At 39.7% G+C, this 144,179-nt stretch overlaps 1 non-coding gene across 1 annotated transcript; it reads right to left on the reverse strand.

Moving 5' to 3' along the window:
* Positions 1-5,850: 5,850 nt before the first annotated feature.
* On the reverse strand, positions 5,851-6,014 carry LOC113258126 (U1 spliceosomal RNA). Its single transcript, XR_003317140.1, has one exon. It is a non-coding gene; the product is annotated as a U1 spliceosomal RNA (small nuclear RNA).
* Positions 6,015-144,179: the final 138,165 nt, after the last annotated feature.

The following is a 144,179-nucleotide window of genomic DNA, read 5'->3' on the forward strand; positions in this document are numbered from 1 at the left end:
AATATTTACATTAGGATTAAAATGCATTCTTTCATTCATTGAACAAATATAAACTGAGTGTTAATGAGCAAGGAACTGTGCTGTGGGGTATTCAAAGATGTGGAAACACGGAATGATTGCAAAGCCAGGTTTCCCCTCTGAGGGTTCTTGGACACTCAGATTTCCTCACATCTCTCTTTATTCATCTCTAAATTGAAAGTGTTTGCATCATAACAGGACGCACAGGCTCTGGAAGCCTCAGGTGTGAAGGAAAACCCAACTCCGAGAGGCTAAAGCAGGAAACGAAGCTCGCTATCAAGAAGCCCAGGCACCATTCCAGAAGGTTCAGTTTATGGAGGAATTGAACAAAGTCATCAAGATTTGCCATTGCTTGGCTTTGCCTTGCACTGTATTACCTTCATTCTCACGCACCACATGGTGATGCCTGGTCTGGCTCACATCATCCTCACTGCTTGCAGTATCAGCAGAGAGACCAACTGCCTCTTTGCTAATTTCTGGGTATGTCTCTTTGCATCTCATTGCCCCATAGGATCACATGCTTTTCACTGACCAATCCCCGTATGGAGAATGCGATGCACATGGGTGAAGGTAAGGCGACCACAACTCCCCCTGAAGAGAGGGAAGCAGGGTTAGTTCCAGAGAGAAGAACCAGGCTTCTGTTGTGGCAATAAGAGTGAACAAATGCTGGCTTGCCAAAATGAAAAGTTCAGACCAGATAATCCCAATTATTCCTCCAGTGCTGCTCTCTGTTACGGGCTGAATTTGTCCTACTCTCTACCCCGCTAAATTCACGTTGAAGCCCTAACCACCTCAGAATGTGACTGTATTTGCAGGAGGGTGTTTAAAGGGGTTAAATGAAGCTGTATGAGTGGGCTGTCATCCAACCAGTGTCTTTATGAGAAGAGATTAGGACACAGAGTGACACCATGGATGTGCACAGTAAGGAGAGACCATGTGAGGACATAGCGAGAAGGTGGTCATCTGCAAACTTAAGGAGAGAGGCCTCAGAAAAAAACATGTACCAACACATGGATCTTGGACTTCTAGCCTTCAAATTTTGAGAAAACAGATTTCTGGTGTTTAAGCTACCCAGTCTGTGGTACTTTTTAATGGCAGCCGTAAAAAACCAATACAATCTTCTGAATAAGACATCATCTTTTCCTGCCAGATCTTCTGTTCTATTTTAGATCTGTTTTTGAAGAAAATAAGTGTATAGGCCCAACTTTCCCCACCATACACACACACACACACACACACACACTATCCAGATACAAGGTAGTCTTTTTGTTTTTTGTGCTTTGACAAATGCCATGTGAGTGATACAACAGGCCAAGAGAAGGCACAGTCCCTATTTCCAGGTGTTTATACTTACAATTTGACCTTAAGGAAATTTGGCTAGGTACACAGATTAAAGAAGTAGCTCTAAACCTTCTGGGGCTCAAAGCACACTTTCAAGCACTCAAATTTTGGCAGCCTTCATGATAGATGTGAATTGCATTCATAGTCATCACACTGCTTCCTTGGGTTCCCCTTTAGCCCAAGTCACCGTAGTGGACGTCTAACCACCCTGCTTCTTGAATCTTCTATTTGGAGAATTGTCCACCTTATAGGTCCCACTAGAAAAGCTGATAATGCTGGGTCTTGGCCTTCTCAGCCTTTCTTGAGGTTGGATGTGGGAAGAGACCCAAGTTCTGCTGTGCAGACACACCTGCATGGACTACATCTATAGCTAGTGATGTGAATAAGACAGAACTGGAGGAACCTCTTTGGAAGTGGTGGCAGGTACAGGCAGTAACAGGGGCTTCCTGAGGTAAACAATGGCAGCAGTGCCAGCTACACCGGAGAGAGCCAAATGTCAGCTGGGTCCATGGTATAAGCCACAGTACCTTGTCTCTGTCCTGACAGGATCAGCTCTGCTATGTGATTCCAGAGAACATTCCTGGCTGCTGCCCAGTCTCTCACCTTAATGCCCAGACTTCCATGTGATTGTGTGAGCCACTGTAAATTCTTTTAATAAATTCTTTTTCTGCTCAAAATCAATCAGAGTCATTTTGTGATTGAACTAAAAACCCTGACTGACAATATTGCTATTTGAGTAGCACTCCTTACTGCCCCTACCGTCCAAAGTTTTCAACTCTTCTGAGAACCATCAACTTTCCATTAATGTATTTTCCTTCTTACCCAAAAGGTGCCTTACCCTAAATAGTACCATATTAGTTACTTGGCTTGATGTTATTCTGCCATGAAAGTGTGTATCTTCCATCTTACGTACATCTTCACGTAAAGCAAAATAAACAAACAAATATATATATATATATATATATAATTTTAAATGCATTATAAACATTGATCTGGGTTGCATATCTATGAACTCTGTGAGGTGCAAAGATCTAAAGAAGTACTGAGTTAGGGACGCCTGGGTAGCGCAGTCGTTAAAGCGTCTGCCTTCGGCTCAGGGCGTGATCCTGGCGATCCGGGATCGAGTCCCACATCAGGCTCTTCCGCTATGAGCCTGCTTCTTCCTCTCCCACTCCCCCTGCTGTGTTCCCTCTCTCGCTGGCTGTCTCTCTGTCACATAAATAAATAAAATTAAAAAAAAAAAAAAAAAAGAAGTACTGAGTTAGAACATGGAGAATGAATCTGCTCAATTTCCAGTGCAAGAGAAGATGCACCCTGGGGCAATGGTTTCCAATCAGATAACCATTAGAATCTTCTGAGAGCTTCTATTTTTAAATATAGATTTCCAAAGCCTCAAAAAAAAAAAAAACTCAGAGAAACTTATTTTGCACATTTAGAGTATAGCCCAGGTACCTGAGTTTTTATGACTCTTCTAAGAGTCAAAAGAGACCGTCCAAATTGTCTAAATATGAAAGGAAGTTCAAAATACAAAGGCAAACAATTAAAGGACTAAAGTATAATATAACTAACAAAGCTCGGGAGAGGTGTGATAGAGTAGGGACCCATTACAGGAGAGCTAAATACCTCAACTTTCATGATAAAGCACCAGTAGGTAATGACTAAAGATGAGAAATCAAGAAATGAACTTACAAGCATTATCATCAGAATTATGGCAGCAACCATTATGAAAAAACTAAAACTGAAACTTTTCGAGGTTCTGGCATAATTAGCTCCCTCTATCCACAGTCACTTCATGCCCATTATGCTCTTTCATTTTTCTGTAACTCTTCATACTTTCTACTTTCTATCTGATTACATCTTTTTATTTATTTCCAAAGTTATAGTAAGTCCCATCAGGCAGAAATCTTGTCTGGTGTGTTCATTGTGTCTCCACAATTGGAAGAGTGCCTGTTATATAGTAGGTACTTAATAAATATTTGAGGAAGGGAGGGAGGAAAGAAGGGAGGAAGGAAGGTTGGTTTAAGTAAAGGTAAACACCCCTTGGGAATGGAATAGGGATGGCAGAATTTTACGTTTTATTTAATGCTATTCTGAATCACTTGAACATTTTTTTTACCATGAAAATGTATTATTTTCTAATAAAAAATTTAAATGCTCCCCTAGTAGTTCTATTTGAACAACGGGCTAGGGTATGAAAGAAAATACCTATAAAGATAGAGGACAATTTAGAATCAGCTACAGATAAATGGGGAAGGTTACTGATTTTGTTCGTAGGCTTTTTTCCATTTTTCATTTTATTAATGCTTTAGTACTCATCTCTCTATTGTGTAATATGAAAAGTCGTGCCCAATCTTTGCCTAGCACTTTACAATTATCCATTCCTTTATTCAAAAAAAATTTCCAGATTGCCTACTTTAGTTGGATGCCCACCTCAGTCCCCTTTTAAAATGCAAAACTCTACAGAAGAGTAACACACTACATTATGTGATCAGTATCTTAGCATGAATTTCTTACATTGTTTAATCACCTCCTCACTCTGTTTAAATCCCAAAACACAGAAAAAGAAAATAAATCTCTCTACAGGATTCCGGCCATGAATGTTTTGTGTGATAAATGATGAACTTGATCTTCTTTTTCATCATTTGTAGTTATACACAGGCTGGAAGTAAAAAGGGAACTTACCACTCCACCCTCCTTTCTCTTTCCAGAAACTGATTTTAATATCAAGGTAGTAAAGCACTTTCCGAAGTTTGCCTCATACCCATGTAGTCCCAATCTGGAGCTAGTGTCATGTATTCAAGTGTGCTGATGAGTCACTATTTTAAAGGGAAGAGAAAGTAAGGGAGTGTCACGGCTCTCTTCTGCTGGGGCACTCTCATATCTACTTTGCTCTGAAAGAGATGAAGATTAACCTATACTGAAAATCCTACCATGTCTGTTGGTTTGCAAACTGGGCCCTGTATATGCAGGGCAGGGAGAGATCAAAGAAAGAGGCAGACCACTCCAGATTGGTACATGGCATGTTTAATAAGTGAGGGCAGGCTTGTCTTGGGCAGCCACAAGAAGACTAGATCTCCATACCTCCCTGCCAGAATCTTGAAAGTTTATATAGAGGGCTTAACTGGGTCCAGTCACATACACTGTCCAGATGGTCTCAACGACACATCACTATCTCAAGGCTATGCCCTTGGAGCAGCTTGTGGGAGTGAGGAAGGCAAGCAGAATGCACATTCCATGGACAGGGAGGGGGTGAGGAGCCTCTGATTACCCAGGTCCAGCTCATGGGTCAACTGGCAGTCACAGCCTCTCAATGACCTTTCCCAACACATGCAGAGACTGGTGTGATGCATTCTCAAAATCACTTCCCTTCTAAATGAAGTATCAGGAACCTCTTCTGCCCACAATACTGATTCAGGGCTAAGGACTCAGAGTGATCCAAGGCTCCAAAAGCACAAGGGTCTGGTCTCAGGACTTACCATACAGGTTTCTGGAAGTAACAACATCACATCACTTCTGTCTGTTTCATCTATTTTCAGTTGAGCTAATTTATTGTTCTTCCATATATGCTAGTTTTTCTCACTTTCCAGTGACAACCCAAAAGACCTGATCTATATACACTACAAGGATGATTCTTTCATTAAACATACCATAATTCTCTATCTAAATAAGGTTTATTCAGTTAAATATTTATCTTGGAAAGCCAAACATTCATTCTATTGATGTGCCATATCTCAAAACATTTTCAGAAGTTCTTCTTGGAAATTGTCTTCAGGGCCTGGAGTATATTTTCTTAAAAGCTCACAGTGGCAGCCAATAGGTCTTTAGGAATACAGTTGACTTAGAGCAGTAATTCTCAAAACTTTTGGTCTCAGGATCCTCATACACAGGTAAAAATTATTGAGGACCTCAAAGAGTTTGTTTATGTGAATTGTTTTATTAATATTTACCATATTAAAAATTAAAATTAAAAGTCTTAATTTTTTCATTCATTAGCTTATTTTGAAATAACCAAATCCATTAAATATTAAAATAACTAAGTTATTTTATGAAAACAATTACTATGTTCTCTCAAACAAAAAAATTTTGTGTCAGAAGGAGAGTTATTTTATATTTTTGAAATCATTTTAATGTCTGGCTCAACAGAATACAGCTGGATGTTTACATCTCTTTTTGCTTATAGTCTATTGCTATGTTATTTTAAGTATTTGAAGAAAATCCAGACTCACACATATGTAGTTGGAAAGGAAGCATACACATATGTAGTTGGAAAGGAAGCATTTTTTTAAAGAAATTTTTCAGATAATTGTGATATTCTTCTTTGATACTATGCCAAAACTCAACAAGTAGTAGTTTCTCAGAGGTTAGTTGCAAAGTGAAATCTGAAACCATATCAATAAATTTTTCATATTCTGCTACATTAAAATCCATTGGTCTTTCTTCCACTTTGAAAGAATTCCTTTTTTTTTTTTAAGGAAAATGAGTATTTTTTATAAGGGGAAAGTGTAAACACAATCTCCCACTACCACAAATTATGCAGTTGAGTTTCCCACATTTGGGAAAATCGCAGGGGTCAGCACATCCAGAGTGCAATGGATAAGCCTTGCCTTGGGAAAACCACCTTCGTGATCATGGTATCTCCTCTGCCAGGTAAGTATGAAAGAATTCTTTACCCATGCACAATTTTGCAACATCACACATTGGTTATTTGGAAAATATTAATTCACTTAGTTCTGCAGATCTTCCAAATATCAGTACATTTCATTATATAGTGTCATGTGCCCTGAAAGCTCTGGAAAACTCCATTGTACTCCTGGGAGATAAAAAGAATAAAAAAGGCAAATAATGTCTTAGTGTTATTATAAAAAAAAAGCTTTGACTTCATGGACTCCTTGAGAGAGTCTTTGGACTCCTAGGGTCCCCAGATCACATTTTGAGAACCAGAGACTTAGAAGATGACTTACAAGTGTTTCAAAGTCAAGTTTTATAAGGCATTTTTCCAAATTATACAACATGAACCATGTGATTTAAGAACTTGATACTTCCAACAACTTAAGCATCTTTTGTGGAAAACTGTATTTCAATAAATTTTTGTTGTCATTGTCTGGTGTTTTAATTAATGTCAAGCTTCATTACCTTACATCACATCAGAAAATTCATGAGGTTGGCCCAGTTTAGGTGCTAGAATTGCCCCAATTCACACAGCCAGTTAGAAACTGAGCTGGATCAAAGTCCACAAAACTTAGCAGTGTCACAATGAAAATATTTTCGTTTCCAAAACCTTAGATGACAGCCCATTTCCTTCAAGCAGTATTCAACATGACTACGTTTAGTTTAAGGAATAATTTGGCTCTCCTGTGGGATTTACTACAAAAGAATTTTCTATAGCTCTAATACAAATGTTCCTGTTTTCTCTTTCTCTTTTGAAACTGTGATTTCTAATTATAGAATTTAACATCTATGAAGAACTAAGAGGCAATCCAGTTCAATAATCTAATTTTACGAGTGATGAAGATGAAAATCAGAAAATCAAAAGTAGATAGCTACTTGGAGGCTAAGCTGAAACCAAAATCCAGGTCCATGGCATCCTGCCTAGCCTTCTCTGCATGGACTGAGAAGGTTCTCAAAGGAAAATATCGCATCTTATCTAAGCTTTGTATTTCCCATTTACTACCCGATCCAAATTGGAGATGTGCAAAAATGTGTCCACTAATTTGGAAATATTTCACACTTTTTTCTTTCAAAACCAAGTACATCCATTTTTAAGTTATATTCTTGTAACCCACCCAGAAGTCACAAGTGACATTTTATTAGCAAGGGATAGAGAAATATGAAATAACTTGCTGAAATTCCCCTACATTGCAAAGCTAACCACAATCAGAAAATTATTATCTATTTTATCTGCCTTGGTGACATTCTTCCAAATGTAATAAACTAAGGTTCAGGGTCTTAAAATAGGCAATAAAAATGATACTTACAAAAATGACTAAGGATAGGTAGAGTGCCATTAATTAAGCAATAATCCCTCTGAAATCAGTCATTACCAGCAGTTTTTTGCTATGGGCCATTAACACTCTAACTAGCAAGTCATTAATAGTGGTAATAACCAATTCTGAGGGGATTATTGCTTGAATAAGCTATATATAATGATTTTTAAGCTTTGTAAAAAATTTCACATTTTTATGTTAATTTCTGAATGATAAGTAAGTATGGGCAGAATTAGCTGAGAATATTACTGGCTCATTTTTAAAAACATAAGTATTTATCTCTCTCTGTCTATTCCAATATATTTGTCCATCACGTCCTTCAAGTTTGAGGATGGTGCTCCTGATACTATTGTATGTCGAGGGTTTTTTATCCTCTTTTCATACAATATCCATAAAGAACGTCTGGTAGTTTGCAAATGCCTTCCCTCATTTAGAGCCCAGTACTACCACTGACTTCCTCATCTGTAAAAGTCCAAGCCCATTCAAAGTCACTTTTTGTCCAATTTCACCTAGGTCACTTTGATGGTTTGGGTTGTTTTGTTGTTTGGGGCTGTTGTTGTTGTTGTTTGCATGATTATAACACTGAGTGTCTTCTGTAATGTAGACAATCCCTGTAGTTGCTCTAGGTACAAAAGGCCACACCCAAGTTAGAAACAGACTCAATTTAGGGGAGGGGGTGGATGAGAGGGTTCCTGATTATTTAATCTACATGGTAGCCCACAAATACAGCATAGGGAATACAGTCAACAATATTGTAATAGCATCATATGATGACAGAGGGTGACTACACTTATTGTGGTGTGTGCTGAGTAATGTATAAAATTGTCAAAATCACACATACCTGAAACTAATATCACATTGTATGTCAATTATACTTCAATAATAAAAATTAAAGAAAACCACTGTAATGGTAGCCCACAGGTAAACAGCTAGCCCTGGCTCCCTCCTGTGTCCCCAGGCCACTGGAACTCCAGCAGGGATTTTGGTGGTAGCTTTTACCATAGTCACAGAGCCATTATATCTTTTTCTTATTTTCCCCTCACTCTGGATCTGGGGCTGGGGTTGGTGGACGTTGGACCTGTCTGATATATTTGGTTAACATCACAACTCGACTCTTAAATAATTTTACAAATTATAAAGCAATATTGGGTAAACATAGATTCCCTCTAAAAGAATGAGCCATATAAGGAAACATCATGGGATAGTGGGGGTGGGGGGAGAACATGAGAAGAAGAAAAACAGGATTCTTCAAAAGAATTTTTTTTAAATCTTCTTTGCTCAAAATAGTATTAAGTGTAAAATTAATGTTGTCTATAATACTCAAGGAGATACTGCCTCTATGAAATTGATAAAATAAACTAGAACAATCCAAAATTCAGACTGCCAATTTAAAGCCATGATAAAAGAAATGAAAAGCAAATTCAACCCTAGAGAAAATTAACAAATGAACTAGAAGATAATTCTTTAAAGTTTCTTAGATAAAGGGATAAAAATGTTAAAAAGATAAGACTGCATAAAAACTAGAAACTTTTGTATATAACCAAAATTCATAAATTGAATTTTTTAAAAACTGGGAAAGTATTTATCAAATAAAATCTGACAATAGGCACTTGCATTAACTTTAAGGAACTCATGGCAAACAATTAGAAAATGCTGGCTATAAATGAAATCTTGCCATTTGCAATGATATGGATGGAACTAGAGTGCATTACACTAAGCAAAATAAGTCAGAGAAAGACAAATATCATATGATTTCACTCATATGTGGAATTTAAGAAACAAAACAGATGGGGGCGCCTGGGTAGCTCAGTCAGTTGGGCATCCAACTCTTGGTTTCGGCTCAGGTCAGGGTCCTGGGGTCCTGGGATTGAGCCCAGCATCGGGCTCTGCACTCAGCAGGGAGTCTGGTTGGGATTCTCTCCCTCTCCCTCTGTCCCTCCTGCCATCATGCTCGCTCTCTCTCTCTCTCTCTCAAATAAATAAATAAATAATCAGAAAGAAAGAAAGAAAGAAAGAAAGAAAGAAAGAAAGAAAGAAAGGAAGGAAGGAAGAAAGAAAGAAAAGAAGCAAAACAGATGAACACAGGGGAAGGGGGGAAAGAGAGGGAGGCAAACCATAGAACTCTTAAGAGAACAAACTGAGGGTTGCTGGAGGGGAAGAGGGAGGGATGGGCTAAATGGGTGATGGGGATTGAGGTAGGCACCTGTGATGAGCACTAGGTGTTATACACAAGTGATAAATCACTAAATTCTGCTCCTGAAACCAATATTACTACTATATGTTAACTAACTAGCATTTAAATAAAAACTTTAAAAAAAAAAAGAAAACGCTGGCTATAAGTTAGTGGACAGCAAACAATTTAGAAAAGTGACAAGCATATATAAAGAAACAATTCTCTTCATTAGTAATCAGAAATACAAACTAAATTAAAACAAATATCATTTTAGGGGCGCCTGGGTGGCGCAGTCGTTAAGAGTCTGCCTTCGGCTCAGGGCGTGATCCCAGCATTCTGGGATCGAGCCCCACATCAGGCTCATCCACTAGGAGCCTGCTTCTTCCTCTCCCACTCCCCCTGCTTGTGTTTCCTCTCTCACTGGCTGTCTCTCTCTGTCAAATAAATAAATAAAATCTTTAAAAAATATATCATTTTCACTATCAAATTAGAAAAATCTCAAAAACCTGTAATACAACTAGCAAAAATGCAGAGTCAGGAACTGTTGTGCCCTCCTGGAGAAGCGAGAGGAACCAACACACATGACCTTTACTCCAAAAGCAATTTGGCAATTTAGAAATACAGCAATATATAGTGAGATCTGAGGATCTACAATCTCTGTGAAAGAAATATATTGGACTGACACACCTGCTGAGAAATGAAGTCTATGAATCCAGGTTGGAGCATGTCATTATTCTGACCATTGAAGAATGGAAGAAGTCATGCTTTGTGACTTCCACAGCAAAACCACAGAAAGGACACAACTTCCTTGTGCTCTCTCACCCCTGAGATGCTCACCCTGGGTACCCAGCCACGATGATGAGGAAGCCAAGCAGCCACATGAAAAAGCCATGTTCCAGCTACAGCTTCAGCCAGTTTAGTCTCCCCAGTCAGCCACCAGCCTCAGCTGCCAGATATGTATCTGATGAAGCCAAGTGGAGCAGAGATTAACCTTCCCTACTGAGGTCACCCCAAATTGCACATTCAACAGCAAAATAATGCTTTCTTCTCATCCCTACAACTTTAAAATTGTGCTGATTTGTAAATCTTGATCCCAAAAAAGAAATGCTTCCAACAGGGAAGACAACAATGGTCCCAAGGAACTGGAAGTTAACATGACCACTTAGTCATTCTGGCTTCTCCATACTACTGAACCAACAGGCAACAGGGGTGGGGGAGGGGTGCCACTGTACCAGCCTGGGAAATTAATTTGTATTAATAAGGGGAAATTGGGTTACTTCTTCACCTTGTGGGTAGGACATACTATGTCAAGAACTCAGGGGATTCTCTGGGGTACCTTTTAGTGCCTCCTGAGTAATGGTTAGGATTATGGTTACTGGAAGTTTATGAACTTCCAAAGTAATATGCCAAATCTTTTGGTCCAAGACAAAGACGAAAGGGACAATCTGTCATCAATATCATACACATAGCCAGGAACACAAAGGGCCAATGCACAAGTGGGGACAACCCAGACCACCTAGGTCCTGGAAGAGTGATTTCTCAAACTCAGAAGAAGATTGCTCCCTAAAGCCCTGAGTTCCAAAAACTCCAGGTAGCCAGATTCGATGGAAGGAGGGAAAGAGACAAAGTGAGCTTGTCACCTGCCACTATACACTTCCGTATTTTATCAGTTCTATTTCCAGTGATGGAAACATTTTTATCCTCCCTAATCATAATAGCTCAATATTATTTACGAAACCATCTTACACATCGTTTTGCTCACATATAAAAACTGACTATATTTCCCCTTTCTTTATGAAGACATTCAAATATTCAGAATCTGCTTTCTAAACAGGATTTCATTACTAAAGAAAAGAAACTCATTTATGTTTCCTGCAAGTTTTAAGGATAGAAGCTGAATAGATCTTTAAATAGAAATTCTGCCTCCATTTGGATTCAGCAGGAAAAAAAGTTATTTGATTTCCCAATATGCCTGAGTGCATCATTTTCAAAAATCAATTGTAACATTACCATCTATTAAAAAACAATAATAATGAAACCTTATTTTCTGAGCTGCAAGAATTTTGAAAACTCAAAGCCATAGCTCAATACAAGATTGCTTAGAAGTTCAAAGACAATATCATATTAAAAATCAAAGCTTTCAGACATTAAGCTTTACTTAAAAGTCACCCAATATTAAACTAGAATGTTTCACTTATTTAAATTCCCTTTAATGAAGATCCTTTTACATCTTCTCATCTATATTAGTCCCTGATGATTATACCCCAAGGATATTAAAATCCCAGTCTGTCAAAATCACCAGAAAATATCTTCAAATATACACTTGGCAGTCTTTGCAATATTGAGTTGGTAATGTGAAGGATTATTTATAACTAGGATGCTGCATTTTCTACTTTGCAAATGAGCTTTAAATTAGTAGTCCATTTGCTGACTTGAATTGGGTGGTTGAATCTAAAGAAAAGTTAGAGTCATCAACCTAGAGTAACTGCTGAAGACGTTAAGAGATGGGGAGGGTCAAGCTCATGTCAGAACAGCCACAGAAGCATAAATGAGAGTTGACAAAAACACACAGTAAGTGAGACATTTGAGAGAAATGCAGGAAGGAAAGAAAATACTTGGCTGCATGTATGAATTTCCTTTGTCTGAATTTGTCTGAATTCTTTTCGTGTACCTTGATACTTGATAATTCATCTTAAGCTGCAATCCCCAAGCAAAAATTAACCAAAATATATAAATAGTATTTAAACAAAATACCACGTCACTCAATTGTCAGTCTTTCCTCACTTCATTGTCGCCTTCTCTACCAGAGTGCTCTTCCCGTTTTTTTGCTAATTTGTCCTTTAAAAGAATTTTATGCCACCTTACCTGTTTAGTTTAAAATTAATATTTTCCTAACTTTTATGGTTTCAAAAGATCTACTTTCTATTGTGTTTGAACTAATAACATTTTTAGATATAATTATTACCTCACTCTTAAACATACCCAACAGTTTCTAAGTATCATACTCTTGTTTTGGGGTTTTCTTTTTTTTTTTTTTTTTTCATATTTTAACATCTCAGAAATTGAGATGAATCTAATTAATACTCTGGCCAGGTGGTAGGAATGCCTGTGGGTGTCAGTTATTTGGAAGAAAATTCTAGACATAATAGCAATTAAGAAATGCTTAGGACGCCTGGGTGGCTCAGTCAGTTAGGGGTCTGCCTTCAGCTCAGGTTATGTTCCTGGAGTCCTGAGTTCAAGCCCCGCATCGGACTCTCTGCTCAGTGGAGAACCTGCTTTTCTCTCTGCTTGCTGCTCCCCCTGCTTGTACTCTCCCTCCCTCTTCCTGTCAAATAAATAAGTAAAATCTTGAAAGAAAGAAAGAAAGAAAGAAAGAAAGAAAGAAAGAAAGAAAGAAAGAAAAGAAAGAAAGAAAAAAGAAATCCTATACCAATGCTTCTGATGACTCAGAGGAAAATAGAGTATAGCAGGGGCCCTGGGTGGCTCAGTCAGTTAAGCATCTGACTGTGGCTCAGGTCATGATCCCAGAGTCCTGGGATTGAACCCCACATCCAGCTCCCCAATCAGCAGGAAGTCTGCTTCTCCCTCTAGCCTTCACCCTGATCTCGTGCTCTCTCTCTCACTCTCTCTCAAATAAAAAAAATGCAATCTTTAAAAAAAAAATAGATTCGTGTGTTGGGAAGGGGTGTAGGACGTCAGCTGGGTGTCCTACAAGTCAACTCAATTCTGATGCTATATCCCCGGAGATAGCATCAGATCCCACACATTAAGAGCTTAGCCCTACAAGACTGTCCCTTCCCCCCACTTCAGACACCAGTTGCAGGTCCAGGTTGTCACCTGTGATTGTGACCAACTGGTTAGAGACTGGAGGTTCCAGTCACCCATTTCTTGGGTTTGATTAATTTGCTAGAGTGGCTCACAGAACTCAGAGAAACATTTCACTTACTAGATCACCAGTTTATTAGAAAATGATATAACTCAGGAACAGCCAGATGGAAGAGATACTTAAGGCAAGGTGGGGGGAAGGGCACAGAGCTTCCATGTCTTCTTCAGGGATGCCTCTTTTCCTAAACCTCTACATGTTCACCAATCCAGAAGTTCTCCCAATCCCATCCTTTTGAAGGTTTATGGGGGCTTCCTTAGATAGGCACAATTGATTAAGTCATTGGCCATTGGTGACTGATTCAAACTCCAGCCCCCTCTCTTCTCCCCAGAGGTCAGGGGGTGGGACCAAAGTTCCTACCCTCTAATCACATGGTTGGATATCCTGGCAACCAGGCTCCATCCTTACATGGTCCAAAAGTCCAAAGTCACCTCATTAACATAAAAAAGTCATCTTTGTTGCTCTTACCACTTAAGAAATTTTAAGAGTTTTAGGAGTTTTGTGCCAGGAACAGTGAACTAAGACCAAATATACCAAGTATATATTTCTTATTATAAATCACAATATAACTAATTGTTCTCTTCATATTTCCATGTATCCACAAGCATAATTGATGGTAAAGATCCAAATAAGTCTAAAAGATATCTTTCAATAACAATAGAATAAAATTTGTAAATACTAAAAATCATCATAGTTTAAATTACAGAATTTTCTTGGCTTAGTTATACAAAAGTAAGTGCATCTAACCATCAATGGTATCTAAAATTTAGTAAAATAGCAAACTATGATGATTTAATGACGGATGAGGAGGGAAGAAAGAAAAGGAAAGAAAAGAAGCAAAAGAAGGAAAGAAACGAAAAGAAAAGAAAAAAAGAAAAGGAAGAAAAAAAGAACTACTGAGAAATTTCATTCACAGTAATTGCCCCTGTAGGAGCCCTCCTCCTTATCCTTTTCAGTAGGCAATGTGGACCCCAGCAAACTCTCAAGGGAGAGGCCCACCCAATCCTCACTGCTCAGTTAATACCACTTGTGCCTCAGCCTCCAAGGACAAAAGCCAGGCCTGAGCACTGCTTTTATTATGCTCGTGGTAGCAGCTGCAGCCCACCTCCAGCACTCCTTGCCCACCTCATAGAGCCTTTGGCTTCCTCAGCAGCTGCCCAGAAGGGCAGGTACATAACCTGAAAGTGCATGAGGCTAAACACTCCATGGGGCAAACCTTAACCAGGGCAAGGCAAGGATAGGGTTAGGAGCTCATACATAAATTCTTTTTTCTTTCCTCTTCTTAACAGACTGTTCTAAGAAACAGTAGCTCTGTATGACCTCTCCAAAAATGCAGAAATGTCCCATGTAGCTGAGTAACCAAGTGGGTTTCTTGTAAAAGTGTGGTCAGTGAAACAATGCACCATCCTGTACTGGCCTTCTGGCCTTCGCTGCCTCACTTCCCGTTGTCCCCTCACTCTCGATGACCGGGAATTTGCCCACCCATCAAAAATAAATAAATAAATAAAAATAAAAAAGTTAATGTCTAATTTTTGTTTTAGGCTTTGTTTTCTGGAGAACTCAGACTCAGATGTTGATAAAAGTAAGCAGAAGAGCATGGAAGGAGTTCTTTTCTAGTAACTTCACTCAATGTTTCAAACTCTTTGCTGGATATCAGCCAAAAATAACACAGTGATTTATCACCCAAAATTGTTTTTAGTGATTATTGTCAGGCACTTCAAATAGGCTTTCCTCTAGTGCTTTTCAAAGCAAAGATTAGACACCAACTTACAAATAACAACTCACAAAAACTTGTGTTATCAGCCATTAGATTTTCCACTTTCTCAATACCTACTCCAATATTTCAAATTGTTCCTTTGTCTGGTGACCTAAAAGTTTAAACACCCAAGGGCAATGTTCCAAGCAATGCATCACAATAGATTTGAATGGATGAGAGATTTGACTTTCTTTTGTAAATTGGGAGGAAGAAAGTTCATGGCGCTGGTAAATCTAGGAGAAAATGGTACTAGTCTCATATCCACCTGAGGCTCAGCTAAGCAGTTGTTCCTTCTCATCCTCTCAGTTCCTCCTTGGGTGTCTCTAGCTTCATCATAGTTATACTTTGAATCCCCACTCTATGCTTATCCTTGATGGTGCTGGCCTCACTGAAGGGCTGATATGGGAAAGTCCAACACTTTCTTTTGTAGTCTAATCCCTAATTTCTTTCAACTATGCCAACATGAGTCTTCATAATAAAAGGTTTTAGGTACTGAGAACCTATGGTCAACCACAGAAATTGCAAAACAGAAGAAAAAACTTAGAACTGCACTATTACCACAATCCCAAAGAAAAAGCAAAATAAAACAAGCAAACAACCAGAACCTTCCTCAGGTGCCATAAGAACACATTCACACCTGTCTCAAGAATCAACCTCCTCTCCTGTCTGAAACAAATCTATCCTTCATTTTTCCTAATACAAATCTCCATCCATTACTGCACTTGGAAAATTCGATCTTCTACTCAGAAGGGATAGGTATGTTTTAGTATCTGTCTTCTCTTCCTGGGGGTCATTCCAAGGCAAAAATTGCCATCAACAATACCTTTCCCCAAGACTAAGGTAGTCAAATGAGAATAACATCATGAAAGCCTTCAGTTAAACAGTCCAAATTGGCTTTGTTACCTAAGTTTTGCACCATTCACAATCTCCCTGCAAATGAGATATGTTTGTATTTATCCTCATTGTTCTTATACTATTGTGGTAAGTAAGTGCTGGACCCAGCATGCCTACATACATATACACACACCTCTCCTAAAGAAAGAAATTATTTCCAGAGAAAGTACAGTCTAGATCCGTATTGAAATGGTGTATCCATTAAAATAAAGATTAGCTATATATAACTAAAGGCCCAAAGAAGTGGCTCAACAAGGTAGGAATTTATTTTCTTACCACAGGAAAGAAGTCTAGAGGTAGGCAGTCCTGAGCTGGTATGCTTAGGGCCCAGGTTCTTTCTAACTCTCCACCTCCCTAAGGTCTGCCCTTCATCCTTATGGTAACAAAATAGCTGCCTGAGCGACAGCCATCACATCCAGGCTCCTGGCCATAGGATGGTGAAAGGCCTTCCCTTTGAAAGGAGACCTCTGGGAAATCTTACATTACACCTTCACTTCCGGGTCTTTGGCCAAAATCTTCATAGCTTTCCCTGCCCATAAAAGAAATCATGTTTTACATTACCATACCAATTATTTTATCAATACCTGAGGCCTCTCATAAAAATAGTCCATAATGATGTCTTGTCAAAAGCAGAAATATTTTATCTGATGGCCATTTTAAATTACACCTAAGCTGGCAGCAGCACTGATTTTCTTCTTAATGTGGGTCCAAGTTAAATTCCAATGATGAGCATCCTTCTCTCACTAAGCTTTATAAATCTGAAAGGATTCATTATGCTCTTTTACAAAGAAAATCCTCAATGGTCAGGGGAAAGAGGAACAGAGAAGCTCATTTTGGGTTTATTCACACCTTGCCACTTTCTTAATTTTACTTATCCTTAGACGGTGCATGTCTAATGAGAAGCAGCTTTTTTTTTTTTTTTTTTTTTTATGATATGGAATATACTCCCAAGGGCAAGACCCAAATAAGCAATTTTTTTTCCAAATAAGCAAATGTTAAATAGTTCCTTGGGTAAATTTCCGGCTACTAAGGATGGGAGATGAGAGAAAAGAGAAGTTTTAATAAAGCAACAGTGAGTCAATGACTTTTGCAAAAAAAGACGTTTTCCCTTAGCCATCAAACCAGAAGAATTCTACTTCTCACCAAAAGCAAAGATTATCTATATAACCCCTCCCACTGATGCATCACAGAAAATAAGATAAGAAACTCTCTTCAGGCCTAGAGAACCTACATCAGGCATTTTTCAGAAAGCTCCGTGAAGCGGTCTTTGGCATTTCAGCATTGCATAGATCCACAGAGTAGCAAAATGGAAAACTCAGAAATAATGTTAATAAATTCCCCATAGGTAAAGCATGAGTTTTAAACAAATAAATGTAGAGTTTCTGCAAATTCTGTGTCCAGCAATGAATGACATTTCGGACCAGCATGAAAGGAAGAGAAGTTAACCGGCAGATGATCAAAAACGTTGTCCAAAAAAACGAGCAACCTCAAAAAGAATTAGAACACATATATTTCTCTTAAACGAATGTAACAAAGTACCTGCCTAAGGATTTAGTGAGAAAGATTAAGATGAATTAAAACTAACAACATATCACACTGTATTTTATTTTTACTTTGTTATGTGTGAATCAATTTGGATCCAGCGGATAAATAGGATGAAAACTCTAGGACGCAGAATAGGTTGCAGTACACAGCAGTGGATCTTAATCTCTCTTCCTACAAGGCCCCAACTGCACAACCCAGAATATATCGAGTCGACACAACTCCCAGAGCACCTATGCAACTCCATCCTCTCTCCCACTCAAGAAAACATGTTAGAATGAAAGAAAGTATAAATGATGGTTAATTATAGATATAACGTTGACAGTGTCTTAATCCACGAAAGTAAAACATTCACGAGCGTTAGTTCCTTCTTATTAAGAAGACATTACTTGCAACCCACTGCACCCATACATAGGAGTATTTCACACTCCTATGACAAGGAGACCCAGTACCTGAAGAAGACTCAACTCATCAACATTCATCAGCTCACAAAGGACAAAAGCCCACATCAGATGTGGGGGGGGAAGGGAATTTGTTTAAAGTATGCGGGGAATCTCCTATGAATGCAGGAAGGACAGGGTAAAGCTGGGCCCCAGAGACAAGTTCAATGCTGCCTAGACTCTCCTTGTCTTTGTCCTTCACAGCTGCTTCCCCCTTCCTGGAAGCCAGCTTGCTCCACACTGTAGAGAAGGTGGCCACTGAGCTCCTGCAGCTCTCACAGACAGAGGGGGTCTCTGTCCTCCATAACCATGTGAAAATCTGTGCAAGGACAGGGACTGGCAGCACTTCTGTCGGGTGCCCATCCCCAGGTCAATCGGCAAGGCCCACAGGGCCTGGGTCCCAGGATATAGACACTCTTACCAACCAGAGCCAATCCAGAGAGGGGGAAATTGTTGGTATCTGTTACAAAGATACATTTTGTCTAGTAGTGGCATAGTTCTATTCTGATTATGACATTCACCGAATGCAGGGGGTAAAGCTAACAGAGTAAGTCACAAAAGAAGCCAAAATCAGGACCTAGGAAGTGAAGACCAATAAGTGGTTTTCTCAGTTAAAATAGCCAGACGTTAGGCTTAAATCAGAGTTGGATTGAATATCACAGCAGTCTGAGAGTGAGTGAAAGGAAGCTGTTTGTGACAGTCTGATGGCTCCCCATGATAAGGCACTGATCCCCATCTTTAATAATAACCAATAATAAGCACACTGCACGACTCTCTTCTACTTCTAATATTATGGGTAAAATTGTGCAGGCCGAATCAAATGCAATTACTGCTTAAGGCAGAATGGATGAAAACCCACAGCTCCTACACATTAAAAAGATTCAGTGGGTAAAAGACCTAAAGAAGAAAGATGTAATAATGTTTTTTATGATTATTACTTCCATTGTTATTATTTTGGTTTGGGTTATTATAATTATTATGATAATTACTTTTTTATTGATACTTCTCGTTACGTTTATCTTAAGACGGAAACAATTACTGCCCAGCTCTCCTTGTAAAAGTGCCAAGGGAGTAGTTGGAAGTAATGATGAAAAAGTCTTTTTCTTTTATATTAGTCCTGCTATAAAAGGGGTGGTTACTCTTTCTACAAAGGTAGCTTATGTCGCATAAAATAAAGTCATATATTTTTTCCAAAGCTGTTCACTCAAATCTAGAAGTAACTTCTTCTTCCTTATGAAATGGCATACTTGAGTGATTATCCATCAAATCTTCTGAACTTCCCTTCCTCATGTAATATGCACAGTTAATAAAGAGGCATGGCCCCCATTTCTGTGCCCAGGTCTCATTTTCCCCCACGTTCCAGTGCTCTGTTGACTCCGTTGATTAAAGAGCTCACATAGCAGGATTTCTTGAGATTGGTGTTTTTCAGGAGAAGAACAGGAATTAATTGATCTTTTGTCCCTGAATAATACTTTATGATGGAAATTTAATAGGAACTGGTAGATTTCAATATCACCAGGAAGCCATACAGAACTTGACATTTCAATTTGTTTCTGAATCATTCATATAGGAGAAAAGCCAGGAATATACATACGTTAATAAGCTTTCTGACAGAGCAATGAGGAGGAAAGAAGGAAAGAAAGAACTACATGGATCATTCATCCATAGGAGACTCAGCAAGAAATGAGTTTGAGCTGTATATAGAGATTTCTTTTCAGTCATGTTTACGAGCTGGGAATAAATAAATGTATTACTCTGGGGGATTGTATCACTGAGAACCTAAACTTCAGGTAATGCAGATTTTAGGGGACTTGGGAAAGTTCCTTGATCCCTACCTCCTCCCCAGCTAGGGTAGTCCCAGCCACTGTACTGGGGGCATGAGGGACAGCAATGAAGCTAGTCCTGGTGCCCAGGGCAGTCCTCCCTGCATCCTCCTCATTAACTCCAGTCCACTTTCCATAGCACTTTTATTCTCCTTAAGTCTCAAAGCAATCTCCATGCCCAGCTCCTCTGGTCACAGCAGGAAGCAACCTAAATAACCCTGTCTCTTCAAGGCGATAGGGACTGAATGTCTTGCCTCTGGAGTATCTGCACTCTAAATGGGGAGGACCATGCTTAATTATCGAGAATGACTTAGTTACAGATTTTCGTGCGTCATACAGCCTGATACCTTACAGGTCCCACCACAGAGGACACTGCCTCCCACAAACCAATGTGCCATAGGGTGTACTCTTTAGAAAAATGTAGCCTCTGGGGCGCCTGGGTGGCACAGTCCTTAAGCGTCTGCCTTCGGCTCAGGGCGTGATCCCAGTGTTCTGGGATCGAGCCCCACATCAGGCTCCTCCTCTAGGAGCCTGCTTCTTCCTCTCCCACTCCCCCTGCTTGTGTTCCCTCTCTGCTGGCTGTCTCTGTCAAATAAATAAAATCTTTTTAAAAAATGTAGCTTCTAATCTGAATAAAGAAAGAGATTTTTCCTAATTTACTTTTCAGAGCACCCAGATGAACCCTCCTTAACTAACCTTGATAATTGACATTTTAGAAAAAAATTTGCTTCAAGGTTGTTAGAGAGTGACAGTTAAGAAAGTTCATTTAAGTATTTTGTTTATTAAATAATGAATGTGAACACCACTTAAAAAAATTCTCTTGCATAGAGGTTTGCCAAGCATAAACGCAACACCCACACTTGTTAAACCCAAAAAGATAAAAAATGGGCAGTTAGACCACATCCATTTAAAATGTCTCCATCACAGAAACTAATAAAGCATTAGATGCCATCTCTGGTCTAATGAGGTCTTTATACCTGGGACAGCCTATGTGGATTGTATTTAATCATTATATACCACAAGCTCCACTCACTACCGAACAGATGAGCCCTCTGCAACCTTCATGGTTTCCCCACATTTATTCAACTGTGGATTCATTTGTCCCTCAGAGTACTGTATATTGAGTGAGTCTGTATCTCAAGTATCTTTACTGTCAGTTTTGCCTTTTTGTTGGAAGTAATATTAGCCAACTTAATCCAAGTTAAAATACAGGCTAACTTTTATTAAGAACTTACTATGGATCTAGACAGTATTATGCTAAGTGAAATAAGTCAGACAGAGAAAGACAAACATCACATTTCACTTACGTATGGAATACAAACAGACAAAGAGACTCTTAAATACAGAGAACAAACTGGTGGTTGCCAGAGGGGAGGTGGGTAGGGGATGGGTGAAATAGGTGAAGGAGATTAAGAGGTACAAATTTCTAATTATAAAGTAAATAAGCCATGGAGGTGAAAAGTACAGCATAGGGAATATAGTCAATAATATAATAATGTGGTATGGTGATAGATGGTGACTACACGTAACTTGGTAAGCACGGAACAATGCATAGAATTGTTGAATCACTATGTTGTACGCCAGAAAACTAATATAACACTGTATGTCAACTCGACTTCAATAATATATATTTTTAAAAACTTACTATGTACTAAACACAATTCTTAAGACTACTAACTCATTCAATCTTTCCCAAAAACCCTTGAGGTATATGCTATTATTATCTCCAGCATATAAGTGAGTGAATAGAAGCATAGAGAGACTAGATGACTCACCCAGAATTATGTAGAGAATGAGTGGTGGGTCTCAGGTTAATTTTCTTTTCCTGAGCTATCAACATTGTTATTTTAATCCTCATATTATTTCCAGACCATTGCAGGTCATGACTATCATCAGAGCAAGTGGTCTGGTCCACCTTCAGATTAGATCCAGAATCTGACCCCACCTTTTTTTTTTTTTTACCACCTTCATTGATAGTACCTTAGCCCATTTTGTCTCACCTGGATTATTAGCATAGCCTCCAAACTTGTCTCCCTGCTTTCATACTTGTCCCTATATAGTCTGTTTCCCACACAGCAGCTGTAGCATTGTTTTCCAAATATGTCACACTTCACAAAAGAATATATCCAAATGACCAATATAAATATGAAGAAGGGGTGTTCAATATCACCACTCATCAGCAGATTGCAAAATTAAACCACCATGCAATGTCACTGAACAACCACCACAATATCTAAAATGAAACAGCAGACAAAACCAGGTGTTGACAAGCATGTAGGGCAGTTCTAAACTGTCACCAACTGGTGGGTACAATTGTATCAAGAAACTATTTGGCAGTATCTGCTCAAGATGAACATACCCTGTGACCCAACCATCCTACTCCTGGGCATATATCTAACCAATATGTATACATACATTCATGTAAAAGCTTACACAAGAATATTCACAGCAGCATTATTTATAATAGCAACACCCAGACAAATTCTTAAGTTCACCTACAATAGAATAAACAAGTCCCATGAAATTGGATTGTGCAAAGTAGTCACAAAAATAAACAAGAATTTTAAAAATTGTAACAATGCTGAATGAAAAGACTCAGACAAAATTGGACATGTTATTTGAATCCAGAACTGTTTTTTTGTTAGAAGTCAGAGTAAGGTTACCCCTGTGGAGTAGGAAAGGGTAGTTACTGGAAAAGAAGTTGTAGGAGAAGTTTCTTGGGTGCTGAGTCCTGTGAATGCTGTTTAACCCTATAGATATCCATTTTCTTTTTTTTTTTTTAAGATTTTATTTATTTATTCAACAGAGATAGAGACAGCCAGCGAGAGAGGGAACACAAGCAGGGGGAGTGGGAGAGGAAGAAGCAGGCTCATAGCGGAGGAGCCTGATGTGGGGCTCGATCCCAGATCGCCGGGATCACGCCCTGAGCCGAAAGCAGACAATTAACCGCTGTGCCACCCAGGCGCCCCTAGATATCCATTTTCAACTTGTTATTTTCTTATGTTTTTGAAGTGTATCCACTTTCACATACTTACAGTTCAACCATTTTTACCTGCTATATGATATTCCATTACATGATTATACCATGGCATATGTATCCATTGCCCATTAATGGAAATTTACGATTTTCCAGTATAATCTCCTTGTGCTCTAAAATATTTTTTTAGCAATTGCCATGAACACTTGCATCAGGTTTGTTTTAAGTCATCTCTGTTCGCCCATTGTACTTCCTTGCTACCCTTCACACCACCACCAGAATGGCTTTTCTGCACATAGATCACACCCTGTCACTACTTAAAGCATTTCATCATTTATAAAAATGCAACCTACACTCTTTGCTTGGCATGTAAATCCTTTCAGGGTTTGGCCTTTGCCCGATCTTGTTTCCTGCATATGCTGCTCACTTCCTATGCTCCCCACGTGTCAGCCATGACAAACTACCGAGGATTCCTAAAGACACCATGCTCTTGTCCAGTCCTCACCTTTGAGTTCTATGCCTTCTATTTCTTAGAAAGTCCTCCTCTTTTCCTTCCTTCCTTCCTTCCTTCCTTCCTTTTTTTCCTTCCTTCCTTCCTTTTTTTCCTTCCTTCCTTCCTTTTTTCCTTCCATTCCCCTCTGGACTGGAAGCCTCCTCCATACTGTCTGAACAGAAGTAAATTCTTTCTCTTCTCTGCTCCCATAAGACATTGTGCACAACTCTATTAAAATGCTTCCTCAATGCATTACCATTTTTTTTCAGGTACGTCCCCCCACCGTTCTAAATACTCCTGGGAAGGAAGGATTATATTCTAGTCGTCTTCATATCCCTGGTACCTGGTGTACTGGAACAGAGTAGGAGTTTAATAGGTGTTGATTGAAAGACTGAACTGATGGATGGAACTTATTCTATGGCAATTGAGAACAACTGAATATTGGTGATAAAGAGAGATGAAGAAAATCTGGTGTCTGTGCTTGAAATTGCTTAATATGGAGACTAGAGGCAGGAAATCAAGTTAGGAAAGGTATTGCAATGTTCTAACTGTGGTTTCTAACTAGGGTTTCACTATGTGTTGTTGCTTTACATCAAGGGATATTATTTAAATGGTGGTATGTCTTAACATGTGTAATGCTAACTAAGCTATCACAGGTTCTAATATACTTAGGCAGGAGACTGATTGCAATTATGTTCACTATAATTTCCTCTCACATGGTACTGTGGTGTGCCCCTAAGCCCATCTTTGTTTCCACCATGGGACATGTGTCACTTACAGTTTCCTGAACCTTCAAAGAGCTATTCCATGGCAACAGACTGCGAGCTTCTAGGAAGAGCCTTAAGGCACTCATTCAGGGATTGCTGTGTGCTAGTACGTGTTCCTTGAGATGACATGGGAGCTATGCATTAGATGAACTGTGCACTTATTCATCAAGAGATCATTAATGAAGTCTTCCTAAAAACAAACGTGTCCGCATGTACAATATCAACTGGGCAACAGCTCAGAAAGCTTGTTGTTCATCCTGCTCATTTTGAGGAACAGGCAGTGACAGTAGATTTCAGAGCTGACAGTCTAATGAAGTTTTAATAATAATGCTGGCAGTTATGGATGGTGCTTGGGTAAGTCCTTCATGTACATTATTTCATTTAATCTTGACCACAAATTTGTGAGTCTCTATTCTTACAAAGTAAGAAACCGAGCCTTAGATGGGTTAAATGACTTGCTTTGGCTCACACAATCCATGTGATGGAACTGGATTTTTCACCCGGTTTTTCTGACTCCAACACCTTTGCTTTAAGCTGCTCTTATGACATTACGTTGGCAGCTGTTTCCACCACAAGAGTCTGCCTCATGTATGGGGCCAAATCTGAGCTAATGTTTTTCATCTTATCCATTGCTCAATTAAGAAAATTACTGAAGCATGCTTCAGATGCCCAGGCTTCATTTCCTCCTTTCTAACCATATGCTGGCTTTCCCATTACTCGAGCCAAGAGTTTCTGGAGGTTTCTTCCATTTAAGTCTCTCCTCTCAGAATAGTCAGGGGATGGCCATAAGCAAAGCTCAGCTCAGTCAATCTCTCTCCTGGGGATCTGAATTACCACAGGGCCTCAGACTCCAAGGAAACCACTAGAACTAATTCATTTAGGCCCCAGCAGGGAAGATTACTGAACAGGTCTTACTAAAGACACCCATGGAGCTCCCTGGGCCTGTGCTTCCCAGCCCTGGTTCTTCATTCTTCCTGTCAATTTTGTAAGACTGCGTCTTCCATTTTTGCTTAAAATATCCAGATATTTGATTGATTATCCACAGTAATAAGGAGCCATCAATCCAACCAGTACAGAGAATGGAATAAGGCAGACTCCAGAACTCCAATGGAGCCTCTTCAGAGGAACAGCCCACCACATGACAGGGGCTACAAAGGTGACCAAGTCTCAATCACTAGCTATAAGAAGGGCACAGTCTGGCAGGAGAGACCAGACGAGTAAATAATTACAATAAACACGTGCTGTAATAATACTATATCAGCTGGTATGTGAAGAGCCTCAGCATTCTCACCTTCACAGTCTTCCATCTTTGTAGCATATCAAGGTTTGCTACCTAGGATGGGCAGACTGCTCACTGTAGTCACAGCTGACTCTGTTTTTAAAATATATAAAGTTGGGGGCATTTCTTTGACATGAACCAGTTCCCACTCTAAGTCTTCCCATCTTTACTGGCACCTTCTTTCAACTTCTCCCTGACACCTGCTTGGGACACAGCTATGTGAGGATGTGCTGCTTGAAATCATGGCAGCTACGCTGTGAGTCGGAAGAAAGAGTCAAGAGAATATCAGAGACACCAGCCCAGTGTCCTGACTTGATAGATCTCCTGAATGAACCAACCAAACAAAGATTCACCACTTTCTAGATTTCTTATGTGAAACAACTGTCTCGGGGTGCCTCGGTGGCACAGCGGTTAAGCGTCTGCCTTCGGCTCAGGGCGTGATCCTGGTGTTATGGGATCGAGCCCCACATCAGGCTCCTCCACTATGAGCCTGCTTCTTCCTCTCCCACTCCCCCTGCTTGTGTTCCCCCTCTCACTGGCTGTCTCTATCTCTGTCAAACAAATAAATAAAATCTTTAAAAAAAAAAAAAAGAAACAACTGTCTCTATTATTTAAACTTGAATTCTGGATTTGTAATTTACTAATGGTGTGACCTTGAGCAAATGACTCAACCTATTTGGTACTTATTTCTTTATCCAAAAAAATGTCAATAGTAATAATACTTCATAAGGTTGTTGTGACAGTTAAATAGCATGTAAACACAGTATATTTCTTAAACTACAGTTAAATAATCAATAAATATTAGTTTAATACTATTTACATTATCAGTTGGGTATTTTGCTGCTTCTATGCATAAATTATTCCTAACTGATGTAGATATTTACTTAAAGATATGAATGATTGATGGTGGCTCCCAACATTATTTTGCAAGCTTGTAAGATACCTTTCTTTAACAGAAGTCAATGAGCACTTATTGAGCCTCTTTTAAGGCATGCATATATGGAATTGGGATTTTAGATTTCCTATATCAATGGGAGGAACATCTGGGAGGGGCAGAGGAATGCTCCCACTAGATCTTAATATCACAAGATATATGCAATTTCCTTTGGACATAGAGAATTGGTGTATACTTTGCGCTATATTTGGCTATAAGCTGGTAATGACAAGATCGTCTCCATTCATGCATCGCAACCACTCCACTTAAATATCTAAGTAAAGATGTTACCTCTACAGCATATTTTGCATATTCACCTTTTCCTATATGAAACTTTACTGTGATCTTGGCACTTTCTACCATGGCATCACCGTGCCCCCTGCAGACTCCACTCTTGGCCTCTTAATAATGCCTTCTTTCTTTCCAGCATATGTTATGAAACATTGTACATCAATATCCAGTCATATCAAAGAGCTTTGTTCTCTGCCCTCAGGCTGTTCAATTTTAACCACAGCATATGGCCTTGGATCCCCTGCTACAAGTTGGACAAGGAGATCCTGGCCTTCGAGTCAATCTACTTTGGGTTCAGCTGCTTTAACAGAGGAGTAATTTAACATCCTGGGCCAAATTTGTATCCTCATTCTGTTTTGGCATCATCGCACTTAAATGTTTACAGACCGAGATAAAGCAATGGAAAAGAATATCTTAGCAGCTGTTGGTGCTAGATTAGATTTCTCCCAGCTTCTGATGACTTGTCAATGTCTTTCACAGGAGTCCTGTTAATTTCCTTCCACTTTATCACATGTCTTTACAGCCACCAAAACAGCTCTCCCTGATTTTTTTCTTTCCTTATTTCCTTTATTTGAAGAATCATTTTCCCCCTGGCCATCTGCTTTCTTCTAAATAGTGAAATTTTCTTCAGCAGCTACAAGAATAAATCTACCATGGCTCTTGTTTACTCTCCTTTGCTCCCACAGGATGGTCACTTCAGGAAGCAGGGCAGGAGCTGTTCCTCTAAGTACAATGGAGTGTCACCTGGGGCTGCTCACCTCTGATTGTCCCATAGCTAGCCCAGGGCTATGGCTTCCCTAACATGCACCTGGAGTGGGCAGGACTGCTGCATTTTACCACTGAGGAGGACGGAGGTGACTCCCACCCGGCATGGGCTCCTTTCACTCAAGCCCTCCTCCCTCATTCTTCTTGACGGCCCTCATTCTTCCCTGCTGGTCATGCTGAAGGCTAAACTGCAGCAGATTAATGACTGTACGAACATTCCTTTCCATTCTGCAGAGGCCAAAAATAAATTATGAGGCAGTAGGCTAATTACCTGACAATCCAGAAAAGCAGGGATTCCAGGCAAATAGTAATACTTTTCAGCAAAATGACCCAGCTCTTGTACCCTGGAGCCCCAGGTTTCCATGAAGTGAGAACACGGTTAACACCAAACTGGAAAATGACCTCTGAGTCTGTTTCCTCAAAGTCTCTTTGTTCTGTTTTGTTTTGTTTTGTGTGGAAGCTGCAAAGTTGGGATAAAGGTGGAATTTGTCCTGTGTCTGTCTTGTTTGCTCTGCAAGCCCTGATCCAGAGGACAGCCCCTGGACTGGGGGAGCTGTGAGCTGGCCTGTGGGCCTGGGGCCTCCGTGATTAGAATGGTCTAACAAGGTGGTGGGAAACCATGTGACCGGGCAGCTGCAGGGACTTCCAGAGGAGTGAAGATGCTCTACTGTTGGGTCCTGCTCTACTTTCTCCTATAAAGCTAAATAAATGCAGTAGTAGATTAAAGCCAATTGTGTCTCACGCATTTGACTGTCAACTTGAACTTATGTCCACCACTGGGGAGTGTGAAGAAACAATTCAGCTACGAAGTACTCTACATGTAGGAAATTGTCTGTATTAGAAAGCAATGGAACATCGGTGACATAAGAACACCCTGTTATATCTATATTCAGGATCTATTGTCCTTCTGGGTTTTCGCCCTTTACCCTGGCCCCACAGCCCTTGTCTCCACAAGTGAGGGGAGGCTCTCTGTCAGTCTTCTGCAAAAGCCAGCTTCTCAGAGCTCCCTAGGGATCTGACAGGTTCTGTGTCATTCCTCAGGGGCCAAGACTCACATACAGGGCTTTCTCTCCTGCCCTGCTCATTCTGTCTGGATCCCAGTTTCCTCATCTTCAAAACAAAGAAAGGAAAAACGATAAAATAACACAGAACTAGAACTAAATTATTTCATCACTCGTTTTGATAAAATTTGTTCATAGAATTCTTTCAACATTTCTAAACTCTAATTTGACATTTGTAGAGAGTAAGTGTCCCCCTCCCAGGCAGCGACCCTGTATTTTGTTATTAATTCAGCTTGTATGACTCAAACACCTAGATCAGCTGGTACTAAAATAGTGGTGGGGGCAGAGGGGAGGCAAGGAAAGTGTTGCTTTTGAGTGGTTTTTGTCTTTGATGGTGTTTGGAGCCAGTGTGCTTCTGTTGTTATCATGACAGTAGTCTTTGGAGAGTCAATAAGATACTTGTCTATGGCTGGAGGGAGGTCCCCCACCCCCAAGATTATCAATATAATGAAAAAAAAGTCAAGTGGAAATGATTCTAGATAATGGCTGAGCTGGAAATGTTGGTCCCAGTTAAACAACATCAGCAAGCCTCCATTTCCTCTTTCTCAATAGCAAGCTACGTAGCTGACCAAATAGCATTTATACCTATAAAGAAAGAGAACAAAAGAAGGAAGCACCCACCAGTTATTTCACCTACTCCGACACTTGCTTGCCATCTATCACTTTTACCAGATGCCCACATAGATCAGAACTGCTCGTGCCTTTCAAACTTTTTTGACTACAATCAACTAAAAAAGATTTATTTTATATCTTGACTCAGTATGTTATATTTTCCATTTTATTTTTGAATGCAGGCTGTGACCCACTAAATTGATTTCATGACCCCACAAATAGGTTGTATCCTACAGTTTAGAAATCACTGAATCAGACCATGTGAGAACCTTTCAGAAATTGTGTTAAAATTTATTAATTATCCTCACCCAGTATTAGTTTAGATGACTTTGCTGATTGGCCTCCAGGAAAAACTCGAGACTCCTACCCTCTCATTCTTACCCACTCCTCTTCCAAGAAGGAGGATCCTTCTTTGGATTGATCTAATTCCAGGACAAGGCATTAGGACTCAGTCTAGTGAGTGGAACGTCCTAAGGGATGGAGTGGTTGAACACAAAGAGAAGAGGCACTTTCCCTGGAAAGGTCTGAGACAGGCAATAGGACACCTCCTCCTTCACTCTTTGGATCAAACTCTCTCAGCAGTTTCCGTCTGCTCTTCTCTCTGCTGCAGGATATTTTGAGTGGTTCTTCCACACATTGGAGTGGCAAAATCCAATGCAAGCAGGCAAAGTAGTTCTTTCAGCCCACTTGAGCCTTAGACATTAGCAGGGCCAGAATAAGTATTGTTTCTTAACGTGGTGATGAAATTCCTAAGAATTCTCAATAATGCTGTAAACTACTGTTCTCAAATTGGCAAAATTCCAGTGATTAAAGAGGTCTTAAGTTCTGAGTTTTTTATCCTACATCCTACCCCATCCTCAAGGGCTTGAAGGTTGCAGGGACAGCATTATTGGTAGATAGGTGTGTCAGCCTGGGAAATCCTTTTTAATTATCATCTGTCTCATTTCTTTTTTTTTTTTTTTTTTTTTAAAGATTTTATTTATTTATTTGACAGAGATAGAGACAGCCAGTGAGAGAGGGAACACAAGCAGGGGGAGTGGGAGAGGAAGAAGCAGGCTCATAGCAGAGGAGCCTGATGTGGGGCTCGATCCCGGAACTCCAGGATCACGCCCTGAGCCGAAGGCAGACGCTTTAACCGCTGTGCCACCCAGGCGCCCCCATCTGTCTCATTTCTAGTGAAGAAGGTGGTTGTTCTTAAATGGGAGACAAAGACAAGCCAAAAGAATCTTTTTTTTAAGCCTCTGAAAATCTTACATCTGTAGATTCTTGATTTGTGTGGTCTACTATTTAAAAATTAAAGATTTATAGGTAAGTCTGTTATGTTTGAACTTGTCTCTATGAGCATATCTAAATATGAGACAGCTATCCAGGCTAAAATACTTCTCAATCTGACCCTATTCCATGGAATACATGGTTGAATAATCCTCTTTGATTCTGTTGAAATAAATGTCAAGATCCAAGATGGAGCCGACCACCCACGTCAGCTGGATGCCACGTCAGCAAACCGAAACTGAGATAACTTTCGTGTCCCTGTAAATGTTCTGCTTGACCAGAGTCACAGTAGATCCAGTCAGTCAATCCCCAAATGCCAAGGCAATTCTGAGCTCCATAATTCCTTCTTTATTCCTTCATTGTTTTCTGGTTTTTCTCTTCCTTGCTCCTTACTCTTCATCCTATAAATGCTTCCTGCCTTCCACCTCATTTTGCTCTTCTCTGGAGCCTTCAGAATGGAGACTGCCCACTTCATGACGTGTTAAATAAGGTGTTTTGTGTCACCTAAATGTTTTCTTTAAATCATTTTTAATAGTTCTGACTCGTCCTCAGGAGAAAACGCAAGCTCCATGAAGACAGGAAGCATATCTGTGTTCTTCATCACTGAATGGTCAACTCACCACGCAGTGCCCGGCTTAGAATATACCCCCACTAAGTATTTATTGAAATGAATAAAAACAGGACAAATAAAACATAGCTACAAGATGCTGAGAAGGAAGGAAAAGAGTTGGCTGTATCAAAGTGAGACAATACGCAGGAGATCCAGGAGCCCTGAGGATTTGTTGGACCAGGACCCATAGTCTGTTTCAGAGCTGGTACATCCGCTGCTGTCACCACCAGGGTGGACCCTAGCAACATGGAACCAGACCATGAACTGGATATCCTGCCAGCCTCCGCCGACCTCACACTCCTCTAAATAACTGTGATAATTGCAAACATTTACTGAACTTTAATGATGTAACAAGCCCAGCTCCAAACACGGAATTAGACTTGGTGTCTCCCCATAAAACAAATCCCAAGGGCTACCAAAACACCATCAAATAATGACTTTCAGCTCAATATCTCGAGACAAATATGTATATGACCACAAAGGTTAAGAGCTCTGCTCCCAATTACTTAAGAGTGCCAGTCTTCTTCATTTTTAATCATCTGTTTTATTGCTACTATGTTGTCAGAGTCATCACCATGGTGCCCAGCACATTTTTTATACAGTTAATGCAGATCTTTATCAAGTGTGAGAAGTGTGCTCATTTCCCCTCTTAATGCCAGGTTCCCTCCATGAATTGTCTCTGACAGCTGCAATGGGATGAATGCTGTGTGGGATTAATGAAAAGCCACTGGCCCCTCTGAAATCCTTTCATTTATGGGCCCACTTGAACATTAATATGATCAAAGAATTTCAAAGAGGCCAGGACCACTCTTCACACTAAAGCAAGAACCCCATCCAAGAAAGAACGGCTTTTAAAAACAAATGTAAAAGCCTGTTCTCAAAATTTAAACAGAATGGAGAATCTTAAACAGCTTCACATGCAACTCAGTGTTTGTTAACCAAAGGATAAAGATTAAAGGAGAGATTTGTTCATCCAGACTCCCTGGTTTTCTCCCCGCAGCCCAAAGACCATTTTTGCTGGTGGTACTTTGACATGGAGCTACATGTCGCACTCAGAACACAGCATGGTAATTTCAAATTGATAAATCATATGCACGTATTGGTATCTGAATGTATTAAATTACCAAAGCAAGGTGATATTTCAATGCAAGCACATGAGTGAGCTTAAGCATAAAACTTCCAGCAATCAGTACTACACACAAAAGGGAAATGTCAGGGACAGAAATTTTTGCCCTTCAAATAAATAGAAGAACTTTAGTGAAATGAGCCATGTCTCATTTCTACCTTGACCTCTGGCTGTCTAATGGCTGCTGTGCATCTTCTGGGTTTTTTGCACGTGCCTTTTGGAGAGAAGCCCACTTTGCTTAACAGGGCGACGTGACTCCGAATGGAACCCAGGATATTTTTTTGGTGGATGAAGCCTTGTTGGCCGAAGGTGAAAGATGCTGTTATTTTCAGTCTGCAAGTAGTTTTTCTACTTTTCTAGACAGGAAGCCTTAAGTTCTTTGAGTACAAACTTCTCTTATGATTTAAGAAAATCTTTTCAATGAACTTTTTGTTCATACAAAGATAAAGCAAAGATCTTATTCTAGAACAGAGATGACAGACTCCATGCAGCTCAACAGCTCAAGATGGTCATTGTGATCAGTGTCTTTAAAGGAAGCAGCCTAGTTTAGTGGTTTACACTAAGATTGTGGAGTTATACCTAGGTTTAAATCCGAGCTTCCTCCATTTATTAGCTATGCGACTTCATCACAATTTACCAACCTCTTTGGGCCTCAGTATTCTCTCCTGTAAATTAGGAAAGCAGTCCTCCTCAGGGGGCTACCTGAAGATTATTTGAGTTGATATATAAGTAATTTATAACACAACTTAGAAGGTAATGATCTCTACATGTGCACTAGCTTGTTATCTCTCTTGGCCAAGTTTCATCTCACAGATTATTTCCTTTCAGGGAAAAGGAAAAACAAGCTCAAGAGCAGGAAGATGAACAGACATTGGCAGTAGGGCAGCAGTCTGGAGCTGGCAACAGAGTCAGAGATAGCAGTCCGTGGATGGGGCTTCACGCAAACAGCAGCCAGGTCTGGTATCCATTGAGATTTCCTCCATTACAATCACTTTGATTAGCCCCAAGTATTCAGTTAAATCTCTTAAATTTTGCAGCCTCATTTCAACCATCATTGTAGGAGGAAGGATCTTTTGAAGACAAGAACAAAGACCCACAGCCAGACTATGAGTTGAGGGAGCAAGGAATAACCAGAAAGATCTAAGAAGCATGGACACATGCTCTGAAACTTTCCAGGGAGAGGTGGATTGAAGAGTCTGGTAAATGGCTTAACAAGCAAGATGGGGACTTGTAATCTAAGGATTTGGCCATAAAATGGAAGCATGGCCTTATCCCATGGCCATGTGTGTATATTCACCTCCTTGGCTGCCTTGTCCCATTTCCAATGTTTGAGGGATACCTATGAGCCCTAAGTCAAAATAATTGCCTTCTCCACCCCTAAACTCTAATGCCAAATTTTGTGTGACTTCAGCCAGCCTGACTGCCTTCATCTGTAAATCCTAATCTGATGATATGAAGAAGCAAAGCAGGAAAGATTCATTCTGGGGAGGTAGCAGCAACACACAATACCACCAGGAGCCCAGGCTGTAGTGCTTCTGGTCCAATTTAAATTTGGTTTAAAAACAGTCTTCCAGAGAGGACCACAGAATTATCCCCCCAGTTGAATTGCCAGGTCCTAAATATTTCTCCAGGTTCAACAGTTTTCACTAGACATTACCTGCCCTTAGAAGGGTCATTGTGATGACATCCATCTCTAATTGGAACATCATAGCTCAGAGAAGTGTTGTACAATTCATCAAGTCCACAATTATGTACAAATCCCTGTTAGCTTAAATGGCTGGCTGACTAGCCACACCCCCATCCAAAGGATTTCGTGTGACCCCTACAATCTCTGCCCCCAGTATGCCTCCCAGTCATCCAGTTCGACACCTGAGTGGTTGCCCTATAGTTACTGGTCTAGGCCAAACATTTTGCTGCAGTGAAATGGGGGGGGAAAAGTGGTATTTTCATAAAGCTGAATTTATTCTGTTTAAAGATTTGGCCTTTGTTAAAATAATTATGTCCTACATTACTTTTTATGCCAAAAAAAAGTCCAATTCTGTAAACCCTACATTTGAGCCAGGAAGAAAGCAGATAGACTCTGTCATGCCCCCAGAGGGTAGAATTTGGACAAACAGGACCAACTGTGGTGTTTCATTTGAACAATTACCAAAGGACAGTGCTTTCAGAGGAACTACCTCCAAAAATGATGAGCCTCCCATTCCCGGGGTTGGTAAACTGGGGCTAAATGAAGCCCTGCAGCCATATTGCTGAAGAGACCCCCACTCTGGATGAGAAGGTAAATAGCACAATCTACTCTTTCAGTGGCAGAAACACTAGCAGAAGTGCCTAAAGAGTTACACCAACTAATTTTACATATAAAATAATCTCTCCCAATATGGAGTTTTATAGTTATGAATAAAGAGCTAGCTTTTTATATATCATCACAAACCAGGGACTCTCTCCATGGGCTCTGCCATTAGAACGTTTCTATCCAAAGGGAGCACAGACCCAGGAGGTCATTTATTATGATGTCATCTCTTTTATGAAACAATATTCTTTAGTATTCCTTTCATCACAAGAGACCTCCTTAGAACTAACACTTTAGTTATGAGCCTGGTAACTAGAGCCAGCCAGGGACCTGACTAAGAAATTTCACTTTGTACCATTTGCTCTATTCATTATTCCTCTCTTCATATTTAAACTCTTTGCCAAATTAGAAGACATTCTGTAACAGAATTAGTTGCTACATGGTTGCATCTGACAGTTACAATGAATAAAAACAGAAGCTTTTCAAAGGCCTACTATGTCCCAAAGAGCTCAGCGTGGCTTGAGTGATAACTGAATGAAGATAAAGCCAACATTATGTTCTCTACATTGCAGAATAAGGCATGATATGCCAGTATATAAGATACATAACATGGATCAAACACAACATTCAATGTATCAACCTCCTCATTATTTTGTTTGGCTTCCCCTTTTACAAATACTCTGACTCTATGGTCCCATAACATTCTCAGAACAAAGCTATGAGTTGTCAAAGAAAGTATTGTTATCCCCGTTTTTCTTTTTTAAGATTTTATTTATTTATTTGACAGAGAGAGCGAGAGAGTGCAAGCAGGGGGAACAGCAGAAGGAGAGGGAGAAGCAGGCTCCCCGCCAAGCAGGGAGCCCGACGCGGGGCTCGATCCCAGGACCCTGGGATCATGACCTGAGCCGAAGGCAGACGCTTAACCATCTGAGCCCCAGGGGCCCCTGTTATCCCTGTTTTAAGTGAGACTTTGAGAGGCTCGTGAGCTTAAGATCGCAGAACTACTAACACTTTGAACTGAAAGTCTGTGATCCTTCCTGATGACCCTCAGTAAGGAGCCAGATCTGCATTTTTTAAAACATACAGGATGTGTACATCTGAATGACTATTAAATCTCCTTCCCAGTGGTCACAGGTGGATACTCAGACAGAGACAACTATTTGTGCTGTATGAACAAAATTACATATGTGTCAGCCAGTAGCTCTTCCAAATCTATAGGATGGTCTCGGCATTTTTTCGGAGGTTGCAAATCTTTGTCCTCAAGAGGGAATAACCGTATTTATGGCTGGGCAACCTGGGGCTAAATATACCACTGTTCAATGTAGTTTTATAATTGGTAAGAAACTAAATGTAAGAGTTACCCTGTTCTTATTTTCCTGTTCCTTTTCTTTGCAATCACAGACTAAAAAACACAAAATTGAATAAATAGTGCAGCTGTTTTATTACCTTCCTCTCCACCTAGATTTCCCTACTAACTTCTGAGTTCAACATGTACAAAATGCAAATCACCTTCCCTCTGAATCTGAGTCTTCCCTCTCTTTGTGAATAGACCCTTCCAAATTCTTGATGTTTTCTTCCCTACAATTCCCTCTCCCCATTCCCATGCTCTCTTGCCCCAAAAAGCCACCCATTCTAATGTGTTAAATATATTTTTAGATATGTGTATATCCTTGAAAGATGTTTTCATTCATTTATTCAACAAAATATTATTAAGCACCCCTCTCATCTACCGGGTACCATTCTATAAGCTTGTATAGCTGTTAGCTTTTGCTACATAACAGACCACCCCAAAACTTGGTGGCTTAAAAAATGACCATTTGTCAGCTCATAATTATGTAAACTTTAAGCTGGGCTCAGCTAAGCAGTTCTCTGCTAATCTTAGATGATTTCTGCTGGGCTCTCCCATGCTCTTCCACGTCGTCTAGGGGCTGGCTCTATCATATCACTGGAGCCTTAGCAGCTCCCCAGAGGTCTCTCATCATCTAGGAGGCTAGCTTGGGCTTCTTCACATAGCCATCTCAGGGTCCAAACAGCAGCAAGACAGAATAAGCCCTATAGCACAGATATCTGCAAATCTCTAACGGAATCACATTTATTATTTTCCCAGCAGCCAAAGCAAGTCACATGGTCAAGTCCAGAATCAGTGTGAAAGGGGACCACCCAAGCACATGGGTACAGGGAGATAGGATTCATTTGGCATCTATGACTGCAAAACATCTATTATACCGGAGATTCAAAAATGAACAGAAAAAGTCCCTGTCCTCGTGAACCTTCTTTTCTCACATCCTCCATCGGTACTTTGTATTTTATCCACTTCCTAAGGGTGGCCAAGCAGAGAGGTATAAGCCAATATTCCTTTGTGGTTTTATTGTGTTTGATAAGTGATAAGGACAAACAATTCTTTATACACTTAAGAGCGATTCATATTTTCCCTTCTATGAATTGCCAGTTTGTGTGTGTTGCCTATTTTCTACTGGATTTCCTGTGTTTTTCTTACTGATTCTAGGAACCCACCGTGTATTAGGTAACAAACTCATATATTCATAGATGAAGGAAGCTGTGTAATGGCCAAAAGTCTCCACAGCTTGCTCAAACAGGATTCTCACCATTGTTTATTATTTTACTGTGAATATATCATATATAGAGACATACGTATAAAGCATATAGAATTTAAAGAATAGCTATAAAGACCCTCGTACCACTGCCCCAGTGAACTCACTATTTATCATTCCTCTCTGATTTGAGATGCCGCCTTTAGCATATATGATTGTCATTGTATACTTGGATCTATTTCTGGAGTTTTTATTTTGTTTATTTTCCACTTTTGAGTGCTTTTATCAAGAATGACTATTGAATTTTGTCAAATGCCTTTCAGCATAGCTGACAATGGTCATATGATTTTCTTCTCATATTGAACCACATTTTGCATTCCTGGAATAAATTCCATTTAATCTTGTCTCATTTTTTTAATGTGCTGAGGAACTCTCCTTGCTGACATTTAACTTAGGATTTTGCCTCAATCTTGGTAAATGAAGTTGATTCAAAGTTTTTGTTTTCTGTATTATTTGCTAGAATAGGTTATACTTGTTATAGAGTGGTATGCCTAGTTGTCTTTAAGCTGGGGCAGTTTAAATAGCTTTGGAATTATCGGCATTTTAAAGATGACGTAGACTTTGGATGTTTTTTCAAAGAAGAGCTCCTCAACAATTCTATATCCTTCATTAAAATCAATCTATTTAGAGTATCAGTTTTTTTCTAGACTTATGATAAATTACACTTTCCTCAAAATTTGTCATTTTTATCAAATTTTCCAATTTGTTCGCAAAGACTTCAGCAAAGTAGTCCCTTGCCTTTCAATTTCCTTTGTTTTCCTGGTTACTTGCCATTTCTCATTGTTCATATTTGCACATTGTCCATAGTTGCACCTTTTTTCTTGGCTTGGTTAGCTTTCCACTTACCTAATGTATTGTTGATTTCAAAGAATAATCTTTTGTCTTTATTTATTAGTTCTGCCATTTTCCTATTTTCTAACTTATTGATTTATTCTTGTATCTCTATTAATTTTTCTGTGCACTATCTTTTCATTTATTTTGTTGTCCTTTTCAAACTTCTTGAGTTGAATGCTTAATTCTATTTTGTTTCATTCTTTTACACAGGCCTTTAGGTTGTATTTCCTGCAAACACTGCTCAGCGGTGCCCCACAGCTGCCGTTACACAAGGGCTTCCTTCTCATTAGTTTCTGGAGGGTCTGCAATTTTGATTTATTGCTTGTCTTTGAACCAAGAGTTATTTAGAAAAGGATATCTTACTTCCTAAGAGATAAAGGCTTTCATTTTTGGAGATCTTTTTTTATTAATTTCTAGTTGTTCTAGTTTAGTAAAGAATGTTTTTATATAATTTTTACTTTTTTAGTTTATTGTAGTTATCTTTGCCAATTTTTTGACACTGGTTCATGAGTATTTGAAAAGAAAGAATGTTCTATGTTTGCACAGTATAGAACTTCGCACAAATGCATGTCCAGATATAAAGTACAAGAATATTAATGTTGATATTACTATGCATATATTAACTAGGTCCACTTAATATCTTATTAAAGTCTCCTATGTTCGTTCTTACTTGCTGACTTTTATTTTCAATGTTTTTAGAATCCTTTATAGTAGTAGTTATAGTAATTGTGTTAATGGTGGAGGCTAACTTTTTTTTAGGTTTGAAAACATTTATTAGTTATAACATTTACATCTTAAATGTAGGTTTCTTTTTTCTTTTTTCCCCAGTTATTGAGCTACAACTGACATGTAACATTGTGTTAGGTTTAAGGTATACGATGTGCTGATTTGATACACTTAACATACTGTAAATGATTACCACTATATCATTAGCGAACACCTCCAACCTGTCACATAATTACCATTTCTTTTTTATGGCAACATTTAAGATTTACTCTCCTGGGAACTTTCAAGTATATAGTAAGTATTATCAACTACAATCACCATGCTATACATTACATCCCTAGGACTTGTTAATCTTATAACTGGAGGTTTATACCCTTTGACAAATATACGCCCATTTCCCTCACCACCACCCTCCCCCTACCCCGGCCCCAGATTCTATATATAAGTTGATATCACACAGCATTTGTCTTTTCCTGTCTGAATTATTTCACTTAGCATAATGCTCTCAAGGTTCACCCAAGTCATCACAAATGGCAGGATTTCTTTCTTTCTAATGGCTAAGTAACATTCCATTATGTATATATGATTAAATATAATATACATAATATATAAATATAATATATATGATTAAATAAAAGATTATATACGTATGTGTGTATATGTGTATAGATATGTGTGTGCATATCTATTAAATAATGTTGCAATGAACATGGGAATGCAGATATTCCGTTTTCATTTCCTTTGGATATATACTCAAAAATGGGGTTGATAGATCATACAGCATTTCTATTTTTAATTTTTTTAGGAAACTTCATACTGTTTTCATAGTGGCTGCACTTTACATTCCTAACAGCAATGTACATGGGTTCCCTTTTCTCTACATCCTTGCCAACACTTAGCTCTCTGCTTTCCAGTGATAGCCATTCTAATAGGTATGAGGTGATATCTCATCATGGTTTTGATTTGCATTTCCCTGATGATAGGTGATGTTGGGCACTTTTTCATGTACCTGTTTGCCATCTGTATGCCTTCTTTGGCAAGAATGTCTCTTCAGTTCCTCTTCCTATTTTTTAATTGCATTGGGGTTTTTTTGCTACTGAGTTGTATGAGTTCCTTTTGTATTTTGGATATCAGCCCCTTATCAGACATATAGTTGCAAATATTTTCTTCCATTCTGTGGGTTACCTTTTCATTTTGGTGATGGTTCCTTTTCTGTGAAGGAGCTTTTTAGTTTGACACTTATTTATATTTACTTTTGTTTCTTAAGCTTTTGGTGTCATATCCAAGAAATTGCTGGCAAGACCAATGCCAAGGAGATTTTCTTCTGTATTCTTTTAGGAGTTTTATAGTTTCATATATTATGTTTAAGTCTTTAATCAATTTCAGATTAACTTTTGTGAGTGGTCTAAGATAGGGGTTCAATTTCACTCTTCTGCTCATCATTAGGTGAAGGCTAATATTTATTGAATGCCTGCGATGTGTCAGATAATGTTCTAAGTTCTTTAGCCTGATTATCTCATTATCCTGTTAGTTCTATTTTTGTTCAACCGCTCATCTTTCACCTAAACTACCACAGTGCCTAAATTTGTCTCCCAATCTGGCCATGTCCCACTCACACTCCTATTCCACACAGCATAGCATCTAAACGATCGTCTAGTTGTGCTCTGAAAACCTAAAGCTGTGGTACGCAGGTTATGCTCCATCAATTCAATTCACTGAGGGTAGGGTCCAGGAAAATTCACTTCTAAGAAACACCTTGCATGGTCATTATGCAGACCAAAGTTTAGAACCACTTGCCTACAGGAAAAAACATAACATCTTTGAGGTACAGCATAGTCCATTTTTAAGGAAAAATATATATTTATAGTTACTTACATAATTACTGGGTAATAAGTTAATATTACTTGGGAAATATATAGTAACACAATATATGGAGTGAACAATGAAAGTCCCTCTTTGCCATCCCCCAACCTCATTCCTCTCCCCACAGATAACTAATGTTTGGTGGGCACCCATCCAGTCCTCTTTTTATTTAGATTTATATAGGTCTACTTATATACACATACTATATATATATACACACACACATATACACACACACCTGCTATATATATAGTGTATATGTATTATATATATATATATAATACATATAGTATATGTATAGTGTATATATATATGTATAATGTATATATGATAGTATATATGTATAGTACATATACTATAGTGTATATGTATAGTATATATACATATAGTATATGTATAGTGTGTGTGTGTGTATATAGTGTATATGTATAGTAATAGAGGTCTACTTTGTTCTGTTTAATAGCTGTATGATGTTGCATGTGTGGATTACCATAACTTACTGACTTTTCAGTTGGTAGATATTTAGATTGTTTCTAATTTTTCATTCATTATAAACAGTGCTGCAGTAAACATTCTTGTGCATGTGCCCAAGTATTTATTTACAGTAGATTCATAGAAATTAAACTATTCAGCTAAAGCATATGTGCATGTATCAATTAGGAATCTTTGAGCTGTAAGTGATAGAAAACTCAATCTAGACCAATATATGTAAAGAGGGAAATTATAGGCTGGTTTCACTCAAACTCCAGGGGAGGAACTTGCTTTAGGAAAGATCTGATCCAATGGATCCCATTTCTTCCCATCTATCTTCTGCCTTCCCTAATATTTACTTCCTCCTAAGGATAATTCACCTTATTAATCCAGTTAGCTGCCAATACGTGACACCATGTTTCTTCCATCTGCTTCCAGCAAGAATGGAGAAAGGGCTTTCGCCCTGAATTCTAAGCAAAAGTCTTGAGATTCTCTCTGTTTTGGTTAGCTTAGGCCATATGTCGACTTCAGCACCATCAATCATCATGGCCAGAGAGATAGAATGTCCTATGGACATTTAGAACAGCTAGTCATACATCACTCCTCTGAAGTTGTAGGTAGAGCCAGCTTATCTTAAAGTGCTTTAATTCCCAAACAGAAATCACCAGAGTTAATTATATATTTGGACAAATCAATGCCAAATTGCCTTCCAAAAATTTACACTACCAGCAACCATGTTTGTAAGTTGCTGTTTCTCAATCTCCCCACCAAAATTTTGTTATTTATATTTTATTCATTTTTATCTAATTTAGTATTGAGAAGCATTTTTTCATGTGTTTATTGGTCTCTTCTATTTCTCCTATAAATTGCCTATTTATAACCTCCATCCATATTTCTATTTTTAAATGATTTATAGAAGTTTTGTACACAATCTATACAATAATCAGTCATCCATTAAATATGCTGCAAATAGTTTTCTCTGTATGTTACTCATCTTTTAACCTTATCATGCCTTTCATTGTGCAGCGATAATTTTTAATTTTTATGAGGTTATATCTGTCAATCTTTTTCTTTTATGGATTCTGGTATTTATGTCTTGTTTAAAGAGGTCTTTTCCACCTCCAATTTTATAAAAAAAAAATTGTTTCAGTATGGTCTCTCTCCATATACATTTATAATTTCTTTTGTATTTAGCTGCTTAACTCACCTGAAGTTTATTTTTATGGATGGTTAAGATAATAGTCTACTTTTCCTTTTTTCTGAATCAATAACTTACATATTGCATAGGTTACACATTCCCCTATGGATTTAAAATACCACTTTTATTCTAACCTAAATTTCTACAGATGATGCATAGATAAGTTCTGGTCTCCCTATTGCATGGATTTGCACTCCAGTTTTATGACACCATTTAATCATGTCTTTAACATATGCTTTTATCATTGCTTGGCAATGTCTATAGGATATGCCAGGACCTAATTCTTTAGCATGACATACAAGAATCTCTAAAATGCAAACCTCATTTGTGTTTCCAGCCTCCTCACCCATCATGTAGACTCTCATCTTTTAGAGTTTAGTAAAATCAAATCTAGATCATTCCAAATAGACTTGATTCTGGAGCATAGCTTTGTTCCTATTGTTTCCTCTTGAAGACCAGCCTCCCTCCTTTCTTACTGAGTGACACTTACTCATCCTTTAGAACTCAGCTCAGTCAAAATTACTTACTAACCTTTCTTGAACCTCCACTTTCCCTGGTTGCCAGTTGTGTCGTCTACTTCTATTACACAGAAACAACTTCTTCATACATGTGTCCTTCCTGCCAGCTTTCCTATGACAGAGCTAACATTAATTCTTCTTTATACTTCCAGCACCTAGTACAGTCCTTGTACATAGGAGATACTCAAAAAATAATTGTTGAATTGAGCTATGTTCTTTCCCTCATTTTACTATGACTTATATTCTCTAAAGCTTATACCTCCATCAGTAGGATAAATTAGTCTTTTTGGAGACTAAATTTGCAAGACAAATTGTAAGAGAAATTTATTTTTAGACGTTCATGTCAGCTCCATCCACCAAAAAGTATCTTATGGTTGAGGGAATTTCCTTTTTTCTAGCACATGCTACAGAAAAAGATTATAAACACAGCCCTACCCCAAGTATCTGATAACTGAAAGCAAATATTTCATTAAATCCAAGTCACAATTATAATTCTGCTTTTTGTTAAATTGCATTTTATTCTTCTTCCTACATGATTCCCTTAAAGTTGACTATGTGAAATCTATTGCCTAGAAATTTTGAGAAATTTTAAAATTCAGATCAATCATTGATTATTTGCTGAGTTCCATATATATATGCTGGAACCCTATCAGGGGCTTGTCTATTAAAAGAAAAACCCCATGAATATAATAAAAGCAATAATGACTTATCAATACCAGACTAAAAGTATGACAGGGTTTGGAGGAGCATAAAGAATTCTTACATTTCTTATATTACTAGATTAGGAAAGTAGACTGTAAACATAGTACTCTAAAAAATAGTTACTGATCTTCTTGAACAAAAAGCCCTTATGACATCCAGTGTTCTCTTCTTGTTGAAAATGCATATTTTAAAAGTGTTATCACTGAAGCTTGAACTGATCAACACTGATTCTAGGATTCAGGCAGATCTGAGGACAGGTGGGACAAACCCAGCAAAACTACCTTCGTAGAAGAGAACCATGAACCTCCCAACAAGGAAATTCTAAGCAAGGAGGATAGACGAGCAGAAGTCTCATTCATCCAAGGACCAGAGGTGAAAGTGAGAGGGAGAGACTTTGAACACAGCAGAGATTCTGTAAATCACGTCCCTCTGCAGCCTCACTTCCACCTGTGCAGAACCGTTATCACCTGTGTGAATCATTCTCCTTCCTGATTCATCTCTAATGGACAGTCATCGCAGAACAAGTGTCATGTTCCTCATTATTCCTTTCTCATCTCCTACTCCAAGAAGAGGAAGCCTTTTCCAATAGGTCATGTTCTTTGACACTGATCTGTTGTGTGGCCTTAAATGAGCTGCTTAAATCATTCTGTACCTCAGTTTCCTCATATGCAGTAAAAGGTTAATAATAGTACTTACCTCCCAAGATTCAAAGATTGGTCCGGCACACCTGGGTGGCTCAGTTGGTTAAGCAGCTGACTCTTGATCTCAGCTCAGGTCTTGATCTCAGAGTTGTGAGTTCAAGCCCCATGTTGGGCTCCACACTGAGTATGGAGGCTACTTAATAAAAAATAAATAAAAAGATCAGTCCAAAATAAATTTTAAGAGAAAAAGTAATCAAAAATATTAAAAGATTAATCAAGGGTTAAAAGAGTTAATACATAAAGAGTAATTAGAATGGTTTAATACATAAAACACTGAAAACAGAGCTTAATACATAGTAAGCTCTCAGCAAATACCAACTATTATGCCCTCTCTTCCTCCCCTTCCTACCCCTCCACCCCCACCTTACCCCTCTTCTTCCTCTCAGTAATTATCTCCCCAATTCTGTACTCTCTCTTTTCTATTCTTCACTCCACACAGTAAAATGGAGGGGAGGGGAGAGGAGGAATGCCACCAAGTACTATTTGAGCATTTTTCATATGTTATATGAATTCATATTCATATATTTCTTATATAAATTTCATAAAAGCCTTATCAACTAAGTACTATCACTAATATCTTTTTCATTTTACAGATGAAAAAATGAGGTACAAAAAGGTAATTAAGTTGTTCAAAGAAAAGAAAATTAGTAAATGGCATGTTTGGCCTCTGAAGTTTCCATGTTTAGCAAATATAAATTTTTGGCTATTTTTTCTCTCTCTCTTTTTTAATTGAGATATAATTGACAGGTACCATTATATTAGTTTCAGGTGATTTTTTTCGCTATTTTATTTTTTATTGAGATATAATCGACATATATATATAAGATTATATTAGCTTTAGGTGTACAACATAATGATTCAATATTTGTATGTATTGTGAAATGATCAGCACAGTAAGTCTGGTTAACATGCATCACCATACATAGTTACATAGTTTTGTCTTGTAATGAGAACTTTAAGATCTATTCTCTTAGCAGCTTCCAAATATGCACTACAGTATTATTAGCCATAGTCACCATGCTGTACATTACAACCCCATGTAATTTTTTAAATTTATTTATTTTATTTTATAAATATTTATTTATAACTTACTTATTTTATAACTGGAAATTTATACCTTTTTGACCCCCTTAGTGATGTATTTTTAAAGTTTTTTTATTTGTCTAGCATTTTAGATGTTTTATGATAAGGATGATTTTTCAGAGTATCTTGTCATATTTGCTACATAGGAATTTATGGTCAGAGTTTAAAGGCTAAATTGCAGAGGTGGGATTGATTGCTCTCTTCTTTATTAATTATTAATGTTTCCCTCTCAAAGAGGTCTTTCCCAGTCAGGAGAAACACACTGTAATAGCTCCTCTCTTAAAATAAATTCTATTGACCCCTATAGTGAAGGCTATTGGCTTCTCTCCTCGATCCTTCTTTTTTTTTTTTTTTTCTTACCTAGTTGATGGACCCATCTCCAGCTGCAATGTTGGCGGCTAATAGTTCACAAATGCCCCTGTCTTTGGAGCCTTGTCCTTGGTCAAATGGGAGCTGCCTGGCCCAAAAGGTTGCACATCTCCAACTGGGAACAGCTCACCACTCATGACTGAATGACATGGGAGTACAGAAGTCCAGACCTTTGCAACAAGGTAGGACCAACTTTGGGGTGCAATTCATATTCCAGGGTACCCCACGGGATCAAGGCAAAGCAGACTCCAGCTGAAATCTCATCCTTGATTCGCTCCTTCCCCTTCCCTCTCCTGCTTCCTTCACTCCTCCTGTCGGGTTTGGCCAGCACACCCTGAGACAGTGAATGAAAAGGTGACTCCAGACACTGTAGTAGGAGAAAGGAGAGGGCCTGGAGACCAGACACTCTAGTGGCGAAAGGTCCTGAGCCAGACTCTGCCTCCACCTTTATTGTGAATGTGACTGATACAACAATGGAATAAGAAAAACAAGAAGGAATATGAAGCTGTAATAATCAGGACAGTGGCACAGGGAGTATCCTCTGAACAGAACAAGCCATGCTTGTGATGGGTGTGCAAGCAGGGAGTGCATGGGGAGCATGACCTCCAAAAACGAATGTTTCTCCTAAGTCAAGCATTTACTACCTGGATGAGTACATTGAGCCACAACAAAGATCTGGGTGTTTTCAGCCCAGAAACTCTAAAGGAGGCCCAGTTTTCTGGGCACTCCTTTGCTTTTCAACTAGTCTCATCCAGGGAAGCATGTGTTTAGTAAAACTTCTCTAGCCAGGCACTATGAATTCCCACACCTCCAACCCAAGGCATTCCCTCTATAAATCACATGCACCCACATCTCCATCTCAAGCTCTTCTCCTAAGAATCTCAACCTAACATTTTCTCTAGCCACTACACTATTTCTCTGTCACAGCAAAATTCCTGAAATAGTCATTTAAACTTGCTTCCTCAGCCTCCTCAACTTTTCTTCTCACTTGAACCTACTCCAATAAAATTTTCTGTTTTACCAGAATAGCTCTTGGTCACAAATGATTTTCATATTCTTAACCTTAATGATACTGTTCATCATCCATTTTCCTCAAACAATTAACTACATTTGACATAATTGATGGTTCCCTCCTTAGAACACTGTCTTCTCCTTGCTTCCACGACACCACTCTCTGTTCTGGGTCCTCACTTTCTCCCTTACCTCCTTTGCTACTTATTCATCCACTCTCTGATCTCCAAATTTTGGACCTTCCTCAGGGCTTGGTCCTTGGACTTCTTCTACTTCTTCATCAATATTCTCTCTCTGAGTAGCATTATCCGGTGTCCGACACTCCCAAATTTGTACCTCTAACCCTGACTTCTCTTCAAATCCCAAAATCATATATCCAACTTCCTGTTCAACATATGCATTTGGATGTCTATGGGTATCTTATATTTAAGATGTCCAAAGTCAAACCTACAAATCACAACCCACACTCTAGCCCAAATATGTTCCCCTTATACCTCCTCCTTTCTCATACCCCCACCTTCCCCATTTCAGTAAATGTCAATTCTACCTTTCCCGTTGCTCAGGCCATCAACCTTAAAGTTATTTTTTTATTTCTCTCTTTCTATTATATTTTACAGGTAGAATCTGTTGAGATGTCCAACCAGATCTGCCTCCAAAGTGAATCGCAAATAACTTCAATGCCCACTGCTACTATCCTAGTCCACGGCACCATTGCTTTAGCCTTAATTATTGAAATAGTATCCTAACTGGTCCCTTGCCTCCACCCTTATAACTGATGCCCTATTGTCCACAGAGCACCCAGAGTGAGCTTATTAAAATTCAGAATACATCATTTCTATGCTCAAGTTCCTCTGGTAGCATAGTGTGGTGGCTGAAAGCATGGACTCTAAGAAGCTTTGGGTCAAATTCCAGACCTCTCACTATGCCCTGGGCCTCAGTCTTCTTATCTGTAAAATGGGGGACAATAAAATACCTACCTCTTAGGTTTGTTATGACAATTAGATGAGTTTATATTGATAACAGAACCTGATGTCATATGACTATTTGACAAATAAAACAGTGTGGCCCATCTTGCTCAGAGCAAAAGTCTAAGTCCTCTCTCCTCTTACCCCTCATTCACTCCATTGTAGCCAATTTGGCCCGTTTGTTTTGGAAGGTAGAACTGAACAGTGAACATACCAAGCCTGCCCCTACCTCTGTCTGTCACACCAAATATATGCATGGCTCATTCCCTCAGTTCCTTTCAGGGTTCTCCTCAAAACCCACCTTATTAATGAAGTTTTTGCTGAACATAAATAAAATAGCCACCCTGTTCTCTGACACTCTTTCTCCATATTACCCTGCTTTATTTTTCTTCATATTGCTCATTACTTTCTAACATATTATGAGTTCTCCTATCTTTTTTATCATGCCCTCTTCCCCACTGTAGCATATGCTCTTTAATGGAAGAGATATTTTGGCCTGTTTTGTTCACAACTATATTCCAAAAAGCTCCTGCCTAGAATAGCACCTGGTATATAACAGCATTTGCTATTTATTGAATAAATGCACCGAAATGAATAGAAAGGCAATAAGGAAGTTCTCAATATATTTTACTAGAATATGAAGGAGATATGAATTAGGAAAGTAGCAGTGGGAACTGAAGGGATGAAGTGGCATGATCAAAGAGACACAGCAAATAGGATCGACAATATGGAGTATAGGAGAGAAGGAATTTGGGGAAATTATTTTACGATGCTAGCCAAAGTGAGTGGCAGAATAGGATGGTGGTGCTCAAAAGCAGAATAGAAAACACAAAAGGAGAAGTCCATTTGAGGGAAAATACAACAAACCTAAGTTACAAGAAGCAGACAAACATCTGTGGCCAGCAGGTGGTTGGAAATTTAGCTTCATTAACAAGAGAGATCAGCTCTGTAACTGGGTTTGAAAGTCACCAGGATACACTGTCATTCAAAACCAAATGATTGAATGCAGTTGCCCAAGGGAAAAGAGTGTGATCAAGAAAAAGGGAAGATGACATTTGGAGAACATCTGTATAATGTGCAGATGAAAGAGAAGCTAGTGGAGATGGTAGGAAGGAAATATGAACAAGAATGTCTTAAAAAGTACTGTAATGTACGAAAACCTAAAATAGATGTAAAAAATACAATTTCTAATGTAATATTCAGTAGCTGCTGAAATGATATAAATTGTATCAACTAGGAACTTTTTCAATTCTATCAAAAATCACTATAGTAAAAGTGGCACGATGCAGGATTTTCACCCCTCCTGAAAAGACTGAGCAGATGGGGCACTGTTGCCTGTCTGTCTACAATCAGGGAGCTCTCCCGAGCTCCTCTCCTATCTTCCAGGTCAGATCAGCCTCTCGTGCATTTTCTAAGACCCTCAGGACTTCTGCACATTCAGTGCAGAATTATGCTTTCATTATCTCATTACCCTTAGCCTTGGCTCTCGAGACTCTCTTCTCTAATAATGTTCTTACTGTTCTACAAGGTCCCATTTCATTAACACTTCTTTGTTCCAGAAATGTAATTATGTTGTGGTCACTACTTTTCCACAGTCTTAGCTGAAAGCTTTTGTTCTCTGTGTGCGATTAGCAGCATCTTCAGGATTGAATACTTCTTTCTGTCTCCTCCACCTTTTGGCATAAGAGATTATCCCCTCGCTCTAAGGTCTCCAACAGTAAGTAATTCATGATGTCTAACTACTCACATATTTTGTACCTAACAAGCTATCTTAAACAGTGATGGAAATGGTAATTATTTACTCTGGGAGTCCTGTCAAGGTCACCGTAAAATCATTGCCACGCTGTTAAATTGGACTAGGAGGTTCCTCTCTTTTCCACTATTGATCTTATGGGTGAATTACCCCCAAAAAACTTTCCAATGTGCTATTGGCTAATTCACTGTCAGTGCAATATATATTAAGTGGAATGGGAACAGCATACATCTTACTTGTAATATGTTTTAGATGCACAAATTTGAAATTTATAGCAATGTTCTCAAGCAATGTAATATAGATGAAAAAATACAATTTCTAATGTAATATTCAGTGTTCATAAATATGCCAGCTTGGAAATTACAACAAGCAATGTACAGAGTAAGAAAATCAATAGACTCTGAGCACTAATACTATTTCTCAGGACAAGGGTTTATCTTATGTGGCAATACATGCACCTCTGTTCTAACAAGGAAAGTTGTATCATGATGAAACAATGACAATACCGTATACAATCACTATGGTTTCATCCCCCAGTGTTCAAGTGTACAGGTGGGGCAGGTCTTTATAGCTGCTCATTCATGTGTTGTCATATTGGGGTGGGGGGTGGTTGAGGTTGGGTGTCAGTATAGTAATGGAAGTAGTGAAGGGTCTGGTGACCTGAGGAGACTGGAGTCATGTTCCAGCCAATGCTGTACTCTCAATTAATAGAACATGAAGCCTATTTAACATTTTAAAATTGATTTGTAAAAATTCCATATCCATGTGTCATATATATATGATTTTTTGGCCAGAAAATTATGGCTTCAGTCATTCATTCCACATACATTTATTGGGCATCTCCATATGCTAGACACCATGATAGATTCTGGGATATTATCAGTGAACACTGACATCACACAGCTCACAGTCAAGACAGACTGAGAAAGTTTTATCTACGTGCAAAACACTATTAGGAGAATTAAAGCAAGGGCATTTGTGTATATACTTATTTATTCAACAAGCACTATCCAGTTCACATTTAGTGCGTATTTAAAAACAGTAGTACTGCAAAAAAAAAAAAAAAAAAAAAAAAAAAAAAAAACATACATACAGTCCTTGTCCCATGATTTCCAACATATTAGAGGAAAGAAATATTTGTTCAGTGGACCCAGAAAAAACAAAAAACCTGAAGGGCAGCCTATGTATATATACTGTGTAGGGTCATGCTAGAGAGATGTGGAGTAACAGTAACCTCATTTCCTACTACTCTCCCTCTCTCTCCCTCTACTCTGTCCAGACCCCCACACTGTTGTTCCGGCCTTCAGCACCTCCTGCCTCAGGACATTTGCATCGACTATTTCCTCTGCCATGAATACTTTTCTACAGACATCTGCATGATCAGCCCTCTTGTTTACTTCAAGGTTTTGCTCAAATACCTTCTCAATGAGGCCAACCTTTTCCACACTATATAATATAGCAATGCATTGGCCTCTGGTATTTCTGGTCCTCCTTACCTAGCTCTACTTTCTCTTTTCCCCATAACACCTGTCACTTTTTAATACACTAGATCATTTGCTCACATATTATGTTTACAGTGTATTGTTTGTGTCCCCTTTCAGAATATAAGCTCCACAGAGGCAAAGATCTTGTTTTTCCCCTGGTGAATGCAAAACACCTAGAATAGTGCCTCACACATGGTAGGTACTCAGAAAGTATTTGTTAAGTGAATGATAGTGACCCTACTAATACCAATTGAGAGTTGAATATGCGCCAGACAGCATACTAAGCACTTTAAATACATGACCTCTTTAAATCCTCATAATGTAGTATCCCTTTTTTAACCTCAGAGTAGATACAAGTTGCAGCTTTTATTTACAGTTAACCAAAATTAATTCATTGAGCATTTATCAGAGAGTTCAAAGAATGGATGTGAATGCTGGAGAATCTGGCCCATGAAGGAAACAACTAACACAAAGCATCACTGGGATTCTACCAGGGGCAAAATCCGCTGAGGACCCCATCCTTGGTACAGCAATCACAGGACACTTTCAGCCACACAGATGGACTCTGTTGCTCCTACAGTCTCACCACCAAGATGCCAGTACCCTTCACTCCTTCCTGTAGATCTGAATTTCCACTATGCCATTATTTCTTTTCAGCGTGAAGAACTTCCTCTGGCATTGGTGATAAATTCTCTGTTTCAATTTATCTGAAAATGTCTTTCTCTCTCTTTCATTTTTGGATATATATTCCCACTGGGTATAGAATTCTAGGTTGATAGTTGCTTTATTTCAGCCCTATAAAGATTCAGTTCCACTGTTGTCTGATTTCTATTATTTCTGAAGAGAAGTCGGTCATTACAGTTATTAACATTCTCCTGTAGATAGAATATCTTTTGTCTCACATTGTTTTCAGATTTTTTTCTTCTGTAAATTTCATTACTGAACTTCCTTGGTATGCAACTTGAGTGGGTTTTTTTTTTTTTTTTTAATCAAATTTGGGAAGATTGGGAAATTATTTCTGACCCACTTTTTCTTTCAAGTCCCATTGTGCATAGAATGCTTGATAATTTCTCCCAGGTCATTGAAGTTCTGTTTTCAATGTTTTCTTCTGTGTGCTTTAGTTTGAATAATTTCTATTGAATTGTTTTCTGTTGGGCTTAACCAGTTGTTATTTTCATGTAGCATTTTTTTTTTAATTTCAGAGATTAGATTTGTCAGTCCTAGGATTTTCGTTTGATTCTTTTTTAGAGTTTCCAGATCTCTCCTGCAATTTCCCATCACTTTACCCATTGTAGATTCAAGAAAAATGACAAATCTCTAGCAAGACTCATAGACAAACACACACACACAGGTAGGGTAAATGGGAGAGAAGAGAGAGAACAAATCCAATACAGGAATAACAGCAGGGATTATCCTACACTATCCTGTAGACACTAGGACAATATTATGAATAACATTATGCTAATAAATTTAACAACTTAAATGTACAAATTCTTTGAGAAACACAACTTTCTAAAATCAACCAAGCACAAATACAAAATCTGAATAGGCTGATATTTATTTTAAAAATTGAAGTTGTCATTTAAATCTTTCCACAAAGAAAATTCAAGGCCCATATGGCTTCAGCAATAAATTCTATCAACCATTTAAGAAAGAAATAATGCTGAACTTAAGCCTACTCTTTCAGAAAATGTAACAGGAGTGAAGACTCCCAATTCATCTTACGAGCTCAGTATGCTAATGCCAAACCTCACAAAATCGACACAAGGAAACCAACATAGTTCAAGAACATAAGTAAAAAATTCCTCAAAAATATAGTTGCAGATCAAATCCAGCAATATATAAAAAGTAAAATACAACATGACCAATACACTTGACCTCAATAATGAAAGTTCATAGTTCATCAATGTAACACACTACATTACTAGAATTTAAAAGTTATATGATCACCTCAATAAATACAGAAAAATCATTTGACAGAAATTAACACTTATTCATATTAAATGGTACAAAAATGAATACCTTCCCTCTAAAATAGAAAACATAGTAAGGATATCTGTTCTCACCACTTCTATTCCTATTTATATGGATATTCACAGGAAAGTATAACCAAAATTATCTTGAAAAAAGAAGGGCTTACACTACATGATTTCAAGACTTATTATAAACCCATAGTAATAAAGAGAATGTGGTATTGTGTGAGAATAGACATATATATAGGTCAATGGAACAGAACTGAGACCCTAGAAATAGACCCATACATGTAGTCAGCTGATTTCCAACAAAGGTGTCAAGGTAATTTAATAAAGAAGGGATAGTCTTTTCAACAAGTATTGCTGGAACAATTGGCAGTATATCATACATATTTATATGATACATATATATCATACGTACATAAATGATCATCAACTCTTATCTTCTGCCATACACATAGATAAACTTAAACATAAGAGATAAAACTATAAGCCTTCTAGAAGAAAATATAAAAGAAAATCTTTGTAATCTTGGGATAGGTAATGATTTCTAAGATAGAACACAAAAAAACATAAATCATAAGGACAAAAAATGGTAAATTACATTTTATCAAAATTAAAAACTTTTGCTCTTTTGAAAGACACTACTAAGAAAATGAAAAGGCAAGCCACAGGCTTGCAAAACATATATGATTGGAGAAAGACTGGATTCTGAATATCTAAAAGAACTCCTATATGAAAAATCCACAGCGAACATCAGACTCAAGGGTGAGAAACTGACAGCTTTTCCCCAAAGATCAGGAACAAGACAAGAATGTCTACTCTCGGGAGGGAGTTAAGATGGCGGAGAGTAGGGGACCCCTTTTTCAGCCGGTCCCCTGAGTCGAGCTGGATAGGTACCAGACCAGCCTAAACAACCACGGAATCAGCCTGAGACACAGGAAGATACATCTGGATCTATACAAACGAACATCTCCAGCGATGAGTATTGAGGTACGAAGCGGGGAGCCATGAAACCGTGCACAGATATCGGAAGATAAACCAAAGGGGGAGGGAGCCGCCGCGTTCGGGCGCCGGGAAGCGGTAGCCTCTGCACGGGGGAGCGGGCGGACTCGCGGAGGGCACCCGCGAGAAAACAGACTGGGACTGTGAGCGGGGAGCGAGCGCCACCAGACTTCTCACGGAGCTCCGGTGCGCTCACTGGAACCAGACTGAGACCGGGAGCTCCGGGAGCGCGTGGGGGCGGCTGGCGGCGTTAGAAACACAAAGGACAGAGACGCGCCGGCCCTGGAAGTGAGGGCTGGGACGCCGGGTGTGGGGCGCACATCCCGGGATGCTGCAGGGTTGAGCAGCACCAACAGAAACAGAGTTAAAGTGGCCAGAACATCAGTGAAGAAGAGTTCACGATCCCTCTGTTCTGAGACAGAGGCTGAGATTCGGCCACTGCTGCTCTGACCCTCAGAAGAGGCACAGCAAACCGCTAGGGAAAGCCGCCAGAGAACAAAAGCCTGGAAATACCAGTTCACAGTGTGCCCATTCCCATCCCCCCTCGCAGGGGACACGGAGACTCTACCCAAACAGGATTGCCTGAGTATCGGCGCGGCAGGCCCCTCCCCCAGAAGGCAGGCTGAAAAATCAGGAAGCCCACATCCCTAAGATCCCTATAAAACAAGGGTGCACGGCCTGGATCCCGGTCAATAATTTGGACTCTGGACAACCCCACAACCTCTCCTCATCAGAATGACGAGAAGGAGAAATCCCCCCCAGCAAAGAAAAGACAATGAGTCTGTGGCCTCTAGCGCAGAACTAATGGATACGGATATAACCAAATTATCAGAAATGGAATTCAGAGTAAGAATGGTCAAGATGATGTGTAGACTTGAAAAAAGTATTAACAAAAATATTAATGAGAATATAGAATCTCTAAGGGCGGAAATGAGAGTGAATCTGGCAGAAATTAAAAATTCTATGAGCCAAATGCAGTCAAAACTAGAGGCTCTGATGTCCAGGGGGAATGAGGCAGAAGAACGTATCAGCGAATTGGAGGATGGGTTAGTAGAAGACAAAGCTAAAATAGAATCTGGACTTAAAAAAATCCACGCCCACGAATGTAGGTTACGGGAGATTACTGATTCAATGAAATGTTCCAATGTCAGAATCATCGGCATCCCCGAGGAGGTGGAGAAAAACAGAGGTCTAGAAGAGATATTTGAACAAATTGTAGCTGAAAACTTCCCTAATCCAGCAAGGGAAACAAACATTCGTGTCCAAGAGGCAGAGAGGACCCCTCCCAAGCTCAACCATGACAAACCTATGCCACGTCACGTCATAGTGCAAATTCGCAAATATTAGATCCAAGGATACAGTATTGAAAGTAGTCAGGGCAAATAAATTTCTCACGTACCAAGGCAAAGGTATCAGAATTACGTCAGACCTGTCTACACAGACCTGGAATGAGAGAAAGGGTTGGGGGGGGGGCATTTTTAAAGCTCTTTCAGAGAAAAACATGCAGCCAAGGATCCTTTATCCAGCAAGGCTGTCATTCAGAATTGATGGAGAAATAAAGAACTTCCAGAATCGCCAGTCATTGACCAATTTCGTAACCACAAAACCAGCCCTACAGGAGATATTAAGGGGGGTTCTATAAAGGTAAAAAGGCCCCAAGAGTGATACAGAACAGAAAGTCACAATCAATAGAAACAAAGACTTTACTGGCAACATGGCATCATTAAAATCATATCTCTCAATATTCAGTCTCAATGTAAATGGCCTAAGTGCTCCCATAAAATGCCACAGGGTTGCAGATTGGATAAAAAGACATGACCCATCCATTTGCTGTCAACAAGAGACTCATTTTGAACCTAAAGATACATTCAGACTGAAAGTAAAGGGATGAAATACCATCTTTCACGCCAATGGACCTCAAAAGAAAGCTGGGGTAGCAATTCTCATATCAGACAGACTGGATTTTAAACTAAAGACTATAGTTAGAGACACAGAAGGGCACTATATTATTCTTAAAGGATGTATCCAACAAGTGGATATGACAATTATAAATATCTATGCCCCCACCAGGGGAGCAGCAAGATACACAAGCCAACTCTTAACCAGAATAAAGAGACATATAGATAAAAATACATTAATAGTAGGGGACCTCAACACTCCACTATCAGAAATAGACAGAACACCCATGCAAAAAATCGACAAACAAACAAGGGCTTTGAATGCCATACTCGACGAGTTGGACCTCATAGATATATAAAGAACACTACAACCCAGAACCAAAGAATACTCATTCTATTCTAATGCCCATGGAACATTCTCAAGAATAGACCATGTTCTGGGACACAAAACAGGTCTCAACCAATACCAAAAGACTGAAATTGTCCCCTGCATATTCTCAGACCACAACGCTCTGAAATTGGAACTCAACCACAAGGAAAAATTTGGAAGAAACTCAAACACTTGGAGACTAAGAACCATCCTGCTCAGGAATGATTCGATAAACCAGGAAATCAAAAATCAATTTAAACAATTTATGGAGACCAACAAGAATGAAAACACAACGGTCCAAAACCTATGGGATACTGCAAAGGCAGTCCTAAGGGGGAAATACATAGCCATCCAAGCCTCACTCAAAAGAATAGGAAAAATCTAAAATGCAGTTTTTATATTCTCACCTCAAAAAGCTGGAACAGCAACGGAGGGACAGGCCTAATCCACGTACAAGGAAGCAGTTGACCAAGATTAGAGCAGATATCAATGAATTAGAAACCAGGAATACAGTAGAGCAGATCAACAGAACTAGAAGCTGGTTCTTTGAGAGAATTAATAAAATTGACAGACCACTTGCAAGACTTATCCAAAAGAATAGAGAAAGGACCCAAATTAATAAAATTATGAATGAAAAAGGAGAGGTCATGACCAACACCAAGGAAATTACAAAGATTATTAGAAACTTTTATCAACAGCTTTAATGCCAATAAATTAAGCAATCTGGAAGAGATGGAGGCCTTCCTGGAAACCTATAAACTACCAAGACTGAAACAGGAAGAAATTGATTTCTTAAACAGGCCAATTAATTATGAAGAGATTGAGTCAGTGATAAACAACTTTCCAAAAAACAAAACTCCAGGCCCGGACGGTTTTCCTGGGGAATTCTACCAAACATTCAAAGAAGAAATAATACCTATTCTCCTAAAGCTATTTCAAAAAAATAGAAACAGAAGGAAAGCTACCAAACTCATTCTATGAGGCCAATATTACCTCGATCCCCAAACCAGGCAAAGACCCCATCAAAAAGGAGAATTACAGACCGATTTCCCTAATGAACATGGACGCCAAAATCCTCAAAAAGATCCTGGCTAATAGAATCCAACAGTACATTAAAAGGATTATCCATCATGACCAAGTGGGATTCATCCTGGGATGCAAGGGTGGTTCAACATTTGCAAATCTATCAGTGTCTTAGATTTTATCCAGAAAGAAAAATTCAAAAATCATATGATTCTCTCAATAGATGCAGAAAAAGCATTTGACAAAACACAGCATCCTTTCCTGATTAAAACCCTTCAGAGTGTAGGGATAGAGGGTACATTCCTCAACCTCATAAAAACCATCTATGAAAAGCCTACAGCAAATATCATTCTCAATGGGGAAAAGCTGGAAGCCTTTCCCTTAAGATCAGGAACACAACAAGGATGCCCACTCTCGCCACTATTATTCAACATAGTACTAGAAGTCCTTGCAACAGCAATCAGACAACAAAAAGGGATAAAAGGTATCCAAATCGGCAAAGAAGAAGTCAAAATGTCTCTCTTTGCAGATGACATGATACTCTATATGGAAAACCCAAAAGAATCCATGCCCAAACTATTAGAAGTTATAGAGCAATTCAGTAATGTGGCAGGATACAAAATCAATGCTCAGAAATCAGTTGCATTTCTATACACGAACAATGAGACTGAAGAAAGAGAAATGAGGGAATCCATCCCATTTACAATAGCACCAAAAACCATACATTACCTTGGAATTAACTTAACCAGAGATGTAAAGGACCTATATTCTAGAAACTATAAATCACTCTTGAAAGACATTGAGGAAGACACAAAAAGATGGAAAATATTCCATGCTCATGGATCGGAAGAATTAACATAGTTAAAATGTCTGTGCTACCCAGAGCAATCTGCACTTTCAATGCTATCCCGATCAAAATACCAAGAACGTTTTTCAAAGAACTGGAACAAATAGTCCTTAAATTTATATGGAACCAGAAAAGGCCCCGAATCGCCAAGGAACTGTTGAAAAGGAAAAACAAAGCTGGAGGCATCACAATGCCAGATTTCGAGCTGTACTACAAAGCTGTGATCATAAAGACAGCATGGTACTGGCACAAAAACAGACACATAGACCAATGGAACAGAATAGAGAACCCAGAAATGGACCCTCGGCTCTTTGGGCAACTAGTCTGATAAAGCAGGAAAAAACATCCGGTGGAGAAAAGACAGTCTCTTCAATAAATGGTGCTGGCAAAATTGGACAGCTACATGCAAAAGAATGAAACTTGACCACTCTCTCACACCATACACAAAGATAAACTCCAAATGGATGAAAAGACCTCGATGTCAGACAGGAATCCATCAAAATCCTAGAGGAAAGCATAGGCAGCAACCTCTACAACATCGGCCACAGCAACCTTTTTCATGACACATCTCCAAAGGCAAGAGAAACAAAAGATAAAATGAACTTGTGGGATTTCATCAAGATAAAAAGCTTCTGCACAGCCAAGGAAACAGTCAAAAAAAACTAAGAGGCAGCCCACAGAATGGGAGAATATATTTGCAAATGACACTACAGATAAAAGACTGGTATCCAAGATCTACAAAGAACTTGCCAAACTCAATACACAAGAAACAAATAAACAAATCAAAAAATGGGCAGAAGATATGAACAGACACTTTTCCAATGAAGACATACAAATGGCTTACAGACACATGAAAAAATGTTCAAAATCATTAGCCATCAAGGAAATTCAAATCAAAACCACCTTGAGATAACACCTTACACCAGTTAGAATGGCAAAAATTGACAAGGTAAGAAACAACAATTGCTGGAGAGGATGTGGAGAAAGGGGATCCCTCCTACATTGTTGGTAGGAATGCAAGTTGGTACAGCCACTCTGGAAAACAGTGTGGAGGTCCCTTAAAAAGTTAAAAATAGAGCTACCCTATGACCCAGCTATTGCACTGCTGGGTATTTACCCCAAAGATACAGACGTAGTGAAGAGAAGGGCCATATGCACCCCAATGTTCATAGCAGCATTGTCCACAATAGCTAAATCATGGAAGGAACCGAGATGCCCTTCAACAGATGACTGGATTAAGAAGTTGTGGTCCATATATACAATGGAATATTACTCAGCTATCAGAAAGAACGAGTTCTCAGCGTTTGCTGCAACATGGACGGCACTGGAGGAGATAATGCTAAGTGAAATAAGTCAAGCAGAGAAAGACAATTATCATATGATTTCTCTCATCTATGGAACATAAGAACTAGAAAGATTGGTAGGGGAATAAAGGGATAAAGAAAGGGGGGTAATCAGAAGGGGGAATGAAGCATGAGAGACTATGGACTCTGAGAAACAAACTTCAGAGGGGAGGGGGTGGGGGAATGGGATAGGCTGGTGATGGGTAGTAAGGAGGGCACGTATTGCATGGTGCACTGGGTGTTATATGCAACTAATGAATCATCGAACTTTACATCAGAAACCGGGGATGTACTGTATGGTGACTAACATAATATAATAAAAAAACATTAAAAAAAAAAAGACCCCTCTCACCACTTTTATTCAACATAGTACTGGAAGTCTCAGCAACAGCAAGCAGACAAGAGAAAGGAATAAAAGGCATTGAAATTGCTAAGAAAGACGTAAAACCCTCACTATTGGTAGATGACATGATACTATATATAGAAAACCCTAAGGACCAGCAAAAAAAAAAAAAAAAAAAAAAAAAAAAACCACTAGAACTGATAAATGAATTTGGTAAACTCACAGGATACAAAATCAATGTGCAGAAATCTGTTGCATTTCTCTACACTAACAATGAAGCAGCAGAAAGAGAAATTAAGAAAACAATCCCGTTTATGATTGTACCAAAAATAATAAAATACCCAGTAGTAAACTTAACCAAGGAGGTGAAAGACCTGTACTATGTAAACTATAAAACACTGACGGAAGAAACTGAAGACAATACAAACAGATGGAAAGATATTCCAAGCTCATGGATTGGAAGACCAAATACTGTTAAAATGTCCATACTATCCAAAGCAATCTACACATTTAATGCAATGCCCATCAAAATAGAACTAGAACAAAAAATCTTAAAATTTGTTTGGAACCACAAAAGATCCTGAGTAGCCAAAACAATCTTGAAAAAGAAAAACATAGCTGAAGCTATCAAAATTCCAGACTTCAAGTTATACTACAAAGGTGTAGTAACCAAAACAGTATGGCACTGGCACAAGACTAGACACATAGATCAACAGAACAGGATGGAAAGCCCAGAAACAAACCCACAATTATACGGCCAATTAATGTTCAATAAAACAGGTAAGAATACGCAATGGGGAAAAGACAGTCTCTTCAACAAATGGCATTGGGAAAACTGGACAGCTACATGCAAAAAAAATGAAACTGGACCATTTTCTTACACCATACATAAAAATAAACTCAAAATGGATTAAAGGCCTGAATGTAAGGCCTGAAACAATAAACATCCTAGAAGAGAACACAGGCAGTAATTTCTCTGACATCAGCCATAGCAACATTTTTAGATATGTCTCCTGAGGCACGAGGAGGAAGCAAAAATAAACTATTGGGACTACATCAAACTAAAACGCTTTTTTTTTTTAAGATTTTATTTATTTATTTGACAGAAAGAGACAGCCAGTGAGAGAGGGAACACAAGCAGGGGGAGTGGGAGAGGAAGAAGCAGGCTCCCAGAGGAGGAGCCTGATGTGGGGCTCGATCTCAGAACGCAGGGTTCACGCCCTGAGCCGAAGGCAGACGCTTAACAGCTGTGCCACCCAGGCACCCCCAAAATAAAAAGCTTTTGCACAATGAAGGAAACAATCAACAAAACTAAAAGACAGCCTACTAAATAAGAGAAGATATTTGCAAATGACATAGACAATAAAGAGTTAGTATTCAGAATATATCAAGAACTTATACAACTAAACACCCTGAAAACAAATAATCCACTTAAAAATGGGCAGAAAACATGAACACATGTTTCTCCATAAAAGACATGCAGATGACCAACAGACACATGAAAATATACTCAACATCACTCATCATCAGGGAAATGCAAATCAAAATTGTAATGAGATATCATCTCATACCTGTCAGAATGGCTAAAATTAAAAACACAAGAAACAACAAGGGTTGGCAAGGATGTGGAGAAAAAAGAACACTTGTGCACTGTTGGTGGGAATGCAAATTGGTGCAGCCACTGTAGGAAACAGTATAGAGGAGGTTCCTCAAAAAGTTAAAAATAGAACTACCTTATGGTCCAGTATCACACTACTGGGTATGTACCCAGAGAATACAAAAACAGTAATTCACAAGGATATATGCAGCCTTATGTTTATTGCAGCATTATTTACAACAGCCAAATTATGGAAGCAGCCCGTGTCCACTGATAGATGAATGGATAAAGAAGATGTGTTACACACACACACACACACACACACACACACACACACACACACTGGAATATTATTCAGCCATAAAAAAAGAATGAAATCTTGCTATTTGCAACAACATGGATGGAGCTAGGGAGTATAATGCTAAGTGAAATAAGCCAGTCAGAGAAAGACAAATACCATATGGTTTTACTCATATGTGGAATTTAAGAAACAAACAAATGAAGGGAAAAAAGAGAGAAAAACAAATCAAGAAACAGACTCTTAACTATAGGGAACAAACTGATGGTTATCAGAGGGGAGATGGGTGGGGGATGGGTGAAAGAGGTGATAGGGATTAAGGAGTACACTTACTTGAGCACTAGGTGATGTACAGAATTGTTGAATCACTATATTGTACACCTGAAACTAATGTAACATTGTATGTTAACTATACTGAAATTAAAATTAATTTTTTAATTTAAAATTTAAAAAAAATAAAAGCTCTATAAATCAACAATAAAAGGACAAACAACCCAATAAACTAATGGGCAAAAGACTTAGTAGACATTTTTACAAAAGAATCTATATAAATGACTGACAAATACATAAATAAAGGCTCAACATAAGAAGTCATTTAAGGAAATTAAATTGAAACCACTATGACAAATTATTGCACACAGACTCAAATGCTTAAAACTAGAAAAACTAATAATACAAGTGTTGGTGAGGACATGCAGCTACTAAAATCCTCACACTTTGCTGGTGGGAATATAAAATGGTATAACTTCTTTGGGAAACATTTGGAAAGTTTCTTATAAAGTTAAATACATGCTTAGTGTGTGATCTAAAAATTCCACTTCTAGATATTCCACATCCAAGAGAAATGAAAATATATGTTCACCAAAAAATGAATATTCATACATTTTTATTTGCAATAGTTTCATACTGGAAACAACTCAAGTGTCCATCTGCAGGTGAACAAATAAACAAGTATAGTCCTAACAATGGAATACTAAAATAAAAAGGAGCAAACTACTGGCAACACAATGAACCCCCGGCTCAGCAATCTACTCGTAGGGACAGACCCAACCGTATACACCTCAGAGTTTATATGTGCAGCAAAATACAGTACAGCAATGTTTATACCAACATTACCACACACTGGAATCAACTCAAGTGAGCTTCAAGAACAGAACAAATAAACGGTGATACATTCATTTAATGAAAAGTATCGGTCACACACAACACCATGAATGAATCCCATAGCACGGTGTTGATGGAAAGATTCTATATACAGAATAGACCACACTAACGTGTGGTGATGGAAGTTGGCTCTAGCTGGGAGGCAGCATGGGGAGGCTTCTGGATGCTATGAATGTCCTCTATCTTGACCTGGGTAGTGATTCCACGACCGTGTTTATTTCCTGTAAATCGTCAAGCTGTACATTTAAGATGTTTGCACCTTATTGTATGTGTGATATATTCAACAGTAACCACAAAAGTAAAATAAGAGTGGGTGCCTGGGTGGCTCAGTGGGTTAAGCATTTGCCTTCAGCCCAGGTCATGATCCCAGGGTCCTGGGATTGAGCCCCATGCCGGACTCAAGCGGGGAGGCTGCTTCTCCCTTGGCCCCTCCCCCTTCTTTGTGCCCTCTCTCTCTCTCTCTTTCTCTCTCTCTCTCAAATAAATAAATAATCTTTTTTAAAAAAGTAAAATGAGAAAAAAAAGCAACTGATATTTTCACTTTCCTATTTTAGCCCCACATAAAGCATTATAGGAAATATTAGAAGAAGACAAAGGTCCCTATCTCTAAAGACTTGTGATATAGTTACACAGCCAAGGCTAACACAACTACATTAAATAAAAATTAAATCAAGCCGTGTTCGTTTCTTATGGTCGTTATAACAAATTACTATAAATTGGGTAGCTTTAAACAACAGAAACTTATTTTTTCACAATTCTAAAGGCCAGAATGCCAAAATCAAGGTGTTTGCAGGGCCACACTCCCTCCAAAGGTTCTAGGGGAGAGTCCCTCCTTGCCTCTTCCAGAGTAGCTCCCAGCACTCCTTGGCTTGTGGCAACATCACTGCAATCCCTGCCACTGTTGTCACATGGCCTCCTTCCCTGTCTATGTCTCTGTGCGCTTTCTCTTCTTTTCAGGACACCAGTCACCAGATTTAGGGCCCACCCTCATCCAGACCTCATCTTTACTAATTACACCTGCAAAAATGGATTATTTGTAAATTATTAATAAATGCTGAATTGTTTGACCATTGGAATTCAAAGAAAAATATGATCCTTGTGATCCAAAAAAGTGAGAGGCAGTGTCCCCGGTGAGTGGGCCCTGGAGTTCTGCTACGGAAACAACACGATTCGATTCCGGTGAGCAGCACAGCATGCTCTGGCCATGGAAGGGGAGGGACAGAGGCAGGCCTGACTGACAGGGAGAGTTCTGGCTGAGGAGTGGAAGAAAATGAGATTGAATAAATAGAGTGAAGCCAAGTTATGAGAGTCCTTGAAAGCCTGGCAGATGAATTTCGACTTGATCCAATAGGAAATAAGAAATGACTGTAAATTCTTGAGCCGAGCAGTGACATGGTGAAAGCAGTGTTTCAGGAAGATTATGTTGGTGACAGTACGCTAGACAGATTGGAACCAAAAGGGACTGAAGGCTGATGTACTTTATCTTTCTGTTCTGGATGAATCTATGGTAGCAAGAGGTATGAAGTTTAATTTTTAAAAAAGAAAATGCACTGCTAGAATTACTCTCCTAAATCTTAATAAACTTCCTAAACTCTGAAACAGAAGAGTAGCCCAAGTAACACTGCGTTTGAAAATGCTAATTGCTCTCCAGTTTGAAATTCCTTTTTGGGGAAGAAAAGACAAAAGCTTACCCTGGGTCCTTATTACTCGAAGTGCAGCATCAGAATCCCCCGGGGATCCTGCCAGAAATGCAGAACCTGAGGCCCCATCCCAGACCTACAGCCTCAGAACCTGCACTTTTACCAAGATCCCCAGAAGATTCATATGATTTTGACCTTCATATTAAAGCCCGAGATGCATTGCCACAGTTAATTTCTGCTGACCTTCTATAGTTTCTGAAAATGTACATATATAACCATTGCAACTGTTATGGTAACTTGAAAAAAAAAATTATGAACCGTGTGCTACCCATGACGAGACTGTCACATCAGGCACTCGCCAGTCCCAGAGTGGTGGGGCTCGCTCACCCACTTCCCCGTCTCGTGGGGAATAGCTGTTACATGGATGAAATGGAGCATCTGGTTGCCTTGTGAAATGTGTCACTTAGTACATGTAGTTGAAATTGAGACATCTGTTTGTTTCCCCACCCTTCTGTGGACTCTTGCTCTGAAGTGACGCTTTTTTTCTCATTTGAAATGTAGCTTCATCCTGCAGTGGCCTCATTGCCTTGCTGTGAAAGTATGAGAAAGGGGAGTACCAGATTGGTACAGATAATGAAAATCAGCAGATAATCCACTTATCCAGAGCCCTGGCAGGACCACTCGCCTTGGGAACATAGTTCTAACCCAGCTGTGCAATTTTTTTCCCCTGGCACTCCATTCCCCGAATGCAAGTGTCGGTGGTTGCCCCAGGACATCAACAAAGTGAAGAGTAGTTGATAACTGTCCCTTCTGTCCCTGTTGCTAGGAGAAACTAAGTTTGCAAGGCCACATGGAAACAGAGCTCCTCAAACTTTAACATATATACATATCACCTGAAGAGCTTGTGAATGCACATTCTGAATCAATAGATTTAAAGTAAGAACTGAGATCCCACATCTCTTTTTTTCTTTTCTTACAGCTTTACTGAGGTATAATTGACAAGTAAAAATTGTATATATTTAACAACTTGATGTTTTGACATACTATACATTAGGAAAAAAAATCACAATCAAGTAATTAACATATCCATCACCTCACATAGTTGCCATTTTCTCATATGTGTGCATGCACACGTGTGTGTATGTGCGTGCGATGAGAACACTTAAGATCTACCCTCTCACAACCTACAAGTATACGATACAGTATTGTTGTCTATAGTCACATTGCTGTACGTTTGATCTCCGGAAATTATTCATCTTGCATAACTGAAATTTTATACTCTGACCGATACCTCCCTCTATCTCCCTGCATTTCTATAAGGCTTGCAGATGACACTAGTGCTGGTAGTCTAAGGACCACACTTCAAGTAGCAAGGCTACTTGCTTGTCAAAGTTATCAGGCAAATAGAGGAATCAAGGGCAAAATGGAATCATGGTAGAAATATCTCTGTGGGTGGGAAGAAATAAAGTCAAAGATAAGAGGAATGAAATGAAAGCACAGAAAAGGTAGTTTAAAAAAAGAAGGTTGATAAAATGAAGAATTTATAAAGATGAAAACGTCAAAAGAGTTTTAAATATATTAGAACTGGGTTAGTCTAGCAACCTAGAATTTGGTTAGAAATACTTCTACGAGGGGTGCCTGGGTGGCTCAGTCGTTAAGCATCTGCCTTCGGCTCAGGGTGTGATCCCAGTATTCTGGGATCGAGCCCCACATCGGGCTCCTCCACTGGGAGCCTGCTTCTTCCTCTCCCACTTCCCCTGCTTATGTTCCCTCTCTTTCTGGCTATCTCTCTCTCTGTCAAATAAATAAATAAAATCTTTAAAAAAAAATACTTCTACAAGAGACATCCACAGCTAGCTACTCTTGATAGGGATTTTCAAATCCCTGGGCCAGCAGGATGGTAGGGAAAAAATATTGACTCTGGCAGGCAAGATCTTCCTCACTGATCCTGGACATCTGGTCACTAAATCTTTCAGAAGGGCACGTTGGAGATGGTGAATTGAAAACCCCTCCAGCAGAGGCACCAATCGTGATTTTTAAATGAGTATGGAAGCTAGCCAATCTCTTGCCATCAGATCTGCAAAACCACATTATGTATTCAATCTTGCAACTAGAAACAAAAGAAATTTTACCAGACCCCATTTTTTTAAGACCCCAAAGCATTACAAGGGCAACAAAAGAGTGAAATAAAGACTGATTAATCCACTCACTCAGAGTGCATCATGACTCAACTAGGTCAAGGTGACTTCCATCTGGTAATAGGGAAACTCTGCAGCAGGCTTCACATTGAAAGCAACGGCCGAGTATCCTGAAGATGCTCATGGGATAATGACTGTCTAAACCGGACATTGGGCAGTCAGCAGAATTTACACTTCGGTTTTTGTAATGAAGTAAGCAGCCACATACCCTGAGCTCATAATTTTATTTGAGGTTTTTATGATATGCCTTCATCAGAAACTGAGGACAGTCCTAAACTCCACTCAAAACTTGTCTGTAACAACGTTGCAAACAAAAGGGACAAGATGACATAAAAATCAAAGATCAATAAACTCAGAGAAAGCTCCCAACCATTGCCCTACCACCTAAATGCTGTGGCTATTAGGAGAAACAGGTGATGGAATCTCATTAGCAACACAATGTAAGCTGTCAGTAAAACTATTTTCCAACGGGAACAAGCTCTACTTAAATTGAATGCTAAATGAATTCACATGCCTTCTTATGTATTCTGATTTTGCCTTTCCCGATTCAACCTGAAGGCTAAAAACAGGCCCTGATCTATTTTACTGTAAGGAGGCTAACACGAGAACACATCCTGTATCCTGATCCTACCACAGCCACCCGACGGTGGTGACTCCGTGTCTGAGTCTGACGGTGGAGGTGTGCTCCCTCCACCTCTTCTCCCACTCACAGTCTCCCACGTGGAGCTTTAATGCTGGGGAGAAACAAGTGGGACGAGCCACAAACTGTAACCTCTCCTTCCTCTCACTGTGCCTGGTAGAGACAGCATGCGAGACTACCAGAGCCTTCAGCCCAACCTGTCTTGAGACATTCCCATAACCCAGTTCTTGACTCAGATGTGAATCTGGTTAGGAGCCATGCCCCCACATGCAAAAGCCGACACAGCAGTACCTAGTATGGAAAGTGGGGAGCACCAAGAAATGCAGCTGCGGTAAAGAATGTAGAGACCCAGGCCGGGCCCCACTCTCTAGGTTCAGATCCCAGTTCTGCCACTTCGCAGCTTTGAGAAAAGAGCACTGTACATGACCTCTCTGAGCTGCTGTTTTTTCCTTTATGGGGCTTTTGGTGCCCATATCACAAGGATTTAAGGATCAGATGAATATATTTTAAAGCAGCTAACACATGGCCACCTGCTCTGTAGTTTTTTAAAAAGATACAGTGCAAGAAACAAAAATGGAAGGGAGCTTACAATTGGAATCAACAACTGTTCACTTGTTTAAAAAAAAAAAAAGCCATCTTTGTCTTAAGCGTTTTTTCTTTAAAAGACAAAAATGTCCAAAACCTGCCTCTGATGTTCTATATTCCTTTGAGACTCATTAAGTCCTTTCTTCCAAAGCCATTATGATTCTTCTCAGACCCTTGAACATTTTCTTTTTGGGAATTTTATCAACCTTGAAATCTCTGTGGACATATTTGATGGGTTACATTAATGATTATTGCCACCAGTTAGGTGTCCTCTTACCTAGTATTGGAATCAGACTCTACTTCTAAAATGATGAGAAGTTTTCCTTTTCTTTCTTCATCCTTCTCCAAAAGTAGGACATTAGTCCTCTTTTCCTTGCCATAGCATCACAGACAATGAATCATAGTTCCCCCACCTCCTCCCAAGCACAGGGACAGCACCGAACAGATTGTGAAGGCTGCTCTGGGGGAGGAAACAGGCAAGTCACAGCCTCCTGGCTTAAGGAGGGATTCGGGTACTTACTTGTGCTGGAGACGGTGCTTGCCAGCAACGCAACAGACATGCTCGCCGTTCAGCGACAGAAGCTACACAGCATGCCTCCAGTGTCCAACACGTGGCGTCCCTCAGGCCAGCCTGTTCGCCACACATGGCCCTCGTCCCCATCCCCATCTGGCCAGTCTTCACAACAGCTTTGCTAACTTCATGCTCAACGTCTTGGGCCTTCCTGCCATGGACCATGGGACCTTATTTAGAGCCACTTCTTCCCACCGAGGAGTTAATCATATGTGTTTTCAACAATGCAACCATCTGGGCATCTGATGCCAGCCACTAAGTAATTAGTGGGAAATGTTGCAACATACCCAGGGATATTTAATAAATATTTCTTGAATGAATAAACAAGGCTCAGCAGCTCCGTATCTGCTCATTCCACAAGAGAGCAATACAGACGCTTCCTACATTCCTCTGGGCCCCATACCTCTTCCCACACTCCAGGTGTTAGCTATCCCCTAGTGTTCTGCCCTTGGGCTACTGCTCTTCTCAACTCTTCTCTCATTTCTCTTTGGCAACCTCATCCATTGCCTCTGCACTAAGTATTGCCTGTATTCCAATAATTGCCAATGTTTATTTCTAGTCCACAGTACTTCGCTAACAGATGTGAAAATCCAACTTCCTAATGGTCATTTCCACCAGACATGCATGGACACCTCAAACTCCACACACCCAATACTGAATTCATTATTTTATCCCTAAAGTGTTCTTCTACCTTTATAGTCCCTCTCAGTTGGTGACCTTTCATCCACTTCAAAAATCCTAGGAGGGACACCTGGGTGGCTCAAATGGTTAAGCGTCTGCCTTCGGCTCAGGTCATGATCTCCAGGTCCTGGGATCGAGCCCCACATTGGGCTCCCTGCTCGAAGGAAAGCCTGCTTCTCCCTCTCTGCCTCTGCCTCTCCCCCTGCTTGTGCGCTCTCTCTCTCTCTCTGTGTGTCTCTAATGAATAAATAAAATCTTTAAAAAAAGAAAAATCCTGGGACTAATCCTCAACTTCTCTAACTCCTGCCTCCACTCCCACTCAATCAGTTTTCAAGTTCTACTAATTTTACTTCCTAAGTATCATTTGAATCTGACCCTTCTCTTTCCTTCCAACTTCCCCAGCTCTGCCTCAGGCCTTCATCACCTCCAGTGTGGAGTGCTGCATTAGCCCCCTAACTAATCCTGCTTCCTGACTTCAAGCCCACAGAGAAGTAAGAGTAATCTATATCAACACAAACCTGGCTCTATTGTTCCCTTGACTTCTTCCCAATTTACTGTAAAGCTCATGGGGGGGGGGGGTATGTACCAGGCTTCACATAGCACACCTTCCTGACCTATTAGTTTTTCTCAAAGAATTGTCAGGAAAAACTTGATTTTCTTTTCTTTCTTTTTTTTTTTTTAAAAGATTTTTATTTATTTATTCGACAGAGATAGAGACAGCCAGTGAGAGAGGGAACACAAGCAGGGGGAGTGGGAGAGGAAGAAGCAGGCTCATAGTGGAGGAGCCTGATGTGGGGCTCGATCCCACGACGCCAGGATCACGCCCTGAGCCGAAGGCAGACGCTCAACCGCTGTGCCACCCAGGCGCCCCAAAACTTGATTTTCATATGAAAATAACCACTGTCATATAATGGAGTACAACACAGAATCTACATTAAGTTTGATGATAATATTTGGAAAACAAAAGTCCATTATCTCCATGGCCCCCTACCTGTGCGGTAATATAACTTCCTTCCTTCACAAAGTTCCACTTATTATTTCTTACCATTTTCAAGGGGTATCTCCCATGTGGTCCATAGAAACCAGGAGTTTTATACACTTCATTCACTACTGTAGTCCCAGAGCCTAGAATAGGATCTGGTGTGCACTAGGCACTCAATAAATATTTACTGAATAAATAAACGCATCCACTAACCAGTCTGCCAGCTGCAGCCTCCACAGGGCTAAATGGCTACCTGTTCTTTCTCTTTGCCTCTGATTCCCACATTCCACCTGTGGAGCCTGCACAGCCACTCAGAGAAACTTCCTGGCTATCACACACCATCAAGATTACATCACTGTTCATGCCAAAGGGGTAATCCCAGAATGAAACTGGTTTCCATGTGGACCCAGGAAGATGGTCACCTAAGCTCTAAAGCAGAGCTGTGCCTGGAATCCCAAACACCCTCGAGTTTCCATCAGTTTTAACCCCTCTTTCTCTACAGAGGATTTAAAATCAATCCACAGGACCCTGTACATTCCATCCCAAACTTACTTTCTTGACAACAGTTATAAGATAAGGGCATCATGCGTAAAAATGGGAGCAACCTTGTGGGGCCTGAAACTAAAAGAATTTCTATGACCCCCTGTAGGCAAAAGAATACAAAATTACAAATGCAAAACTAGATGCAAAACTGAATATTATTTGTAATGAGAAAAATCACATCAAATTACAAATAGTAAAGAGTCTAAAAACATGCTCTCAAACAAAAACCAAAAAAATAACATCATATTCAGTTTATTAACTGCCTGATACCTTTCAAATACCTTTGCTATGTGTTTCCTACTTGTTAGTTGCATACTCTTTATCATCTCTTCATATGACAATGATTTTATAAAAGTTTTCATAGGGAGAGGAGAAATAGAATTCCATCTTTCCTTTGCCACAGTTGATCAATATTTGTTTTTTATTACTGATAGTTGGGCCTCCTAAAACATGCTACATGATACACAAACTCTCTGTATTGCTACAAACACAGAATTTCTGACAAATACTCTTTTGCATGATTCCCGTTTACAAAACAACATATGGTATGTTTATAACTATATATGAAAGAGCTTCCATTTCAACTAGACATCAGTGAGAATCAAAAGCTTTGCTTATAATTTAACACACTGGATGACTGGAAGAATTTCCCACAGAAGAGCTTCTGGCTTCTGATTATTTCAAATCTTGTTTTTCCTCTATCCACGTTCCTTTTGTGCCAGGACTGTGGAACACATTCATTATCATCTTACAAACCCTGGCCCTACCCTAATGTCACAATGTTAGCTGAGGTGACACAATAGGCCATACAAGCATTCCCAGAAGCCATTTCTACACCAAGCCCATCAGTAATAGTTTCACCATACATGGACATGATGGAAAAACACCTAAATATATCCCACTAACCCTTCCCCCCAAAATACATATTCAACCTGACTTCTTATCCAAATCCCAAAAATGTCTGCTGCTAGTTTTATGATACTTGCCACAGGGGAAGGTGAGATGCAGTGGAAGTCAGAGGAGAGAGAGTGAACTCCTATCTGAATGCAGTTAAAATCGCTAATATTTGCAAAGTTTACAAAAATACATGACTGTGTGAACACACTCATAGGGCTTTGGAACAGACCCAGCAAGTGGGAGTTCTGAAGCTTAAGCTTCATTAACTTCAAGAAAATCCATCTCTAATCACTGCGTTTACCAGATTGTCTATTAATTAATTAATTGTGTGTCTCTTTCCCTCTTCAGATTCTATACTATTTTTTTTTAAGATTTTATTTATTTACTTGCCAGAGAGAGAGCACAAGCAGGGGGAGCAGCAGGCAGAGGCAGAGGGAGAAGCATGCTCCCCACTGAGCAAGAAGCCTGATGTGGGTCTTGATCCCAGGACCCTGAGATCATGACCTGAGCCAAAGGCAGATGCTTAACCAATTGAGCCACCCAGGCATCTCCAGATTCTAAACTTTTTAAAAGTGGGATTATATCCTATTCATCTTTCCATCTCCAGTACGTAACACTGTCTGGCACATAATAGGCACTCAATAAATGTGTGTTACCTGCACTGAACTGAGATGGCAAGAAGCCAGAACATTTAACAGTGGCCATCTAGGTCATTTTTAAGGCATTAAATCCTTTCCTGCCCTAGAAAGAAAAGCAGTTTGGCGTCAATCAGACATTTTGCATTTAGTGAAAGATGACTGACCAAGCACAAGCCTAACAAGGGAAAAAAATGCACTTACCTAAAACATCAAGAGAGAATCATGAATCTCGAGCTGCCTTACCAATAGGCAGTATTACACCCATCTGCCCAAAGTACTGAAGAATTGTCAGCCTAGCATGTGCCCAGACCAAAGGCAACAGAGTGACAAAAGGACTTACAAAGCAGTTGTAAATGAGATTTGGTCAATGTTTTCATGTGTTTTGGTTACATTTCTAGTCTATTCATTTAGCAGGTATTTAGTGAGTTCCTGCTATGTGCCAGGCATTGTGTGTTAGGGCCTGCAACAGGAGTCAGATCAGACATCGTTCCCAGTCATATGGAGTATACAGCCTTATGGAGGAAACAGACATTAGTTAAACTGAAAATCTCACACTAATAGCAAGATAATTATAAACTGAGGTAAGTCCTGAGAAGGAAAGGAACCAGACTCCATGAGAACATAAATGAAGGGCCTAGTTTCTCTAAGACACAGGCAATCAAGTGAGATTTAAAGGATAAAAAGGAAGGGTGCCTGGGTGGCTCCATCGGTTACACATCCAACTTTTGATTTTGGTTCAGGTCATGATCTCAGGGTTGTGAGATCGAGCTCCATATAGGGTTCTGCGCTTGGCAGGGAGTCTGCTTAGAACCCTCTCTTTCCCTCTCCCTCTGCCACTCACCCCCACACTAGCACTCCCTCTTCCTCTCTCTCTCTCTTTCTGTAAAATGGTAAATAAATATCTAAAAAATAAATGAAGGATAAAAAAGAATTAACTAGTTGAAGAAGATCAGCTTCAAAGAGGGGTATCTAGACAGAGGAACAGAGTATGTGACACTGCCATGGTTAGAAAGAGCTGGAGACTATCCACTGCCTTTCCTAATCCACTTTCTACCCTTCTCTACCCTGCTGTGGACCCCAAAACACTAACATCTATGTATCACTTCGGTCCTTTGCCTTTTGGGTTCTACTAATGTTCAGCCAATTGTTTGGGGCATTTAATCTCCTAGTTCTCTTCCTGCAGGTTGTTGGGTTAGCAATTGTTGTGGCAGTCTCTCTAGGAGCACAGCTCCTGTTGGGTAGTCTTATCCCATTGCTACACGCAAGGGCCATCTCAGGAACTTGAAACCATTCCTTCCTAAGGCACCTACAGGGACCTACATTCTTGGTAACAGCTCTCAGCTCTCAGATCATAATCATCTCTTGTTTGCTTTCCCTTAACCCTGACTATACCTTCGTACATAGTTCCTCATAATCTCTCTTCAACCACACAACTTGAATGTACCAGCTGGCTTCTGCTGGGAATGTGATAGAATATGTATGAGAAAAAGAAAGACAGTAGTGGTAGTGAGAAATAAGAAGACTGGTACAGGATACAGCTTGAGATCTCCAGAGGAGCCAGACTATCCAGGGCCTTCTAAGCCACTTTGAGAATTTGGATTTCTATCCTAAGAGCAGCGGACAAATACTGAAGGGTTTTAAGCAGAAGGGACATAATAAGGCTTGCTGCTTAGGTCAGAGTTAGACAAGTGTGGGTTGAGAAATAAGTGGGAAGTAAGGAAATGGCGATACCAAGGATTGTCATTATTCATAAGAAGTTTGGCTTTGAAGGAAGGAAAGCATTAAGGCTGTAGCTAAAGAATGGATGTGGGATTAATGGTGAGTTTATTAAAACGTAAAAGAGAAGGAGAGAATGGGAATGTGCCAGTAGGGGAATACAGTAGAATGCGCATGAAAGAGATGGGGGATGGTTAGCATACAGGTATTAGAGGGTAGGAAAAAGCACAATAATGACACTGGCCATGAGCAGAAAGAGGAGCCCCTGTTCCAACTGTAAGGGAAAGGAAGAGGATAAAGTCCTTGCATTTGCGTAAGTGTTAGGCAGCAGGAAATTGATGGTGGGACTCTCCATCTGTTGTGAACTTTCTTTGTAAGACAGAGGGAAAGGATATTTATCACTGAGAGTCAGAGAAATAGGGGGAGGAGGACGGAAATGAGAGTTTTGATAAAAATAAAGATGATTTAAAATATTTGTTGTTAAGAGTGGAGATACAGGGGCACCTGGGTGGCTCAGTCGGTTAAGCGTCTGCCCTCAGCTCAGGTCATGATCCCAGGTTCCTAGGATGGAGCTCCATGTGGGGCTCCCTGCTCAGGGGGGAGGCTGCGTCTCCCTCTCCCTCTGCCCTTCCCCCTCTGCGCATGTGCGCTCTCTCTCTCTCTCTCTTTCAAACAAATAAATAAATAAATAAATAAAATTAAAAAAAAAAAAAGAGTGGACATGCAACTTGAACTGGAAGAATGTAGTAGGAGTGCCAAGCAGTTTGAGAACACTTTTGAGTTTGATTATTGACATGCATGTTCCCCTCCCCCACTCTACTGTAAGCTGGCTCAGCCCAAGAGATTTCAGTGGACCTAGTATGGACCGTGACCCTACTCTACCAGTAGAGGTAGGACTGAGACTTGAGTTATTGGTCCAAGGGTGAGCATGTGACCCAAGCTAGGCCACTCAGAGTACAGTCTAAAATTTTCACTACCGGGTGCCAGGGTGGTTCAGTCAGTTAAGCCCGTCTGTCTTCAGCTCAGGTCCTGATCCCAGGGTCCTGTGATCGAGCCCCAAATCAGGCTCCCTGCTCAGTAAGAAGTCTGCTTCTCTCTCTCCCTCTGCCTCTCTCCTTGCTCGCGGTTGCTCTCTCTCTCTCTCTCAAATAAATAAATAAAATCTTTAAGAAAAAAATTAAAAAAAGAAATTTTCACTACCATTGTCAGGAAAGACATTCTTTTCTTCCCACTGTTATTAAAAGTACACAAATAATATAAACTTAGTTAAGGCTGCTAGAGGTGATCTTTTCACCAAGCTGGAAAGAAAGCAGTGCCCTGATGATACTATTTGAATGTCTAGAGCCAGCCATGCCTAAAGCTTGACCACCTCTTTAGCTTTTCACTACATAAGCCAATAAATTTCCACTTTTCCTTAAACTAGCTTAAGTCAGACTTCTGTCTAATTGTACATTAACTACATGGTAATTATAAAATGTATAGTCCTACCAATCCCTCACCTCACTTTCTCCAATACACTTCACTGGCTGAATATGGGCATGGAAAAACATAAGTGGTTGCCAGAGTTTATTGAGGAGAAAGATTTCGCCAAGAAAGTACAGTAAGAAAAAGGTACAAGAGGGTCAGCATTAGCCACATGGCCAGCTTTCTTTCTTTTAATCTCTATGCCTGAGGTGAGGATTAGAGTTGGATGAGCCATATATTCAAGGTTAAATTCCCACTGATAAAAATCTAATCTGGGCACCCCGCCCTCCTCCACCATCCCCAACACCCCCCTCACTGGCCAAAGCAAGGGGATTCCTGGCAATACTATGTTCACTGCAATCGAGGCTGCTTCTGGAGAGACATGCTACTGATATTAAGGAAGGAAGAACAGAAGGGGAAACCAAAAGAGATGAGGATAGAGAATATAAAATAACTAAAAAATTTAAGGAGAACTCAGCCTTTTGTATTTTCAGATATACCAGAAGTAATAGTCAGCAACTGTTGGAATCAAGACAAAGTGTGAAGGTTAGTCTCACCAGTGCCTCCTCTTCAGAGCTTCTTATCAGAGAGCAGAGGAAAGTGCCATCCGTCCATGAATCATCCGCACTTGTGCCTGGCAGTAAACTTCTAATAATTTATACATCCCATCTGGATGCAACTTAAAAGACTAATTACCAGTGATCCCAACTAATACCTAGTAAGATTAATGGATGAGCGTCTTAAAAATGGGGCCAACAGGAGCCCCACTCAGCATGACTACAAACAGACAAACAGTTTTCCTGTGATAGAAGCAGATGGTATTGAGAGCTTCTAATTTGATACAAGTGAAAGGCAGTCCTTTTATTGAGTAAATTATTTAAACTTTACTCCAAAATCAATAATTTAATTTAAAATGTCACTTGTATCTTTGCATTATCACCTCTACCTTTTGGAACTAAGAACATAAAGAAGTTTTGAAAGGAGGAAAGGCCATCTGGCCCACCCTAGTTACTACTCATGGTTAATTATTATTAATATTAATAATTTTACATAAAAGCACACAAACCTTGAGGCTTAAAGTCCTTCAGCAGATATTATAGATCAGGTAAGTCTTGCCAAGCCACAAAGCCAGGGAAGTAATTAGCTAGTAAATCCCACTGAAAAAAGTATTTAATCAAAATAAAAGTTGAGCTTCTGTACAGTACGTAATGACCTTTTCCTGAAAGACCATATATTTCCTAGTCCCATTTTCATACCAGATCCAATTCTCATTGCCCTTTGAAGTCAAAGTCACCTTTGTACACAGAAGGTACAGATAAAAACTTGGAAGCAAACGGAGAAGAGAGTTCTAGTTTTTTCCTAGCTAGCCTGGTGGGCCTTTGTCCATCCTCAAAAAACACATCAATGGTCATTTTAAAATCATAAATAATTTGTCTTATTAATGCCTTTCTTCAAAATTAGGCTTTCCCTACTATATCTGCTTTGATTATTTTCAAAATATTTCTCATAGATAACAGCAGAAACTTCATGCCATCTCACATTGAAGATAGAGAATTTCTGTGACCTGACCCATTATAGTAACCAGGGTTTATGTAATCTTCGTGCATTATCCCAACCCCTGAATCAACTATTCTCAAATTATTTTGTTTCCTATGTACTTTTTTTTCTTTTCAATTCACAATATCCATGTCTTACAGCTAGTATTCCACTCACAGTAGACATAATAAAATTCTAAAATTTATCACACTGGTAATGTTCTTGCAAAATAATTTAGAGCATAGAATGAGGATGAGACAATTTCTTCATCCATAAACTGGGAAAAACTATCTTATGAGATAATACAGGCAAATCACCTGGCCCACTGCATGACACAGTGTTTCCTAAATAGTAATTATCACAAACACAGTTTTAGCTCTTTCCCTCTTCTTTCGGTCCACGTTTCCATATTTCCTCTTGCCAATTTGAGACCATTTGGTCTTATATATCTCCCAGCAACCCAGAGAATTATTATCCCATGGTAAGTATTATTTACCTCCTCCTTTTATTTTTAACAAGGTCCCAAATAGCCTTTAGACCCAAATCTTACTAATTATTTTCAACCCTCTACTGTTCCTAAATAACCTCCAAAGGTCTTTTGCAATTCTACTTTCGAAGAACGTTTGCGCTGCGTCACTGTTGTCACACACCTGCCTTTTCGCTGCACCCCCTGAGAAGCCCCGGGGGCTCCTCCCCACCTGTATGAGCGACAGCATTTACTAACTACACCCACACTTGTTCTTCTCTTAATAATCTACACACTTGCAGTCAGGTGGAGATTCATCTCACAGGAGTAGGTTTTCCATCCTTCCCACGGCAGTGCTGCTCCCGCCCGTGCCCTTCTGGCCTCCACTACTTTCGTGCTGTTTAAAACGGAAAAGGAAGGGGTGCAGGACCGCTGAATCAAAAGGAGGCAGCATCTAAGCCCCGTTCTGATTACAAGTGTCAGGTTCTTTCTGAAATATTTCTGAGGAGTGAGAGAACAAGCAGATTTATAGGGTACATACTTCACTGGTTTTTATTTTGGTGGTGCGTGTAGATGAGAAAAGATTAAAAGCCCAAACAAATGTCTAAATCATTGTGCACACACTGCAGTACATCTCCCAGCCCCAAGCACCATGGACAGCCCCCTTCGAGGGAGAACAGTCCCTGGAAATGTAAGGGAGAAAGATCCCAAAGAATTAGGGGGGAAGTTCCAAATTGTCAAAAGTGTATTTCATGGGAAACAGTGATTCCATTTTTAATATGATCTTTCTTTGAAGTTGTAAGTACCCAAAACTAATTCAAAGGTTTGGGTACAGCATGATTCAAGATATGATTTATACTGAAGTTGGAGGACCTGGGGTGTTATTTCTTCCAGAAATACGAGTCTAGAGGAAGAATATTAACAGTGATTAGAGAACAGTGTTTTGAAAATCATGGTTCTGAATTCGAATCCCAGATGGAGCACTTTCTAACCAAGTGAAATCAAACAAACTCCTTAATCTCTCCAACCCCTAAGCATCATCTGTGAAATGCGGGAATTAACACTTTGCTCTTAGACGTAAATAGTGCCATGTATATGGTGCCATTTGCTATCATTAAACTAGTTGATAGCAACTACTATAGAAAATTCACTCTGCAAAGGCAAAGTGGTGGTCATAAGCCAAGAGACGGATGCCTACAACTGGAGTTTCTATTTCAATGAGAGTAACAGTGGGGTCAGAGGAGACTTCCCAAGTTTTTCAAATGACACCAAACAAGGACCAGCTACTTTTCCCACCTGAAATCGAGTCTCCCTTCTATATCTATATCTGAATCAGTCCCACTCACCCTTGGCATCCAACACCTCACCACTTTCTCTCCTTCCCAACCGGTGAGGTTCCTGCCTTTGACCCTGGTTTCTATTTCAGTGTTTAGCTAGCGTCCACTGTATGCCTCCCCCTCTCCTATACAAAAGAATCCAGCAGTCAGTATGTGAAGGAAAGATGTTTATTTCCAGAGGCTTGGGGGATGGTGTAATAATAAGGGTCAGATTACATGTGTGATCAATTTTGGCCTTTTGCACGTCAATTAACATATCGCACTTGGATGTTTTATTGATGGCAAAATCCTATAGTGGGATGTTATTATGCTCATATTTTAATGTCTTAGGGGTCAGCATCTTGCACACAGATATCCACTGGCATATATTCAAATGCAGAATTGCTAGCTTTATCATTTTAAATGATTTAAGCCAATGAAAGGACACTCCATTTGTTTGCTCAACAGTCAATTGAAATGGAAACGGTTAGCTGAGTGCATCTCCCTTGAAAGTCTCTTCCCCTCTAGTGCCAATTACAGAATATGAAAGGTGCACTCCGCACAGCTTGCTCAGGATAATAAATCACTAAATTGGAAGCTTCAGTTACCTTGCCGATTTTGATAAGAAAATTAATAGAATTAGCAGCTTATCTGCCCTGCCAGGAGATTCACATTATGAAAAAGAAGCAAAGGAAAGAAAAAAGAATAAAAAAGAAAAGAGAAAGGAAGAAATCTGTTTCCATGGCTCGGGCTGCCTGGTGACAGAGAGACAGTTTGGATAGTTTCCTATGGCCCCCTATGGTGATAAAGCTCTGCTGAAAACAATACAAGAAGCACTATCAATTATTGTCTACTTGTTCTGCTTTCATGCATAATTAAAGCTGGACAAAGCCAGCGCTGGATCAGACATTAAATCAGGCTGCTTCAAGGAGAGTCCAGCAGCGGCCCTACGACTGATAAACAAAAATTCTCAACAGCCCCAGAACTGAAAAGTGGTGAGATTGAGATTATTTTCCAAAAGAGGATTTACAGTCTTGCATTTTCTTGGCAAGGGGATGGCTCCTCTTCTTTTTGTCTAGGGAAGGGTAATTGTTTGCAATAAAGCTGCTGCTCTCAAACCAGAATGAAAAGACAAGAGTCGTTTGTTTAAAAAAAAAAAAATGATCCTTAGTAGCCTTCCCCTGCTCCTTTTTTCCTTAAATATATATGAAAATCTGTAATTATTTCTTTGAAAAACATTTTTCAACAGCTGTAAATGATAATGAGCCAATCACTGTGTGCTCCTTTTTTTCTCCAGCAGCTGCAGAACTCCCATTCAAAGCAATTAATTGATATTTGTAAAGTGCTTTGAAATTGAGAAGTGGAGCCTCGTAAGTGCTAAATATTGTTCTTATTGCTGCTGCATTAGGAATTAGGAAAACCAGACCCTCTTCAGACAAGCCTCAAAAGAACAGCAGTAATTCCAAGTGTCTAAAACAATCATCTACAATTCCGAGGCACCCAAAAAAAGATTCAGATTAGCAGACCTTTTAAAGAAACATCAGAGGGTAATTACTAAAGATAACTTCACTGGAAATTATATTTCAAGTGTTGAGCAGAGTAAAGCTTTAGCTGTCTGCTACATTTATCATTTTCACACGTTTTATACCAGTGCGCCAGCTTGCACCACACTTTTTCTTAAAACACACTTCTCAAGCAATATACATTTGAGAAGAGAGTGCTTGTTTGTACAATATGTGCAAATTAAGACTTGCTTAGATCATCAGGCCAACTTCAAGAAGGTTTGTCATTGTATTACTGTTTGGGGGTGGAAAATCACTCTACTAAACCCAAAGATACTCTAGATTATCTCAAATAGTTCTTATTTTCTAGCAATATATACATTGTGGAAATGCTCAAGCATTAGAGATTGCTGTGGTTTCCAGCAGACTTCACTGTTTTTATTCAATATTTCAATTTTTAAAAAATCTTTAGTGATACACACACCTCTGCTATCTACATCATCAACGGCATTGGTCATAAGAAGGGCTGGTCTGTTGACAGTGTATGTTTCAAAGCACAAAGTAAAAGAGAATCTTTATAGAGATATCTCACAGAGATAGCTACAATTGAAATATTATTTCTTGGGGCAATAACTCTAGAGATGGAGTCATAAACCTGCTGGCATCCATTGCTGTTAAAAAGAGCTATGGGTAGCAAAATTCTGTCCCAATCACTGACCAGGCACATGGATAGGTTTTTTTTCTCCCCTGATCCTGAAAAGCAGCAGTTTGTTTAAAAGTCCTATGTGGCTAAGCAATTAATTTTTGACCATCTCACACCATTTCTTTATTGAGAAATGAAGAACATTAAAGACGGTTAGCACCACCCAGCAATGTTCACACACACAGTTTGAAACCAAAGATAGATATTTATGAGTCAAACAATGAAATCAGTAAGCATGCATAAATAACATCTCTGCAAGGAAAAAAAAAATCACAGAATACTACATGGTAGCCATATATTAGGCAATCTGTTAATTTTGATGCCATTAAAACAAAAATTGCAATCCATGCAGTTTGTCTTTAAAAGTTGTACCCAAGCCGGCACTCTTAATTATAAGAAGAACAATTTTTTTCAAAATAAGTGGCTTCAGGGGCGCCTGGGTGGCTCAGTCGTTAAGCATCTATCTGCCTTCGGCTCAGGTCACGATCCCAGAGTTCTGGGATCAAGCCCCACATTAGGCTCCCTGCTCAGCAGGAAACCTGCTTTTCCCCCTCCCACTCCCCTGCTTGTGTTCCCTCTCTCGCTGTCTCTCTCTGTCAAATAAATAAATAAAATCTTAAAAAAAAAAAAAGATGGCTTCAATAAAGATTTTGAACAATAGGGAATTTAAGCCTTAAAAAAAATTCCTATTTTCAATTTAATTGTCCAAACAAAACTACAAAGTTTTATAAAATTCAAGCAAGAACCAGTGAGCTCCTTTTTCCTGGCGTCCTGGCTGTCCCAAGTTTGGCAAACACAGTCAAACTTAATTTCTCTCTAATAGTGTGAGAGTTGCCAAAAAAGGCCAACGAATGACCCTTTGGAACTAGGCACAGGTTAAAGTGAAAAAAGAAGGGAAACAGTATTAGAGTTTCTACCGTTCCAAATTACTCAAAAATCCTATAGTAGCTCCCCCGAACAAGAGCTATGTTTCTGATCATATGCTTTTAGAATATTTATGTCCTTTCTCCTAACATACTTTAAACTAGTGTCTCTTCTACAGAGCAGTGGTTTTGTTTAAAATGCTGAACCTACACAGTGTTGACAGTGCCCTTGTCTATGGAGCCATGGGATGGAAAACAGAATTACCTAACCAACTTTTCCTCCAACTGAAGCTAGGTTTTAGTTTAAGATGACGGAGCTATGTTTTAGTTTAAAATCACATAATCATGTAACAGCAACAACAAAAATGGGGTTTGAGAGAAAGTATAGGAAACTAATTTTGTTACAAAATTAATTTTGGGCCAGACACTTTACAGTGATAATCTGATTTAATCCTCACAATACTACAAGAAAGGTATCAATGCCCACGTTTCAAAAGTGAGGAAACTGAGGTGCTCAAATGAAGAATTGTGCTTGAGGGAGCACAGAGAGGACACTGAGCTGTGAACTGAGGACTAATTCCAAAATGCACACCTGCACTCCCATCCCACGAAGCCATCCAGTCGCCCTTCCTGCTGCACACCAAACAACTTTTTAAATTCATTGTCCACAGCAAATCACCTGCAAAATAAGCAGCATCGGTGTTTTGTTGTGTTTAAGGGACTGTGCTTTCCCATCATGATCTCCTTAATAAAGAACCACTATTGAGTTTACTTTTAACTAATAAAGAAACTGCAAGTCGCTGGGCGGCATCACCCAGGTGTCTGACTACTCATCTCCAGAAATATTTTCCCAAATAGCAGCAAATGAATTTGGCTTCAGGAACAGTTTTCATCCATTCCTGGAGGAGCATACCTTTCAAGACTTAGCACATTTGTTCTGCACTAATAATAAAATTAGATTATACCTATTTCATATAAGCAATAAAAAGCTAATCCCTCCTAAAGCAGTCTAATAAGTTCTTTTTTTTAACCATGAATCAACTAATCTGCTGACCAAGAAATCTCACAAATGCCTCGTGAATACTTCTCCTTACCTCATAATTTACTTCCTGTCTCTGTTCATTTCCCACAGATGAACTCAAATCACACATGAAGCATGTTGAGCCTGTGCTCATAAATTTCAGTTGACCTATAATTTGTGATGCCAAAAAGTCAATACAACAGAACTAGATTCTTCCTTCACAAGCTCAAAAACTTTGCAGGTTCATTAAAAACAAACAAATGAACAAACACCTGGTCTAGAAATGTGCCAGCACATTCAGTCATACTTAGACCTTGTTTGCTTTGCTACAACTACAGCGAAGAGGCATGAGAAAAATTTAGTGAGCACTACACAGGGCCTCAAAATCCCTTTAAAATAGAGCTAAATAAGAGCAAAGATAAAATAATCCTCTTAAATCCTCTGGGAATTGTGATGGGTTTAATTCTGGATTGTGACTCTCAGCCCAGAATCTCTTTAACCACACAAATAATAATGATTCTCAATGCCCTCCCGCTATCAGGCAATGTTGTTTTTAGGGCAGAAATGGTTGACCCTGACAGGGCTGCTTTTATGCTAAAGAGTTTTCCACCCACAACTTTAGTGAGTGCCACTGCGAAAAGTTGATTCGTGTTCCCTTCCCTGCCCCCAAATTCATAGGTTGAAGTCCTAATCTCTAGTACCTCCAAATGTGAATTTATTTGGAAACAGGGCCTTTACAGAGGTCATCAGGTTAAAATCGGTTCATTAAGGTGAACTCCAATACGGCTGTGTCCTTGTAAGAAGGGGAAATTTGAACATACGTAGGTATCTCCATATATTTGGCTATACATAGATACAGACACAAACAGAAGGAAGATAGTGTGAAGACCCACGGGGAGAATAATGGCCATGTAATTGGAGAGGTGCATCTGCAAGTCAAGAAATGCTAAGGATTGCTGGCAAACCCCAGAAACTGGAAAAGTCAAGAAAGGATTCTCCCCTGGAATTGCTGGAGAGAACACAGCCCTGCTGACACCTTCATTTTCAACTTGTGGATACCATAACTGTGAGACAATAAAGTTCTTCTGGGTTTTTTTTTTTTTTTAAGATTTTTTAATTTAGTTTAAAGAGAGAGAGAGAGCATGAGCAGAAGGGGCAGAGGAAGAGGGAGAGAGAGAATCTCAAGCAGACTCCATGATGAGCACAGAGCTCTATGCAGGACTCTATCCCACAACCTTGAGATCATGACCTGAGCCAAAACCAAGAATTGGACATTTAACCAACTGCACCACCAGGTGCCCCTCAAGTTCTTCTGTTTTAAGCCATGGAGTCTTTGGTTCTAACAGACCTAGGAAACTAATACAGCCACCATCATGCTTCCATTCCTTCAATGTGTGTTTCACATGGGAAAAGAAAACATATTCCAGGGTAGAAAACTAATTCCAACCCACATGCCAATGCTGATGAGTGCTGGGACTCCTGGAGTGCTGTGTTGCACAACGTTCTTAGGGAAAGCCCAGAATCAGCAAAAAAGTACACCATGACTGCTTACGTTGGGTAGTGAAGACATATATTGATATTAAGCCATGCGTGTGCCATGATGACATTAAATCTTTACCAGTCAATCATCAATCTCTTAGTGTACACTATTTTCTCAGAGTCTTTCCAATAGGCTAGTTGACAACAGAATCCAGAGGAGATGACTCAAAAGTAGGTTTAGAGAAACAGGTATTGTCCCCAAGAAAGCAGGCCTGGGAGAGAGCCCTGCGTAGCCTGGGATTTCATGAAGACCCTGCAACCCCAGAGATCTAGAAAGTTTGTTCAGAAGAAAGGAGAAAAGATCGCCTCTTTTACCTACATCACAGTTTTGTCCAGAGAGCCCTGCTGCTTATCGCTATCGAGCTATATGTTTATCATTAATAGACCCAAAGCATTAGATTCCTATCAAGTTGCATTCAATGGCCTATCATTATAAAATACAAGGTGGTATTTTTGTCACACTATAGTTCCATATTAATTATTGCATATCACAGTAATTTAAAAATTGGGGCACTGGTGCAAGAAAATAGAAGACCCACGTTTATAAGGAAAAATTGTATAACAAGGTTATATTTCAAATCAGAGGAAGTGGATAGATATTCAATAAAGAATGGTGAGTCAATTTCCTAATTACACAGAAAGAATTAAGCCAGATCCTTCCCTTCACATAATAGAGAACAAAAAATCCAGATGAATTGAGAGTTTAAATCAAATTTATAAAAATACAGGTAAAAGTATCCAACAATATTTTTATAACCTGAGTTTGGGAAAGCCTTTCCAAGCAAGACCTAGGGGCCTAAAGTAAACACCTGATAGATTTAACCAAGTAACAAAATAAGTATTTATAGAATTAAAAAAATACTACAAAAAGGGCTAAAGATAAATAGAAAACTGGGGTAAACAGTAAACAAATGTGTAAATCTAAGTGAACACAGATAATAGCAAAAACAATTATTGTAAAAGAATAATAATACTGCCTTCTAGAGTTCAAAATATATGCAGCATTACCACATGATGATAATAGCAGTCAAGGACATTAAAACAGTTCCTGTAATTGTTTCTCATGCTCAAACAATTAAGTACAGACAGGCAACCTATTGAAAGACTCAACCTGAGGGGCACCTGGGTGGCTCAGTTGGTTAAGCAACTGACTCACAATTTCAGTTCAGGTCATGATCCCAGGGTTGGGCTCCACACTCAGTAGGCAGTCTGCTTGAGATTCTCCCTCTCCCTCTGTCCTCCCAACAGCCCCTGCTCTCTCTCTCTCTCTCTCTCTCTCTCTATCATCTATCTATCTATCTATCTATCTATCTATCTATCTAATCTCCATCTCCAAAACAAAAATAAATCTTAAAAAAAAAAGACCCAAACTGAATTTTAGAGATGAAAACTACAATGTCTCAAAGGAACAGACACTAAATGGGACCAACAGCAACTTAGATGAGAGAGGATAAAAGACTAGTTAACTTAAATATATCCTAATAGAAACATTCCCAAATGAAACACAGACAGAAAACAGAACTCCAAAAAGAAAGAAAGAAAAGAACATCCATGTGCTGGTTAAGCAGACTAATAAATATGTAACTGGGGTCGCAGGAGAAAATAAAAAGAGAGGAAATTCTGGGAGAGAGAAAGTAATTGAAGAAATAGCAGTCAAATATTTTCTAAATTGGACGAAAATTATACACTCACAGATCCAGGAAGCTCAAGGAAACACAAGCACATGAAACGTGAAGAAAACTATGCCAGGGCACATTACAATCGAAGTGCTTGAAACCCGTGATGGAGAACATCTTAAAAGCAGCCAGATTTCAAAAGACCTGTTACATACAGAGGACAAGGAAAAGGATGACTGCGGATTTCTCATTTCAAACCATGCAAAGAAGAAAACAGCGGAGCAATGTCTTGAAAGTCCTAAAAGAAAAGAATTTACCTAGAATGCTATACCCAGTGAAAACAGCTTACAAAAATTAAGGCAAAAATAAGCTATAACAGACATAAATAGCTGAATAATATATCATGAGCAGCCCCACCTTACAAGGAATGCTAAAGGATATGCTTCGGGCAGAGGTAAATGATACCAGATGGAAGAAATAACAGTCAAATGTTTTCTATACAAATAAGAGCACTGAAAAAGATGTCTCTATTAGTAATATACGACATTTTGTGATTTATATATCTTTAAAAGACAATTGGTGACTCCTAATAGGTATGGGGTTTCTTTTTGCCGTGAGTATAATGTTCCGAGATTAGAGTGGTGAGCATTGAACATCCTTACGAATATACTAAAACCACTGAATTGTACACCTTAAAAAGCTATGTGAATTATATGGTATGTGAATGTGGATTATATGGTATGTGAATTATATCAATACAAACAAATCAATATTTGTAATAATTGATCAAATACAAATAACAATGTGTAGTAGGATTTGTTACGCGTATAAAAGAAAAATACATGACAATAATAGATGCTAATTCTCCCCCAAATTGATCTATACATTCAATGCATTCTCGTTCAAAATCCCAGCAGGATATTTTTGTAGACACTGACAAGCAGATTATAAAATATATACCAAATGCAAAGGACCTAGGAGAGCCAAAACAGCAACTTTGAAAAGGCAGAAAAACGTTAGAGGATTATACACTCACCAGAACACGAAAATTTTAAAGACTGAAAGTACCCACCATTGACAAGGATAGAGAAGAACGGAAACTCCAGCGGTGTTGGGAGTGTACGTTGCAAACCCTCCAACCCAATATTTCCACTCCTAGTTATCCACGCACAGGAACACATGAGCATGCGCACCAGGAGGCACGTTCAAGTATGTTCAAAGCAGCACTAATCATAACACAAAACTGGAAACGACTCAGATGTTCGTCAGCAGCAGAATAGATGACCCATGGTAGATTCATACAATGGATTTCTACACAGCTAAGATAAATGACATGAATAAATCTTATAATGTTGACTGAAAGAGATTGTACATACATTATGCCTAATTCTGTAATATTTAAATATAGGCAAAACTAGTCCATGGAGATTATAGATGCCTACATAGACAGAAAAGCATAGAGAAAGCAAAGAAATGATTACCACAAAAAAAAAAAAAAAAAAAAAAAAGGATATTGGCTATCTTTAGTGGGAAAGGGAGGGAATGGCACCCAGGGGAACTTCTAAAGTCCTGGCAATGCTCACTTTCTTGATTTAGGTGATAGTTACATGGCATTATTTTATAACAATTCATTAAATTTCTACATTTTGTTTTAAGCATATTTTCAAAAGTGAGGCATATTTCCAAATGGAAATGCTGGGGGGGGAATCCCTTTGTTTTCATCTCAGTGGAATTTGGGTTGTGGTTATGGGTTGAATCTGCTCTGTATACTCCATAGACTATAGCATTTTACCCAATATAATTCCATACTATGTGAGCTTTTTAAAAATAATCCTGTATTACTCTGTGATTAAAAACATTACGTATGAAACATAGGGAAATGAAAGATTCTGCAATTTCTGGAAGTGAATAAAAGTAGATAAAATGATAGAGAATGGAAGTTTAATCAATAAGGAAAAATAGGTCCTATTCTCAGCCAGCTTAAAATCTTTGGAAGAATGGTGGTAAAGAACAAACAATTCTTATAGGCCTCTTTCTTTACTCAATCAAAAGCACTTAAGCTCTTTCCAGGAGTATAATGTAAATATGAGTAATGGAATTGATTTTTTATCAAACATACAAGAATAAATCAGATGAGTTCTATTCCCTTCAAGGTATTCATCTCAGGAAGTTAGACACTTTTTCCAATGAAGCTTTTATTAATGCAAACATTTTGGCATGCCTCTTGGAGAATTGCTTTCAGGGCCCATGGCATTCTTTTAATAACCTCAAGGATGGTAAATTCACCCTTTGAGAATGAACTAAGAAAGTTATTTGGATCTATGCCTGATAAATAACATAAGTAAACTCACTCATTCAGAGTGTATTGATTTGATACAAAACTTGAAATATGGTTGTAAAGGAATGGCACTAGTTTTAAAGGAAATTCCCAAAGAAAAGTTCCTTCCAAAAAATAGTTTGAGCAATGACAGCGTTATTGAAATAAGTGTTTTGCATCTTAAGTAACCCCTCTGGGGACAAGTTAATATTCCATCCACCAGTCAACAAATGTTTATTGAAGTTCTGTGCATCAGGCATTGTCCCAGACCCTCTAGGAATACAGCCAGGAACATAATGGACAAAGAAAAACCCCTGCCCTCATGTAGCATATTTGAATATATGCTTATTAACAATTCACTGCATAATGTAATGTTACACTTTTACTTTATGAATTTGTGTATTTAATGATTATAACCAACATCTCTGCATCATCTTTACAGTATTTTCGGTATTATTGGTCTTCTGAGGGCAGATTGGGGTTTAAAATCGCATTGGCCAGCACAATGCTGTATGCACGCGGATGTTAAATACCCAACGTGCTTTCCCGGTGGAAAAAGAAGAGTTGCTTATGTTTAACTTCAGAGTTTTTAGTAAAGAGATGTAGTTGGTACTCAAGAACTTTTTGGTTTGACAATATTACCTTTAAAACCTCACTAATGCATTCATAAAAATAAGGATATGGTCAGTTCAATTGAGTCTGGTAGGAGAGATGTGGTTAAGACCCCTCATTGTGTCCCAATCATGTGAAGACGAGTTTCCAAGGTGACCAAGGAAGAAAGCATCACGCCAGTCAACTAACTCATACTCAGCACTCCAACTCCCTAAGGGCAACTGGAAACTAGATGTCAGCATCTGGAAATTCGTGGCAATCCCCCTCAGTCTCTGAAAAAGAAGTTAGCATACTAACCAAACTCTCAGAATTGAGGTGTCAGAATTTCTGGAATCCTCCGCCCCACAGCCGCCGCCACCAGCACTTCATCATTCCTAATCCTACCTCATCAAAAACCTTTTGTTCCATTTTTAAAGTTAATGGGAAAAGCTCTGCCGAACATTCAAACACCGTTGCCCCCACCTCTCGCCAAAGAGGCGTGGAGCTTTATCAACCCAGGGAGCGCAGCATTTTAACGAAATCCGCAATGAGGGGGAAATCGACAAGAACGTGGCACGCTGCGGGCTTGGGGGGGCGGGGGGGCGGGGTGCTCGTCAGCCCCAGGCCCCCCGAGGCTCACTCCCGCCCAGGAGCTGCAGGGCGGCGGGTGCGCACCGCCCCAGGAGTCCGCGCCTCTCGGCTGCCTCCTCCGTGTTGGCGCCGCGCCCGACAGCGCGCTCGCCACCCGCCGAGGCGTTCTGCTTCCTGCTTCCCGAACCTAAGTGCTTTTTAATTAGCCTTCATCACTTCCCCAATTTGACTACAACCATTGCGGACTCCTTGCTGACAGCAGGCATACCTGGCGTCCCCCACGCCTCACCTTTGCCCAGAACAGGCCCGCCTGGCCCCGTTCCTGGTATTTAAAATGCTCCTGAACATCGAGTAAGTGCATGGATTCTGTTTACTTTTGTCCCTCTTTACCTTGCCCAGGATCTTCGTGCTTTTGAAGGACAAGTTCTTGCAGGAAGAACTCTATTGTTAATTTGTCTGGCATGGCTTTATTTCTTGCCAAGGATCCTGAATATTTTCAACACTGTATGATGGGGGGAGGGGGGAGGGATGCCCCTATATGCCTATAAAGCAAAAATCCAATATACAGAAAGAATTGGGAGTGATTTTTAAATTCACATGGAGAGGTTTTGGAAGGGGATGCCTCTTTTCACATCCTTTATTGTTTCATTACTTTGTTTAAATTGTATTTGTAATTACAGATGTCATAATCTGTAATTCATTTGTCTAAAAACTAAAAATGCTTTTTTTTTTTCTGGGGGAAGAGAAGTCAAAGTATGGGCAGCTTAGATGGGGACCTATCGTGATCCAAAGGGCCTTTCCTTCCTAAGCTGCTTTTCCCTGGTCTGCAGGAGTACACTGAGCACCTCCCCACCTTGCTGCCTCCCACCCATCCCTTGGGGCCATCCACCCACTCCCTCACATCTAACAGAGCCCCGGAATTGCAGCAGGTAAGGCCTGGAGTGCGGAGGCCTCCATTAGAAGAGTTGTTGCTGAGCCTTATGAGTAGAAAAGATCTCTCTCTCTCTCTCTCTCTCTCTCTCTCTCACACACACACACACACACACACACACACACACACACACACACACAGCTAGTCCCTTAAAAGCAGGAGCCTGTCTTTGGGATAGGAACCATTTTTCTTGTTTTTTTTCTCACCAGTTCCTGGGACAGTAGATGCTCTGTAATGTTTGAGTAATGAGTGAATTGATTAATTGACAATAAAAGAATCAGTGAATGATGAAAAAGTAAGTAATATGCAACTTACACCGTTTAACAAATATTTATTAAGCACCTACTATATATATATATGTCAGGCACTGTTCAAGGAGCAGCCTGTGCCACTGAGGAGCACAGACAAGTAATAATATCCATGTATTGGGTTAAGCAGCCTGGATGGTATCAGAACACTGAAGGAGGGGTCTGGACTGAGGCAGGGGGGTGAAAGGAGAGGTAGGGGAGACAGCAAACTAAGATCCATTACTAGAGCATTAAGTGTAAGGCCAGGTGGTGAAAAACGAGGATCAAGAAGTGAGGAAAGAGCTCTGCCTTCAGTAATGCTGTACAAGGTCAAAAGACAGAGAGGGATAGGCCATTTGCAGGTAAGAGGAGGTCAATGCTTTCACATCTGGGAGGAGGGCAGGGAAAGGCACTACTTGCTGTAGGCAGGGACTTGGTTACAGAAATGAAGAACTGGCTGGCATGTTGCCTGCAACAAGATGGAGCCCAAAAGACACATGGCCCATCTCTTCTCCATGGGGCTTTCACAGGATAGAAGGCTGTGGAACACTGAGGACCTGCAGCCGGCCACACAGAGCCCTCCAGAGGCACAAGAAGCTGGTGACAGAGCTGGACAGTGAGGCCAAGGTCCACAAATTCCTGGGCGCTCAGATCTCCAGCCTGCTGGAGGAGGGACCCAGAGTCCACCTACAAGACTCTGGAACCCACTGATGAGCTGAAACTGACTACAGCCCTACCCATGCCAACTCTGGGGTCCACTGGAGAGACCACCTCTCATTCTAGTGGGACCAAAGAGGGGTCAGTGCACTTCTGGGCAAATGATCAGTCTCTCCCATTCATGCCCAATGGCCAGTATATAATTTCTTAAAATATGAGACAATCAGGACCACAAAGTGACCCACAATTAAAAAAAAAAAAAAGTGGGGCATCCATACTCCTATGTGATAAAGAGTCTCTCCTCTGACCAAACTTGAGAGAATTCTTTTTTTTGACCAGGCCTCACGCTTGGGTTCTGCACTTGGCCCATTTAGTCATTTTAGCAAGGATCCTTCTGAGTCAGTTTAGTGAAATGCCCCCACCTTTGAGGTCTGATCCCATTCTTTATCCCCGCTGTCAATATCTTATCACCCAGGCCTGCCTTCAGCAAAATCCTGTCAAGTTGGTTTAGCAGAATCCCCCCTTACCTCTGAAGTTTTCCAGCCTCTGCCCCCGACCCTGTGCCTCCATGGTACATCCCCCTGTGACCTCCCCGCATTCAGAGTTGGGCCCAACCTCTCTCCCTTACTGCAAAGCCCCAGGGTCGTCGTCCCCCTGTGTGAAGTCTGACACCTCTAGTAGGTGTCAGAATAATTTTTTCTTGAATTTCTCACATGGTTATTGTGATAGCACCTAAAACAGTGCTTGGCACAAAGAAAATGCTAGACAGGGTGGCTTCAAGGCTACAACCCATGCAGCTATACAGAGTCCCACACTTATAAGGGCCCTGAGTTTGGTTAATATTCTGTTGTCACATATTGAAATTCTCAATAGCTTTTTAATTAGGGCCCTGTATTCTCACTTTGCTTTGGGCCCACAGATTATATCACTAGTTCAGATGCCATATGAGTGCTCGTTACTCTCTTCTGGGCTCACCCATCCTTCCCCTGGGAAGATGCTCCCACCCACAACTGGGTTTTTATCTCTCTCTCTCCAAGCACATATCTTAGTTTGCAATTATGCTTTTATTAGCGTGATTATTTGAATAATACTTATTTCCCCACTTGTAAATAAGCTCCATGACAATAGAGGCTAAGAGTGGGTTCACCACTGTATTCCATCCATAAGTGTCTTGAAGTTGAGCAAATGTTTTGTTTTTTTAAGGATTATTAAACAAAAAGCTTCTTTTTCTCTCTCTTCTATGTTATAAAGAAAAAAATTACCTGGTTATTGATTAATTTTTGTCCTATTGTTGGAATACATCCCATATTGGGAAACATACCTTTCTCTGGAAGGTTGAAAAATTAACCAAGTAAACATTAATTTTGTGCTTTTTTGTGTGTGTAAGGATTACCAACTCATCATCTGAGCAGATTTTAGTCTTTTTCAGTACTTCCTGAACAAGACTAATGCGAACAAGACCCCTAACCTCTCTGGGTTTTAGTTTTCTCCTCTTTAGAATGAGCTGTTGGACCACATGGCCTTCGTCCCTATTGGAGTGTCAGAGCACAATAGTGTGCCAATACTAAAGAAAGCATAGGATGAATTCCAGAAAGAGGCTACTCTGAAAGAAAGGAAACATCTTTTTGAATGTGAAAACAATTTAGGGTTTTAAATGCCACCAGAACAAATGCTTTAAGATTAAAGCAAAAGTCACAACTTCACTACCACTGACGCAGCAGCAACAAAAAAGGGAGTCCACGAAAGGCATTATTGTATTTGAAAATAAACTTGATACAAAGTTCTTAGAACACGTAGCCTTGTTTTAGTAACTGGTACCGAAAGATAAAATTCCCTTTAGTAGAAAGAAACGCAAAAATGGTAATCTTTGAATTATCCATTGACAATTTGATTTAACAAAACAACTACATACACAGTCGGGCTTTCATTTCAGATAAACGTAAGTGAAGACAGATCTGCCAGTAGCTTAAGTCTTTATTCCTAAAAATATGGACAGGGAAGAAAGAATAGAAATTGTCTAGCTAAATAATAAATAAATAAATAAATAAATAAATAAATAAATAAATAAATATCAGCCATGAAAATATACAATACAGGGCAATTTTTTAGAAATCACTAGCAGGAAGGCTGGTAAAAATAATAATAAGATTGCCCCTTGTATGAAATTCTCTGCATAATCTCAAAGCTCTAGATAAAATGAATTAGAGGGAATCAATCACAGACTCAGTGGGTGGGAGAGTAAAATAGCACAGTGATTGTAGAATGCAACCTGGCAATACAGATCAACTGCCCTACACGTCTCCATATACCTCTGAACCAGAAAGTCTACATTTAGGAATTTAGACTAAGGAAATAAATATATACTATTTTTATATACAGTGTTTTTTTATATATAGTATATAACAATGTAAAATATATATTAATTTAACATATATATTATACAGTGTTGTGTGTGTATACATATAGTGTTTAACACAGTAGTGTTTAAAATAGTAAAACCTTAGAGATAACCAAATGTCCAAAATAAGGAATCAATCAAATGTATATGCAAATCGTTAAAATAATTATTTTAATCTACATTATTAACACGTAAAGACCTCACATACTAATCACAATACGGATTTCCTTATTGGAAAAAGCAAGTTTAAAACTGTTAATGTAAACTAATTGAATTTAGAGCTTGTGCATTTCACTGTATTTAATTTTACCTCAAATAAATAAGAACAACAATAAAAAATATTGAACTCCAGCTTATGATATGCATGTTAAAATGTTTATGCTTAAGTTATTAATATTTGCAACTTTAAAGTGTTTCAAAAATAAGATGGATTGATGGATGGGCAGAAAGAAGGACAAATATAAAGATACATATTAGAGCAAATATTACAAAAGTTTAATTACGAGGAAGCAACTACATAGTAGTAGCCTATTTTGGTTATATGTGTTTTAAAAACACATATGTATGACTCAACTTTTCTCACAAGTCAATAAAGATTAAGTTATGCAAGCAGTGTAAAAAGAGAGAGGGGCGCCTGGCTGGCTTAGCCAGTAGAGCGTGCAACTCTTGATCTCAGGGTCATGAGTTCAAGCCCCATGTTGGGCATAGAGCTTACTTTAAAAAAAGAAGGAATTGGGGCGCCTGGGTGGTTCAGTCATTAAGCATCTACCTTCAGCTCAGGTCATGATCCCAGGGTCCTGGGATTGAGCCCCACATCAGGCTGCTTTCTCAGTGGGAAGCCTGCTTCTCCCTCTCCCACTCCCCCTGCTTGTGTTCCCTTTCTCGCTGTGTCTCTCTCTGTCAAATAAATAAAATCTTAATAAATAAAATCTTAAATAAATAAATAAATAGAAGGAACAAAAGAGAAAGAGAGAGACTGAGTTCTAGACCACATGTTAGGTATACATAATTCTGGGAGTACTTACATCTTTTTACTTTTCTATATTTTGTGTATATTGCTTTCATAATTAGGAAAATGAAATCATGGCAGAGACTGCCAGTTGCCTTCCATATGCAGCCACCCCTTCCTCCTTGATGAAAGAACCCCAGTATTTGAGGTGGGCTTATTACTGGCCAAACAGCAGAGCCCTCAAACAGCCTCTGATTACCTTGGAGTGTCCTTGTGACTAAGTTCTGACCAAGACACACTGTATAATACTTCTAGGAGGGAGCACACTTTTCTTTCTTTTTTCTTTTTTAAGATTTTATTTATTTGCCAGAGAGAGAGAGAGAGAGAGCACAAGCAGGGGGAGCAGCAGGCAGAGGGAGAAGCAGGTTCCCCACTGAGCAGGGAGCCCAATGTGGCACTCAATCCCAGGACCCTGGATCATGACCTGAGCCGAAGGCAGACACCCAACCAACTGAGCCACCAGGTGCCCAAAGCACACTTTTCTACGAATGGAAACAATGCACGGCAGAGCAGAAGAGAAAGAGGCTGGGTCTCTGACACAGTGGAGCCACTCCCCAAGTCCTGGATCACCCACTTCTAGGATTCTGTTATAGGCATCCAGGTTTGAGCCACTGTTTTTCAGATCTTTGTTGCTCACAGATGAATGTATTCCCAGCTCTTATAAAAAGAACCATTTTGAAAAAGTTTTTTTTTTAACCATAAATGCTCTTTAGAATCTGAATTTCTTAACATGTAGGTCAAAGACCCACAAAAAAGGGAGGGAGGGGGAAAAGAAAGAAGGAAGGGAAGAAAGGGAGAGAGAAAAAAGGAAAGGAAGAAAGAATAATAGGAAAAAAGTGGTATTTGAAAGCAAGATTAAATTTAAACAGGATAAAATTTGAAGGTAAGCCAGGACTCAACTAAATGGATATCTACTCGGGACAAACGAGAGGCTGTGTGTAGCAGTCATCAGTCACCGATAAGCTGTCCCACATTAGTTTATCTACCTGCACTTGAAATCAGCGGAGTGGGGAGGGAAAAGAGCATCGATTAGTGAAGCTGATGAGGTAAGGAAAGCCCCAGACTGGTTGAGACATCTCAGCCACTGATGTGAGGCCGGGGGCGTACTGCATGAAGGGCCTACGTGCCTGGGGAAAGGACCCCGGAGCTTTAAAAGAGAAAGAGAAAAACCAGAAGGAAGAGAAAGGAAAAGACAAACACTTAACCATCTTTACAATTTTCCCCAGGACTCTCTTTTCTACTGCATCTTACCACAACTTCTGTGATAAATGATATCAAATTACTTACTCAGGATCTCACGGTACAATAGAGGACAAGGATGAAATAAGAGAAAACAGTACTGAATACGGAGAGAAAAGGATATGTTGTAAAGGAACTCTGCAAAAAGAAAGGGGTTTCATCAGTTAAAGGGATTTTCAACATTAACAATAGAAAATCTTGTAATCTGATTTAGAGGAGGAAATGTTAAAAGTACCATTTGAGGAGCGGGCTAAATAATTCATTTAATCCTCACACCTACTCTATCAAATGGCAGCAGAAGAATTTCAAAGTCTGTACACACACACACACACACACACACACCATTTCTATAAGGATTCGCTGCCCTGGTGTGCTTCCCTGCGTGAAGGAGGTGGCAGGGTGGGGAAGCAAGCTCAGGCAACAAACAGACCCAATTTTGCTACTACATCCCGCAGCGACCATTGGTACCAGCATCTCCCAAGATTGGAGGCTGGAAATGAAGACAGGGATTGTACTACAGATCGGGCTGAAGAGACCTCAGCCAAGGAGAGGAAAAGGGGAAAAGGAGAAAGTGTGAGGGCCCAGGAAAGCATGAAATAAAGCCTAACAAGAGGCTACATGGGGAATCTTATGTGGGGAAAAGAAGAGTGGTCAGGGCCGTGAGAAACACTGCCAGGAAAAGCTGGACTCGACTGTATGCAACATCCCAAATGCACAGGTCCTTCTAACAAGAGTTGTGTTCATGTCGCTGACTGGGTGTTCGCCCTGACACGCTGCTTAGAAAATGCTACTGTTTGCTGCCAATTAGAAATAAAACATTATAAGCGATGTTACATTTGTATTTCATATGAACAGTTTTAAGTTTTCTATCCCTTTGGTGCAGAAGTTCTAAACCCTAGGGGCACCTGGGTGGCGCAGTCGTTAAGCATCTGCCTTCGGCTCAGGGTGTGATCCCAGTGTTCTGGGATTGAGCCCCACATCAGGCTCCTCCACTAGGAGCCTGCTTCTTCCTCTCCCACTCCTCCTGCTTGTGTTCCCTCTCTCGCTGGCTGTCTCTCTCTCTCTGTCAAATAAATAAATAAAATCTTTAAAAAAAAGAAGAAGTTCTAAACCCTAAAGAATCTACTCTAAATATGCAGGCCCTGTATTTAGGGTCCCCTCGTCAATAAGTCTGAAAAACGTTAAGCAACATTAAGCATTTTACTAAAAGACTTCTCAGAGCCTTTGTTATGCTAACGTACACCGTGCCCACCAAGAGGAGGATATAGTCCAATCCATTTTATCACAGGACCTTTGGGGGAGCACGTCCCTACACAGGCGTTTCACAGTTCAAACCCGGTACAACTCTTATTTAGAGTGTGAGGAAAAAGCACAAATTTTTTTCAGGGATCACTCTATAAAAAAATAATGATAATAATTAAATTGTTATAAGTACCTAAAGATGCTTGTGCTTTACAAATCACAGGCCGGGGCCCCGAGAAGAAAAAATACAAAGCACGCATCCTTATCAGAAAATTGAAAGAAGATCTTATTAGGAGAAAGTTCTTGGTCAAAGATCTAGGAATGTCCTATATTTATAATAGATTCTATTTATATGCAATGAGCAAACCTCAAAGACTTCTAAGAGGTGAACATCAGAAACGTTTTATCAGCAAATTCATCTCCCCAGAACACGTGTCTCCCAGAGATCTGCATGGCTCACTCCCTCACCTCACCCGGCTCCTTCTCAAATGACATCGTCTTGGGAAGGACTTTATTTGTCTAGTACGGCAACCCAGTAACTGTCTAACCACTTGCCTTATTTGACATTTTTAGCACTTACTCACCAACATATTATATATTTATTGGTTTATCTGTTCATTATCTGCTTCCTTACTTGAAGGTTGGCCCACTGAAGCCCAGGGATTTTGTTTGTTCACCTCTGTCTCCTGAGGGCCGGGAATAGTGCCTGTCACATTGTAGGACTTCAAAAATATGTGTTCAGTAAATACTCAAGATAACCCACATTGGTTTCTTCATCCTCTACAAGCAATGTTTTTCCTTGAAATGTTTCATATATTCAAGCATCCCCACCCCTATTCTCAGAAAGAGTGAAGAAAAGGGTTTATCCATGGTCAAGCTGTCTAGACTTGTCAGGATTATGGTTAAGGTTGGATCTTTTATTCTTCAGATGATTGGCAGTGCTCACATCAGTGGCGACATCATCCTTTTATTTGGGGGCAATGAGAGATAAAATATATATATTCTGAGTAGCAAGCAAACAAACATTCTCAGGGTACAGAGTAAACACAGGAACTGCCGAACATCGCAGGATTGTGTCATCCCTTGTGGACTGAACTGTCCTCTCCTTTCCCAAATTCCTATGCTGAGGTTCCCTCAATGACACTGTATTTGGAGACAGAACCTTTAAGGAGGCAATTAAAGGGAAGGGAAGGCCTTAGGGCGGGGCCCCCATCCTGAAGGAATGGGTTCCTTTTAAGGAGAGGACACGAGAGCTCACTCTCTTTCTGTGCACACAGAGAAAAGGCCATGTGACGACACAGAGAGAAAATGGCTCTCCTCAAGCCAGGATGAGAAGTCTCACCAGAAACCACATTTTTTGGCACCTTGACCTTGGATTCTTGCCTCCTGAACTGTGAAGAATTTCTGCTGTTGAAGCCACCCGGTCTGTGGTATTCTGTTATGGCAGAACGAGCAGACCAATACACCTCCTTTTGCTGAGATGTGTGTACATTTTCTTGAGGGAATAAAACAACCCAATCCCTGCAAAGCCGAGCTTTCCTCATGGTGATTTGCCTAAAAGCCCATCCTTTTCATGGAGGAAAGAGAATGTTACATGGCAAGTGGCTGAAAGTTTTTTAGGCAGGACTGTACAAGGTAGTATGTTTCTCAACACTGACTAGAACCATCCAAAGCGTATGTGCAGGGAAACTTCTGATAGATTGATGTTTTGAAAGGGCATGTACCAAAGACAGAAAAAAGGGCAAGTGAGTAGCATCTGTAAGATTAGGACGGGAAAGTTAAATAGCACAGTAAACTGAAGCTTAGGGGGAAATGCTAAGACAACACAGAGGTTAACCAGGTTTGATGAATCAATGAGAAAAGAAGGAATAAGCCCACATCTTAAGAATGACGGCACAGTAGTAATAAAAGACTGAGAAAGAAGAGAACCCAAGATCCGGCAGCCTTTGTGTTCAGCAAAAAGAAAGACATTCAGATTAGGAAAAGAACAAATACGGTTAACAGGAAATTGAACAGCTAAGTAAATTACAGTACTTCCATCTTTCGCATATTAGGCAGCCACTAAAAATTATGTTTATGAAGAGTTCTTAATGGCATGGAAAAAAAACATGGCATAAGATTAAGTGGGGGGGGGAAGCAAGATACAAAATTGAATCACAAATAATCTTGATTTATGAAAAAATAAAATCAGAGAAAAAATACCAGATGGTTGTCTGTGATTGGTAAGATGAGGGGTCTTTTTTCTCTCTCTGCCGTATTTTTATAAACCTTCAGACAATGAACATTTTTTACATTTATCATCAGAAAATAAAAACTGAAAAGTAAAAACAAATGCAAAAATAGGAGCCTAAGACACTTGAGGCTGCTTCAAGCCAGTATTAAATAAGGCCAGGATCCCAGCCCCAGGACTTGCAGTGAGGGAATCAGTATCGGCAAGACCTGAGGACCGTAAACATTCAGTAAGAGGCCAGAAAGCTCTGGTTTTCAAAATTATGGGAATCTTAAACCCTTGGGCACAATATCTCAGAGAAATTCTTGACTTAATGGCTTTGAGAACCTGGAAAAGGGGACAGAAAAGGAACAGGCTTTGCTTTAGTCTGCCTACCATTCCCCTCCATGTGAGCTTCCTCCTGCTCATGACCATTACCCAAACCTGACCATTACCCAAACCTGGTAGCGACAAGATGCAGAGCCCCACAGTTTCCAGCACTGTGGTCTTTGAGTCCCAGCGCAGTCTCCTTTTTTTTTTTTTAAGATTTTTTTTTTTTTTTTTTTTTATTCGGCAGAGATAGAGACAGCCAGCGAGACAGGGAACACAGCAGGGGGAGTGGGAGAGGAAGAAGCAGGCTCATAGTGGAAGAGCCTGATGTGGGACTCAATCCCATAATGCCGGGATCACGCCCTGAGCCAAAGGCAGAAGCTTAACCGCTGTGCCACCTAGGCGCCCCCCCAGTGCAGTCTCCTTACAACTGTTGGCATCTGGGAGTTAAGGCCTAAGTTCACGGGTTTTTTGGGTTTTTTTTTTCTGGAGCTCCCTTTTTTTCCCAGACGCCTACTCCTCTGCGTCTTCACAGCATTCTGCAGTCTCCCTCTACTGGTCTTTTCTGGCCTCACCAGTGCTCTAGTCGGCCCCAACCTACACCTTTTACCAGGTCCTTCCAAAGCTCTCTTTGACCATAGACCACCACGAAGAGCCAGCCCTGACATCATATTAGGGTATTTTCCCATGTATATGCTTCTTGTAACTAGCCCTGAAAGATATCCATGACTTCCCATGACCAAGAGGACTTGACGATTTACCATTTGAGAGCCTCCCTTTAGAAGGTTTATAATGGCTATTCACGTATTAGAAGTTTTTAAAATGCCTACAATAAAGAAACTTGTTTAAAATTTACCATGTTTTAGAAAAACTTTCTTTAAAATCCTGTTAAATCCAAAAAATTAGTGATCTTGGAGTCCGCTTTGGCAAGAGTTACATTAGAAGTTTCCTCCCCAGTCACACGGCAGAAATAATTTGCAGCTCCTGAGCCTTTATCTAATATCCTGATGCTATAATTAGTGCACCGAGGGCCCTGGAGAACCATCACCTGGCGATGGGTATCAACCTGCTCAAATGGAAATGAATCCGCCCTACTACAGCCAACAGATGGGGGCCCTGCTCCTCTCACTTTATGCCTTCTGACTTTTTCTCTGGTCTATGTTCTCTTTCTCCATCCCTCATAGTATTTACCAAAGACCACTGTGCATAAAAGCTCAGACAAGCAGCAGATACTAGCAAAGAGGCAATAGGCTTTCTCCCTACCTATTTTTTTAGAAGGAATCTTAATATTCTTTTTCTTAACATTTTTTCTCAGCTAACTCATCATCACTTCTTCAGGAACACCTCCTTGATCAGATAAGATCCCCCACCTTATTCCCATAAGAGGAACCATACCTTCTAACGGTACCATGCACCTCTGCATGAAATACCTATCTCAATCACCATTTTACGTTTGTTGCATGAGCACAGAAGCAATGTCTGTCTCTCTCACTGATTAACACACAATAAATTACTATGTTCCATATATTATGTTAATTATTTTACGCTTATTTTTTTCATTTAATCCTTACCATAATTCAGTTAAGCATAAAGGTTTGGAAGAACAATGATTATCCCATTTTACAAATGAAGAAACTGAGGCATAAAGTGGTCAAGGAACTTGATCAAGATTACACAGCTAATAAGTGGCAGACCAGAATTTGAATCCAAGCATTCTGATTCCAGAACTCTTACTCTTAACCGCTAGGATGTGTGGTCTGGTATAAGTTCCATGAGGGAATGGGCTGTGCCTGACCTTGCTCACCACTCTATCCCTAGCGCCTAGCACATACGATCTTTCACTATATTTTTTAATGAATAAATGAATGGATGAATAGATCAATGTAATTCAAGAATTTCAGAAATACACACTCTACAATGTAAAAGTTGTCCGTAATCCTACCACCACCCCTCCCAGAGAAAACATCTCTCAGCAGTTTTCTAACTGCCCCTCAGAAAGCAACACTTCACTGGGCAGTGCCATGCAGTACATCAGGTATGTGGCTGATCCCATGGACTTTTAAGACTTCATAAGAATAAGAACTTCTCCCCTCGGGGCATTCTCATGGTGTTGGTACACCACGTACTCACATTACCTCTCCTATCACCACAAGCACTCATGTTTTGCTCGATATGAACAGATGATGGATAAGCAGATGTTTATCACCAAAGCAATAAACAACATCATTCCCAATATCTAAAATCAAGAAAAAGAACTCTAGGCTGGATAAGAGTACAGATATGTAGAATCAAAACTGAATAAGTAATAAAATCCAGAAAGAAGTAATTAATAAATGTGAAAACTGAAGAGAGAACCATAGCAGTGTGCCACAGAGTTCGGTCCCTGCTTCTAGCCTTTTCAGCATTTCTAATAACCATTTCAATGAAAACAGAAAACATGTTCATCATTCCTGGAGATAGCACTAAACTGGGAGAGACAGATAATATTTCAGATGACAAAGCCAATCTTTGAAATTATTCCAATAGATGGAAGATTAAACTTAGCAGGATTTAATCTAAAGTCTGAATTTAAGTTCTAAAACTCAATAATATAAATTTAGAATGGGGGCCCCATTTTTTCAATAGCTTATGAAAAAAAAAATTCTGTACACAGCCAAAGAATAATTAAGCCAACCCCACTTATGCAGCAGATATGAATGTCAGTCACCAAACACAGATGTGCAGGAAATATCTATTTACTTTCTAGTCCTCTGTTTAACTTGTGATTTAGAGACCTAAATCTGCCAAGCAGGCAGAAAATTTAATCTCAGTCATTCTTGAAGATTCTTCACTACCCCAGGAAGGTCTGGGAATTTTTTACAACGTCAAGGCATGGGGAGTTGTGTTGCCCCTCCTGTCTCTCGTCATCCATCTGCGCAGCCTGTATAGACCCAGGGGTCCTGTTGCTGCGTGGCACACTTTGGCCACTAGGATCTTTGTGAAGACTGAGGACCCCGTGTCTGAGCTCTCCCAGCTCTCCACTTCCCTGGCTCTGCTGCCAAGAAGTAGGACTGCGTCATCACTACTCAGGAACCCACAGACTTTTTTTCTCCTACTGTCTCCTGTCGTCTGGCCTTTTTGGTCTTAAGAAATGCTACCCCAAGACATACTTTCTTTTTTTTCCTGAGCAAATCCCTTGGCCCTTACATCACCTCAATAAACACTCTAAGTTTCACTATGAGCTTAGGCTTTTGAAAAGTCCAAAGTCTACATTCTACATTCTACAAGTCTACATTCTACATTCAGAAGTCTGCTTTTACTTTCCACCCTGACATATATCTCTCCTAGGGCAACAAGAGGAGTGCAGGCTATTTGCTTAAATTGGAAGAAAGAACCTGGGAAAATAAAACAAAGCAGAACAACCTAGTAGGTGACTATATGCAGCCCTAGAGATAATGGAGTACTATTATATGGCATTAAGGGCAACTATATGAGCTGTAAAATTAGAAGAAAATGTTTACATGAGATAATGTTAAGTGAGAAAGAAAGATACCTAAAAATGATATAAATTAATGTAATATTTTAATGTAAAATTAAGTGCATAATAACTTTTGAGGGGATAAACCATACCAAAGAAACGCAAGACCAAAAAAATATACCTTTAATGATAACTTAATTATTATAAACTCAATGTGAGCTAATAAATGAAACGTGAGGGATTTTTTTTAAGGAAGGCTAACACAATTTTGAGATTCTGTTAATAGGCGGAAACTGTCAGCTGTCTGATAAAATCCATTCTTCCTTTCTTCCATTGTAGTGAACTGTAGCAAGTGACATGGTTCACAGGAGTAGCCATGCTGCTCTTGTAGTGGGTGTAGTCATGTGACTTTCTGGCCAAAGGAACCTAATGGAAAGTGATACGTGCCAATTCTGATCCCACAGTGGGGCTGCTTTCCCCTTGCTCTCCTTTCCTATCTCTCTAACTAGAACCCATACATGGCTGCTAACCACTTTCAACCAAGAAGATGATTTCCAACCTTCCAACAAAAGAGGGTCAAAGCAAACATTTTATTCATTCATTCATTCATTCATTCATTCAATAGCACTTTGCAGAGCATTTCGCTTATATTATGCCATTCAGTTCTGGGAGCTAGAGTTGAGCCTGGAGCAGAAGATACCATCTCCCAATATTTGAAGAGCCATTCTAAGGGACAGAAAATTCTCTTTTTAAAATCTCTTTGTGTACTTCTTATTATGTATGAATATATTCTCACTGTAACATATTCTAAAAAGATAGGAGGACATAGAAAAAACCATAGTAGTCCCTGTTCATCCCTCTTCTCTCCCCCCAACTCCTCTCCTCCAAAGTAATCCTTGTTAACAGCTCCTAGTGTCTATCCATAGATTATTTTCAGTTTTATATAAAGACCAAGGAGTTCAAATGCCATGACCTCCAGGAATCCTTCCTTGAGCTTCTGCCCTCAACATAAGCTAAGGAAGCTTCTCCAGTACCGTCACAGCATCAGAGCAATTCTCCATCCTGACTTAAACATGATGCATGACTCTATTTACATATATGTCAGGTAGTGTGTTCTTTGAGGACCAGATGCCTTTTATGTATTGGATAAATGCATGAAGGCTACATAGTAAGTTCAATCAGTGTTTGCCAAACTGAGTGGAAGTGAAGTTAAAGAGAGGCGGATTTTGTTCCACAAAGCCAAACTCAAAGATTTAAGTAGAACCAAATGCTTGTGAATGAATCATCTTTAAAGTCAGTTTTTAGTCATGGAATTTCTTACATGGTAAGGGAATTTAGCTCTCCATGACCAATACCTCTTAACTCCAAAATTTTAACCCCCTATAAACACTTGTTCCACTTAAAACATTTTTTTGTGATTTTCAGAGAGCTGGAAAAGAAAATCAAAATCATAATAGTCTCTCCTTCAGTTATGCATCTTCTCTGTTTTGATCCCTCCTGGGTCTTTCTTCAAGATTCTAGAAGAGACTAGAAGTTAGACCTCTCATTATGAACAGAGTACAACGTCTAGATCCTATTTTCCTTAACTGATTAAACCACAGTTTCCTCTCTTCTTCCATGGAAGACAAGGAACAGTTACCCAGTGGAATTTTTTAACCATTATTCTAAGAAACATAAGCATTCTAAAAAAAAATAAACATGTTTGTCTACTTACATATTCTTAACTGCTGGTGATTTTATTTTTTCTAACATGAGTATTTCACAAGAAACTGCATTGTCATAAAAGCGAAACATGGTCATTTTTCTTCTCTTATGGGTAAAGAAGAACCAGTTTATAGGTAATTGAATCAGGCTTCCCCCCTGTTTGCTCTACTCTTTTTCTTATTTCTTCTCCTAGATCTATTGTTCCCATTAAATTTTCATAATATTCCATTAACTCACTGAAAAGAATCCTGCAAGGTATTGAGGTTAGAAGGAAAGCATTTCCTTTCATTATTATTGTGAGAAATTTTTTTGACAAAAGATTTTTTTTCCCCTGTGGACCTTAAGTTTGCTCTCTTCCAGGATTTCCATAATTATGCTACTGTTATCAGTTCCCCCTTAAGGCCACCACATGGTTTTTATATAAAACTCCATTGAATTGCTTTGAGTTTATCTCCTACCTTTAGCATTACTTTCAAATTACTGGGTATCTAATTAGAGAAGGTGTTTTTTTTCATAAATAACATTTCAACACTGTACTACTGCATGGCCAAATACCTGCTGTTTGCACCTCAATCTTTTTTTCTGATGTTCTCCTAAAAGCAGCTTTAGCTGAACACTGCACACTGTTGCTGTGTTGCAGAGATGAAAGCAAAATTCTATGTGTGAAGCCCAAATTGAAATCACAGAAGGCAGGATTCACACTGCTAATTGTTGCTTAGCAATAAAATGTGCAAAACATGCTAATGGAACAGTGACATCGGGCACCAGGGGCATCTGCAAATCAGAGAATTAGAAAGCTAACAGTAACGGCAAGAAAAGGAATTCCATCCCTTAGAGGAGTGGGGGGGGGGGGGTTCTGCACTTGTTCCTAGTTAGCGTGCTCGCTTGAAAAGAGAGAGTCCCTTCATCCATTAGATACTCCTGTTATGGGACATTCCACTCTCAGTTCACGTGGTTTGCTAAGGACACAGGTGGGGGGGATTTCTAGCAACTCCTCTCGCAGCCCCCCTCAGCCACATGCTCTTTAGGGGAGGGTCATGCCTCCAGGGTTGGGGCTGCGACTGAAAAAACAAAACAATGATCCCTCCGTGTGTAGGAGCAAACTGATATGGAGTCTTAACCTGAGAACTGACTTCAGCTTTTTCTTGTGTTTTGGTTTGGTTTGGTTCCACCATTATTTGTTTCTGAGGTTTTTCCAAGATAAAATGTGCCAAGCTGCCTTAAAAGAAATCTGAGCCTACCTATTATTCTTACCTCATGGGGGACATTGCAGTGAACAGTAAGATGATGGCCAGGCAGGGATGTTTGAGGATTTAATAAATAGCACCTCAGTTCATATTAAATCAATTTTAAGGGAAAAAAAATCATGCCAAAAAAAAAAAGACAAGTGCTTTCAGAAGGAGGTAAAGACTCCTGTACGCCACAAGGTGATTCTTGAGCAACAGAACACCTGCAGCCAAGCCACTGTTTGCCTCTCCTTAATGTCTCTCTCAGATGTGTTTGAGAAGACTGAAGTTTCAAAGAGCCAGGATGTAGACCTGTTGATCTTATGGTGTCCGGATTAATTAGCACAGAAGATTGGGGCTGTGACTCTTGTGAAAGGAGACACCTCAAGAGTGAGCTGCCTATCACCGGAGCTAGTTACACAAAGACTAGACAAAAAAGAAATTTGTAGAAGATGTAAATACCAGCCAGACGGTGAGACTGAGCAAACTTAAATAACTCTTCCAACACTGGTAAATGCCATGGGGATTCAACTATTGCTAGATCAGTGAGAATGGGAAGGCTCGAGGGAAGTCAGAGCACAAACCTTTATGAGTATCTGTTGTGTGCCAAAGGTTCTACTAAGCCTTTACATGCATTGAGTCATTTAATTCTCCCAGTAATCATATAAGATACTATAAGGGAAAACCTACCCTTTTCCTCCTCTCTACACACAACTCTCATACTTCTCGTCACCACATATATGGGGGATTTTTCCACACTGATCAGTTCTCAGACATCAGCCGGGTGTCCTCCAATTCTACTCAGTTTTGACGCTAACTGGAGTTAGCATCAAAACCCACCAGTTAGGGGTGCCTGGGTAGTGCAGTGGTTAAGTATCTGCCTTCGGCTCAGGGCGTGATCCCAGCGTTCTGGGCTCAAGCCCCACATCAGGCTCCTCCACTAAGAGCCTGCTTCTTCCTCTCCCACTCCCCCTGCTTGTGTTCCCTCGCTTGCTGGCTGTCTCTCTCTCTCAAATAAATAAACATAATCTTAAAAAAAAAAAAAACAACCCACCGGTTAAGGGCTCAGTTCCACAAACTGCCTTGACTTCGGATACCAATGGCAAGTCCCAGGTTGTCACTTGAACTTCTGACCAGCCAACTATAGATTGAGGTTCCAACAACCCCCTCCTTGGGTTCTATAATTTGCTAGCATGGCTCACAGAATTTAGGGAAACACTTACTTATGTATACCATAGGGTGAAGTCTAGAAGGGTCCCAAGGGCAGGAGCTTTTGTGGAATTAGGATGTACCATCTTCCCAAAGCATAGATATGTTCACTACCTGGAAGCTCTCTGAACCCCATTGTTCAAGATTTTTATGGAGGCTTTATACTTGGTCATGACTGACTAAAATCATTGGCCACTGCTGATGGACTCAACCTCCACCCTTCTCATCAAATGGTTCGTTCCTCTGACAACCATCCTAAGGCTATCCAAGAGCCCTTAGTCAACAGTCATCTTGACAGCATGCAAAAAGACACTTCTCACTTTGGAGATTTCAGGAGTTTTAGGAGCTATATGTGGGAAGCAGGGACAGAGATCAAATATATGTTTTACTTTGTCACAGGTAGATACTAATTTGTATTAGTTATCTATTGGCCTATGACAGTATTACCATACACTTAGCAGCCTAAAACAACATGTGTATTATCTCATAGTTTTATGGGTCAGGAGTCCAGGCACAGCTTAACTAGGTCTCTACAATCAAGGTGTGAGCCACAACTGGGTTCTCATCTGAGGCTTGACAGGGGAAGGATTGCCTTTCAAGATCATGTGATTGTTGGCAACATTGTCCTTGCAGGCTGTCAGACAGAAGCCTTCAGTTTCTCCTTGGCTGTCAGCCACTCTCCATTCCTTGCCACATGGCCCTCTCCAGATGGCAACTCACAACATGGCAGCCTGCTTCTTCAAAGCCAGCAAGGAAGAGAGATTCCTAATGAGACAGATGTTCCAATCATATGTAACATAATCATGTATATGTAATCCTGTAAATTCTGTAACCTTTGTCATACTCTATTGGTTAAGAGCAAGTCACAGACCCCGCCCACACTCAGAGGGAGGGAATTACACATGGGTATAAACACCAACAGCTGGAATGATGGGAGCCACCTTAAAAGACCACCTACTACACTACTATTATTCTCACTTTATAGGTGAAAAACAAACTGAGAAAGGCAAAATAAACTGCCAGTCAATGGCTAAGCCAGGTTTTAAACGTAAGTGTATCTAAATCCAGAGTTTGTTTCTTAACCAGGAAACTGTTCAAAGAGTAGATGAGACTGAGCTGGAATGGCTTATTCTGAATAATCTGAGAGAATGGGTTAGGGAACCCACATGAGCAAAGGAAAAGAATGGACGTATTACAGGAGAGTGAGGAGATGGTTCCATTACAAGAAAGTTGATTTGGGCGTGTAATGGTCAGGGATGCAGAGGGCTGGATAGCTAGAGTAGCGCCAGAATTCTACAAAGTCAAATGGAGATGCATCAATCTAATGCAGTATTCAACAGGGAATTGTTGCAGGTTTGTAAGCAGATGTTTTTAAAGTATTAAGATGAATCAAGTATCATAGCCTCATTCTAATCAATACATCTGAAACTTCTTAGAAGAATAAATCTTGATGTTAACCAAAGTAGATACCTGCCTCTACTTGGCAATGCCTTTTAAAACATGGCTGTAAATGATTTAAACAAATAAATATTGACTATCAAGTAAAAAATATTTCTCACAGGAGCATCTTCAGTTAGATCTAAATGGAAGAAAGACCTTGAAATAAAACAAGCAACCCTTTTTTGGAGGCCTTTACCACCCTCTTGAAGTCATAAATCCTAGAATCTGTGCTCTTGGCTGCTCTTCTCAATGGTGAGCTATGAGATAGGATACCACAGAAATCAGTTACCCTTAGGCATTGGGCTGCTCAGCCCTCTAACTCACAGGACAGCCAGGAAGACACAGGCTGGTCTGACCCTGTACTGGTCTTATGATGAAGAATGGAGGAGGAAAAATTTGGGGTTTGGGGGGAAAGGGCTGCAATGGAAATCATAAAGTGAGGTGTTTCCTTTGTCCACACTCAGGTTAGTTGCTTTCATTCCTGGCTTTCACTCCTCCTAAACCAACAAGTATCACCATGATGTTTGTTCTAATGAGATGAGATGATTGGTCATCCACCTAATCGCAATCCAGAGTGAAGGCACAGAGTCACACTGCCTGGGTTGGAATCCTCTGTCCTTCACCTGCCAACTTTGTGACCATGAACAAGCTATTTCATTTCCTCTAGCCGGTTACCTCATTTCCAAAAGGCGGAGTGAAAATGAGATGATGCATAAGGTTTGCAGAAGGATAAAGTGAGTTGATAATGTAAAAAGTGTTTAGTATCAGAAATAAAATGTAGTAGATACAATAAAATATTCATGATTTATATCATTAGTGCACAGTGTAGTGATTTGCTAGCAAAAGTACAGTGAATTTGTTGAATAAAAAATTCAATATAATGAACACAATCCTGAATCCTTTTCCATCTTGTGCTCTTCCCGCAAGGGTATGTATATCTCTAAGGCACACAGTCATGGCGCAAATGAACATGGGGTTTCTTCCTGGAGTACAATTTACCAGACGATTTGGAGAAAGGAAAAGAAATTTAACTCAAGAAAATTGTTGATTATCTTTATATTAACATCATAAGAGAGGTTTTATGTCATTGGATCTGTATTATTTTTTGGATTGATACTGATTTAAATATACATAGGTCTAAGTTTAAGTCCACAGTTTACAACTCCTATGATGGATTTAAAAGTTATAAAACATTATTTTTATATCAAGTATCCAGAGGAAAAATTCCATTCAAAACAAAGCTTGATATATACATGTTTTTCTCTGTACTTTATTTCAGGCACATTAATTTTTTAATTATACCCATCTTTCTTCATCTGGTGATAAAATAATAGTGAAAATTTTTTATCAAAATAAATCTTACTACAGAACATAAGCAATCATTAAATTATGTAAAAATCTGTTTTCTTCACTAGAGGAAAAATTGGTAGAGTAACAGAAAAATCAGACAGATCCGACCCTCTTGTGGGTCAGAGTACTTAGCTTAAACCTGAATAGATTGGACAACTTACTAAAATTCTCCAGAACTTTGATTTTAGGAATATGACCTACTTCCTAGAGATACTGAGAAATTTAAATCAGATATGTCAAGTGATACACAGGAAGCCCTCTAAAATTTTAGCTCTGTTTTCCAGCTACAGTCTTCCTTACTACCTGCTTCAGTGACTACCTCTTCCTACAAATGTCAACCTCATGTCTCACCAGCCACCAATCATCATGTTTTTACCTTTTTATTGAATCTGACCTTATCTCTTTTTTTACTTTCTTATTTAAGAAGTGAGTTTTAAGAATTGCATGAAATAGATAAGCCACAGACTGGGAGAAAATGTTTGCATAATGTACATTTGACAAAGTATTGATATGTCAGATATGTAAATAACTCTTAAAGCTCAATAATAAAAAGGAGATCCAATTAAAAAAATGGGCAATAAACTTAGACAAACCCTTCAAAAGGGAAGATATGTGAATTGTCAATAAATGCATGGATAAGTGTGCATCATTAGTCATCAGAAAAATTCAAATTAAAATGATAATCTACACACCCACCCAAACTGTTCAAATTTAAAAACTGACATCAAATGTTGACAAGGATATGGAATAAACAGAACTTTCATACTCTATGAGCCAGGAATTCCACTCCGAAGTTTTCACCCAAGAGGAGCAAAGCATATGTTTACAGGAAACTTGAACAAGAATGCATGTAGCACTTTTACTCATATTGGCCAAAACCTGGAAATGGCCCAGATACCCATCCATAAGAAAAGGGATTAAACAAACTGAAGTATATTCATACAGTGGAACACAATTCAGCAATAAATAGGAACCAATTACTAATATATGCAACAGTATGGATGAGTCTCAAAACATTATTCTCATTGAAAGAACAGCACTATATACTGTAGGAGTCTATTTACGTGAAATCCTGGAATAAGCAAAAGATGAGGATTGCCTAAGATAGGGCACAAGGGAACAGTGTGAGATGGTGATTATGTTCTCTATCTTGATACGGGTTTGAATTATATTTAGATTTGCATTTGTCAAAATTCAATAAATATACAACTAAGATTTGTGCATTTCTTGGTATATAAATTTTACAGCTAAAGAAAAACAACTATAAACAAACATTACAGACTGTTTACCAATATCTACAGTTTAATTTGGAATGTCTCAAAAATTAAAATGGACTAAAGGATGAGAAGAGGACAAACAATTAAATAGATATGTGTGAAAACAAATAGAATAAAATGTTAATAGTAGAGTCTAGGCAGTGGGTATATGGGCGTTTTATTCAAATTAGTTGTTTTCATAAGAAAATACCGGAAAATTTGGGATAATGCAAAACTGAATTTTAAAACTCACTGGTGGGAAAAACTTCACATTAATTGCTTAAGACATTCCATGAAGAGCATAATTTTTAAAATCACAGACATACATACATATTGTCTTTTAAATTACAACTGGAGCTTTTTAGAGCACTTATAGTATTGTCTATTGTATAACTGTCTTCCTCCAAAAACACATAAAATAGTTTTTTTTTAAGTTACAGGGATCACGAAATAAAAATATAATTAAAAGAATATTAGCACAAGATCTTAATCCCCGAAGGAGTGTGATAGATTGTTTTATCACCAAAAATATTCCTTAAAAAGGAAAAGATCTGTAAGGAAAATCGGACTACAAAGATGTTCTACAGATTATATTAACATCTGTTGTTTCTCAGGTTGGACACTGTGACTTTGAAGTGTGTTTCCAATGCTTTTTGCTTAGTTTACTGCCCATATCAGTGTTTTCCAACAGTTTGTAGTTCTTGACCTCCTGGATCAGAATTACTGGAAAATGTTGAAAATTCAGATCCTTGGGCTCAACCCATACCAACTGAATCAGAATCTCAGAAAGGTAGGGTAATTTTTATCTAATTATTTTTTAAATTTTCGTATGTGATTGAGCCATATTTGAGCACTGTGGCTCAAAACCATTACTGGATATTAAATACAATTTGCAAGCAACACACACATAATAAACACCCACTGGCAATCAACCCTCTAACTGTGCCAACTTCCAACCAGCGCCTAGTATGTGTGCCCCATTTCTCCTCCTCTCTTCACTAACACACTTCTTAGTGGTCTCTTGTGTACTAGGCACAACCTCCTTAAGTGCAGGCTTATTTTCCAGCTGATTTATAGAGTAAGGCTGATGGTTACATTAGAGGGTAATATGGAATCACTTATGGTGCTATTTCTATGGCTCCCAGCCAGGGCCGGTATAAGGCAATATGCAGAACACGCTGTGCATAGGGATCCCCTAAGAGGAAAGGACCCAGACTCTGATCACAGCTCTTATTCATTTAGCAATAAATATTTTTGTGCATCTACATCACAGAGGCCAAGTCTCCTCCTTTTTTTTCATGGCCCTTAGAGAATATCACTCCATAGTTTCCAATGGAGTCATGCACAGCACAGATCCATATGTATGATTTAACAGTCATCTTTCATCAAGGTAAAAATTGACTAAAAGGTAAGTTGAAGGGCAATCATAAAGTGGAAAGGAAAAAAAGACATGACTCAGGATGTATTTGGTGGTAGGAATGGGGATAAAACCAACTGCAGACCAATGCCTTTGGTCTACTGGTAAAGAAAAATGACTCCATTCCTCTTACTAACCAACGCACAAGCCTCATTCCCAAAGCTACTGGTAGCAGCAGGCCTCCTTGCCCTGGAAGCCTGGAACCATCTTCCCCATTTGTCAAGCCATGTCCCAAAAACGTAACCCAAAGACCACTTGCTTCCCCAGGCCAGGAGCCACAGTTAAATGAGTTTCAGAAACGCTGCAGATGACATCCCATTTGGGTCAGGCACAATGCTGCAAATTAAAGACTGAGAAGTTCTATCCTAAGGAAAGTTACCTAACTCTCCTTCGAGCCTTTCTGAAATTTGACTACTAACGTCTTTTCACACATAAACCATACATGAAATGCCCTGAATTACAGTATTTTGGAAAGCTGCCTCAGGGATGCCTTTACCTCCTGTATTCCCTTTCCTGTCTGCTCAAGACACCTAATATCTTTATTTTTTTTTAAGATTTTATTTATTTATTTGACAGAGATAGAGACAGCCAGCAAGAGAGGGAACACAGGCAGGGGGAGTGAGAGAGGAAGAAGCAGGCTCCTAGCGGAGGAGCCTGATGTAGAACTCGATCCCAGAACGCCGGGATAATGCCCTGAGCCGAAGGCAGACACGTAACAACTGAGCCACCCGGGTGCCCCAAGACACCTAATATCTTTATACCACCTTCTGGCTATTAAAATTCCCAACTGAGATGTTAATCCCAAATGCAGGACCCAGCTACATAATTTTCAGGGCCACCCAATATAAAACGAAAGTATGGGGCCCTTTGTTCAAGTATTATTAAGAATTCCAGATTGTGGGGCACCTGTGTGGCTCAGTTGGTTAAGCATCTGCCTTCAGCTCAGGTCGTGATCCCAGGGTTCTGGGATCAAGCCCCACATTGGGCTCCCTGCTCAGCAGGGAGCCTGCTTCTCCCTCTCCCACTCCCCCTGCTTGTGCACGCTCTCTCTCTCTCTCTCTCTGTCAAATAAATAAATAAAATCTTTAAAAAAAAATCCAGATTATCAACAGGGAAGCACAAAATTAAGCATGGGTTTCTTCTGAGTGTGGCCCTTACCTCCTTTCTTCCCTCATTTTTAGAGTCACTCATTAAAAAAGGACAGCAATCTAACTGAATTAATCATGTGAGGTGAAGAAAGGAATCACACTAATAGAAGAAAAGCCTGAAGAGACTTTCTTGACAATGCACACACACACAAAAAACCAGTAAAAGCAGCCTTCTTAAACAATAGGATGCTTTTCAGAAAAAAAGTGTGTCTAAAGGAAGGTTGTGAATGGTAAAGCATTTTGAAATAATTTCATAGGGAAACAACAGGTTTCATCTAAAATGTGTCTAGACCAAAGGAGAAAGAGCTTGGAGGTCATGTTACCTATCTGCCATGAAGGCCTCATGGAGATGTTTACTTGCGCTAGTTCCAAATATCTGAATAGGATTTGAGGGGCAACTGGAGGTTGGGAAAAGCACCATAGGCAAAGAACCAACAGGTGTCAAACAGCAGGGGAACTTCTTAGTGGAACAGTCTTGCCATAAATAAAGAATATAAGGCTTCTATTCCCCTTATGTACAACTCATAGGGATATCATATTCAAACTGCTGAAAAGAAAAGAAAAAGAAACAAATCTTGAAGGTAGCCAGAGAGGAGAGACACATTACATATAAAGGAGAAAAGATGAAATTATAGTAGACTTCTCATCAGGTCCTATGCAGACCAGAAGACAAGGGAGTGACTTGTCTAAAGTGTGGAAGACAAAAATCACCAATGAGAATTCTATACCCAGCAAAAGTATCTTTCAAAAATGAAGGACAAAAAAGACTCTCTCAGATAAGTGAAAACTGAGAAATGCCATTGTTTGCATATTTACTCTGTAAAAAAATATTCAGGGAAGCTCTTCAAGCAGGAGGAATATGATATCTGTCTTAGTCTTCTTGGGCTACCGTAACAAAATATCATAGACTGGGTGGCTTAAACAACAGAGATTTATTCTCTCACAGTTTTGGACAACAGAAGTCCATGTTCAGAGTGGCAGTATGGTCAGGTTCTGGAGTGAGCTCTTTTCCTGGCTTGTGAATGACCACCTTCTTGATGTGTCCTCACATGGCAGAGAGAAGGAGAACAAGCTTTTGGCACCTCTTTTTATAGAGGTACTAATCTCATCAGACCAGGGCCCTGCTATCATGATCTGATTATCTCTCATATGATTTCTCATACAATTTCTCTCATATGAGAGATAATCAGATCATGAAGACCTCATCTCCAAATCCCAACACACTGAGGATTAAAACTTCAAAATATGAATTGTTGGGAGACACAAACATTCAATTTATAACAATATCAGACTGAAATTTGAATCTACACACACACACACACAAATAAACAGCACTGTCAGTGGAATATATGAAGCTCTGCTAGAAGAGGAACATCACCTATTTTGTTCACTGCTAGATCTCTAAGGCCTGGAAAAGTGCCTGAGATGTGCTCAAAAAAATATTTCTAAATGAGTAAATGAATGTCAGACTAAGTGAATGGATGGCTGATTAATTGATGTGGATTTTGAGGAAACTGAATGATGATCAATAGTACAATGGGACCATTACAAGCCAAATGACACAATCACTTTTACTCTGGGTCTCATAACAGCTAATCTCAAGCCATTCAAGAGTTTTTAGTTTAAGTTCAGTAGGCTTCCACTTGTTTATAGCCACAATCTCTCTCTCACTATAATTGCTTTAGCAGTCCTGCTCTATAGGGGTAAAGCTTCATTTAGATATGAAGGTGAGCAGTAAGATTTGGGAATAATCATGTAGATCTACACAATAAAAAATGCTAAAATAATTTTAAAATCTAGAGACATTTAAACAAGAATGCAAAAAAAATACATGTTTGATGATTCTATTTATAGAATCTATTTCCTGCCAAAATCTATTTATAGGACTATAAGCAAGACAAATCTGCAAATTGGTTTATTCTGGGAGAGACTGATTAGAAAGGGGCACAAGGGAACTTTCTGAAATAATGGAAAGCATGCATATCTTCATAGGAATGTAGATTACACAGGTGTATGCATTTTCCACACTCGGCAAACTGGACTGCTTTTTTTCATTGTATATAGTTCTTATTCTCAAAAAAACTGTATGTAAGTATTGAATTCTAGAATATATATTTGCTTTTGGCAGTAGTGTGGGTTAACAACTCTAGAACTAGTTTCTGTATAGTCTGAGTAAATAAATAAATACTTTGGGATCATAGGAGCCCAAGTCTTCATTGTTGGAGAAGGGAATTATAAATATGGAAAGGGGAAGGCTATTATAAAAACTCTGTGGTGCTGAGTTGGAATTGGAGATATCAGAAGTTAGTCATGACTTTGAATATATAGATGGATAGATATAAGAGAAATAAGTGTAGATGGGAACGTGCGTGTTTCCTAGCTCTGTACACTGAGAGCTGTTTACACTAAAGGTAAATAAATCGGTATCAATGAGTGCCAGATCTTGGTCTCTATGTAGCATTGTCCACTAAAAAGAACCAAAGCGCTAGGGAAAAGACTGATTCCAGGTTTGCAGCAGGAGAAGTACAAGATAAGCCTGGAGCATCTTGTGCCAGAAAGCAAGGAAGTGCTCAAAGAATGATGGGAACATGCCAAAGGGATACAGGAGCCAGTTTAAGATGTTTCTAGAGATCAAATGTGGGACAATTTAAGCATCAAAATAAATAATGAAAGCACTATACCAGACACAACGTACTTAGTAAGACGTATCATTTCTGTGGTTTTCCTGCCAAAAATGTATAATCCAAATCTAATCATGAAGAAATATCAGACAAGCCAAACTGAGGAATATTTTACAAAATGACTGGCCTGTACTATTCAAAATTTCAAAGTTACAAAACACAAAATAAAGGTGGAAGATCTGTTTCAGATTAAAGGAGAGTAAAGAGATCCGACAACCAAAAACAGTGAGCAATTCTGGCCTGGTTTTGGAGAACTGACAATATCTGAGTATGGATTGTGTATGAAGTGATTAGATTGTATCAATATTACAGTTCTTGAGTTTGATCATTACACTCCATTTATGTAAGAAGTGTCCTTATGCATTGGGAACACACGTTACAGTATACAGTAGTAAAGGAATACTACGTATCTGATGTCTTCGACTTACTCTGAAGAAGTTCAGAAAAGTAAGTTGTATATATATTTCACACACATACCTATATGCCAAAACAAAATCATAAAGCAAATGAAGCAAAATACACACAGAATTGGTGAATCCAGATAAAGCATATATGAAATTTCTTTGTACTATTCTATATAAATTTGCTTGAATTAAATCCAAACTTAAAAGTTTTTTTAAAAAAAGAAAGGAAAATCCAAGGCTGTAGCCAGGCCTTCAGTTCTGAGCTCTGCCATGAAGATTGTGTGACTGATAACACCCAGAACCCCTAACTTGGATTCACAGAGTCCCAGTGCAGAGGTCGTATATTTTTAACTGAAAGTCATATACATACAAACTGAATAAGAAAAAAATACTGCTTTCAGAGCCTCAGTCAAAACCCTTCATGGAAGGAGCAGAGGAGCTATGGTTAGTTGAAGACTTGCCCCGTAGGAAGCATTAAGATAGCGACCCATGCTTAGAGAGGTTAGAGACCCAGATCTGAAACCCACCTCGGCCGTTCACCAACTCTGTAACATTCACAAGTCACTGAACCTCTCTGATTCCTCCTCTATAAAATGGAAATAGAGCATCTATCTTGCAGAATTGATTGAGGAGTAAAAAGAATATATATAAACAGCATAAAGTAGGCACTGGATAAATGTCACCCATGCTTTGTGCCAGGCACTCCAGTGCATTATCACATGTGAGCCTCACAACCACACTGAGAAAGGTACCATGACTTTCATCTTTACATTTTAGAAAGCAGACTTGTGACAGTTAAATATGTCACACAACTTACAAGTAAACCACCCTAGATTCGACCCCCGATGTGACTGATGGCTAGAGCCCTGCTCGGTGTACTAGGCCACACTACCATGCAAAATGCACAACGTGGCGCCTGGGTAGCGCAGTCGTTAAGCGTCTGCCTTCGGCTCAGGGCGTGATCCTGGCGTTCCAGGATTGAGTCCCACATCGGGCTCCTCCGCTGGGAGCCTGCTTCTTCCTCTCCCACTCCCCTGCTGTGTTCCCTGTCTCGCTGGCTGTCTCTCTGTCACATAAATAAATAGAATCTTTGGGAAAAAAAAAAAAAAGCACAATGTGCATATGTAACAGTGTGGGGCAGGAAAAGGGAAGATAGTGACAAGGTGCTTTCTGCACCAAACTAAAGTTAAGATGACCCTGCGGCTAATGGCTCAGAGAACATCTATTGATCTTAACCTGTATTTTGAGGACTTCATTTACTTCTTAATAAATGATAGAATAACTTGAAATGACATTTTCATTATTATCTCAGACTGTAATGCCAAAGGATTGCTAGTGACATGTTAATTACTACGCTGTTATAGTTATGAGTCTTTTTTCCTCTATTTCTACTGGCATCACTACCAGCGCTGCTATTAATAAAGGACTGTCAATAATGGCTTAGAACTCTGTTATCAAGTTAGTCACACTTCGCTTTTAAGAATTACATAGGCTAAAGTTTTGGCCTTAAAAAGCCATCAAACAAGAATTACAATTCACATATTTCAGTAAAATGTTAATACCATCATTTTGCAGATGAAAGAACTCTGAGAGTGATTCTAAGCATTTCTGAAAACCTCATGCCTACAGTTCCTTGAGATTCAAATCTGAAAATCATTAGCCAGGCTAGCATAAACTATCTTAACTGCCATGGTAGTAGTTAAGAGAGAGAAAAACTTCTAACAAAAATGGGTCACAAACTATCTAGGTTTGTTTTAATCAGTTATGCAAATTGGCTTCAGACCCACAAACTAGCCCGTGAAGAAAAAGAAATCAAGCTTGCTGGAAAGGTAGATACATGGTTCTTCACAGAAACATTTTAAATTAAAGTATATTTAAAAAGCACCCTGATCAGTATATTCCAACCCTAAGCTGCATACAATAAACATCAAATAAATCGGTGGGGAAGGAAGGAAGGAAGGAAGGAAGGAAGGAAGGAAGGAAGGAAGGAAGGAAGGAAGGAAAGAAGGAAGGAAGGAAGGAAGGAAGGAAGGAAGGAAGGAAGGAAGGAAGGGGGAGGAGGGGGAGGGGAGGGGAGGCGGGAGGGAGGGAAAAGGCTACCTTGGGGTGCCTGAGTGGCTCAGATGGTTAAGTGTCTGCCTTCAGCTCTGGTCATGATCTCAGGGTCCTGGAATCGAGCCCCACACTGGGCTCTTGGCTCAGTGAGGACTCTGCTTCTCCCTCTCCCCTGCTCATATTCTTTCTCTCTCTCTCTCAAATGAATAAACAAAAACAAAAATGAAAAAGGAAAAGACGATCTTTTCGAATGCATCTCTTCTAACCGTAAGAAGAGTGAAAAGAAATGGTGGGAATTTGTTAATTCCAGTGTTGAAGGGCTTAATCATTTTTAATTTACCTATACTCCTGACAAGCAGCATAGATTAAATTTGCTACCAAATTTGAATTCATAACTCTCTCCAAAACAATCACTAAGGATTACAAAGCATGGTATAATCTTGCCTATTCTCATAAAGCAGTTACACAAACCTAGTGAGTTCAACCAAAAATTATGGGGGAAACAATATCTGCCCTGCCCACAGCCATGTGGCTACTACGATGAGAAAATGACCTTTACAAATACACACACACACACACACACACACACACATTTTTGTTTGAAGACACTGGTTAATCAAAAAGCACAGGTCTGTGTGAGTTGTAACACGCAGAGAGGTCACTAGTGGGCTGGCCTGGGACTCTGACAGCTTTAAGATGCTATGTATCATTGTTGTTGTTGTCGCCATCATCAGTGTTACTACATATTATTCAAAAAATCTACACCCACATCAGGAAGGAATCAACTGCAATTCATCAAAATGCACAGACGATACCCACTAGACTAACACAAGGCAAAGCTCTTTATTGATGAGTAACTTTCTTGAACGGCTAAGTCCTTTGCATACATATGAAGTGCTCAGTAAATGTGTGATGAATAGACCCAAAGTGAAGCAGTCCCTAACTGTACTTGAGCTGTCCTCAAACATCTTACCCTGAGGCATAATGAGAAGAACAAGAAAAATAGCAACAAGCACTATTTGTTAACACTAACTATGTAACAGGCAAAACGTGCCAATCACTTTACATTCATTACCTCATTTAATCCCCATGACAAATTTAGGAAGTACTGTCATGATCCCCATTCCACAGATAAGAAAACGAAGGCTCAGATACGCAGAGTCGTTTGCCCAAAGGCAAGCAAGCAACAAACGGTAACTAACGGAAATGAGCTTCCAACCCGGCGTCTCTGACTGTGCTCTTAACCACAGACAAGACTATAATATCTCCATCTATCCTTCATGTTGAAGAAGAAAATTCAGCCCCAAGAGGCTAATAAAAGAATAAAGGGATGGCTAGTAGTTCAGGGTTCCCTTGCATTTGAAAAGCCCAGGGCATTGTCTGCTTGCTGTAAGTGGGGATTCTGCAAGACATGCAAATCCACGGGTCACAAAAAAGTCCTACGTTTGCGGCCCTCACTGATGGTATATTTATGATGGTTTCAAAGTTTAGACTTACATAGCTCAGTCTGATTTAATAGATTTCTACTTTTTGCCTATTGCCAATGAAGCAAGATCTTTCCCATTCCACTCAGGAAAGGAAACTCCAGCAGATGAGAGTTTCTGGCAGCATGCCTTTGAAAATGAACAGACTTTGAAGCTGGTCTTTGAATGGTCTGGTTAGAGAAGTCCCAGAATATCTCCTTCACTCACATCCATTGGAGTCCTGAAGCCTTCTCTTTTAGAGAATCCTCTATTAAAATGCAGAAGTCTTCATCAGTGCCAGACAGAATGCCAGAGCCCTGCTGGTTCCAGCCGAGTTCCAGACTTGGAGTGTAGTCATTGGATCCGTGGCACCTGCCAGAGCTTCACTGTCCAACTGTATTCCCAGCCCAGCTCCCTGGCCAGCCCAGGCTTGTTGCTGCCCAGCCAGGACCTGGCAGGTTTTGCTCCCTCATTATGCATGTCCACTACCAAATCTTCAATCTCATGCTCTGTCTACTGGCTCACCCTCCTCAGCCTTCAAATACTGTGAAACCCTGATATTGCTTGTCCACACCAGGATACTTTCAAGAGTGAAAGGGGACTGTATGTTAATACTATGCTGGGACAACAGAGACGTAAATCTGTAAACTTACATCCGGTCACCCCATCAAATAGCCACAGGACTTCCCTTTCTGTAAAACAAAACTACAATTCGGACTGATGCCTTTTCTAACAACTCAACCAATTTCTCCCCCTCCCTTCTCTGCCAAAGTTCTAGAACTTGTCTACAAACGTGGCCTCCATGTAGTCACCATCCACCTTCTCTCTAGTCCCTGTCACTTGACCTTCTGCATCTACCATTCAACGGAACTCTCCCTGTACTAAACCAAATCTTTTTCTTTGGGTCTTCATTCTCCTAGAACTCTCTGCTCTATTTGGTTCCCCCTGGTCTTTCCATGCCCCAGCCATTAGCTTTCTGAAGATTATCTCACCATTGTCTCATCTGTTCTTTGATTTTTCCCTATTGTAAATGATCGATACCTTCGTACATTTGAAACACCTGCCTTTCCTGAGTTAAATCTCAGTCATCCCTCATTTAGCATAATTATGAGATGCTCTCAGCCTGGCTGCTTCCTCTGGTTGAGCTCCAGTTTATCAATGTTCCCTTTGAAATGTTTCATTTGGGAAGGCACACACGCCGACCAGCATGGAGAAAGTCAAGGCTGTTTCTCTCTACCCGGCCTCTCTCTACCTCCCCAGCCTCATGATGTCTTAGCTTTGTCAGCAGCCTTGTCACTCTGTTCACTGCTATCATAGTGATAGTCAACAAAATCTCCCAGCTCCTCATTTATGAATTCTATCAAGTTGCTTTCTTCCATCTCGACCTTGTGTAGTGAAGATTTTTTTTTTGTCAACCCAAATATAGGATTTTACATTTATCCCTGTTACATTTCAACGTCTTAATTTCAATCCTATTTCACAGCCTGTCAAGACCCTTTTGAGTTTTAATGCTATCATCTATCATGTTAACCCTTCTTTCTATGGAGTTGTCTACAGATTTGATAAGCATCTCTTATACGATTTTTTTCTTTTCTATGTCAATTTCAGCTTGGAGACATCTAATTTCTCAAACGTAAGTGTTAAAGACTATTCACACTGCCTCTCTGCTGCTCCGTGTGACACAGTGTGTCACCAGGAGTTCTTACCTCCCCAGTCTGGGATTATTAGTCCTGTCACCTGGAACAGTGGTTCTCAAACTTTGGTGGACACCAGGATTATCGGTCATATCTATTAAAATACATATTCTCAGGCTCAAGCTTCCACAATTACGATTCAGTAGACTGGAGAGGAATCTCCGAGAATAAGTGCCTTTAACAAGCACCCCAAATGACTAATGAATAACCTGTACATAATATTTAAACACTTCTTTAGGACCAAAAACTTCTACTTTGCTGAATCTGAGGGGGGGGGGGCTGCGGAGACAGTGGTAGAAATGAATTCTATTTTCTAAGTGTCCTGTCAGTTCCCAAATGTCTTTTAAGGGAATTGAACATAAGGTTGTTCTGCCGATATTCAATGACTTTATTCACATTTTCTAGGTAAATTCACATTCCAGGTATCAAATGACTCCTTAAAGACCAGACATTCAATTTCAAATTACTTAATAAGATAAATATATTTAAATTGCTTCTTCATGATCATAGATTTAAATGGATTACTTTTGGTCTTAATTTATATATCTTTGCCCTGAGATTTATAAAATAACTCTTCTGATCACATATTCATGCAATGTTACCTCTGTAGTTATTGTTAAAATGAATTACAAATATTTCTGCACTCTATTTTTAACTTTTCTTGTTTTAAATTTCATTTCTTATTTATTTTTAACTGAGCATTATTTTATTGGTTTTTAAACTCATAGGTTTAATTGCCTTTTAAGCTTTTTACACTTGGCTCTTTAAGAGTATTTTATTTAAAGATGTATCACTAGTGATAGTTATCTTATTTTTAAATTTTTTTACCTTTAAGACTATCTCACCTTCTTTAAGTTTTTTCATTTTCTTTGCTGTTCTCACTTTCTGATTTTCTATTTTTATTTTTTTAATTTTATTTCTTTTAAGTAGGCTCTACACCCAATACAGGCTCATATTTAGGACCCCAAGATCAAAACTCACATGCTCTACTGACTAAGGCAGTCAGGTGCCCCTGCTTTTCCATTTTTAGTCTCTTGCTTTCACAGTGCCTGACACAAAAGTGGGTCATACAAACTCTCAAAATGAAAGGAATCCAGTTACAACCAGGAAAAAGTATCAGAGCTGCCCAGCCACCTTTGCACTTGCTCCTCTGGCTTCTCCTAATTCCTTATACTAAAGACTCAAGAGACTCACAAATAATCCCATAAAACAGACTTTCAAATAACCTACCTAGAATATTGTAAGTCAATTTTCTTTTGCTCCTAACTTGTTAGAGAGATGCTGTTACAATATAATAGGTACTAGTATTAGGCTGGGCATGTTCCAAACTATTTTTGTTTTGTTTTTGCTTTTCTTAACCTGAACTTTTGCTATAACTACCTTCATGCACCAATTCAAGTAAAATGATCTACTGGCACACATTGATGTTTTAGGTCCATGTGGAAGAGCGAGAGAGAAACGACGGCGATTACCATTTATTGAGTATCTACTACATGGCACACTCTGTGGTAAGTTCTTTATATAGACGTGATCAGATCAAGCTTCACAAAAATTCTGCAAGGAAGGTACTATTATCCTTATTTTACAGATAAAGAGCTGAGACTTCCCTGCTCCTTCTGCTACTCCACAAGGTCAAGGCAATGGGGTGGGGGTGGCTATGGAGAGCTAGAAATGCTACTGGTAGAGGACAGTGATGCTGGAGGATTCACTTAGCTGCTGGGATTACTGCTGCCCGACAGGCCTCACATTGGGACTTCTCTGAGATTTTTCCTCAGCTGAAGAGAGACCCTCACCCAAGGTCATACCTCTTTCCAGGGCAGCCCACATTCCACAACTCCTCTAAAGGGGTGGGAGTGAAAGGACCAGCCTTCTTGCCCAAAACCAGGACCACTCAAGAGCCATCCCAGTTCCAGAGCTCCCCTGGGAGCTGCAGGGCAGCCCAACTTCTCTGTTTGTCCTGCTTCCTTCCCTTCCCTGAAATACAGGGATTAGGGGAGCACTCCCTAATAAACTACCTGTGGTATAAATTTCCTTATCAGGATCAGCCTCTTAGAAAACCTGACCTACAACATTAGAGTTTTGTGATGAAACACAGCAATTTTTATTTATGCCTTCCCATTAACAAAAAAGTATCAAAGGCAGTTTCATGAATATGTAAATACAAGTTAACATATTAGAGGTGGCAGAGAAAGGAGAAAGAAATAAAAAATACTTTTGCACAGCAAAGGAAACAGTCAACAAAACTAAAAGACAACTTACAGAATGGGAAAAGATATTTGCAAATGTCTTCTCAGATAAAGGACTAGTATCCAGGATCTATAAAGAACTTATCAAACTCAACACCCAAATAATAAATAATCCAGTCAAGAAATGGGCAGAAGACATGAACAGATATTTCTCCAAAGAAGACATACAAAAAGAAGAAGGAGGAGGAGGAGGAGAAGAAGAAGGAAACATACAAATGGCCAACAGACACATGAAAAACTGTTCGACATCACTCGGCATCAGGGAAATACAAATCAAAACTGCAATGAGATACCACCTCACACCTGTCAGAATGGCTAAAATTAACAACTCAGGAAAAAACAGATGTTGGCAAAGATGTGGAGAAAGGGGAACCCTCTTGCACGGTTGGTGGGAATGTAAACTGGTGCAGCCACTCCGGAAAACAGTATAGAGATTCCTCAAAAAATTAAAAATAGAGCTACCCTATGATCCAGCAATTGCACTACTAGGTGTTTATCCAAAGGATACAAACATAGTGATTCAAAGGGGGCATGTGCACCCCAATGTTTATAGCAGCAATGTCCACAATAGCCAAAATACAGAAAGAGTCCAGATGTCCATCTACAGATGAATGGATAAAAAAAGATGTGATACATATATACACACAGAGTGGAATATTACTCAGCCGTCAAAAAGAATGAAATCCTGCCATTTGCAGTAACGTGGCTAGAACTAGAGGGTATTATGCTAAGCAAAGTAAGTCAGAGAAAGACAAATATCCTGACTTCATTCATATGTGGAATTTAAGAAAAAAACAGATGAACATAGGGGAAAGGAAGGAAAATAAAATAAGACAAAATCAGAGAGGGAAGCAAACCATAAGAGACTCTTAACTATAGGAAACAAACTGAGGGTTTCTGGAGGGGAGGGGAGTGGGGAGATGGGGTAACTGGGTGATGGGCATTAAGGGAGCCACTAGATGTAATGAGAACTGGGGGTGATATGCAACTGATGAATCACTAAATTCTACCTCTGAAACTAATAATACATATATATAAATTAAATTGATTTTAAATTTTTTTAAAAATCTCAAAAAAAAAGATTGAGTTTCTATTAGAGAAAGAAAGAAAGAAAGAAAGAAAGAAAGAAAGAAAGAAAGAAAGAAAGAAAGAAAGAGAGAAAATAAAAATCCAAGGGAAAGGACATGAAATGGAGCCAGACATGTGGCTAATACAAAAATGAACCCCTTAGCTGGGACATGAATTTGGCCCATTTTTTGACAATGCAAAAGGAAGTAAACTCATCAATTCTATAATTTACAGTAGCCTTAAGATGTTTGGTTAAATACACAGTTGCTCAGGAAAAACCAAGACCGAAGAGAAATACCTCCTGATCATTCATATAAAGATCTTCACAACCTTAACATTTGACGCATAGGTGAATTTCGTGGAGATGGGTTTGATTGGCTGGTACAGTGACCCCAGTGTCCGGGTTTGTCTGGGACTAGGAAATTTCCAGGGATATGGGACTTTCAGTTCTGAAACCAGGAAGGTCTGGGGCACACTGGGAAGTTGGTCACCCTGGTGATAATACAACTCTAACATGAAGTCAATAAAAAAAAAATCTGCAAGGAGAATATGAATCAATCCAGGTACACGGGTTTATGCTGGCCTGACTCAATCCAGGGGTATTCTTAGGTCATTTGGAAGAATGTTTACAGTGCATAGCCTTCACACAAGCATTGGTGAATATTGTTGATCACTGCTGAGCTCTGGAGAGATGAGGCATACGGCAGTGATTCAATGTTAACTCAAAAAACAGCCAAAGTACCTCTGTTTTATGCTGTCAATTCCGTACAGATCCTCATACGTGAGCAGACAGTTGAGCTAGGGACAGAGTTAACATTCTTAGGTGAAAACTGAAAAGCCTGACGAGCACAGAAAGGTAATTTCACTTCCACTTGGTGGTAAGCTAAGGGAGCATTTAGGGGCAGGCACAAAATTCTCCTTTGAAGGTTAATTTTAAATCTTCTCTACTACATAAATCCATGCACTGAGGTAAAAATATTCTACTCGAAGGACTGGGTCACCACAATTTTAGCCTAGAAGTACCAGAAACTGGAAAAGGCAGATGTTACCAAAAAAATCAATCACAATAAAACACCTATAGAATAATTAACTTTACTCTGTCAGTTTCAGGTATACTCGCCATGATCAACTATTGGAGAAATTAACAACAAAGTAACTAAATGATTTCCCAGGACCTATATCTCATTAAAATGAGATACTTTTGTATATCCAAAATCTATTCAACAACTGAAATAATAATCCACTAGTTTCCTTGCTAACTTGTTTTTAATGAACTGAACCCTAGAGTTGCAGTCAATAGTCCTGATTTAGGAGTTCCAGTTTAGCAGCTGTCTCTCCATAAATAACCTTTGGAAGTCACTTAACAAATAAATATTCCCTATTCCTGAGTGATCTAATCAGCAATCATATGGATTTTCTTTTCTGGTTAAGTTCTAGTTGTCAATTGTAATTTGTAAAAGAAACTGGGAGGAAGTCGGAAACAAAGATGGCAATTATCCAGCTAATTTGGGGTTTGTATACGGCCGCACACATGTCAAATATGTTTGAGAATATTTTCTATTTCCATTGACAAAATTTCCAGATGATTGCTGACATTCTTCCTCATGTTCTACTGCACAGACAGCCACAAGTAAAATCCAAATGAAGACATTCTGTGATGCCCTATCTGTAAAGCGGAGGTAATGACAATTGTCTCCTGAGTTCAGAAGGTCATCAATAGAGGTGTAGTCAGTTTTATTTTTTTAAACCATTATCTGATCCTCCCTTAATAAATGAGTTGCATAGCGAGACTAAGAAAAGTCCAAACGAGGAAGATGGTCTTTCCTGGGCATTATTTGTAGCTTGCCAGGGAGACATCAACTCCCTTACAAAATATTTCAGGCATTCACCTCACAGAAGCTGGAGCACCGGTATCCGTGGGGGCTTTTGCACTGTGGCAATGGCCTAAAAAGATGTCTGGCTCTGGAGAGCCTTATTTGTATTTCTTCATCACCTTATTCAACAGCTAATTTCCAACCCTCCATTTCATTTTGTGCTAAATCAATCCAGCGGAGGACGGAATAGCACGGTGCCCCAGAGCATGTCCTGAGGCCACGCAGTGAGGCATTATGCTTCCGATTTCTTTGACTTCATCACAGTAACCCACCTGCTTCACAGCTACCTAAATTCCATTACACGCCATTCCGCTATTTGCATCCGCAGCTCTAGTCATTAAACAGGAGGGAAAGAGCACCTTTGCCGCACAATGAAGTTATCCATTTCTCCAGCTCAGCACATGGATAGGCTTTTCTTCCTCCTAAATAACTAGTTTCATCTGTGACTAAGAGGTCTGAAATTTTACTACTCAACCTGCTAACTGTTGCATTGCATCAAAGGGAAGGTCAGTAATCTTCTTGACAGAAGATTTAGAACATAAGAAGCTTAGCATTCAGGTCTAGGAACTTAACCCGCCGTGCCCTCACGGTGCTCTGCTAAAGGAGCTCCATTTAAGTTTCCAGCTGGCTTTTTAAAAAAGCTGATGAGGACAAAATGGCTCTGCTCCACTCCCCCCACCCCCCTCCTGGAGCTAGGCAGTTTATATACCTCCAACCCCTTCTAGGAGCAAGCTCTCAGTGGTGAAAGGCAGGACAGCACTGGGCATCCCAGTTCCTGTCTTTGTGAACCCTTGAATCAAAGAGATTTCCAAATACATCACTGTCAGTAAACACCCAGAGCCTGTCATCCAAGTGCCCAAAAACTGGACTGTTCTCTCAACCTTCTTTTCTAAAGGTGAAAGAAGACTCTATTTTTAAAAAGAAAATATTTTATTTTATTGTGGATATTAAGTTTTGCCTTGAATAAGTGAATGATATGTAAGCATTTTTCCCTCTTTAAAGAAGAACATAACATTTCTATTTCTAAAATGTACACGCATACATTTGTTTAAAAATAGCTGTCTTCATTATCATAATGATTTTTCCTCCTGTGTTCAGGAGCTAAGGGAATTAGTGCTAAATGTAAATGTAATCAAGGGCACCACCATGCTTTTAATTTGGCAAGTAAAAACCATTTATATTTCCCATCATTGTGGCAGGACAAGTCAGTTTCATTACCAAAAGAAGCTTGGAGGTAATCTGATTGCCATTTGACCTTTTTTTTTTTTCATGTTTATGTCTTGCCTGAATAAAAATTCTGGTTCTAATATCAAGTGTCGGTACAGTTTTGGGAAAATGCACTATTGTTAAGAGTAAATTGCTACCACCTTCCTAGAAGCAATCTGCCAAAACACATCCAAAATGTGAAAGTGTGACTATCCTTTGATGCAGAAACCCCACATCAATAAATTTACCCTGATATAGTTGCCCACATAGAGGATGCATGTTCTCTGTATTGCTGTTGACAGAGCAAATAAATAAATAAATAAATAAGGAAACATCCTGAATGTCCAGTAAAACATAACTAGTCAAATATATTATAACATGTAAATAAAATTTAACACAACTGTTCAAAATAGGATATTTGAAATACTGTTTAATAAGAAACATCCTGTACAGTATACAGAATTCATGCAAAATGTATTCGTGCAATAAATATTTGTCAAACACCTACAAAGTAACAGGCTCATTCTATAGCAGAGGTTGGCAAACTCTTTGTTTTAGTAAATATTTTAGTCTTTGCCGGTCCTGTGGTCCCTTGGGTCCCTGCTGCCCCAGCTGCCCCAGCTGCCCCTGCTGCCCCTGCTCAAGTCTGCCATTGTGAATGAAAGCAGCCACAGGCAATAGGTGTGGCTGTGCTCCAATACAACTTTATTTACAAAAACAGGCTGCTGGACGGTTTTGGCTCCTCGCTGTTAGTTTTGGACAACTGGAATATATAAGTGAAGGAAAACATGCAAAAAGTTCTGACTCCTTGGATGTTACATTCTGTAGCTATCTGTTTATGAATAATATGGTTCGAGGGAAGTCCACCAATCATTCACTAAGCAAATCTTAGGGGATTTGTGCCAGAGGCCATGCTGTTATTAGCTAGTGATTCGATGGTAAACAAAAGAGACTTGGTCCCTGCCTTCATAAAGCTCACGGTCTAGTGGAGAAGACAGAAAAGAAAGCGAGTGATAAGAACAGCTACAGTTTGCTAAAATTGATAAGTAGCAAAGACAATGATTAACATCTGCAGGTAGTGAAATGTCTAATGAGTGTTCCTTTATTCTTTTTTACTCTCCTCTGTTGTTTGAAGTTTTTACAATAAGCATGTTTTAGCATTTCAAAAACAATAAACCTAGTCGCCAAAAAGCTGTAAGTAATGAAAAGGATAAAGGTTTAATTCGTATTTTCTACTGAGCACAAAATCCTAATGGATTTAGAACAGTGGAAGATCTGTACATTTTTTAAAGTGATTTGTTTTGTCTTTGAAACTGTCTACCTAGAAAAAAGGTCTCACTGTTCTCTAAATAAATAAACAAACAAATAAAAACCCTTGTCTTTGGGATATGGATGAGGGACTTAGCGACAGTCAGGAGAACCTTAATTCTTCTGCATTCACCCACTAATCTCAGGCATAAAACAAAGTACTTAAGGAAGTATACAAGAGCAATAACACAAAGACTGGCAATCCTTTCAGATGATTGGGGGGGGGTTCCTTTTATTTTTATTTTGAAAGGAAAGTGTGTAGTAAAAGTGCTTTACCCTAAACAGAGGTCTGGCCTTTGCCCTCAGCTCAGGAAGTCATCTCTGTCAAAGATAGGAGTATCTGGGGCACCTGGGGGGCTCAGTCGTTAAGCGTCTGCCTTCGGCTCAGGGCGTGATCCTGGAGTCCTGGGATCGAGCTCCACATCAGGCTCCTCCGCTGGGAGCCTGCTTCTTCCTCTCCCACTCCCCCTGCTTGTGTTCCCTCTCTCGCTGTGTCTCACTCTATCAAATAAATAAATAAAATCTTTAAAAAAAAAAAAAAGGAGTATCTTTGTTTAGGGTAGGGGCTGGCCATACTTGACAGTCCCAGGTAGGGGGCTGCCCAAACCAGAAAGACCAACCATGTGATTTGGGATGGGAGCTTGGGGTCTCATGGTACCAGCTGACCTGGTAACTAAGTTCAGCTTCATGAGCTATCAGAATCAACCATTCTTATGAATGCAACCTCAGTAAAAACCACAGCAAAACTCTGGTGAACTTCCTTCACTGGCAGTCTCCATGTATTGTCATGCATTGATATCAGGAGGGCAATGTGACCTGAGTACAACAGAAGCTTCATGTTTGGATGGCTCCCAGACTCCGCCCTACGCATCTCTTCCTCTGGCTGATTTCCTGGGTCCTTTCCCTGTAATAACCATGACCATGAGTATAGTTGGTTTCAGTAAATTCTTGTCTTTCTAGTGAATTATGGAATCAGTGAGTGATTTTGAGAACTCCCAAACCTGCAAATGGTAAAGTGAGGTCGGTCCTATGGAGGACTGTTCCCTCAGATCTTGCAGTCTGGCCAATTCCATGTAGGGAGCATTCAAAGGAAGAAGAGAAGACAATGTGTTAGTGGAACTTCAACTCTCCATTTGTGGTGAGACCACATGCTCTGGGCCTCTTTCTCCCTCTACTTCTTCTGAATCTCAAACATCATTCACCAGATTTCACAGAAGGAATAACTGCACAGTACATTCAGAGTTTACAAGGATGCGTAACGGTTCTCATAAAAGGTATGTCTTTAGGGCACATTTATATATATTATTTTCATGTTTTAGTTGTAACTTTGTCTTAGAAAGATTTAAGCACAATCTTTTTCTTCTTTAATTTATGAGAAGCAAATAAGGACTCAAAGACTCAAATCAGTGTGCTTCCTTGATGCAAAGAGTACAAATTTTGCCAAAATATTTTCCCGACTGCTTTCTAGTGAGCCACAGAAAAACAAATTTCATTTAGTTTTCTGATTAATTCCATTTAAGAACAATGCTTTCTAGAACACCAGGGTTTGAATACATTCCATTTTTTAAAGATTTTATTTATTTGACAGCAGAGAGCAAGAAAGCACAAGCAAGGGGAGCAACAGAGGAAGAGGGCAGGCTCCCTGCTAACCCTGGGATCATGACCTGAGCCAAAGGCAGATGCTTAACCAACTGACCATCCAGGCGCCCCCTAGGTACACTCTATTTTTTTTTTTTCTTCAAAAGAGCCACAAAGACTATGGCTTTGTGAAAGTTTAGATATATGTATTTCTGAGTGTTTGAGCACCTAGATAGTCAACAAAATCGACTGAACATTTTTTAGGGGCAACCTTGGGCCTTTGGTAATGGCAGCTTCTTAGCCCATTTATCTTTAAGGTGTGAAAACTTGAAAAAATCCCTAAGGCTTAGTTTATCACTTCCTTAGAAATTGTCTTAGTGGCTCTCCCAGCCAAATGTGGGTATATCATACATCCTAGGTCACTGCCCATTTTTTAAATATTGGAAAACAACCCAGGAAAATTAACATTGTGAACCTCGATCAACAACTTGGGCTAGAACTCAAAAGAGTTTCCTCTTTGCTTACACTTCACCTGCATAGGTCATTTGTTACTGGTTTTGAGGACTTGAATTCAAAATAGATTCAACCTCTAAAAACTCAGTCTCGTTCTGAGCTTGTCCTTGACTCCAGGTCCCAGTGCCCAGCACTTGAAAAGATCAGGTGCAATTCAATTATGAAGTCGCGCCTGACTTTTTGAAGTGTAAATCCACCACACTTGAAAATGGCAAGTGTAAAATCCATTCTTAAAAAGCACTTGACATTTTCACATACAGCTTTACAGCCATGGAAATGTGAGGAGGCTCAAAAGCAATGGCCAAGAAAGGCTTTAAAAACAGAAGACGAAGAGAGAAAGAAAGAAAGAAAGAAAGAAAGAAAGAAAGAAAGAAAGAAAGAAAGAAAGAAAGAAAGAAGAGAGAGAAAAAGAGAGAGAGAGAGAGAGAAAGAAAGAAAGAAAGAAAGAAAGAAAGAAAGAAAGAAAGAAAGAAAGAAAGAGAAAGAAAGAAAGAAAGAAAAAGGACTCTAATGCTTGGTCAGGAACAGAAGTCTGATTTTTAGTTCTTTGTGTTGACCAGAAAATTAGAAGTTCTTTAAAAGCAGCACTTTGTAAAACTCATGTCTATGAGCTGATTTTTCTTAATGTTTAACTGCTGGTTTGTCTGTCTACTATCACATGGCTCGCTTTTCATAAGGACTTTATAGGTTATCTTGATGTCGGTATTCTGTACCTGCAGCCTGAAGTGATCATATAGATCAGGGGTTGGCAAACTTTGTCTGTAAACGGCCAGACAGTTAATATGTTTGGCTTTGCAGGCCCTATGACGTCTGTCATCACAGGTATCAACAATACGTAAACAATTGAGTGTGACTAGGTTTCAATAAAACTTTATTTATGCGCATTGAAATTTACATTTCATTTAACTTTCACATGCCACAAAACATTATTCTTTAACCATTTAAAAAAATGAGAGCCATTCTTAGCTTGCAGGCTGTATAAATTAGGCAGTGGCCTGAACCTGGCCCTGAGGCCATACTTTACCAGTCTCTGATGCAGATGGCAAAAGTAATTTAACAAAATAGAGCATAAATGGCAGTGCACGTGTTCTGAAGTCTTACACACTCTGTGGAAGAGATCTACAAGAGATCCTCAGTATCTCTGAGCATAAATAAGCCGGTACAAACATTTGATTCCATTGGTGGTTCAATATCCAGGTTAAGCCAACGAGTCAGTGCTCAGACCTGCCCCACTCCTTCCTGGGCTGAAGCCCCTCCACCTAGGAGCCCAGCCCCACACAAGCACCATCTTTACACCATCTGGAGTGTAAAGCTTTGGCATCATCTGGAAGCATGTTAGCAATGCAGAATCTCAGACTCTGCTCCCAAACCTTCTGAATCAAGATTTCAGTGAAAGAAGTCAAACACAACAGTCACATGTTGTGTGACTCCATTTATTTGAAACATAAAGAATCCAGGTAATCCCCAGAGAGCAGATTGGAAATTAGTTGCCAGGGTCTAGGGGAGAAGGAGGTATGGGAAGTGACTGCATCGTGAGTATGGGAATTCCTTGATGAAAATGTCTTGGAATTAGATGGAGGTGATGGTTGCACCATATTGTCAATGTACTGAATGCCACTGAATTGGGGGTGCCTGGGTGGCTCACTGGGTCAAGCATCCATCACCTGGTTTCAGCTGAGGTCATGATCTCATGGGTGGTGAGATCCAGTCCCCTCGTGGGCTCTGCGCTTGTCAGGGAGGGGAGTCTGATGAAGATTCTCTCCCTCTGCCTCTGCCCCTGCTCCACTCACCAGCACATGGCACTCTCTGCCTCTCTCTCAAATAAATAAACCTTTAAAAATTTTTTTAAATAAAAATTTAAACAAATAGAGGCACCTGGGCAGCATAATTGGTTGAGCATCAACTCTTATTTTCAGCTCAGGTCATGATCTCAGGGTCTTGGGATCAAGCCCTGAGTCGGGCTCCACACTCAGTATGGAGTCTGTGTGGGATTCTCTCTCTCCCTTTTCCTCTGCCCCTCCTGCTCATGCTGTCTCTCTCTCTCTCTAAAATAACTAAATAAAATATTTTCAAATAAATAATTTTTAACATTTTAAAAAATTAAAAAATAAATACCACTAAATTATACACTTCAAAATCATTAAGGACTAATTTTATGTTTTGTGAATTTTACCTCAAAATAAAATGAAAAATTAAAATCTGCATTTTAAGAAGACTCCTCCCCATCACAGTGATTACTTTGCCCATTAAACTTTGAGGCACAAACTCTGCTAAGCCAAGTATCAAGTACATTTTCTGTCTGATTTATAGAAAGACTTGGTTTTCAATACAAAGGAGCAAAATATTCATGGCATTAGCACATAGCATCACAATATTAATGGTTTTCTAAATATTGTTGATATATTCTCTTAAACCTGCGGGCTAGGAAAAGTTAACATAATCTCACTTTTTAAACTCTTTCCCAAATGTGTTTTACATAGTCAATGCAGAACTTGCTAATATATATGAAATATCAAATATGTTTTACATATTACATTTGAGTTTGTGCAATCCTTTTCCTTCACCAGTTTCCTAGCACCACCTATATCTTCCTGTTATTTATTCAACTGTAATATTCTTTAAATTTTTTTTAACTTTCACAGATTAACTCTCCAGAAGAAGTGTTACCCTACTTGATATTCAGTATATATTTTCTTGTGACAGCTTTATGGTACAATTAAATTTCATACATTTTTTTCAGCCCTCTCTGAATATGCATTAGAAAGCCAACCATCATAATTCTAAGCCAATTGGCTTGATTTGCTTATTTAAGCCCACATCTCACAGGCTTGCTACATTTCCATACATTCCGTCCCCATCTGCACTCCATCCACCTGCCCAAAGTTATTGATTGTGCTGACAGTGGAGGAAACCACAGAGCACTGACAGTCAAAATATAATTTCCATTAGAAAGCCCTTCAGAAAACATAAAGTCCATATTGAGATTCTGAACTTCAATATGCCAGACCGAATAGCGGTGCTGGTTTAAACCTGGTCACAGGAGAAACTGAAAATTGAATATTAGCAGCAGACTGAGCCTGAGCCTGCTTTCTTTCAAAATCGTTATCAGAGTTTAGCATAGAAGAAATTGTTATCACAACTTAACATCTGAGAAAAAACCCTCATGTTTAGATGGACTAAGTAACTTAATAAGGCTCATTTGGATGCAAAAATAAATGAGCATCAAGTTAACATTAACTTTTAATGCTTGCCATTTTATGTTAATTCATATTTTTAAATTATGGCTGATTCTTTGCAATCAGTCTATGGCTAATTATATCTCCAACATGTAAATCTGATGGAGTGCTGGGACCAAAGAACAACAAAAAATATCCAACAAAGACCTTGGAAACAGCGTTGTCAACTGGTAAAATCCAGCCTGCATGGCAAAGCTCAAGCTCTGAACTTCTGTCACCATTCTTTCTCCAAGATCAAAGCTTAGCTGGTTTCACCATGGAAACCATATCGACGCATCCTGCTTGTAGACACTTTTCCTGATTTTTTAATCTTTGTAATTGATGACTCTATCCTAAAACACAAGAGCTGTGCATGAGGTAGATGTAGACGGGATTTGTAGGAACCCTCCAAGCTGAAACAGTCTAAATAAAAAGCGGGGCCCAAATACATCCCCCCACCTGACACAAAGATTCTACATGTTCTTCAATACCAGACCCAAGGATTCTTGCAATTACTAGAAGACAACCAGATCCAACTCTATTAATGAGGATGTATTCTCATGGCAGACTCTTAGATTCTAATAATACAAAAAATAACAGCTACCATGTAATGAGGCTCTACCCTGCACTTTGTAAATGCTATTTATCTCACATGCTCTCCATGACAGTCCCCCATGAGAAAACTGAAAGACGAATTACCAAAGTTCACAAGCTAGTAGATGGCCAAAGCAGAGCTGTCTGTTTTTAGATTCACATAAATGTTGTTTGTTCAAACCCAGATGCTGCAAATTTCACCAATTATTTGTATGTCCAATGACCACTAGCTTTAGGACTCCAATTCCCAAATTTCACAAGCGAAGCCATGGAGGCCCAGAGAGGTTAAGCAGTTTACCCAAGGTTATGCAGCCAGCTAGCGACAAATTCCAAACCAGGGCCCACATCTTCCATCCGCTCAGCCATCGTCTGCCTTCCACGTCTTCAACGTGCCTGGAAGTCACCTGGGGATCTTGTTTCCACGCAGGTTCTCCTTCAGTAGCCCTGGAAGGGGCTTGCAATTCTGCACTTCTACCAACCACCTGGGTGATTATAGGGCCCAGAACCAATGTTCCACACCACGCTGCCATCATCACTGGCAGAAATAAGGCCTGAAGCTGTGCTTCAGAATTTCAATGAGGAGAAATGATGGTGTAATACTATTCACTGGCCATTAAGGTGACCAGCGCATCTCAATTTGTCCAGGACTTGCCCCATTTTAGCACTGAAAGTTCCACATTCTGGGAATCCCGTCAGTGCCCAGCAAACTGGGATGGTTGTTCCCTCTCTCCTCAACTGCTTTATTTACCACACCTAACATAGCATTACATATGGGAGAAAATATGCTGTATGGGTTAAGAAAGGAGGAGGTAAGGGTGCCCGGATGGCTCAGTGGGTTAAGTGTCTGCCTTCGGCTCAGGTCATGATCTCAGGGGTCCTGGGATGGAGCCCTGCGTCGTGCTCCCTGCTCCACACGGATCCTGCTTCTCCCTCTCTCTCTACTCCCCTCCCCCACCCCACTCATACTTGCCTGTGCACTCTCTCTCTCTCAAATACATAAATAAAGTCTTAAAAAAAAGAAGAAGAAGAAGAAGGAGGAGGAGGAGGAGGAGGAGGAGGAGAAGAAGGGAGGAGGTAAAGGGTGAGGGCTTAAGAGACTGAAGGGGGGTCAGCTTCCTGGGCATGTACCTGTACAGCCGCCCAGGCCCTGCACTCAGAAGGGCTCCTTGCTTGGTTTCGTATACTGCTGTTGCTGTCTTGAAATTCTTAATAATCTTTTTTATTGAGATATAATTCATATCCCCTAAAATCACCTTTTAAAGTGTACAATTCAGTGCTTTTAGTATATTCACAAGGTTGTATATTCATCAACACAATCTAGTTCCAGAACATTTTCATCACCCCAAATAGAAACCCTATACCCATTAGCACTCACTCCCTATCCTCCCTTCCTTTAGATCCTGACAATCACCAATCTACTTCTTGCCTCCTCTCTGGATTTGCCTATTCTGAACGTTTCATACAAATGGAATCCTACTGTATATGGCCTCTGTGTCTGCTTTTTCCACTTAGCTTGCCTTCAAGGTTCATCTGTGTTGTAGCATGTATCAGAACACCCTTACTCTTTATTGCTGAATAATATTTCATTGAATAGATATAATATATTCGTCATATGGCTATATCACATTTTGTTTAACCATTTATCAGTTGACGGACATTTGGGTTGTTGATACTGTTTGATGACTATTACAAATAATGCTGCTATGAACATTCACATACAAGTTTTTATGTGGACATATTCTCTTCAGTATATACCTGGGAGTAGAATTGCTGGGTCGTATAGTGACTCTATCTGTAACCATTTGAGGAGATGCCAGATTGTTTTGCAAAGTGTTAGAATCATTTTACATTCCTACCAGAAATGTACAAGGGTTCTGATCTCTCCACATTCTTGCCAACTCTGATTGTTCATGTTTTTTATTATAGCCATCCTAGTGAGTGTTGAGTGGTATTTCATTATTGCTCTGATTTGCATGAAATTCCTAAAAAATTTTGAAGGAAAGGTCCCTACTTTTCATTCTACCTTGGATTCAGCAAATAATGTAGCTGGTCCTACCTGGAACAAAATAATGATAAAAGGAAGTACCAGCACCCAGGAGCCACAGTCCCTCCTTGTTTTCCCCAGAGACAAAGGACTGGAGTGTGGAAGAGGGAGAAGAAACCCACCTGTTCCTGACATACCTGTCAGACACTGTGCCAAAGCTGGCCGTTCACCCTCAGAGGGGAACTACGCCCCTAAGCCTCCTAACTTGCCCAACCCTCTCAAGCCTTCCCTGCTCTTACCCCATCAGCTTGAATTCCTTCAAGGGAGAGAGAACCAAGCCTTTCATTATTCATTCAACAGCAGATTGTTATTTGCCTGCCAGGTATGGAGCTCGATGCTGGGGGTACCACGGTGAGATGTTCTGAGTCCCAGGATTCTCAAAGCTGGTAAAAGGCTTGAATTCAAAGGCCTGGTTGATTTGCCACAGTCATTAAAATTCATTTGCATTAAATTAACATTCCGTGTATTAATTGATAAACATAATTGCCTCAAAACCAGTTTCTGATGGAGGAGAAGGAAAAAAAGAGGAGGGGGCAATCTGTTAGGAGGTGACAGAAAATGGAATGTGGAGAATCAGAGAACTTTGAAATATTTTATAAATTTGCGAAAGAGTGGCCCTGTTTGTCTCCATCTGAGCAAGACTGAGAGCCACTCTGCTCAGAGGTGTTTTTGTCTGGCCAGTGCCTAGAGGCGGTCCTGCCTGGCTGGGTTTATGAAGATGAGATTGGAGCATATTTTTTTCGATGCCGCCTCTTTCCCTGAGGATTGGTTAATTGAGGTATCACCTCTCAAGAATCATTGAGTAAAACTAATATATTACATTGCATGTTTCTGATTTCCACCAGGGCAATTATTTCACAATGTGAGTTAAAGGGAAGACCATGCTCTTGAGCATGTCAGATAGAAGGCAGTTTGTTCAGGACTGCACTGGGAAGAGGTTGATTTCCCTAATTTACACACTGGAATTAGGCTTTATTCCGTTTCTTTATCCTATTTCTAGAAATGAAATCATAAATTTCTCCTGACAGATCAGCACAGATTAGTTTTAAGTGCTCATAATTCAGTTACCTTTGGTGTGTCTCTCTGGCCGGCGTTCAGCAGAAGTCCATGGTATAAATTTGTAATACCCAAAATCGTACACTTAACCTTTTTTAATGCCTTGGGATGGTTACTTCCTATCTAGAAAGATTATAAAATGACCTAGTAAAAATTCTAGGGTTTCCTAGATTCCTTACAATTTGGGAAGATGCAAGTGGGGGTCCTTACATATTTCTGTTTCTGAAGGTCCAGTGAAAGTTAAATAATACATCTGCACGAGCCAACAACAAAAAGTTTATATCAACGCTCATGTTTATGAGACATTCTGATTCACAACCACGTGTTGTTGTTTGATTAATAAAACATACATATATTAGTCATTACCGGATACACCATTTTTAGACAAAATATTTTAAAAATTAGGTACATGAAAGAGGTAATAGCTTTAAAAAAAAAAGTCCCTGGTATTGAAAAGTCTGGAGAAAATCTAGAACAGACTACAAAACATCAGAAAATTCTGTTCCTTTAGCAGCGACTGCTTTTGAATGCAAAGCAACTCAGGAATGTGTCTTCCTGTTTTCTCATCCCTATCCAGAGGTCTTTCCTCCTCCCAGGAACGCCCACCTATGACTTAGAACTGACCATACCTGAGGGACAAGGCTTCCAAGCAGGTTCTCTGTAGGCTGAACAGTCAAAATGGCTTGTATTGATATCTGCTTCATAATATCAGCTGAGATTTCATTTTTGGATATTAACAGCAGCTGTTTTCTCTCCTTGCTGGAGAGGCTCTTGCCCAGCATGAAAGCCCACTGAAATCCACATGGGCATTCCTGCTCCCAGGAATGTCTGAGCAAAGATAGCTCTAATTGACTTGGTACTTCTCTACTGGGAAGTTCTAGAAAGGACCAGGCTAATGAAACTTCCTGAACATGGTCTTTAACAAATGACTTTCGTCATTTATTAGAGGTAAATTCTAGCTCAAGCCCAGTCTTATGAAAACGTAAGTTTAAATGTGTATATCAAAGTCAAAGGGGTAGGGGGGCACCTGGATGGCTCAGTCAGTTGAGTGAACAACTCATGATCTCGGCTCAGGTCATGATCTCAGCATCATGATCTCCGGGTCATGAGATTGAGACCCACGTCGGGCTCCACACTCAGTGTACAGTCTGCTTGTCCCTCTCCCCGCCCCCCGCACCACCCACCCCGCTCATGTGCTCAAGCTCTCCCTCTCTTTCTCCCTCCCTCTCTCAAATAAATAAATAAAATCTTTAAAAAAAAAAAGTCACAGGGATGAATGATTCCCTCTACATTGAAGATAAAGGAGCAATAGTTTCTTATACACTCTCACTGTCAAGAGTGATAGTAGTAATAAGAATAATGCATACAGCAAGTGTTTCATTAATACTCTTCTTTCCTCCCCAAAATGAAATGATTTCATAGAAATCTTCACCAGCCAGATCTGAAGGACATAAACTAACAAAAGCAAACTCTCATAATTAGCCTTGGCTACCCCGTGTGGGAGGTCGACAACAACTCTACTTCACCCCAGGTGGAGAGTTTCTAATCCATGTAGCTTTAGACACTGCAGGGCCAAACAAAATAGGAAAGTTTGAATGCTGTGTTTTCTTTTGTTTTTTTTCAGTTAGTGAATATAGCTACCATTAGCCTAACTACATGTTATTTACATCCTGAAGTTTTTTTAAATTCTTTATTCTAGAGGGGAAAAAAATCCACTAAAGTTTTCTGAACAAGCAGATGACATTCCCAAACTCCTGTGTAAGAAGATAAATCTGGTGGCTCTGTGAGGGATGAAAAGCCGATGGAGAGCCTGGACGTGCAGCAGCTAAGGTGCTTTTTGCAAAAGACGGTGCCAGGCCAAAGCAGAATAAAGGCAGAAAGGGGGAGGAGGTGATAGATAAAAGAGACAGAGCAAAGAATAAAAGTCATTAGCAGATAGCTGCTGATTGGGGGTGAGGGAGACCGAGGCACAGAAATGATGCTAAAGAGCCAACGAGAGGAGAAAGCCACATAGTGATAAGCTGTAAAGTAAGAATACATGCTGTGTGGGTTTCACAGATGCTCGTGAACCCTGCCCATGTGCCTCCGTGAATGGTGAACACTCACTAGGACCTGCTCCAACGCTTGGGCTGATACCTGCCTCAAAAACCAAGGAGAGAAGCAAGCCCATCAGTGCTCATCCACAGGGAGGGTTCAGGCTTCCAGATCAGACAGAGTTCAAACAGCAGCTTCACCACCTTTGACCTTGTATCACTTAGGTAAATTCTCAGAGCTCTCATTTCTTTCTCAGTAAAATGAGATGGTATCACCTTCCTCACCTTCCGCACAGAGCTATTTCAAGAATTAAAGCAAGTAAAGCACCTGGCGTAGAGTAGGACCTCCATAAATGATGCCTATTATTCTCCTACTCTTACACTCTGTCTTGTTCGTCTGCCTGATGCCCAGTGGGCCTGGAGCCTACCCTGAACCCCAAAGTGATGCCTCTCTTCCCTTCCTGGCTCTTGCCAGCCAAGCTGCTCTCCCAAATTAGCTATCCACCATGAGTTAATTATTACCCAATTGCTGCACCACTGTCACCAGACCCCACCCAATTTGACCTATGAAGTTATTACAGTGACCCAAGTTCACTGTCACTTTGAATGAAGTCAGAATCCCAGGAGCCGGGCACCGTGTCGTTCTACTGTTCAGGTAGGGTTGAAAACTCATGACCAGGGATGGAGGCCATTCCTTCTTTGCTCAGTCCTCCTCACCCTGGTCCTGCCAGGTCCTAACACCCTCCCTTCCCTCTTGACAGTTGTTCTCAAAGTATGGTCCCCAGACCAACATCAGCATCCCCTGGGAACCTATTAGAAATGCAGTTTCTCAAGCCCCACCCCAGACCTACTGACTCCAAACCTTGGGTGGGGCCTAGCATCGGTATCTTAACAAACTCTTTAATTAGGATGCACACAACTTGAGAACTGTGGCCCAATATATTTCAATGAAAGTTCACACCACCTAATAGCCTCTGCAATAAAATGAAATCGCCTGCCTGGGGTCCTCTCAAAGATGTTGCTAGCACCCTCTGCAAACCATGGCTATGGAGAGAAATTCACGAGAGCTACACCCTTCCTCACCCAGGGCAGCACTCTTTCATAGCTAACACACTGGGTGTGCCCAGTCTGTGGCTCTCCAAGCCCACAGCCCTACCCCCGGCTCCGCAGCCTGGGCACTCCGTAGCAAGCAACAGAATTAATTCTATGAAATTAATCACAAGGTCAAAATCTGAGCTTGAACTGTAAAGGTATAGCATTTGATATTTATACCGCCAACTGCTTTCTACAGAGTAGTATTTAACAAACAGCACCTCCTACTATTTAATTTTTCAGGACCAACAATGTATCTGATGTTCACAGGACATGGACTCAGATATCAACCTGACCCTGCTCATAGATTCTGCATTTATCTCACTGGGACCTCCCGAGCTAGGCTATAAAAAGCACACCATGTTTACAAGTTTCAGAGCTGACTGCCAGCACCTAAGGGCTGGGGCATTTCTTGCTCCGACCCACCCTAGAGGAGAAACGAAACAGATCTTCAAACTTTTTGGCCCCTCCTTGGAATGGTTCAGACGTATTCTGTTATTAAAGCTTCCTCCTTAATTACTGACATACGTGCAATTCAAGTTACTTTCTTGCAATTATGTTATTCAGCAATAATTGGATTTCTAGTTTTAATTGGGCCCTAAATTAGCGATAGCTTTCACGAAAGCCATTACAGTGATTTCTAACTACAGTTTTTGCTGCTTTTTGAGTACATTATATTTCAAACAGAATGATTCACCAGCAGAAGTCACAGCTGCAGTGAACTCTTACATGGGTTTCTATTAATGATTACAAGTTGGGTGCTATTCTGTTGTAACTAAACATTTGCTGCACATACTATCCATTGAGCACTGTTGTGTCACAAGAGAGGCTGTCTCCCGCCCAGGGCTAGAGTACACAATTCTGTTTGTGATGAAGATCCAGCCATGCAACCAGATATCATGCTCAGTTAAATGCGGAAGAGACTCTCTATTTGTTTCCAGCTGCTACTGCAGATAAATACTTGAAAATAACACAAAATAAAACAAAACCAAGTTATTCTTGAAAGCTATTGAAATAAAAATTTTGTTGAGCCTACAGAAAGCATAATCCCATGGGTGTCTTCCTTTCCCACAGGGATTGTCTACTAAAATCAGCCCAACAAATATGTGCGGAGCGTCGCCTGTACGCTAGTTTTTGCAAAAGACACGAAGCTAGTAACAGATGGTACAGTGATGCAGTTAAGAATATGAGCTTTAAGGGCATCTGGGTGGCACAGCGGTTAAGCGTCTGCCTTCGGCTCAGGGCGTGATCTCAGGGTCCAAGGGATGAGCCCTGAGTAGGGCTCCCTGCTCAGCGGGGAGTCTGCTCCTCCCTCTCCTTTTGCTCCTCCCCCACCCCCCCTTACTCATGCGCTCTCTCTCTCTCTCTCTCTCTCTCAAATAAATAAATAAAATCTTTAAAAAACAAAAGAGTATGATCTTTGGAGTCAGACTACCTGGATTAGAATCCCAGCTCTGCAACTTCCTGGTTGTGTGACCTCAGGCAAATTACTTAATCTCTCTCAGTTTCTATTTCCTCCTTTGTAAAACATATCACAAGGTTGCTGTGTGGGTTAAATGACTTACTGCATGTAAAGAATTTTAAAAACCATCTGCCACTTAGTCAACACTTATTAAATGCTAGTTCTAGTATATTAGCTCAAGGTGGCAAGGACTTTATCTATATTGCCCATCACTGTATTCCCAGCATCCAGAATCATGACCAATAGATGATAAGTGCTCGATCGGTGCTTTTAGTCTAATGGGAAAATCCAAGACTACAGGAAGTGCCTAACAGAGAAGGGATTTAAAGGAAGGAGTCATTGTATCTAGTGTGGGGCATACCAGTCAGGACATTGGTAGGAAACAGAAGAAACATTCAAAAGGGATAATTAAGGAGCATTTCATGAAATAGCTACTCACAAAGGTATGGGATAAATTAAGAGAGACAAACGGAGGAGCTCCACAGGGTAAAAATAGCAAAGCGTCACTACCACCCCTAGACCCGAAAGGACCTGAAGGGGTGTAAGCTTGTAGAGAGGGGCCTCTGGTTGCAGCCACAGCCTTCTGTAAGAAGGGCACTGTCTGACCCCTGCAGTCATGCAGGAAGGAAGCCAGGAGAATAAATACCCTGACTTCCCTCTCTTGCCCTCAGATCTTGTCCAGTTGGCCAAACCCAATTGGAAGCCAGAGGGCAAATGACATAATTAACACAAGCCAGCCTCCTAGGCACAGAGCAGAGTGGAGAAGGATGGAAAAGTAAATGGAGAACATTTAACATAGCGGAAAATTAGGAAAAGATTGGGTGGGAGTGGAATGTAACACAAGCCTTTAAGCAAAGTTGGGTTCGACACAAGGTGAAGGTGAAAGGGGAGAGGAAGGCATCCAAGGTGGAAAGAATAGCATGAGTAGATCAAGATAGGGAATGGCAAGACAGGTTTAAGAGACATAACTAATCCCATTTGACTGT

This window comes from Ursus arctos, unplaced genomic scaffold, assembly GCF_023065955.2.
Source record: "Ursus arctos isolate Adak ecotype North America unplaced genomic scaffold, UrsArc2.0 scaffold_26, whole genome shotgun sequence".
Taxonomy (NCBI): domain Eukaryota; kingdom Metazoa; phylum Chordata; class Mammalia; order Carnivora; family Ursidae; genus Ursus; species Ursus arctos.